Consider the following 142,964-nt stretch of genomic DNA (forward strand, 5'->3'; position numbering starts at 1 on the left):
GAATAACAGCACTCTGCATAAGCATTTGGCTGAAGAATTTCCAGCCCATCACTTCTCTTCAGATTGTCTTGCTTCCATACATTGGTATTTGTGACTGCGGATGTCTAACTGGTCAGTAGGTGTTTTTTCCTCTCGCTGATTATATGCTTCAAATGTTTAAACTGGAGAATAATGACTAGCAGAATGTAAATATTGAATCTCGTGCCTCTGGTATCAACTTCCAGGCAAGTAATAACTCATGCTAGATATAGTGGATCTCCAAGAATGTCTAAGTTTTTTCACCACATTATGCTCAAAGATAGAATTGCTTGGGCTTTGGGAGTTTTGGTGGGGTTTTTTAGGGGTTTTTTTTGTTCTGAGGCATCCATGTTTCACTCAGTAGTTTTCAGGTGGAAAGCAGAGGTTTGGAGTTTTTCTCACCACCACTACTACACAGGTCTGATTGCACCTTCTACAAACTAAATCTAGAAAAATTCCAGATGAAAGTAAATTTCTTTCACAGGATTTTTAAGGTAAATTTATGAGCTGTTCTCTATGCATGCACATGCGTGTGTGTATAAACATGCAGGGAAGAGGCCAGTGGGCCATAGGAGCCGTGGCCCATGTTACATGCAGTGGTCCATGTGCAGTATAACCATGTAGGAAAGCAAATGTGATGGGGACAGGGAAGCTGAGTTTGCTACACCTCAAATGCAATTTTTCAGCAGGCAGGTGTTTGCAGGACTCAGTGTGGGCTACAGGGAGGGGGAGCCAGGGAGAGGGTCTGTCTGCCTCTGGGGAACACCAGCAACCCATGGGGAGCTGCGCTTTGCCAGGGGGCAGGGAGTTCCTGGAGAAGAATGGGCTTCCTCCTGTATGGCATTAGCTCCCAGCTCTGCTTCAGCGGCCTTGTGTCTAAGGAGAGGCCACAGAGTTTCCCATAGCAACATTTTTAGTAACAGGCAAAAAGAGCATCAGCTGCCCCTGAAGACACCAAAAGAAGGTCAAGCTACAGGAAGAGTCTTCACGCTTCACCCACCTCACCTGTAACTTCTGCTCTCACAACAACCCATGGCCCAGCTCTGTCTCTTGTCCTGGTTCCCATCTCATCCCTTTACACGACAGCGACAGCAGTGTGTCAGTGTCGCTGTGGAGGGGAATGAGCCTGGCTCCTCTGAGGAAGGAGAGCTTCTTGCAGTGCCCTTCTGCAGCCCCAGCAGGTGATGAGGAGCAATCCTGCAGCATGAGCATTGCTGCAGACACTTCCTCTAGTGCTGGGTGCCTGAGGAGGATGTGGAGGAACTGTGCACCTTCCCCCAGGGCAGGGTGCAAGCCTCAAAGCACTGAGGTGAGACACTTCCCTTCACACTTGCTCCACCCCCTCCACCTCTTGTTCATCCCCTATTTCTTCCACGGCGTATGCTCACTCCTCTTTCAAAGGGAAACAAGGGCTGAGCTCAGTGCTGACGTGTCCAGCACTACCCTTCCAGCCAAGCACTTGCACTCAGGGATTTTCTCACCCTTATTTTTGGTGATGCCAACACTGGCTGGCTTTGTTGAGTTACTGCTGGGTGGCCCTCAGGGACCAGGAAAGAAGACACCAGGCTACTGATGCCCATGGGGCAAATGCCCTGTCCCCCCTAGTCTGTTTCCTGCAGCTGTTCTCGAAGGCAGCAGAAGCAGGCTGCTGGGTAAGGGCCAGAATAGCACGTTAGATCTGGATGGTACCATGGGGAAAATTAGGAGAGTAATTGCAACTGCCTGGGCTGAAAGAGAGCAAAATATAAACCTCTTTTTGTTCTTCCCTTCTCCTTGTATATGTACTTTGCATTTTTAATAAAGACCGACTTATTAGTAATTGTCTTCTATTTGTTTACTAAGCCTAAAACTCTACAGAAAAAAAATATGTTATCCAGACAAGATTACGAAGTGCTGTCGGCTGTATTTATAGCCCTACTACCTTTTGCTGAGATATTGCTTTGGAATAGTCCTGGCCCTGAAGAAGCTGTTACCTTGCCCAGCAGTTGCAAAGGCAAACTTTATTGTGCCTCTGCCTGGAGGTGCTGGCACTTGCAGAGGGAGGACAACTGGCATCCCTGAAGAAGGATTCTTTCCCTAGTCCAGTCTGTCACCCATACACACGTGCCCTCTTCCTTTTCCCCAGGGAGACATTGTGCAGACATTGAAGGTGCTGGAGTGGATGCAAGAGCACATGGAGGAGAGGGAGCCCTGAGCAGAGGGTTATTAGATGCAAACAAGCATCTTGCAGTGGCTATTAAGTGCTACTAGATGAACATATAATCACAAGCTTGTCAGGGCTCGATTTATTTTGGTTATCTGCCTGATGCTAAAAATATATACATCTGTGTCTGAAATCACCACATGGTAAAATGCCACTGCCCTCACCCCTGATCTTATGGGAAAACTGATTGACCTCTAAAAAGAAACTCAAGGCAGGCAGAGACCACGTCTTGCAAACTCCCTCCCCCTGAGCTGCAGTGGGAGGCGAGGGATGTAAGGGTGAGCAATCCTCAAGTGCACCCAAGGCTGATGAGATTGCAAGTGTGGATTGAAGGATATGATCTTTCCAAAGTCCTGGCCTGTCCAGGGGCCTCCTCTGCATCCAGACCCTGAGGGCAGGGCAGTCAGGTGCTGCCTGGGACCCCGAGGGTTACAGGACTAACATCCATTATATTTTATGCGTTGGGTAGGAATGGAAAAACAATCACAGAGGAAACCTACTGCATCAGCATGCAACCTCCCTTTGTCAGGGACTGAAACTGAGACAGCCCTACTAGGTCCCTTCTGGGCCACTTCCCTGAGAAAAGCCCGCGGGGAGGTTATCTCTTCCAGCCCATTTTTTCGGATGCTTTTTCAGTCTTACTTGAAATCTGGCTTCCCACCTTATCCCTGTGATACTGTCTCACAACCACACATCCAGCATCCATATGTTCCTTCCTAAACTTCCTTTTACTTCCCTGCTTTAGCTCTGTCATTTCCAGACAGAGGTTCCCCTTCATTTCAGCTAGGTGCTCTCCCTCCTCCCCGCTGTACCATAGGCTGATGGATGCTGCACTGGCACTCAGCCATAGCTTACACAAGCGTTGGAACTTCGCCCCTTTTCATGTCACTTCATATGTCCATCCCTGAAATGCTTTTGCAGCTGCTCTGTAAGCTCAGTCCAGGTTGCCAGAATCCTGATGCCACATGTCTTGGTATTGAGGCAGCAGCCCTCATTCTCCCTTCCCTCAAAACAGTGCCCAGAGGCTTTAATCTGGCTAAGTCTAAGGAGGAGGATCTGAACAGACGTGCATTAGCCCTTCCCATGCTGGGGGCAAGGCAATGGGAATGCTGTTGGCTGCCAGACTGATGTGACACATAACCGATAAACCCAAAGACTGAAGACATTATGAGCAAAGGGTGTTAGCTGGAAAGAAATCCTTTATGGACCGGAGGCTGCTCTGTTTGCCTGTGTGTGATCTGTTCTATACTGTGAGATCCTGCAGATATACAGCTTGTTTGCCACCATCTAACACTCACAACATAGACATGCAGTTGCTGCTTTGGGCAGAAGGAGCCCAGAGCCTCCCTGAAGCTTGTGGAGGGTGTGTTGCTCCTCATGGAGCATTGCCTCTTAATTACTTCTGTTAAAACAATTTAAATGAACCCTGCCACTTGTAGAGGCAAGAGGCTCCTAAGGATGCTGTGATGCAGACGTGGTCAGGGAAATATTAAGATAGCAGCAAGGAGAAATGACACATTCCTGCCTGGAAGGGAGAGAAGAAAATAGAGAAACAGAGCTCCTGGAGGCAGCTGTGGTGTAGAGGAGAGGCCACTGGCTGTGGGCACACACACACCCTGCAGACAGAGTCATCACCCATCTGAGGGCAAAGCATCTTCCCTCCTGTCAACCCTGCAGGAACAAGGCAGGAGGTGCTGACAGCCAGTCACACCTCCCCACTGCTGCCACCGACACTGCACTTCACTGTTAGATGCTACCAGGCACAGAGCCGGTCACCTCTCACCAGCGCAGCAGAGGGAGGTAGAATTGGAGCTTTGATAAGTTTCCCCTAAGCATAGTGAGGTGGGGCAGGGACAAGGACCACCGCCAGCAGTGCTCCTCGAGCAGCACTCCCTCACTGCAGGCTGCCTGATCAAGGAGCTTAATTTTTTTAGATGAATCAAGGCCTGAAAGTTTCAAAGCAACCTGGGAATACGGCTGTGTCTCATGCAGCAGTTTTAATGGTAGCTGTGCGGTTAAATCCCCTGGACCACTTTGAATATCAGAAGAAAGATCTGGAACAGTGAATCATCGAAGGGCTTGTTATATTTCCTACAAGAATTAATTGTCCACTGAGAATTCCAGATCAAGAAACTACATTTTGCTTCCACTTGTCATGTCAGCCACATGTGAGATCTAACACATGCTCTGCTCTGAACCTCTGCTGGGTATTGTTAGCCAGCTGCTGTGATGTGCTCCAGCTGCAGAGGATGAAATAGTGCTGAGGTATCTCTTACTTTCCCTTCGGGATGCTGAGGCTTTGTTCTGGCAGCCTTCTTCCCACCGGTGAGCAGTTCCACTGAAGTCAGTTTGACTACCCAACTGCGGCAGCAATGCTCTTGCAGCTCAGCCCAGCTCAGCAAATGACTCTAAGCTTCTTCAGGCTAAAAACTGCTCAGGAGGGGGTAAAATGCATTGCTGTTACTGCTGCAGGTATTTTTATGAGTTGCTTCCGCTAGAGCCCCATCCCCTCCTATTATAGTCTCCAGGACACTGACAGCAATAAATGCCTCCCTTTCCTTCCACCTTCCGCAAGAGTTTCACTCAGCAGGAGCAACGCAAAACTGCTTCTAAATCCCTTTGCTGTTCATGGAAGTGGATTACATCAAAGATAACCTTCCCCTCCATTCCTGAGAAGGAAATACTATCACCCTGCAGACTGGCTCCTCCTTGCAGTTCTTGAAATCCTCAAAGAAAGGATCACTTTTCAGTGCTTTCCACACAGTGTTTCATGTTTTTTCTACCAGACCTGATCTGTGGTCCCTAAATATCTTCAGTTGCCAGGGCAAAGAGCTGCACAGAGAATATAGGCACTGCCTTGGCTTAATTTTCCTTTGCTTCCTTTCAAGGGTCCCAGAGAACTATGAACTGCCACCTGCTTGCAGACTACAGGCAAAAAGGTAAACTATCCTTGAATGCAACAAATGGTAACTTGGATCATAACATTAGCAAGCTTCTTCACATAGCATATCCAAGCCTGTTTCTCAAATAACAGGGCACTGTAAAGGCTAAAATTTATTTCCATTTTAATCCCATCATAATTCCAGTAGGAGACTGTGAAGCAGAAAAGAATGGTTTTCTTTCCATTATGGCAAGCTGAATAATTCAGACACCTTCTTTAGGTCTCCTCCTCTCTTCCCAAAATAATAATCATCCCACACTTTAGGGCTGCCACAAAACCAGCCACACAGAGATTCATCATATTCACTAGGCTTTGTACTGACAGGAGGAGAAAGCACAGATCCTCTTGCTGTTGGAGTGAAAAGAGAATTTTATTTGATTGCTGGAACATGAGGCTTGTAATGTATTTGTGCATTTCTGCCTCCCTTGGAGGATGGGCAGGGGTGGGTACCCACATGTACGGATATCTGCTCACACATCAGGGAGGATGTTTATGTAGCCCAAGACTGGGGACTCAGCTGAAATGGGAAAAAATCTTGCTGCAGATTTCCTCTGTGATTTTGGCCACATCAATTTGTCTGTCTGTGACTCATTCCTCCACCTGCAAAGAGAGCAGTGAAAGGACTGCCTGCCTGCAGCTGGCAGTTACAAGAAGCAGCATATGCAATGAGTGTCAAGGACTTGATGATCATGGTGACAGGAAGTGTTAAAGAGTTATTCTTCATCCTGTGTAACTTGTCCCAAAACCTCCAAACAGCATTGCTGCCCTCCTTGCTGAGCCCTGCCTGCAGCCCGCACCGTGTGGATCAGGCTAGTCAGGTTCTGCAGTGGCTGCCCTCACTCCTGCATCGGGCTTTAAACCTGCATGGCTGGAAGTGAACACGGTGGGCTCCAGCCCGGTGCCCTGTGGTATACCTCTCTATATCCCTGAAATGGGAAGCCTTGTTCTGAGAAGTACGGGTTAATGTAGCTGAGGAGATGACAGTTTAGGGGCGGTCAAATTATCTGTGATCAGAACCAGGTTAAATTTGTAACAGGCATACAGACTACAGTCTTTACCTGATAATTTCAAAACAGGTGATGCCTTCAAAAGAAAGCAATTATGAGGAACAAATGATGAACAAGGGATAAGTGGTAATTTAAGACAAAAGCACACCTTCCCTTGATATTACAAAAGCTAATAGCTTTACAGTAACTAAACAATATTTGTTCCTTTAAGAATATCCTGACAGAGGGGAGCTCTACAGACAGACAATTTCAGTAATACATATATAGGGAGTCTGCGAGTACCTCTGCAAATACATAAAAAAGACATGAAAAGGCTCTAAAGGGAGCTGGAAGAAGTGGTGAAAAATCTATGACTCAACACTATCGAAACAAATAATGTGGATAAAAATGTTCTGAGAACAAAAGAAATCATAAAATTGTTATAGATCTTTTATCAGATGAAGTTAATGATTTAATATTCCTGCCAAAAAAAACCCCAGCATTATCCAACAAATATTTATCTTCTGTATTCTGAAAGAAAATGGATGGCATATTAGTATCCTATGACATTAAAGCATTATTCAGCACTGCTGAGGCCGCACTTGGAATACTTGTGTCAGTTTTGGTCCCATCACTTCAAGAGGGATGTAGAGTGATGGAATGTGTCCAGAGAAATGCAAAGAAGCTGGTGAAAGGTCTGGAGAACAAGTCTTATGAGGAGCGGCTGAGGGAGCTGGGGCTCTTCAGCCTGGAGAGGAGGAGATTCGGGGTGGTGACCTTACGGCTTTACAACTAAATGAAAGGAGGCTGTAGGCAGGTGCGGGCAGGTCTCTTCTCCCAGATAACAAGTGACAGGACAAGAGGAAATGGCTTCAAGTTGCCCCAGCGTAGGTTTAGGTTGGTTATTAGGAAAACATTTTTCACTGAAGGGTGGTCAAGCATTGGAACAGGCTGCCCAGGGAGGTGGTGGAATCATCATCCCTGGAAGTGTTAAAAAAACAGGTGGATGTGGTGCCTAGGGACATGGTTTAGTGGTAGACTTGGTAGTCCTGGGTTAATGGTTGGACTTGATGATCTGAAAGGTCTTTTCCAACCTAAACAATTCTATGATTCTACTCTGCTATGTTAACAACAAAAGTTGTTGAATGAGAGAAGTATTTCTAAATCAGGACACCTAAATAACACTCTATGAAGACCCCTGTAGATAGTTAATATAAATTTCTTAATACAATTTGGGAAAACTGAAAATTGCCTGCAAACTATAAGGGACGCATCATTCCATTAGCACTTTTAAAGTATAAATAGGACAGCAAGGGAAGACAGAGAGAGAGATAAGAGGGGAGATGGAGGTTGTCTCCAGCCCATCCCCTAGGCCACTAGCCCACTGCTGGGGAAAGGGATGTGAGATGGAGACAGAGGCACATGCAGCTGGGTTATTATTGCACAGGGCAGTTTACAGAAGAGAGATTGCAGATACCATGAAGTTGTCTTTGTCTGAAGCCATTTGTAGAAGGGGGAATCGCAAACGTGCTTTTGTCATGGAGCAGTGCCCATAACTAAACTGGTTAAATTACACCCCATCACTGGTGCTGACATTTCTTGCTTTGCAAACTGACTAACTGATAGACCTCAAAGCATTTTCATAAACCAGGAATGGTCAACATGATGTCCACTATCTCAAGAGGTTTCACAGAGCTGCATGCCTGACCTACTGCTCTCCCATAATGCAGCAACAATCCAGAAGGAAACCTAAATTCTGTGCCTGCAAACTTCTCAGCTTCCCCTGTCTGGTAGGCTTGTAAACAATGAAGATGACTGCATATTTACACAGGTAAATTTTGGTTACACTGGCACAGAAAAGACTGTGGTCTGGAGAATAATATTCCTGAACAGCATAGTGGGAGCATGAACACACACAGTGTAACAACAGTGGGCTGCCAGAGCACTGCTATGACCAGAGGGAAAGCACAGTCTTTGATACACAGGCATGATCCTGCCGAGCAGATGCCCTTGCTGGTAATCCTGCATGTGTCTGTGCAAGATGCTGGCCAGGCCTGCAATTGCTGGGAAATGTGGGCATCTGAAAAGATGGTAATCTTTCTCCTAGACCGGCTCTTAAGAAAAGCTCTCCTTGCCTTAAGATGTTCCTGAGGTGAATTTGAAGACGACAGATTTTTTTTTTAAGCATTGAATGATCTGAGCCAGCAGAAGAAACAATCTGTGTCTTGGGAAGGACACGGGAATGCTGACAAGTTGGGAATTTGGTCCTCTATTACCAAGCAAAGCTTAAGCAGCCTGTGTTGATGTGCACAGTCTGCTGGCTGGAGAGCAACCCGTGCACAAGCACCTCTTGGAACTGCCATAAAGTTAGTGCTGCAACTTCCTTCAGTATTAAGACTTCCTCTGGTTATTGAGACTGTCTACTTCTCAAGCCGTTCAGGGGTCTTTACCCTTTCACATGGTCCTTCTCTTCTTGCAGCCACCTTTCTCATAGGTATCTGACCTTCCATGCTCCCTCATAGAATGGACTATCTGGACCTGGGCCCAGCGGTTAAACCAAAGATAAATACAGGTAAATATATTACTTTTGATTTCACTGCCTAGCCTGCAACTCCAAACAGGTGAGATTAACCCTTGCCTGTCTCTGTCCCACTGTTTGAATCCCTAGTGACCATCCCCTCTCCTTACTCAAAGGTTCTCAGATAGCATATGGCTAGCATGGATTCTGCAACAGAAGAGGCAGAGACTGTGCACTCAGACATGAGAAAAAAGATGGTCCTCTCCTCATTTTTCTGTGATGCCAGAAGTAGTTTTTGCTAATGGAGGAAGAGCTAGACACTTGAAAAAGCTACACGTAGAGGTATACTAATGCACTTGCACAGAAAAGAGAAAACATCAAGTTTCCTAAGCACTGGGAGGGGTGCAAAGAAATCGTGTGTGTGTGCGCATGCATGTGCGCGTGTGCGCATGAGTGTGTGTGTGCACGTGCATGTGTGCACGGCACTGCCAGAGAAGATGCATTGCTGTCATGTATGTGTACACTTTCTATTTCTTCTGATACTTGCTCTTCCCAAGCTCCAAATAGTTTTTTCCTTCTGAATGCAGTTTCCCTGCTCCCTTCTGGGTATGGTATGAGAACTGACTTACCTACCTGTTACACCAGCTTCCCCAGATGGAGAGATAAACACAGGCCTAGGGAAAAAACTTTGTCAGCTTTTGATGGAAAGATTAAACGCAAGCCATTACTGAACCTAAGGCAGCACTGGTCCCCAGCACATGAATCTCCATAAACAACACAAATCACTCAATTTCGGAGGCACCAGTTGAGTGAGAAATGTATCCTACTTAACAGTGGCAATTGGTCTGATTCCCGGGGAGTGAAGCTCAGTCAGCAACAACACTCCTTATTCTCTTGCCCTAAGTATTGTTTGCACGGTCTCTCCTCTCTCAGCAGTTGCTCAGGAAGTTGCCCTTTCTGGGGCTCTGGAAAAGTAGCCATTTGGTCCAAGCTATCTCACCGATGGGAGAGAGAAGGGTAGGCAACACATGCCTGTGTCCTTGGATTTGATGCTGATGCTTTCCAGTGCAAATGGGTCACCAGGGAGCTGGAAGGACACAAATCAAGTTAAAACTGAAACAAACCTCCCACAAAATGTTGCTCAGAGTGGGAACATCCAGAGCTTTCACAGTATTCACTGGTATCACTTTGAGAGGGACTGTTGCTGCTCAGAGGCTATGGAGGGCAGCTTGCTGCTCAGAAAGTGAGAGGAAAGATATCATCCTTCACTACCAGTGTCTATGAAATTGTGCTTAAGATACAAATGGGATGTGTTATGCCACCACAAGTACGCAGGAAGCCTGTAAATGCATAAACGGTAATGAAAGAGGAATATGTTCTTTTCACACTTGCTCCAAATTCAGCGGTCTTTGATCCAAACTGGTGTAAATGATAGCATGGGGGTAGCATCAGAGAGCAGCCTGTAGACGTATCTTCAGCATTCATTTGATTCAGTGCTTCTAGGTGGCTCAGGGATGCGCAGAAACATGCACACACCGGACTTAAACAAATAGCTTTGCCAAGAACCCAGCAAGCCACGGTGCAGTAGCTTCAGGCTTCAGCGGAAGATCTCCCGTGCCCCTTGCTGGACAAACAGTGCAATAACAGAGCTCTGGGCAAAACTAAAGTGCAGAAGAAAAGCCAAGTACATCATTAATCTATTTCCCCATGGATAAAAAGGTTGTCCAAAACTAATTTCCAGTAGTAAAAATTAACAAATAAACCCATACAACTTAAAATGTAAAACATCAGGGGCCTGTCATGTTTTGGCATTATATGTCTGATGAAAATACAGTGCATATTCTCCTGTTTTTACAACCAGAACACCACTTCAGAGATTATGGTACATGGGAAATCATATTAAATGTTCATATGACATAGAGGAAGATGGCACAGAATGACTGTGCTGTAGCATAAAGGTACTGAAATTATCTTCAAAATAACTAGCTAGTGATCTGATAGCCATTTAGTGGTCGGCATCCTGTTAGCCCACACTGGGCTCTGCATTGTCACAGGCTGTTTCCATTGTGAGTTAGCAAGCTCCAGGCCAACTCAGGATCCTTCATTTGGCACGGTGTGTAGTACTGTGACTACAGCATGGAGATACCCAAACCTTCCAAAAGGCTCTTGCACAGAGCCAGCTAGTGGCAGGAGAACCATAGAGAACAAATTTATTCAACAAAGACAAATAAAAGGTTTTGCACCTAGGAAAACATAATCTAGGAGTGCAGCACAGGCTGGGATCTACCTGGCTGGGGAGCAGATCTGTGGAAAGGGACCTGGGTGGACAAGCAGCTCAACATGAGTGAACGGTGTGCTGCTGCAGCAAAGCAAGCCAACAGGATGCTGGGTTGCATCAAGGGCATCACCAGCAGAGATAAAGAAGTCACTATCCCACTCTACTCAGCACTTGTCAGGCCACACCTGGACAGGCTGGAGACAATCCAGGGAAGAGCCACAAAGATGATCAACTGACTGGGAAGCCTGCCGTATGAGGAAAAGCTGTGAGAACTGCATTTGTTCAGCCTTCAGAAAAGAAGGTTTAGGGGAGACCTTATCACCATGTTCCAGTATTTAAAGGGTGGCTACAAAGAAGGCAAAGACTCCTTTTTTTACAAAGAGTCACGTGGAAAAGATGAGGGGTAATGGGTATAAGTCACTCCTGTGGAGATTCTGACTGGACACCAGAGGAAAATTTTTCACAATGAGAATGCAATAATAACTCCAGGGAAGTGGTGGATTCCCCAGTATTGGACACTTTTAAGATTTGGCTAGACAGGGTGCTGGGCCATTTTGTCTAGACCATGCTTTTGCCAAGAAAGGTTGGATCTGATGATTCTTGTGGTCCTTTCCAAACTGGTATTCTATGATTCTATGACCTTTAAAAAGAGAAATGACTTTGACTTGCTGCAGTTTTGTAGAAAAAAATAATACTACATTAACATGAGACAGCTGTCCATGTGGGCAGTTTCAGCTCTGTAACTGCCATCTGGAAGGCTTTGCCATTAGTTGAAGGATCAGCAGTGCTGTGTAGAAAGGAGCTTCACAGGGTTCAGCATTACCATGCAATGTGATGTGATAGTTTTATTTCCACACCCTACGCTCTCCTGTCTGTGCTGTGTTTCCCCCTCTCCTTCGTCCTGCACTGTTTTCTCACTGGTACAGTGCCAAAACACCTTCCTGACAATTCCCTCTTACTCTGATTTGGTTTCCATGCTCAGGCATGGAAACACCTTCATTGGAAGCAAACTTGGGTAGGAAAAATATGGAAGATCCCATATTTAGGGACAAAACTGCGTTCACAGATCAGTTTGTACCTGCTGGTTCACCAAATGTAAGAGAAACAACACCACCCTTTGCAGAAGGAATACTACACTTTACTTGCTGTGTTTCAGGTGAAGAAGAATCTCCAGAGAAAGCCTTGCAAGACCCAGCTCTAAAGCTGCTGTTCTGTCTGCATAGTCTTCAGGAAACCTGAAGTCCAGTTTTGTTTAAAATATCTTTCTTTTTTTTTTTTCCCAAGCATTTAGCAAACATTTAATGTGTTCCTAACTGAGCATGAAGTGGACTCATCTTTTAACATTTCATTTCCTCCTTTATGCTTTCCTTGTTGGTAGTGACGGCAACTGAATGGCCCAGAGGGAATTGGTGATTAAATTTCTGTAGCAACCCAAACCAAATTGTTTGTAACCTAGGTCCTGCATAAACGAATGACTAATTTTCTGACATCCTTGTGTTTAATTCTTAATTTTCCAAAGTTGTAAGCAGCCGCAGCCACACATTTCTGACAACTGCAAGGGTGAAAAAAGATTTTTACTCTCCAAAGAAATTTCTGTATTCTGTAAGAAATTATCAGATTTTCTAGTTCTATCAAATAATAATAAAAATAAATAAACAAATAATAAAAACTTTTCTCTGGAGTAAGTGTATAAACTAAGAAACTAGAAAGGAGAAAACATGTTTTTAAATGGCATTGAAGACCAGCTAGATGCAAAGGAAATAACCAAAAAGAAAATGCTTAGAAACTGCCAGAGATGTCTCCTGCATAAATTGTTTTAAATCAGTATACGCCGATCATGAAAGAGGTATACTCCCAGGCATGGGGTATCCACAATTCCTTTGGGCAACCCATTCCAGTGTCTCATCATCCTCATAGTAAAGAATTTTTCCCTATATTTAATCTAAATCTACCCTCTTAGTTTAAAACAGTTACCCCTTGCCCTATCACTGCAGGCCCTGGCAAAATGTCTCCCTCCATCTTTCCAAGTCCTGTTTAAGTATTGAAAGGCCTCATTAAGGTTTCCAGACCAATGGGCACAGAGCAATGGAAGTTACAAGATGATTACACCTGTATTTTGTAAAACAAACTCAAAACTTGGCTATTTTTTGTTGCTCACATCAGCACTGCTGAGGCAGCTGAGCCCCCTGATACTCATCCTTCCCTGGCACAAGGCAGCACGCTGGGGGTGCAGGGTAGCTGCAGGGCACCTCTGCGTGCTGCTGGGTTTTGGGCAGCAGGTGCCTGCCAGGTTGACATGGTTTCACACAGAATCACAGAGTTGTTGGGGTTGGAAGGGACCTCTGGAGATCGTCTAGGCCAAGCCCCTGTTAAAGCAGGTTCTCCTAGAGCAGGCTGCACAGAGTTTTGAACGCCTCCAGAGAAGGAGACTCCACAGCCTCTCTGGGCAGCCTGTCCCAGTGCTCTGGCACCCTCAGGGGGAAGAAGTTTTTCCTCATATTATAAGGAATTTCTTGTGTCTCAGTTTGTGCCCGTTGCCCCTTGTCCTGTTGTGTGCTACTGAAAAGAGCCTGTTCCACCCTCTAGAGACTCCCCCTCAAGATACTTGTATGCACTGGTGAGATCCCCTCTCATTCTTCTCTTCTCCAGGCCAAACAGGCCCAGCTCTCCCAGCCTTTCCTCACAAGAGACATGCTCCAGGCCCAAGCCATCTTCGTAGCCCTCCGCTGGGCCCTCCCCAGTAGCTCCCTGTTTCTCTGGAACTGGGGAGCCCAGAACTGGGCACAGCTTCGGCTGGGACAGAGTTAAAACCACGACAGAGGCCAACGCCGCCTCGTCCTCACGCCGCCGGCGCCCCAGGTCCCAGCAGAGGGCGGGCTCTGGCCGCGCAGCAGGGCCCGGCGCCGCCAACACGCGGGGGCGCTGCCCCGGCCTCGCCCGCCGGCGGGGGGAGCGCGGCACCGGCCCGCGGCGCGGCAGCCGCCAGCGCGGCAGGAAGGTCCCGCGGCGAGGGACGTCGGGAACAGAACATATGGGGGGTAGCAACAGAGCCCTGGGGATAAAGACTTGGAAAAGTCGGGGCTGGGTGCGGCAGCGCTGGAGCCCGTGCCCCAGCGAGCGCCTGGGAGGGAAGCGCCGGCCGGGCCGGCCGGGGAGAGGCCGAGCGGCCGCGGCGGCAGCGTGGGTTTTGCTGGGAAGGAGCCAGCCCGCGTCCCCGGCCGGCGGGGCGGGAGAGAGGAAGGGGGCTGGGATGGAGCACTCTGGCGGGCGGCCCGCTGGCAGCGCCCCGCGTCAGAAAGTGGCGGTGAATGAAGCCAGCGGGTCCCTCGGGCTCCGCCCGCGCCCCCCGGCCCCCGGCGGCAGAGTGCCCGGCCCGGGGCAGCAGCGGGGCACGGCGCGCAGGCCCGCCGGGAGGGCGCCCCGGGCCCCTGGCGAGCCTGAGGGCAGGGGCTTCGTCCTGCCGCCGTCTCTGCTCAGTGCTTCTCTAAAATACGAAAGACCCACAGGAACAGGGGAAACCGCCTTGGTGCCCGTACTGGGGAAACAAGGAAAGGGAATGTACACAATGTACGTTCATACATTGTACATATGTATATACGTACTATCATATCCACCAAGTTCATTGGGGAGAAAAAAACCCTTTCTGCTTACTTTTTCCTCCTGCTGGAAGGGCTAGTTATAAAAACATGAAACAAACGATTTTCCGACAACCCTGGATGAAACTGATTGTGGAAATTTAAAATAAAATAAAAACATTCTTAGTAGGAAAATCCACTGAATCTGCCTCATACTTTTAAAGCATTTCTTCCCCTGCACGTTCTTCAAACTGATCAAAACATGAAAATCCATTTCGGTGAAATTTTTTGAAGTGTTGAAGTTGTTTTGATTTTGAAACAGTAAAAAAAAAGAATTGCAAAGCTTTTACTGATTCCATCTTCTGTTTTTATCTTTTTTTTAAATTGAAATAGTTATTAAACCCACTTCTGATATTTTCTGTTATCTAAACAGCCTTTTCTTTGATAAGCCAGTCATTAACAATGTTACTAGCTAAAGGAAAATAGCATTCAGCCTTTGGGGGAAACTAAATCTTCCAGTGGGCAAAAACATGGTATTTTAGCTCCGCTGAAAGACAAAACTTGTGTTAAAAAAGATAAGGTAAAGAAATCAGAAAAAAATCTTTTCTCATTTTCAAAAAAAGGTGTTTTTTGAAATATCCACACAGGTCTTACCTGTGGGAAACACTGTTTTCAGCTCAGGGGGGCTTTTTTGATGAAGTTCTTCTTCTTGAACATTGTTAGTGTTTGTGCTTTTGATAAAGTATTTTGATTTGCTCTAAAAGTACCCTGTACCATAGTCATCATTATTACTTGTATTAGTCATTATTATTAGTTGTATTAACGGAAGATATAGCAACTGTAAGATGGCCCAGGTGCTACTCAAACACAGAATACAAAAAAAGGTGGTTCTTGACTTAAACACAGTCATTAGGCAGGAGTGCAGGCAGCCTGCATAGTTTGGGGGGGAGCGAGCCACTGAGCAGGCAGATTTAGCTTTAAAATCACGACATTTAAAGTAATAATAAAAAGGTGGTTGCCTTTTATTTACTTCTAGCTTAGGAATTTTTAAATACTTTGTACATAAGCTCAGGCTTTCTACAACCTCTTAGCCAGAGGACAAGAAAGCACTATTTTTAAAATGAAAGTTGAGAAACCCATGTAATCAGAAGCTTTAAGGAAAATACCAAGTGACATGAGACTTGGTAAGTCTGTAGTTCCCTACCACTATTTTTCTTCAGATCCTGTTTTTAATGCAAAATTAAAGATTATTTCCCCTTATGTTCTTCAATACCATAGTTAAGTGCAATGTGTTGCTCTTTAAGTGAATGCTTTTTTTACAAAGCAATTTGATTACCTTCAATTATGCAATTATCAACAGCTGAGATTCATGACAAAATCAAAGGTTTATCCAATTTTCTTCTCATTACTTACAATAAGGTCTAGATAGTCATTTTGATTTTTGTTTATTATTAGCTTCCAGTTACAACCATTTTCAGACTCTGCTACATTAGAATAATGTGCAGTGGTTAGAATTGCAAAAAAACCCAGGTGACAAATTACTTGATACAAAAATCTTGTTCTCTAGGACTTCAAAACCACACAGAAGTATTTATTTTATGTAGATTAATTTGGTTACTTTAAATAAAACTTTAAATCAGAGCTAAATGTGATCAACACGTCTTTAATTTGGAAGAGAGAATCCTGAGATTTATAGATCATGTTCTCATGATGTAGTGCTCGTAACATAATACACCAGTGCAGCAGTGAATGGCAGAGGCCCCGCCTGTAAAAATCTGCTGGAACTATTTGCTTTGGAGCTCTCTGCTCAGGTCATGAAGTTGAATTAACTTATTTTAATAAAATGGTCTTTTAAGGATACCTTTGGCTAGCAGATAACTGTAGCGCAGACTGTCTGTAACATACCGTGTTAGCATTTGTGGAAGTGCAACGCTCCTGCCCCCCCCTCCCCCTTCCCCCCAGTAAAATGAAATATAATGAAATATTAATAAATTTTGTGTGCAAGAGGCATTCCATCTGGCTGTCTTAAAGTCAAACTGTAAGAGCTGCCTGATGAGGGCCATCCTTTCATGATGAAGCAAGCAGCAAAGGGCATCCCCCAGCCTTCCCAAAAGCAGCTGCGACTCCCTGTAAGAAGAGTGGGTAGAGCATTCAGCAAAGGTCAATGCGGAACAAAACTACATCAGGTACTGCAAGAGTTGGGCTGGAGCAATGACAACCTCTCTCAAATTATGTCCCCTGCTCAGAAGCTCAGCCTCAAAAGGTACTGCAATAGATAAAAAACTAACTAGTAATGAATGGATAAATATCCCCAGGAGAGGATATACAGCCCGAGGAAAAGATGCAGCAGCATCTGGAGCTCCCCCCATGCCACAGTCGATGCTGTGGATCTCAGGAGGGAGCTGAAAGTACTCCCTGCTCTCAGTGATGTGCTGGTCCTATGGTACAGAGCAGCAGAGGGTACTGGGGTCCTACCAATTGGGATGCAGTTGGAGGGAAGCAAACATTGGCTCAGTGGGCTGTCAGATGGCACCCAGCACCAAGCTGGACCTGCTGTCATGCGCTGGGGCTAAGCCCAGGCAGTTGGCAGCCGGGTAGGTCAGGCAGGGCTCCGCTATGCCAGCTGCATGGAAGGAACTGCCTTCAGAGAGCTGGGGTGCACACTCAGATTTGGTGTATCCTGAATAGATGAAACCCACGTTGCTGCGTGTAAAAGAAGAATTATTTTCTCTCCAGCCTAGAAGCCAATGCCAGGAGTTTGTACCCCTGGAGTAGAAATAAACTGCCTATTATCAGCATTACAGAAACCTGGTAACTTAGTACTAATGACATTTTAATCAATCCAGAATAGCATCATTCATTTTAATAACACACCCTTTAACTAGATTAAGAACTGGGTCCTTTCAGATCTCAAATCTAAATTGTCCATGGAGAATCCCCAGCAAACAAAGACAGTGATGTGGCAAGACTTTCTGTATTTTAATCAGTGACCAGAAAGTTAAATATAAAATTACTGCTGATAAAAATCACAGGTGACATCAAGATTAGCAAACTAGGGAAGAGGAGGTGTTGCACTATCTGATCTGAGAGTGCTTGATGTCACAGGCACGGGCCCATTCCCAGACAGGGGTTTTGCGGGCAGTGCCATGCACGGCGGTGCAGGCACAGGCCATTCCCACGGAGTGACAAAACATCTCCCGGGTAACAGCAGCTCTGGAAAGGGTAACAGTTCATGGGGAACTTGCAGTGTCATGACACGAAGAAATACTAAGGTGATCCTGAAAGCATAGCTGTAAAGGAGACATCTGTACATATCTGTGTGTATTTTTGGTTAGGTGGACCCTAGATTGCCAGGGGCAGTTCAGGCAACCATATTTTAAAAGGGATGTTGAAAAACTGAGCAAGGGTTCACAGGAAAACCAGGAAAAAAATGCCAGGACTGACAAAAATGTCTTGAGAGGTTTAAAGAGATCAATTTGTTACCTTATCCAGAAAGAAATATTTTGAGTTGACTAGACTACAGCATAGCACCCAAGAAGAAAATATCAAAAATGTATCAAAGTATCAAGAATGTATCAAAGTATAAAGAAAAGCATAAAAAGAACTAGTGGCTAGAAGGTGAATGCAGCCAAATCCAGAGAATTGTATCCCCTCAATACAGAGAATCCAAGCCCATGTTCATAATGAGGAGGGTGAGGACAAAGGGAAAGATAAATTCTTTATCTCTCTATTTCATCAGATCAGAACTCAGTGTCTTTCTTAAAGCCAGCTTTATAGTTAAACACAAGTTATTTGGCTCAAGGCAGGGTAGCTGCTTGTGATATACAGAAGTGCACATTCCTATGGACTGCCAAAACATGTGACGGATGCCTAGAAAAAAACCACTGAATTTTGAAGTGCTTGTGAGCAGAGACATTCCTCGCTTTCCAGTCCTTGGGCCAGCTACAGAGAGGCCATTTCATATGCAAAAGGAGTTCTGATTATTCATCAAAAACATACCAGTGCAAATTCTCAAACCCCAGTGTTTGAAAAAGGCACTATTTGTATGTGCTTCCTCTAGTCCAAAAGATTTCAGGACTGGTCTTGGGCAGGTGATCTAATCTCTGAGTTTCTGGCTCATGGCTTGAGTGCTCATTCCTGCTGCCATCCCCACAGCCTGAGACACGGGCGCCGATCTGGGTAAAAGGCAATCCACATGCATGCACTAATACTATGATAACTAAGCAGCTTTCTTCTTTTTTTGGTGGATTATTTTTAACTCAGTTCAGCTCTCTGCTCCAGTTCATGGCCTGCACGCAGCCTTGTCACCGTGGCTGGGGCTGGGCAGCCATGGCAGCATCCACCGCAGAGCAGGAAACCCTAAAGCCAGCACTATCTTGGAGGCGCAAGATGCAGAGGCTGACCCAGTGGCTCGTTGTTGCCATGGGAGTGGTTAGGCTTTCCTCTGTGCCCCCCAACAGCACGGTCCCACCACCGCCTTTTGCTGGTACTGGCTATTGCCTGGCTAATTCTTTGCTGGGTTAGCCAGCCAGCTCAGAGAGGGCAGCAGTACTAGCCTAAGGGACTGTGCCTGCTAAAGTGGCTCTACCTACCTGCTGCATCTCAGCATCTTTTATCATCAAACTATACCCTCAAATTCCCATATACTTCTACAGCATTCCCAGGGAGGGCTCCCTGGCTCTGTACACTGATCTAAACCTCAGGCAGGACCATCTCACCCTCCCCACTGTCCCTAACAGTGCCTCTCCCTCCACTCTTGTTAGCATCAGAGCTGCCTTGGCCAGGGGATGAGCAGGCTCGGGTTAGCTCTCAAGGTGGGCTCAGCAGACAGTGGCACAACTGCCAGGGTGCAGAGGAGAGAGGAAGGGGGAGAAAGTTGCACCCAGAAGTTTCTTGCTTTCCAGCTGAACTCAGCAATGTTTATCTGCCTCCTTAGAGGGCGGTCCATCAGGCTTAATCCAGTGACATCCATAAAATTCATGGAGAGCACTGCATTGCTAAAGCATTCATATTGTTCTACTGGTAACGGTGAAAGACTCAGATAGCATGATGAGGAAAAAGACACAGCACTGTTGGGTCAAGGTCATCGCCACTTCTATTGTACAGCAAAAACAAACACAAGCTGCAGCTCTGCACAGTTACATTCTCTTCAAAGAGTTCTTCCCCCATGCCTCTTTCAGGGCCTGTCCCACCCTGCCACAGCCATTTGTGACTATAGGTTTCTGGCTGAGTTTCCTTCTCAGTCATGTAATTTCCTTTTTCTTTTGTGGGACATTTTCAGATTCTCACAGGGAAAAATCTGTATTCCAATTCACCATCCAACAACATATCAGCGTGGAAAAGAAGTGTCCCTGATTTTGGTGTGGCTTCTTACCAGTGTTTTTAACACTAAAAACTGGTTAACAGCCTGTTAAAGCCAGCTAAGTACACACTGATTGAGAGCATCAGCACAGTGAACCTGCAGATTTGAATCTTTTCCCTGTGCAGGAAAGGTGTTGTTTGGGTAATGGCAGTAGGACTTTCCTTTCTGCTTGCAACTGAGCAACCTTTCCTGGAGGAAAAGGCAGTCTGCCCCACGCAACTCATTCCTCAAAGCCTGGGAAGCAGACACCAGCCTCTTGGTACTGATGTAGTTATGTAGGATGTTGAAATCTTAAACGAGAGAATATTCAGTAACATGACAGCTGCCATGCACAGTGACTTGCAGAAGAACCCGAATGCTTTTCTACCTTTCCTTGGGCACCTTGTTGAAAACAACCAGGCATCCTCAGGGCACGCAGCCCACCCCCCCCACACTTCCTGACTTCACCCCCTATTTGCAGTGTTCTGTCTGAGCCACCCAGCATTTTTAGGGAAAGACTTGCTCGTGCAAAATACATCCAGGCTTTGCAGCTGATGGAGGTACCGCCTGACTCCCAGCATCTTGAGCTCTGAAGACCTTTTAAGGGTAGTTGTTGACAAGCTGGATTCTGGTTTACACACTTTTGTGCGCATTATTTTTTATACCATTGACTAAAAACTCAGCATCAGTAGAAGAACCCTTTTGCATCTCCAGGAGAATATCAAGCATTTCATGCAGGAACAGATTTAACAGTCTAACACCAGAAAGCTGGCACCTAATTACCTCATTCCTAACTGATGCTGCCGTTTGTAAAGTTTTTCCCAAGAGCCCAGGAGACAGAGGGGAATTGCTGTGGTGATGGAGCTGAAGCACTCATTATAAAAAAATACAACCTAAGTCTTCTTAATAAGTGAAGAGGAGATTTGCTGAGGAAGGGGGAGCCTTTCCAAGCCCCAAAGGTAAGATTTTGCAAAGGGAGAGTGCAAATTTGCACTGTGTTCCTTCTGTAAATGGCTTCTAGACAGAAAAGACAAAATCTTCTTCACGGGGATTTCATTGCCTGATGTGGTGGCGTGACCCTGGCTGGATGCCAGGCACCACCACAGCCACTCTATCGCTCCCCTCCTCAGCTGGACAGGGGAGAGAAAACATAATGAAAGGCTGGTGGGTCGAGATAAGGACAGGCAGAGATCACTCGGCAATTACCGAAGTGGGGAAAGCAGATTTGACTTGGGGAAATTGTTACCAATCAAATCAGAGTAGGATAATGAGAAATAAAAAGCAAATCTTAAAACACCTTACCCCACCCCTCCCTTCTTCCTAGGCTCAACTTCACTCATGAATTCCCTACCTTCTCCCCGACAGTGGCACAGGGGGATGGGGAATGGGGGTTGGGGTCTCTGCTGCTCCTTCCCCCTCAGGGAGAGGACTCCTCACACTCTTCCCCTGCTCCAGCACAGGGTCCCTCCCACAGGGACAGTTCTCCATGAACTTCTCCAACATGAGTTCTCCCCACAGGCTTCAGTTCTTCACGAACTGCTCAAGTGTGGGTCCCTCCCATGGGGCACAGCCCCTCAGGCACAGGCTGCCCCAGCCTGGGTCCCCCATGGGGTCACAAGCCCGGCCAGCAAACCTGCCCCAGCCTGGGCTCCTCTCCATGGGGCCACAGGTCCTGCCAGGAGCCTGCTCCAGCATGGGCTTCCCAAGGGGTCACAGCCTCCTTTGGGCACCCACCTGCTCTGGTGTGGGGTCCTCCAGGGGCTGCAGGGGGAGACCTGCTCCACCATTACCCTCCGTGGGCTGCTGAGGGCACAGCCTGTCTCACCGTGGGCTTCGCCGTGGGCTGCAGGGGAATCTGCTCTGGTGCCTGGAGCGCCTCCTGCCCTCCTCCTGCATTGACCCGGGTCTCTGTAGACCTGTTGCTCTCACATATTCTCACTCCTCTCTCCTGCTGCAACTGCCGTTGTGCAGGGTTTTTTCCCCCTCCTTAAATACATTTTCCCAGAGGTGCTGCCACTGTCACCGATGAGCTCGGCCTCGGCCAGTGGCGGGTCTGTCTTGGGGCCAGCTGGTATTTGATCTATTGGACATGGGGGAAGCTTCCAGCAACTTCTCACAGAAGCCCCCGTTGAAGCCTGCCCCCCCCCCCCCCCCCCCGCCCCCCGGTACCAAAATCTTGCCACACAAACATACACCTGACTATTAAATGTATAGAGATAGCAGGCACACATTAAGACAAGGCAACTCCCTCACGATAAATTAGCATGCCTGTGACTGCAAGAAGACATAATAGCTGTTATTTATATTGCACTTACATATTTAATTTTTTTATAAATAAAAGCTTTATGCCTCCCTTTGAGCCTGCTCTTACAACCTTAGACTACAACAGCTACAACAAAACTATTACTCCAAATTAGCACGGCAATCACTGTGCATTTGTGTTACTTCCATGATTTTTATTGTTTTTTTAATTACTATTTTTTCTCTTGGTTCATTCATCAATCATACTTACAAGCCCATTGTTGTACTTGCTGCCAGTTCAGTGTTCTCACACATTTCAGCACACAGACAGAAACTGCAAAGTAGGGCAGCTCTATTAGGATCTCTAATATTTCTGAGGAGTCTGAAGGTGCTGACAGCTTATGGTATGTCTTTCCCAGGCAAGTGCAAGTGCCTCAAAGTCCATCTATCTCTGCAGTTACTGGAAGGGGTAAAATTACACAGCATGCTTACACTCTGAGTAGGAATCCTCTCCCCAGAGATTAGAAATGGGGAACAAAAAGCACAAAACAGCTGGGATCTGGGGAATGGTACTCATTTGAACTTCCGAATAATCATTGGTGCCACACTGGCTGCCTTTGCAAAGCAAGCTTGTTTTGAACTCGAGTTGATTAGCTTCCTCGTTGTTTTGCCAGACAAATTATCTTTTGCTGACTTAAGTGATGCATCGAGACCTGATCCTGAAGTACTGCCCCCCCTCCCCCCCCCAGCTCTCAGTGACGGCAGCAGAAGCAGCTCAAGGATGGCAGAAGCAGCTCAAGGATGGGAGAAGCGGGCCTCAGTTTTGCTTGGGCTGCATCCTTTTTCACTGGTGTCCTCACCAATTTTTCTTTTATAGCAGGCACCTCAGGGTGGAGGGTATTAGGAAAGAATTGTATTTCTTTGGGCTGCAGAAAAGGGTATTTCTAGGGCCACAGAAGAAGGGAAGTGTTCCAAGTGTCCAAGCATGCACATTGTCACTGCAGCCCTGTTTGCATACAAGCCCATTGTCAACTAAAGGAACTGGAAAATTATGGCCATTTATCCATCCCTCTCTTTACCCCCTGCTGTGCCTCTTTTGGCAAAGCAGCTGAACAGTTTGCATTGTTTCAAATTTAATGCTTGCAGATGGTTTTATTTAGAATTTGTTTTATTGGTGAGACATGCTTCCCCCGTTTATTAAATTATGCCTACTTTTTGCCATCCGTCATGTCTCCCGTAATTTCTGCACAGCGCTCGAGGGTAGGGTTTGTTGTTGTTGTTCTGGTCGCTGCTGGGTGGGTTGCTTTTTTAGGGGGTAATCTGAAATACGATCGAGCCCGGAGAGCCAGGGAAACACCGCGCCTCCACATTCACTTTCTGCTCGCAGAAGGGCATGGGGCTGCACACGGGCGGCGGGAGGCGCGCACCGGCGGTCCCGCCGCCGGGAGAGGGGCCCGCCCCGGGGCCACTCAGGCGGTGGCCTCGGCCGGTGAAGGAGCCCCGGGGCACGTCCCCGGCCGGGGGGCACGGCTCTCCGCCGTCCCCCACAGGCGGGCGGCCCCGAGGGTGCGGCCGGGTCCCTCTCCGCGGGGCGCCGCGGCGGCTGTCGGGCGGCGGCAGGTGGTGGCCGCGCCAGCGCCCGTGGGGAGCCCAGCGGCTCCGCGGGGCCGAGCCCCTCCGGCCGCCGGCTCCCCCCGCGCTATGGCCGAGGGCATCCCGGGCGGTTTTTGTCCTTAAGAGCCCCCCCCCGCCCCCCCGAGCCCCTGCCCGGCCGCAGATCGCCGCCGGCTCCGCGCGGAACTCGCAGACTCCGGAGCAGGAGGTGGGAACCGGGGGCGGTTTGGGTTCGCTCGGCTCCTTCTGGCTTTTTTCTGCCCCCCCTGCTTTGTGCGGCTTTTTGGCTTTGCTTTTTATTATTTTTCCCCCGCCTCCTCTCTTTCTACCTCGGGTATTTGCAGGGCAGGCAGGAGTGCCGCGGCCCCGGGAGAGCCCTGGCGGGCCGGGCCGGGCCGGGCGGGCCGGCGGCGCCTCCCCCCGGTTCGGGGGGTCCCCGGGCTCGGCCCCCGAACGCCCCTCTCTTCCGTTCTCCATGTCATTTCCTGTGCTAATAAGATGGTGGTCACGGCCGGGAGGGAGGGAGCCGCCGCCGCCTCCGCCGAGCCCGGCCCGGCCCCGGGACCCGTCCTCGCCTGGGACTAGCCAGCGGGGCCGGCGGGGAGGGAGGGCGCAGGCAGCCGGGCTCTCCCCTCCCCGCTCCCCGGGCGGAGTGGGGCCCCCGACGCCGAGGCGGGCCCCCCGCGCCCGCAGCGCCGAGGTGAGTCAGCCCCGCTGGTAGCCAAGGTGGCCACGAAAATGGCTGCGGAGCGCAGGGAGGGGGGGACACGGCCCAGCCCGGCGGACGCGGCGCGGGGGGAGGTCCGGCTGAGGGGTGCCGGCAGCGGGCGGGGCGGCGGCGGCGACGACCCGCGGGCACAGGTAGCGGCCCCCCCCTCCCCGCTTTCCCCTACGGGGCGGGCGGCGCCGGGCTCGGCTCGGCTCGGCCCGGCCCCGCCGCTCCCCGCCGCGCCGCTCCCGCCCGCGCCGCGGCTGTGGCCGCCCTTCCCCTCGTCGTGCCCCCCCCGCCGCGGCCGTTAGCGTGGCCGGCGAGTGACGCGGCCGGCGGCCAATCGGCGGCGGGGGCGGGCGGGCGCGCGCCACATTGGAACGCGGGGGCGGGGCGGCGCGGGGCGCTCCCCGGGGGCGGCGGCGGCGGGAGCCCGCGGGATGCGGTACCGGCGGGTCGCGGCGCTTCTGCGGCGGGGCCGGGACACGGGCACGGGCACATCGCCGCGGGGCTCCCCGGCGGAGCGGAGCGGGGGGCGGCGGGAGCCCCGCGGCAGCTGCACCCGGCTTGCAGGCACCGTGCCTGTGGCGCCTCCCGGGTCCGCCGCAGAGTGCAGCGGATGAGTTGCCCGTGCGCCGCGGGGCCAGCGTACTTTGTTGACTCGCGTGGAAAAACTTCACCAAATGCACATTTCTTTTGCCTTCATTCCGAATGTTTTGGTGTTGTTTTTTTTTAAGTTCTTGAATCTTTCTGGATTCTTTGCAAACGCTCCAGAACAGCGTGAGTTTTATAGATATAGATTATATTTTTAAAACCTCGTTCCTGTATCCCTTGGTGTATTCCAAAGGGAAAAGGAAGATGCCTCTAGCGTCCCGTTTCAGATCACTGAAAAAAAAAAAGTTGGCCTGTGGGCAAAACTGTTGGCTCCCTGTTGCTTCCTCTTTTTCCAGTGATTAATGCTTCTCCTTAATGGGAGGAGAACTGGCAGAACCAGCTTAAAAAAAAATACTGACCTGACCGTAAGAAAGGGCTGTTTTCCAGCGCTGCAGGTGTGCGTGGCATTTTGTTGAGCAGCGAAGGAGCCCTCGCCCCAAATATCCAGCAGCCCCCTGGATCCGGTGCTGCCAGCAAGGTGTGTTCCCCATGAGACTGGCAAAGCTTGAGCACGGTGCCTGGGTTGGGCTTCTTGTTCCCCAAGTTTCTGTTTGTGCAATCACCGAGGTTATAAGCAATGGAGGTGGAAAGGGAAATGACTCTTTTAACTTTCTAATGTATTGTGTATAAACCCCACAACAGATAGCTGTGCATCCCTGATGGGGACAGTGTGTTTTTTGTTTTCAAGTGCAAGTTGCAATCAGAAAGTATTCAGGTGATGTGCGCTTGCTTCTTGCAAGGGGTGCTTCGACCAAAGGTGCTTCTGCTCTAGAAATAATAGTTTAGCACGGGGCTGAGCGACGCAGGGCTCTTGAATCACGTGCAGTCTGCAAAGGGTTCAAGTGTGGGGGCTGTTGGCGTAGCGGCGGAAGGACTGTGCTAGCAGAGGAAAGGCTGGTTAGCTGAACCACTCACCCAGGAGGGTTCAAGGTCACTGCAGGAGATGCTGAAGGTTGTCCTGGCTCTTGGCTACATGCTGAGTTGACTGATCCCATTGCACTGCGGAGCAGCAGGACCAGGGGAAGCTGCTGTTCCCTCCTGCCTGGGAGTTGTGTCAAAAGCTGCTGCTCCTTCTGGCTGTCCGTGGGACGTGAGGGAGGACCTGCAGCTCCCAGCTCAGTGCTGGCTTTAGTGCGGAACTTGCTGGTTTCAGCAGAGCAGCCTGTTGCTCCTCTAGCATCTTTGTGGACCATGCATGCAGCACCGTGCTTTCTGTGGCAGTTTATGGGGGACTCTGTCACTGTGAGCCTTACTGATTGCTGGTAGCAGTTACTTCCGCTTTTTTGACAATTTAAGGGGGAGGATTATTGTGAGGGTAATACCTGATATTAAATAATGAGGACAAAAGCAAAGATTTGTCTGAAACCTTACTTTTGATGTATTGAGGCAAGGTCAGTCAGTCTTACTGGGATGGTGTGGGGGCAGGTTGTTCGCTCATATTTCTTGCTGGAAAGCAATGGACCTGCTCGAAGTGTGTAGGACGTGGGTAAGGTTGTGTGTCCATGAACACTGCAAGAGGACCCTGAAGCGGGAGGGCTGCTCTGATGCAGGATCTTTGCAATCGGGGGGCCACAAGTATTGCAGTGAGTGGAAGGTGCTGCCCTGAGTCAGGAATCAGAGTAAAGTATGTATATTGAGGAGAAAAACGACAAGTCCAGGCAAGAGAGGTCTTTGGTTTTTTAATAAGGAGTACCATGTATGCTTTATCCTTCTGATATCTTTTTTAATATTCTTTTTTCCTTTTGTAACTTCTGTCTCATGTGGGTTAATTCCCAAGCAAAGTCGTGGGTTTTTGAGTCATGTCCTCCCCTTTCCCTGTGTCCTTTTATGCAAGAGAAGTATGTGCTTTTACATTTCTGTTCTTAATGTTGCTGTTAGCAGGGCCTCTCTCTTGCTGGTTTGGCTATATATGCTACTAACCATTTCCAGAGCTCTTAAAATACTGCCTAATGTTCATGACATTTTGGAGTAGCATATTTAAAATTGTTATTGCCAATCCAGTGTTGTTGGCTTGTGTATGAAAATTTACATGGAAAAACTAAGCATAGTCCCAAAGACAAAATACGTTGTTGGGGGTTTTTTTTTTGTGTGTTTGACAATCAAATAGTAATACCGTAGATTGACTGGGGGACCCTCAGAAGGAAGAAATAACCTGCTAAAACTTGATCTGAAGATACGAGGCCAGGTAGATGTAAGAAGCAATAAGTCTTGTTCCCAGTGGCATGAGTACAGGTGGGAACTTTTGATGCCTACTTTGCACTGTGAATGTGTTTCTGAGACCTGTGAATCATAGAATAGTTTAGGTTGGAAAAGACCTTTCAGATCATCAAGTCCAACCATTAACCTAGGACTGCCAAGTCCGCCACTAAACCATGTCCCTAAGTACCACATCTATGTGGTTTTTTAACACTTCCAGAGAGGGTGATTCTACTACCGCCCTGGGCAGCCTGTTCCAATGCTTGACCACCCTTTCAGTGAAAAATGTTTTCCTAATAACCAGTCTCATCCTCCTGTGGTGCGACTTGAGGCCGTTTCCTCTTGTCCTGTCACTTCTTATCTGGGAGAAGAGACCTGCCCCCATCTGCCTACAGCCTCCTGTCAGGGAGCTGTAGAGAGCGATATGGTCTCCCCTGTGCCAAAAGGTCTCCCCTGTGCTGCCTTTTCTCCAGGCAAAACAATCCCAGTTCCCTTAGCCAATCCTCATCAGGCTTGTGCTCTAGACCCGTCACCAGCTTCCTTGCCCTTCTCTGGACACACTCCAGCACCTCAGTGTCTTGAAGTGAGGGCCCCTAAACTGAACGCAGTATTTGAGGTGTGGCCTCAAACCATGAACAACCGGTTTTCCTAAGAAAGCCAAAGCAAGCAAACATCGGTTTTATTCCGCAGATTGGATTGCAGTTTTGTGGCCTTTTAAGAACTCTGGAGTCACTTGGACATGTATCTGGGTACTCTTGATGCGTCTTCTTGCATCAGCATTGAGTTCTCTGATTTGGGCTCTCACCTGAGCACAGGTCCTTTGGGCTCCAGGGCTGAGAGCTGCTTGAGACACAGGCATCGCTGGTGGAGGAGGGTTGGCCAAAGGGCAGCAGTCCTCCCAGCCTGCCGCTGGGCAGCCCTGCCGTGGGATGCTAGCTTTGCCACTCGGCATCTTGCCCCCTGTCATGCTTGTGGTGTATTTCATCGCAAGCGCTTCTGTACAGCGCTTCTACCTGAAGCCCTGTGGTAGAGGGTGAAGTTTCTTGGACCAGAGCTGTGCAGCTGCAGACTGTTCTGGTGCATCCTCTTGCACTGACCTCTGCAACAGTGAAGTAAAGAAGGCTTTAATTTCACAGGCTTTTCTGTTCTCTCTGTGACCTCTTCTCTGCTGCTGAAGGTGTTTTTAAATAAAGCCTCTAGAGCAGTGGTCCTTCTAAAGCTGCGTAGTGAAATCTTGCTTTTCAGGAATCCTTGCTAGTTAAACTTGCCCATGCAAGTGGATTCCAGTAGCAAGTCTAACCTCCTAAAGAAAAAGCAGAGAGGACAAGTTGAAAGGCAGGTTTGTGTCACCTTGCATGGCATCTTTAGAAACAAGGTGAGGGAAAACTGCTTCAGAAAGGGCGGAAGTTTGCAGGTGAAAGGTCAAACAAAGAGTGATGGAAAATGCAAGGCAGTCCTGTGGCTTCATTGTAAGGTGGGAGCAGCCAAGGTCAGTGGAGAAGAAACCTGGTGAAGAGGGCAACACAAGCATCCCATGCTAGAGAATTTTTTTTTTTAATAACTGCTATGTGATAGGCACTAATAGAAAAGACGGGAGGATTGAGAGCAAGTAGGGAAAAAAAGCAGAAATGAATGTGGTAAATTTTGACTTGGCATCTAGAATCACGTTTACAATGTGGGTTTTCCAAGGTCTAGTCACTGTCCTCACCGTATAGGCTTTGGACTTCAGCTAGACTCAGTGAGGGTGGTGCTATGGCGTTTTTCCTCCTTCCATCCCAGACTTTGCACATAAATGCAAGAACCTGTGTTTCTGCTGAGAGACTGTCAAGCAATTAAAAATATTGACACTTCAAGGTTTGCTGTTGTGCTTAGTGGTCCGTTTGTGTGGATGGCTTGTATCCTTGGGAGCTGTTCAAAGGCCTCTCTCTGCAGCGCAGGGAGGTAGTACTCTGGCGTTTCAGACTGAACTGTTTCTCTGCAGTCAGAAGGTAAAAACATTATATGTATAATTTAAGGTTTAAGCTGCAGAAACTGGCAGCCTCCTGAGAGAGATCAGTAATGCATACTGCAGAAGACCGCTTCAGTGCAGTCCCTTGGTCACGGACAGCCATCAATAAGGGGCCCATCAGAAGGGTATCATAAGCAAAGTCGTCCAATTTGAGCACACTCTGATAAATGGATTCGTTTCTCTGCTCCCTTTCTTTTCTCCTCCTTAAACTTAGGCTTTCTTCCAAGGCCAGTTTTCCTTCAACTGTAGTGACTCCTCTTGGAGGAGGGGCTGCTGTTCCAAAGTCAATGTGGGTGTCGAGCCCTGCTGCTGCTGGCACTGCCGGTGGCTCAGCAGGGCTGCCTGTGCTGCCGTCAGCTGGTGGATGGCTTTTGCCAGTGGAAGCTTGACCATGAGTACTGGGGGTGACATATGAGGATAGAGTGGTGAAAGTGTATGGGAGGTGATGTGAGGGATTATCTCATGTGGCAGCTCTAGAATTGCTTTAATTAGCTAGCCCTGAGAACCGGTGGTGCTCGTGCCTTGTGCAGTGGGGAGCCAATGCACTGAGCATCCTTTGCTGGTCCCTGAGCCAGGTCATCCTTGCATACTGCAGCACACTGGTTCCAGGCTCCTGAGTGTGGATCAGGCCACCGTGGGCACGCAGCTCATCTGGTCCCCTGCAGACACCCCTTCAGGGTGTTTCAGAGTGTTGAGGGCCGGTAATTGGAGCTAATGTTGGTCAGGGACATCAGCTGTTTCCACGCTAATAACAAACATGAAATGTTGTCCAGTACATTCCTTTTCAGTACAATTAAGTTTTATTTTGAAGTTGTATCATACAAACTGTGTCATAATATGCTGAGTGGAGTTAAATGTGGTCCTTCAACTTCAGACTCAGAACAGCTGAGCAGTATAAGTGTACATAGCATCTTCCTTGAAAGATGTCATAAGTTTGACTGAGGTTACCTTTCCACCCCTAGCATGTTCTTCTTCACACCCTTCATTTGGATAAACCTTAAATTCCTCATTGTGTATATCAGGGAATTTAGCCTTTTTCGTTGTTTGGTGCTTTTTGTTTGGTTGGTTTTTTTTTTTTTTCTTTTGCTCTGAGGCTGCTGGAATATTTCATGTGGTCTGCTGCTTTTTTTAAATTTGAGACCTTTTACTTGGAAAGGCTAATGTGAATGTTAAATATGCCAGTTTGTGGAGACTAGTCCTTTTATCCCTTCAGAGGAAATTAAAACATTTGGAAACTGCTGAAGAAAAAATCAATACTGGTGACACATGAACATACTTTTGTGAACAATAAAATATGTTCTAGAGTTGTCATGTGTGCACACCTATGCATGCAGACTATCTTTTTTGAGCTCAAGTGAGATCAATTGGCTTTTGAAGAACAGAAGCTTTTTAATTACTGAATTTCTTTTCGCTTTGTGATTGGGAAGAGAATTTATGTATGGTATATGTGTACGTTGCTTTGCTCCTTAAGAAATTTTTCCCAAATCATGTAGTGAAGGTGCACTGGTACGTGACCCTCAGTGCAGAATCCTACTAGCTAACGCTGCATTGCTGTTGCAAAGGCAGTACCTCCAGAAAGATGGATCCGCTTACTGTATGTCCTAGACGTGTTGAGAGCTAGCACCAACTAAATCAGATGCTAACATATCCTCTTTAGGTCTGACAGACTTAACTGGTTGTTGGTTGGTGGTTTGGTGGTGGGTTTTTTTTTAGCTAGGTCTCGTTCTGTAGTCAGGTGTTGAAATGCTGCTTTTGAATTCTCTTAGGGTAGCTGGTGAACTTCTGTAGGCTCTCAGTGACCTGGATACGTGAAGTCACTGTGACGTGCTCCTTGGTTTTGGACTAGAATCGCATGAGTTCTTGGGCTTTCCATGCTTCTGCTAGTAAGTGTTTTTAAAATGTGCGTAGGGTAGGAGAACCAGGTATTTCTGTGCAACCCAATACCTTTGTGCAGAAGACACACTTGAGGAGTGGGGATTGAAGGAATGGGCCAGAAGTGCTTGGCCTCTTCTGGAAATTTTTTTCGTAGTTCACTGTGTTAGGATATACAGGGTCTGAACACCCCTCTCCCTTTATGGAAGGGAATGTGCAGATCAAATGGTGGTGGTGGTGAATTCAGCACACGGATATCTGATTTCTTGGCAGATCTGACATTAGGAGTATCTGGACTGCTGCCTGCCCCAAGGAAAAGGGGGTCGGTATGACCCATGCTCAGCCAGCACTCATCCAAGTGTGTAACATGAGCCCCTAACCCGCAGACAGATTTCCCAGCCCTGAATAATGTCCTGTTGTACTGTGAGATCTTATCTCCATAATGGACTGCAAGAGGGTACAAATGAGGAGAAATAAATATGGCTGTTCTTTTTGCTTCCTCTGCATTTTGTGGAACAGTTGATTTGTTCTCGTTCGGCCTGGTGTGTGTGTTTGTGCTTTTAAAGGACTGAGCTAGTTTATTAGAATTTTAGGAACAAATGAAAATACAATTTGCTCCTACCATCTCATATCCCTCCCAAGTATTCTTTCCCTTTTTACTGAACAAGTAAGAAGAAAGAAGCTGCTTGAGTGTCCTGAAGCCCAAGTACAGTGAAACCACTGTAACAAAAAATACCCCAAAAAAATTTACAAAAATGAAAAATTACGAGGAACCATTATGTACCATCCTTCAACAGCAATGAACAGATGCCAACTGGACAAATGGTACTGAAGCAGGATTTTATCTTCATTTTGGATCTGTACCCACAAGTCCCAATTGAATGGAGATCCGCATGCAGCTGAGACTGCCTGCCTAGAGGTATTGGTGCTGCTGAGGCTTTACAATTTGACATTAGATTCCTGAAGCCTTTGAGTTGGGTGGTGGGAAGGGGCACTGCTCAATAATCAGAGTCCAGAGGTCTTTTGAAGAGGTGGGGATTTCTCATCTGCCTTTGGGATAAAGGGCTTTGGGTTGTGATTTGGAAGTATGCGTAAGAAACTTTCTGTCATGTGGCTGTATCAAGGGCAAAATTGTGTTTTGTTGTTTGTGCTTTTTATGTTATAAAATTTAAGGTCAGTCTTAGAAAAAAACACCATGTTTATAAAGGCAGACCAGCACTTGGTTGTCGCTGTTGAGTGCTTTGTTGGCTTTGTGCAGGGGAAGGTTGCTCTGGTGAAATGCACTGAGCTTTCTGACTTGGTGGGGCAGTTTCAATTTCGTGTGTAGCTTGGCCATGGATTACAGATGTGTGTGCAAGCCTGTCCATCCCATCAGTCCATCCTGTTGTGTCCTCTGACACCACTAACATTCACTAGTGGAAGGAGACAAGAGTACTGCAGGTAATCTTTGGGTTTTTTTTTAAAAAAGGAAAGGCTGTAACTTCTAGAAGAGCATTGAGTGAAAGGCCGTCTTGTTAAAAGATGGATGTGCTCTCTAGAGGGGCTAATTTAGACACTAAGGAAATATCTGTGGAGCTGATTGCTGGCTGGGTGCCAGTCACTGAAGGGCACCGGAGGCTGAAATGCCAGGCAGCGCTGGTAGTGCTGGCACTTCAGCCCATGACGGTTGGGTTGTATGAATTATCTCTCTGCCTTCCAGCTAATTTTATCCTGTTGATTTTTCATGAATCATTTCCCATTTCTGTGGGTTAGAAATTAAAGTGGAGGTTTGCTGGCCAGAATAGCCACATCTGCTATTTAGAAAGTAGTGTCTGGGGTTTGCTTCCTACCCACCCCCACACCTTCCTTTCCCTTTCCCTTTTTACCTCTGTCAGCGTTCAAGTACGTGAATCACTGGTGTTGCTCACCCACAGAAATTTTTAGGCTGGCCAGCCTACACAAGTGCAGGGGTCCTCTGGATGCACATGAGCTCATGGTGGGCAGCTGGGCGGCGGCGGTGGTGGGCACAGGTGGGTGCTGAGTGCTATGTGGCAGGGCACCGGGCACACGGTGAGGCTGGCAGGACTCAACTGGGGAGTCTTGGATTTCCTGCATGTGCCTTATAAAACATTAAAGGCACTCCAGTGTTTTTTCTCAGCACGGCAGAAGAGCAGGAGTGCTGTGGTGACCCTGCCTGCTGCGTGCCTACCAAGTGCTTCCTCACTGCAGCTTTTTGTTTCCCCATGGGTAAGAGCAGGTCATTTAGTCAGTAAATTCACATCTCTGCTTTCTATAGAACTATCTGTGTGATGAAAAACCTAACTTTTTGAGACCCAAACATAACTTACCTTTGTGGAGCTGTGTGTGCTTGTTTGCCATGGAGGTTGCCATCTGGGCCAGCAGAAAGGAAAGGCAAAATTGATAATCCAAAAGTTGAGCCCTCTAAGTAGGTATCCAGGGACCCACGGTGGGAGTTGCGTAGCATGAGTCCTGTGGGTAAGCGAAGTCTTGCTGGCAGCTCTGCTTAGGAAAAAGCATGTTCTCTTGAAGCAGAGTGGGTACTGGGTAAACGGGAGGAGGTCTCTAGCTTGCTGATGTTCATTTTTAATCAATCTGGGTGGATCACAGCTAATCCAAGAGACTGGAAGAGTGATTGTTTTGAGATGGTTCTGAAAATTGCTAAGTGGATGGCTCAGGAAATGATAGGTTGGGTAGCATGACACCAATCCTGGGTAAATAAAAAGTAACTCATGTTTGAAACTTGATGTCATGCAGAGTGTCTTGTACTCCTCAAACAGGTCTGATTTTGTTCTTTGACATGCTTACAGTTGGTTTAAAGAAAGATTCATAGACATGATATACTTAGGTATATAAGGCAGTTGACTCAGTGCATGAGAATCCAATTAATATCTAATGCCAAAGAATATCAATAAAATACAAGTGGCTTAGGAAGTGAAGGTAGTGATTGATAGAGTCAGCATCCAATAAATAAACTGAAGTGTCAGTATAAACAGTAAGGAGGATGAAGGATACTCTAAGCTAAAGGACAGTATTAGCATGCTAATAAATCAACTGTTTGTAGATTAACTTCAAGATGAACGTAGAAAATGTTTTTTTCAGTGTCAGAAGATCAAGGCTCTGGCACTGCTGCCTTAGACACGGGGAGCAAATAATTCAGCTATTTTAAGCTAGAGCTCGATCATTTTACAGAAGACTCTCCGCAACATGATATGTGGAGACTGTGTTTTCAAAGAAGTAGACTCGATGACCCTTCCCTTCAAATGAGGGGAAGAGAGAAGCCAATTCTGCCTGACGCTTACTCAGTGATGCAGAAGAAAGCATGACTCACCATTGGCCAAATGTGTAGATGAAACAAGTTTGGTGAATTGTAGCTATTCATAGGGTGGAACGAAGTAACACAGTTTGTTTGGTAAATGGAGCCATTGAAACAAAATAATTTTCATGCAGACAAATGGAGAGTTATAAACCTGGAAAGGCATGCCCCGAACATGATCTGCAAAGGGGGGTTGTGTCCCAACCAGTCCTGTGTGAGAGAATGTGGGGATCAGAATGGGCAGGCAGCTCTGGGGAGTTTCTGTGTCAGGGCCTAGCTGGGAAAGATAACTATGATTTGGACACGTAACTGGAGAAGTCATGAATAATAGGGGTGAGGAGGTAGCTTTGTGCCTGTAACTCTTTACATTTACTTCAGACTCAGTCTTACATCAGCATGGCTTTCTGGTGCCAGCATCTTCAAGTAATGTAGCGAAGACTAGAAGAGTTACATAGAAGGATGTTGAAAATTGTTGGAAAGCTGGGAAAATAATGCATGGGTGCATATCCAGGGCTTTGCTATCTCTGTGTTTTTATTCAGTGCTTATCACTATTGCTTTCGGAAGACCTTTCAGTAGTGTCTTAAAGGAACAAGGCTTACATCTGCCAGTTGGTTGTACTCTTATTCTATCCTTGGGGAGAAAAATGTTGGTGGAATAGCATGTTGGTTTAGTATGAGGGTTTTTTATCTGTTTGTTTTAACTTTACAAATGTAGGTATATATTTATGTTGAAGAAGCCAAAGGCAAAAAGTGCAGCTGGCAGTCCTGACCAAAGATGGTGAGGTTTGTTACAGCCATTAACCTGGGAAGCAATTCTTTCCATTTGCTCAAAGCAGTGTCCCAACATGCTGGGTATTTCAGCCTTTCTCACCGGATTGCAGGGCTCTTTGAAAGAACTGCTGCCCAGACCGAGAGGTTCACATACTCTTTGTCCGTGACGGGGATTTAACAATTGAAATGTACTCTGAAGTGTTGGCTTCTCTTCCCCTTGCTAGGCTCAGATGGAGATTTTTTCCTGTTTGTAGGGTAAAGGTAAGGGCATGTGACATATAGGGGATCAGCCAGGTTGACCTAATTCTCCTTTCTACCCTTAAACTGTGAATCTGAGATGAATGCAGGGAGCCAAATGCAGCAAAAATTAGAACTTCCCAGTTTAAGGGAATTATTTTTAATATATTTAAAAAATGCATGTCACATACTCTTTTAGCTGCAGTAAGTGGCTGCCTTGGCTCTGTGGCATGCTGTACTGTTTCAGAGGCTTTTAGGCTCTATGGGAGCTTTATGTTGTCAGCATCCTGCTGGGTTGAGTCCTTACTCAACACTTAACGTAGAGAAGTTGTGCCAAATAATGCCCAGTTTGCAGAGGCTTGTGCTGATCCATACTAGCTTCCTACTCCAAGATCAACAAAGGGCAAACGCTCCTGACTGATCATAATGTGGAATTTTGTGTCAAATCCTGTAAAGTCAGCAGCATTTTCCACCTTCACTAGAGGCCACCAAGACAATTTTAAGGGATTATTTCAGATGTCCTTTTCCTCTTCTCCCTCTGAAATGTGTCTGTCACGAAGTAGATCATGGCAGGTTTTGATGACGTGTTTTGCCAATGAACCATGTAAGAGTGACAGTGTGAGCGCATCTCACATCCATTTGAAGTGACAGGAGGAGTTTCAGGTTGGCAAACAGGAATTTCCCAGTCTCCAGCCTGTCTGCAAGCAGAATGACACCAGGAAGTTTGTGTTGTGGCATCCCAGTGCTGTTTGTCATGTCAGTTGCTGGTCTTGAGCAAATCTTTGAAACCACTGGGAACTCTCAGCCCGCCCTGCTGTAAAATGGGTTTAAGTCTCGTGATTTTGAAGCTTGTGCTCCAAGTTTCTTCAGAAAGCTGCAGCAAAACCGGTGGTGCTTTCAGGTGTCTTTCTTGTAGTCCTGGCCTTCCTCAGTGTCTTCAGAATTCAAAACTCAGAGAAAATGCTTCATACTTCTCTTCTGGTGAATTCATGGCTATCGACTGTAGTGGTGTAATTGACAATGATTTAAACAAGTCCTAGTTGCAGCCCATGCTGCTCAAATCCTGCATCATCCATGCCCTGTAATTTTTACTAAGTTTGAATTTGTGACTGCTCCAGCTTGTCTCCAGCTGTGCAGGCTGCATTCAGCACTGCTCTGTGGTTGTCAGAGAAGAGCCCTGGCCTTGCATCAAGGGAGGCAGGTCATCAGGTCTTGCCCTGCCACCAGCCTTCACCATGCCAGGATGCTGCTCTGCTGCAGATGGAGGACAGCTTCACCCATGGGAGTGTCACGCTTTGGAGTGGGGGAAATTAAGCCAGTGTTGTGGCAACTGTCACGGCAAAAGCAGTTTTCCCAGTCGAGCATGGGGTTAGTATGTCTGTGGACAGTGGTCCTCTGAGCAAACTGGTTCTCTCTCTTATTTTGTGGGATGTTTCAGTGTTTGCATTGGCTGCCAGCGTGAGCTGCATAGCCAACTGGTACTTCATAAAGTGACTTGAAATGGTTGGCATGGCCGAGGACCTTGGTAAGGGAATTCATGTCGGGAAAAACAGTCAGCTTGGGTCTTTCGTGGCTATTTGGAGGGGAGCTCAGAGCCTTGAATGTGCTGCTTTATTCCCCCTTCTCAGCTCGTCAGTAGCTGACTGTTCTGGATTACTAGTTCTGTTAATAATATGCAGCTATAGAAAAAGCGTATGAATTCAAGTCCGTCTTTCACCATGGGCCTGTACTTCAAAATGTGGTACAAGCTATGCAAGATCGATCTTAAAAGAAGAGGGGATGACCTCCAGAAGGCTGGCAGTGAGAAACTGAGTGAAGGAGCTGTGTGCTGAGGAGGAGATGGATTCCTATACAGCTGCTTCACATGCAAGAATGTCCCAATCTGGGAAATGTGCCAGTAAAATGTAAAATTAAAGCTCTGTTTTGGAGGCTGATCCACACAGATAAGAGTCTGTGGCTGTTAACTAATAACTACAAGAGGGGCAGTGATAAAGGTGGCATACTTGAGGATGGGAATTCACAGGTTCATTTGTGCTTAACCCCATTTGGATGTTTTTTCCCCACTTCAGAGACTGACAGCTCAGATATTCTTGTGTTTTCTACTTCTCTGTGAGCAGTATGGTAAAGCCACTGGAGTATTTAGCATGTCATGCGGAAACATGGCAGGTCCTTGCATACTTTGTAAAGAAAAAGGAGAGGTTATATGGCACCACTTGTGAACCCAGGGATGCCTCTTGGGATTTGTAGTGGTCACATTGGTGTCTTGGGCCTGCTGAAGACCTTTGTGCCTCATACCATGACTGCTTTTGCTGTCCAAAGGACTTGATGTCGTGTGCAGACAGCGCCGGGATCTTCACAGCATCCCTCTCACTTAGGGATTGTCCTTTCTGACACCCTGCCAGGACTTTGCAGTAGGCTCTGTTTGCACTGACATTGGGAGGACTGAGTGTCCTGATGGGCACAGGGACATGCACATAGGAGGTCGAGTACCCCCTTAGAATACCCTCAGCAGTAACTATGGAGTCTGCTCTGCTTATGCTTACATGGTGCTTCTCCACATCATCTGAAATCTTCAGAGGATCATCATATTTAGGTGTTAGAACAAACAGAACTATAAAAATTGCCCAATGCCCCCAAAACAATAAAGTGGAGGGAGTGAAAAGTGCAGAACGTGAACTAGACTCTTGTAATTGTGGAAAACTGAAGCAAGAGGAGAAGGGGCAAGGGCGAGAAACTAATGGGTGGTGAAATTAGGAAAAACTAAAAGCAGCTTTAAACACATCAGAAGCTAAAATAATCCTAAAAGCAGAGTCATCTACTGATGTCTGGAACTGGAAAAATGTCAAATACTTTTTTTCCTGTAGCTGGTGGATGGTACCAGTTACAGCAGCAGCATAATGCTCTCTGTTGTAGTAGTAGCATGGGAAATTACCAAACAGCAGCTACTACAGCAGTACATTTTTAAGTTTGCTGTTCTTGCTAACTTGCATCCAGGGATTTTAAAAGAACTGGCTGAGCAGTGCTCTCTGAGCCATAAATGCTAATTTTAAAAGAGTATATGTAATGAGTTAGACTGAAAAGAATGCTGTGTGTTAATCATAAACAAATAAGCTAATATGAAGTCTAATCTGGACAAACTAGAATACTAGGCTACTTTCAGTCTGATGTTGGTGTCCAGTAAAATAGTGTAATAGCTGATAGGGATTGGATTGGTCATGATTTAAGGGGGTGTTAATTGTAATAGCAGTCTGTACAGATTTTTTTTTTTAATAGGTCTTTTTCTAACATGGTGTGGTTTTCTGATGTTGCTATAATTTTGCTTGATAAAGGTAAAAGTGTTGGTGTATCTTGTTTGTTTAATGCACTTGAAGGTGTGCTACGTTACCAGGATAAGCAGCTAGAATGATTCAATGTGTCACACACTGTTGGAGTGGGTCTGGAGGAGGGCTGCAAAAATGATCTGAGGGCTGGAGCACCTCTGCAGTGAAGAGAGACTGAGAGAGTTGGGGTTGTTCAGCCTGGAGAATAGAAGGCTCCAGGGAGACCTTACTGCAGCCTTTCAGTACTTAGAAGAGGGCTTGTAAGAAACATGGGGGCAGACGTTTTAGTAGGGCCTGTTGCAATAGGACAAGGGGTAATGGTTTTAAACTAAAACAGGGTAGATTTAGACTAGATGTTGGGAAGAATTATTTTTTTTACAGTGTGGGTGGTGAAACAGGTTGCCCAGAGAGGTGGTAGATACCCCATCCCTGGACACATTCAAGGTCAAGCTGGATGGGGCTCTGAGCAACCTGATGTAGTGGAAGATGTCCCTGCTCATTGTGGGGTTGGACTAGGTGACCTTTAAAGGTCCCTCCCAACCCAAACTATTCCACGATTCTAGGAGTAAGTGAAAGCCTGACTAAATGAAAGGTCACAGTGTGACACCAAAAGGGAGAGCCATTGCTGATAGTGTATTTCTAGTAGTGTCAGCTGGGAATTGTTTTTTTTTACTTGATGCTAGTCAAGATGTGGGTGTTGCTCTTTTCTCCCAAGTAGCAAGCGACAGAATGAGAGGAAATGGTCTCATGTTGTGCCAGGAGAGGTTTAGATTGGATATTAGGAAAAATTCCTTCATCAAAAGGGTTGTCAAGCATTGGAACAGGCTGTCCAGGAAAGTGGTTGAGTCACCATCCCTGGAGGTGTTTAAGGGACATGTGGATGTGGTGCTTAGGGACATGGTTTAGTGTTGGACTTGGCAGTGTTAGGTTTATGGTTGGACTCAATCTTAAAGGTCCTTGCCAGTCTAAATGATTCTATGATTCTAAGGTTGTCAGTGTCCTGGAGGAAGACACAAAGTTAATTTGGATTACGTTTGTGGGCAATGCAAAGTCTGGGCAAATCGCAAGTAATGAAAAGAGGCAAGTTAGTGGTGGAGTTGCGATCGTGTGCGTACTGGCTGAGACAACAAAAGAGTTGTGTGAATGTTTTAAAACTGGGCACCTGGCTGCTGAGCAGGTAGGAGAGCTGGCAAGGGGTGTGCAGTGGCCTGTTGCAGGAGCTAGAGCTCTTATGGCAGCACGGCAGTTCACCAAACGCTAAACCCCAGCTGTGCACAGTGACCAGGAGGTAAATGCAGTACTTGGATGCAAACATGGAAATCCTGAGGAGGGGCAGGGAGGTTGTTGTCTCTGTGCAAGGTGCTGCTGCTGTCAGTGCTGGAGTGCTGTGGCCTGTGCTGTGCAGGGATGTTGCTGATAAGTTGGAGGCACTTCAGGGAGAACCATGAAGGGAGGGCTGCAAAATGAGCCATACAGTAAAGTGAGGAGTTGCATATGTAAAATAAACACTGGATTTCTTTTTCTTTTTTTTTATTTATTTTTTTTTTTACCCTTGTCTTGGTGGTGGTACACTGTAACTTAACCAGGAGTTCACTGAAGGAACCCCCGTGGCCTGTCTTGCATAGGAAGTTAGACTGCACCATCATAGGGTCTCTCTCACTCTGTAATTGAGGAGTCTCCACGAGGAAGGAGTGGGAAAGGAAAAGCCACTGTCTCCTCAGAGACAGATGTCTCCATCTCTTCCTACTGAAGCTTTGGGGATGTGGGTGTTTTAACTGCAGGTGCCCTGTCCTTCAGTTTTCCAAAATGGGTGGCTTTTATGACTGAGAACGTCTGCCCCGAAGCCAGCATCTGCCTATCCTGTGTCAGCTCAGGCCCCACAGATAACCAGCTCTGGGGCAGCACCCATCTCTTCTTGTTCCTTAACATCTTCCCCCTCTATCATATCAGCTGCTGCTTTTTCCCTCCTGAGCTCCTCTACTGCAGACTTTTCAGGAAAGACTTTTCCTTCTTCTCTGGTAAAGGCAGGTAGCCTCTGCCTGTAGCACTAGCTGGTGCACGGGGACAGGCCTGGAGAGCTTCCCTCTGGCTCCAGAGAGTGCAGACCAGAGGCTCAGGCTGCCAAAATAATGAGCCCTTCCTTGCCCTTAATATTGCTTTCCTTCTGACTGACTGTGGGAATTCTGAAAGAAAATGTGTCTTGTTTTGGGCATCTTGAAATGGCTTAAAAGTGTGTATGTTTGCATGTATCTAGTTGTACTTAGGCTGAGGCTTGGCTTTCAGAGAACTATATGAATATTAACTAGTGCTTTCTTGATACAGGCTTGATAAAGGTCTTTCAGGCTGCACATTGGCATGTGAGAAGTCAGGCTGGAAAAATTAATCATTTGTCCCCTGGCACAAAGAGGAGCCACAGAGGCTGGGAATAATATTCCTTCTTGCTGTAAACAGGCACAAATGCAGACCAGACTTCCGTGGTGCTCAGTCCCATACAAGCATGTGTGTAATAAGAAAATTCCTGTTGTCAGGGCTTTGTGACCTCAGAACATGAATTTTGGGATGTCCAGAACTGAGTTGTGATGGGGATGGGCTCTTCCACCAGATCACCTGACAGAAGGGGTCTGATTAGCTGCTGAGGCCGCTATGCTGGGCACTGTGAGTATGCAGTGTAACAGAGCATGCCAGTGGACAGCGGACATGGAAAGGGGGCTTGCAGGAGATTTCGTGGGGAGCAGTTGTGGGCCTGTCTGATCTGGTATGGTGCCTGAGAGCAGCCTGTTTGTGTGTCTTGGGGGAAGTCTTAAGATGAATGCAAGAAAGAGATATGTGATGCTCTGCTTTATTCCTTGTTTCAAGCAGGGATGCTCTGAAGCTTAGCAGCCGTTCCAAAAATCCTAGTATTAATTAAACCGATTCTGAATTATCATTTGCCTTACCAATATTTGGTCTTCAGCACCAACCTATGATGGGGGAAGGAGGGAAGTACTATTGTTTTGGAGCTTGCTGTCCTTGGACATCATTAAGTGGTTCCTGGCTCTTGTGTTGAGCTGAGGGAGAAGCATTTTCACTACTGCGGCTTGTGTGCCAGAAGGGTGGTGGTAGTTCAGCTCTGGTCTTCGCAAGAGATGGAGAGCATGACTTGTGCAGTTGCGGTGGAGTCCTGCAGGTGTTTGTCAGGTGTGTCTGGGGCACACAGAAAGCTTCATCTGCAGGGTTGTAGTAAACTGCGCTGTGTTCCCAGATGGAGACTGGCATATGTTATAGTCATAGACAGATCCTGATTCATGCCACAGCCTGCGTTCCTCTTCCTTGTCGTTTTATCCCCAGAGACCTACTCTGAGTAGTGGTGCTCCATGTTTCCATTAACACATCCCACCCATCCATCTTAAATTCCACGTGCAAGGTTTCTAAGGGGCACTGTGGAGCGTACTTCACATTCCCCGTGCCTCTGGTTGCTCCATGTTGTCTCATGCTCTTTACCTGACCTGCAACTGAGCTGTTCTTTCCTTCTCAGCACAAGAAAGGGGTTCCACATGCATGCGGTGTAGGCGCCCTGGTGCATGACGGCGGCTCGTGGTGCCGGGAGGGAGCCTGCTCTGCTGGCCTTGGCCTGGCCTGGGACAGGAAGGTTCTGATTTCCTGGCTGCTCATTTTTTCCTCCTACCTTCCTTCATTTTTTTTCAGAACATGAGTGAAAACTTGAAGGACTGTTTGATCCAGACCCAGGCTTCCTTAGGGGAAATGGTGACGATAAAAACAGAGACCTGCTCTCCGTGCCGGGACCAGGAGTATGGACAGCCTTGGTACGTGACTGATCTTCAGCCCAGTGTACTCCAACCCCCTTCTCTCCACCTTCTCCCCAGTTTAAAGTTGGTTTTGAGAATTATATGTGCAATTCTCAAAGCTACTACAATGCTCCCCTGTGAGATCTGCCTTGAGGCGTGTGACAAGGGTGGTCATGGCTGCTGTGTGCGCTAGTTCATGTGAGGTGCGCAGTACTGGCCTGCCTTGTAGGCAATGCCTTGCATTGACGCCTTGAGCAGCACGTTCCTTGGGCTGTAGCAGGGAAGCCATGCCTGTCTGCTGCTGGGAGTCACCTCTGCCACTCTTGTGCTCAGTGTGGGACATGCCAGGTGTGGAGGTGTTCCAGCTGAAGCCACTACCTGCTGTAGGCTTTGGCATGAAAACTTCTCAGGTACCAGCTTGTGGCAGGTTGGATGGCAAGTTGAATCATTTGTTTGCTGCTGGTGTAGGGACTAAAGGAGTTGGTCAGGCCCTGCTGCCTCCGCTCCTCTCTGCATGCGGTCCCAGTGTCTTTGTAGGTTATTGTCATTTTTCTGTTGTTCCCTCCCCAGCTTTGGAAGGCCTGACCCACAGTCCATGGAGGTGGAGCCCAAGAAACTGAAAGGGAAACGGGATTTGATCATGACCAAGAGCTTTCAGCAAGTGGATTTCTGGTGTAAGTGTTTTGTGAGTGAGGGAAAAGCAGCGCTACTGCTTGTATAGACTTTTGCTCGGCACCCTGTCAGTTTGGGGTGGGAAGCTGGGAAGAAAACAGCCAGGGACAAATTTGTGTGCTCTCCTGAAAAGACCAGCACAATTGATATGGAAACTGTTGTACAAAAGCAGCTTGTCCATTGTGGGGCTATGTAGCAGCAGGGAGGGAGGTAGAAAGCGTGCTGGAAACGTGAAAATGTGCATGGGAAAACCCCAAGGGTTTGCAAAACCCCAAGGCTTGAATTAAGAAACTGTGAAGGGAGCGTTGCACAGATCACAGCTCTTTCCACGCATGTTCAGGGAAAGAAAACTGGTGCTGGTTACATTTGCATACCTACAAAATACCAAATTGTAGGCCCGAGTGCCTGTGTGGACACAGGGCAAGTGCCTGAAGATGCTTGTCTCTCTCCCAAGCACAGAATGAAGGCTGTATGATGAGGGTATTTGTTTTCAGGGATGCTTTATTTTAGTTCCCATCTGCTTTGTGGGGAATCAAACATTTTGGCTTGAGGATGTTCCTACAAACTGGGGATGTGCAAGGAGCCCCCAGCCTCTGTCTCTGCAGACAGTGATGGAGCCTTTCCCTGTCCTTGTAGCTGTCAGTGGTGAATCTGTGTAGGGTACCAGGGCTCATGCAAGTACAGGCATTAGGCAGGAATGGATTGGGGCAGGCCCTTGCTGAGAGATGTGTGGCAAAACAACTGAGCAGTCGGTGAAGTGCCTGTGTGCCTGGAGGTTGGGCTTTGGGGAGGGGGCTGAGCCAGGCCTGGGGGATACTGGGGAGCTGGGGCATGCTGGCCTTTGTGTTGTGCGTCCTATGAGCTCTGTGAGCCTGTACAGGCATCATATCTGACCACTCTAACTCCTGCTTCCCTCACACCCGCAGTCTGCGAGTCCTGTCAGGAGTACTTCGTGGATGAGTGCCCGAACCATGGTCCCCCAGTGTTCGTGTCTGACACCCCGGTGCCCGTTGGCAACCCTGACCGAGCAGCACTGACCATCCCGCCTGGAATGGAGGTGGTGAAAGAGCCCAACGGGGAGAATGATGTGCGCTGTATGAATGAGGTGATCCCCAAAGGTCACATCTTCGGGCCATATGAGGGGCAGATCTCTAGCCAGGACAAGTCCGCAGGATTCTTCTCGTGGCTGGTGAGTGACATGTCTCCCCAGCAAAGTGATACCCCCGCCATGCAGCTCAGGGCTGGGGGACTTGGGGGCCTGTGGAGCCAAACCTCAGCAGTCTTCCCCCTTCTCTGAAGATCTTCCGCTGACCCACAGGGGCAATAGGTGAACATTGACCTACCATAATTATTAGCAGCATAAGGGTATAGATAGATGAAAGCAGACTAGGTGCCATGGCACCTGAGTTTGGTTCACAGCTGTAGGAAGCAGAGCTTGCTTCTCCTCTCCCCCTTGCTGTGTCTTCCATCCGCCCTCAACCTTTAGGGCTCCTCCAGTACCTTTCTCTGCTCTGGTCATCATTTTGAGGACAGAGGAAGGATTGTATCTAGAGATTGCAGAGCTCTGTTGTGGGCCTGCAGCAGTCCTTCCCAGCCTGCTTGAGCAGAGCAGGTGGCCCAGGAGGCCAGGAAAGAGGAGATCCAGTCCATCAGGAACTGATCTACATGCAAACTCTAGCACCAAACTCTTTATTTTTTTTCCCCTAGTACTACAGGCCTTGGTTAGCCTATGAGATAGAGATGTCACTAGACCAATGGATATTAATTTTGAGAAATGAGATGTGGGACTTGAGTTATAGGTGGGAAAAAATCGAGAGCTGCTGATACAAAATACTGGTCATGCTTTCCTGTCTGTAAAATAAATGTGTGTCTCAGCCCTGTCCTGAAAGGGAAGTTCATCTTGTGTATCTCAAAACTGCTAACAGTCCTATCAGCTGCATCCATAGTTGTTTGTTATGGACATTTGTACATAGGAAAATGCCTCTTAATCATTTCAGAGTAACTTCCACACACATGTCCGGGGTAGCAGTCTGTAGTACTAGGAAAGCTGAGATTCATGGCGTAGAGTTTCATGTCCTGACTTAAGGCTGGAACTGAAGCAGTGATTTGAGAGGCATAGACCTTCTCCTGTCTGGACCAGCTAGCTGACATGCTTTATCTGTTTTCTTGTTCTGCAGATCGTTGATAAGAACAACCGCTACAAATCCATCGATGGGACAGATGAAACCAAAGCAAACTGGATGAGGTGAGACCAGTTCTCTTCTGCCTTCCCTTTTGCAGCTCTGTCTTCCAGAGAGAGGCCATCAAACACTCCTTGTTTTGTGTGACAGAAAAACAAACCAAAACGCCACAACCCCTTCTGTAAAGGGTGTATTCGTGCTCTTTCAGTATTTATTGTGATGAGAATCTTTGGAATCAGATTCAATATAAGGGACTAAAACAAGGATGCGTGTATGGAGGATGGCTATTTTCTGGAATGAGGACAAAAGATAAAGATGATCCTATTTATCCACTCTTACAAACACTGACAGGTCTCGCTACATTTATTTTTTTTTAATTTACTTTATGTTCAAATATTTGCAAAATGCTTTGCATAATCCTCAAGGTAATATTTGATTCTGGTTGGGTTTGGTTTTTTTTTCCTTTCCCATTTGACAGACAGTGAAAGAGGTGATTTTTTTTTGTTTTCTTTCTGGGCTTCACTTGAAACAATTGTCTGTGGTGGCTCATTGGTAGCATCAGCTTTACTGTGTTAGGAGAAACATGGAGGGAGTTGCTGCAGCTGTGAACACAGAAAAGATGCATGTGCTTGCACTCCCTCTGCCGGCACTGGGACTTAGTAGACCAGAACCCAAATACCAGTCAGTACTAAACCAGGAGTGGGGCTGGCTCTGATCTGTTAACTGTGGTAGTAAGGGAACATGTTTAACCATGATGCAGTGCTTCAAGTATTGGCACATATCTGCAAAATGTAGGTCAGTCTTGCGGCCTCCTGAGGCGGAGGCAAAGCGCTGAAGTGCCCTGTGTGTATGGGGAGTCACCAGAACGGGGCATTGCTGCATACCGAGGCCTGTCCCATATATGGACCAATCCTGCTTTCAGGAATGAATTTGGGAAGTGGTTGCTGTCAAGAAGGCATTTCATACAAGAGTAAAGCAGCATGGGGATTAACTAGTTTGTTGGCCTGGATGTCTAGGATTTTCAGTTGTCAGTCCAAAGGGAAGAGAGAGCACGAAGTACAGGTAGATTAGATGCAAAACTGACCTAGATGGTCAAATCTGGTTGTACCATTTTTGCTCTGTTTGAGTCTTCACATGCATAGCAGCTGTTCTGACACTGGAGTTCTTAAAGTTCAACGAAGTATCTCATTTTTCTGTAAGAAATCCAGCTGTTACAGTTGTTCACTACTGGATGAGAGAAAACACTTGACCTGGGCTGAGGCTGGAGTTCTTGCTTCTAAAAGAAGAGTGGTACAGTAGACAGATAGGTAGGGGGACACCTATCTTGAAGTAAAGAATGCAAAGGTCAAAAATTGGTGCGATTTTTTTTTTTTTTTCTTAGATCTGGATCTTTATGTGGCCTGGATGACAGTGAAACTGGGGGGAAAACACAGTCCTGAAAGGCAAAAATCCTATGATTAACTCTTCTTCCTGCTGCCATGAACATAAGCTTGATGTCTGGATTTAAATGGGCACTACTTATGGTCCCAGCAGCAAAACCAGGATGTTCTGGTCTAAACTTGTATTTGCCATGGTTAAGTCTTCAGACAAGTGTGGTCTAGGCCATTCTGTACAGCCTTGAAAGGCAAGGAGGTTACGGTTTTGTGAAAGGGGGATGTTTGCAGCTCTTCTGGGGAAGGGTGTTATCAAAGGACCTGTGCAAGCTATACCAGTCTTGCTGATCTTTCCAGTTTTACTCTTGAAAATTGCTTCTAGTAGCAGTATTGTGTAGAGTATGACTGACAGTTCAGGTGGGAGATAGTGGTCCTCAAAAAGCCTTGGTTTTTTTTGTTAGCAACTTTTAAACTGAGGCACGCTCAATATCCTGTGCTAGGACATTACCTGTCGTGGAGATTACCCAAAGAAACCATACTTCCAGGACGCTGTAGACAGCGCTCTTTTTGTTTTTCAGATGGTGCTCTTTGCCATCACTCACAGATGGAGTGCTTTGCAAAGCAGATCTACTCACCCTCTGGGTAGGTGGGTATGGCATGGGGACGGCAGCTTGGGCTGAATCCTCTCTCTCCTTGTAGATCTGGCTATTGTTTTTGTTGTTTGACTACCACATCTGAGTCCATTTTCATGTTCCCACTGAGGACAATGTGTACACTGCACCACTTGCTGGTTTAATTTCAAGTGACTGTTCATGCAGCGCAGTGGATGACAGGGAGGAAGGAGTATGAAGCGTGGCAGATGGCATGGCAATGGTAACATCCTCTTCCCCTTTCCCTCATCAATCAGTCAGTCGAGAGAAACTCCTGATACTGGGAGCATGTTCTCCTAAGCAGGCTGCTGGCACAAGGATAATGCACCCTTCATCTCTGTCCAGAGTAAAGCATTGTTATTTCCAGTACTTTATTATAACTCCATGGCTTTGACTTGCAGGGATTTGTGTAAACCTCTTCCTCTGTTTTTAGTTTTCTGGGGGCTCAGGGTAACTGATTACCATGGATTGCAGCAAACATCAAGCAAAATCGGTGCTTTCTTGGACACAAACTGTAAACTGCTGCTGATGGGAGTTCTTGGGGCTTCTGAAGGATTGTGCAGAACCAGCCGTTGTTCCTGGTTACCTCTGAGTTGTTGGGAACCTCTAAAAAAAATAAAAATAGATCTGTCCTAAAATGAAAGTAATTCAGGAAGTCCAGGAAACATCCCTCTGTGTATGTACCACTTGGCCAAGACTGAGATGCAGGCTAGGAAGTACCAGCAAACTGGTGGCACCTAGCTGAATTTGTAGAGTGAGGTGCCTCACGTGTGGGGTTTCCAGGCTAGTCTGAGCATCTATAATCTGTATCCCTTCTTACATGTGAGTACCTGAGTTCTCAGGCTTTTGGCACAGTTCAAGTTCATCATTTCCCGCAGCCCGTGTGAAAAGGCTGGTGCAAGACTCCCTCACTTTGTTCTCCTTTGCCATCCCCCTTGCTTCCTTTCCCCTCCAAACATAGTAACAAAGAGGTCATGGGGAGCAAGACTGTTCGTAAGTCTTCCTGTATCTCCTGATAATGGAGATGTCTGCAACTTGATCTTCATACAATAATTGAGCTTGGAAGGGAGCTTTAAAAGTCAGAGTTACTATGTCTGCCCATGTGTTCAGGGGGAGTAAAAGCCACCAGCCTATGCACAAGTCATTTTGTTGAACTTTGTAAACTGGTCTCTATTATCCTGCAGCACAGCAAGTGGAGCAAATGTTCTTATCCGTTACAGACTGAAATTTATGCAGAGCAAAGGGATCCTGAAGCACTGCAGAACTGTGATCCCTGTAAAAAAATAATTCAGAGCTATGGGAAAGGTTCTGTACTTATTTCTCAGAGGCCAGGAAAAGTGGCGTTGGTTGATGTCTTTGATCTTTAAGTGCCCACTGTTCGCATTGTTTACAACATCACACGTGTTTTTAAAGAAACTTCTGTACCGTCTTGCACTTCCAGATTGACCTGGGCTGAGGTATGAATTCACAGTGTCATAGCTGGGCTCCTCTGGAGCTTGGTGAAACCCACACAGCATCCCCAGAGAGGTACTTCCAAATATCAGTGACCACTCCTAGGGATGTACTGTATGCTAGAGGAAACACATGAAGCGGATCTTTCTGACAGTAATACTGTCTGCATTTTTATAAGGAGGAGGTTAACGTGTCTTCTGGGAACCTAACATTAATTGAATTTGTGATTAAAACCTACCAGAACTCATTACTCTGTGTCGTGAGTTTGCTATCTTAAAATTATTTTGTCCCAAGTCATGCTGGTGCAAATGAGTGGAAACTCTGAAATCTAAATATTCAGGTCTACTACAGGTTGTCCTAAGTGCATTTGATGGGATGTCCTGTCTGGGAATTGCAAAAAAGGCTCTAAGTCCCCATTGGTGCAGCTTTGCTAGGCACAACAGCCGTGAGTTCAGCAGAGAAGAGGGGATGGAGGTTTCCTGACCCCACCAGCAGCTCTGAGCAGCTGTGGAGACACTTGAGTTCTGCAAGCTCACCCCTTCCCCGGGGGCACTTTGCAGAACACTGTTACTTGTTTTCACCAGAGCACTTTGTCAGTGGAGGTTTGTTTCTACCACATGGAGACACTGACGGTACTGTGCCGTCCTGGGTACCTGTGGGGAATACACATGAAGCCCAGTTCTGCTGAATGTGATAAAAATCAGACCATAAATGTTCCCTTGCTCAGTTACACATAGCCTTTTCCCTTCTTCCAGTGTTCAACTGGGAGTACTCCTTTTGCCTTTTGAGTTTGGTTTGTTGGTTGGTTTTTTTCTTGAGGTCAGTGTAGCGAGTGCTTTGCTTGCTTTCTGTCATTTCATTACCATCTTCCTTAAACACTTCTTCTGTCCCTCCATAAATGAAGATCCACCAAAACAGTGTCTCAAGGATGTGTTTTTTTGTCCCAGTGAAATGCATCTGTGCACTTAGCTCCCAGCTGTCCCTGTATGTGGCCTGGATTTGATCTCCGTTTCCTGCTGGTTTTCCAGCTTTAACCAAGATTAACGGCTTCTACCACTTACCCTGATGGATGGCAGCAGTGACAGTAAGATTCATAGAACATCAGTGTAACGGCACTTAAGGAGAAACTACAACATCTGACAAGGGTCACTGCCTTTCTGTAGGTTTTTCTTAGTCTGAAGCCCACAAGCACCTTTCACACAAGCGCACTGCAAACCAGCTCTCTTCTGCTGGGCCACCGCAATGCTGGAAGGAACCCATCTCTGAGGAGGTGCCAGCAGGGCCATCACAGACATGGGGCAAGTGAGGAAAAATGCTGAGGCCTTTGCTTATACCAACTTTTCAGAAGGTGTTTTGGGGTGGCTAAAGTCTGCCTGTGAGAGATAGGGCATTCAGCCAAAATTGTAGGATTAAATGTAATATATTGAAAGAGGAGGGTCTGAGCTATCCCAGCCAGGGTCTATTCCCTTCCCATGGTGTCACTTCAGAGTTACAGTTATTAGGCATCGTATCTATTAGGGTGTCTTATTTCTTGTATGTTACATCTTAATATCCTTTTTAAGCATTTATTTTCTAGGCTTATAGTGACAGCTTTTTGGGACAATTTATATTAACGCTGAAGCCTTCTACCTCAGATGAGGGTTGTGTTCACCATAACTCCGTGATGATGTAGATTTCTATGCAAGAACTTCTGTTTAAGATACTAAGAACTATATGACGTGAGCACCAAAAAGGCTGACCTTTTTCAAAAAAAGTTCCTGACATCCCTGCTTCTAATTGTTCAAAGATGTGTAATCTTTTGTAATATGTAGCACTAGAATAACCATTTTGGCATTTTATTTCACTCTGCTGTAATTCACATCAAGGCAAGTTTTCCCAGCAGTTCTGCTTCTCCATGGTCTCTGATCTCTTCTGTGCTTGTCTGCATGTTTATACATGTGTGATCATTGCCCAGGCTGCGGATTATTCCCTTGTCCGCAATCGCACTTTGCTTATGTGCAAAACTGCATGTTCACACAGTCTGTTTCCTCTTTCCTTGTTGAATAGATCTGCTGCCACCTTCCCCTCCCCTCCGCCCCCCCCCCCCCCCCCCCCCCCCCAGTAAAATGCAAAAGTTAGGACTAATGTTTTGTTTATTTTTAAAGTTTCCTTCAACTGTGGCTGGAAAAGTTACCACCAACATCCCCCTTTGGACAAAACCGCTCATTCTCAGGATGGCTGCCTCTTCTTCTCAGTGGGCTGAGGCTACAAGTTATCATTTGAAGCACCAGAAACTGGGTGCAGGCTCCTGTCAGCAGCAGTGACAGCAAAGCCTAGCCAGGAAAAACAAGTGGGTGGCCTCATTCCTTTTGAGAACAATGGGAAACAGCAACTATTTCTGTGTGAAATAAGAGCTTACTGTGAAGCAGATGAATTCTGGATGTGCAGTACCCCTGGTGCTGAAGAAAAGACATTTCCTTATGAAAAAAAAGTTGCAGAAGTTGCCCATGAGACTAGTCAAAATCTCTCTCCCCTGAAAAAGATCCAATTTGATATAGCCTTTGCATGACATCCTGCAAGTCTTAACAGAAAGGGTGATGTAAAAGTTTGCGTTGCATGTTGTGCCAGGCAGAACAATAAGGTATGTTTCAGACTTCTAAATTTCCTCAAGAACACATTTTTGAGCAGTGTCACCTTAGAAGCTAATTTATCACAGTGATTGTGAATTCTCATGCTTTTATCTGTGCACAAGCTGTGGCAAGTGATGTGAAGCTGTACTGAAATTCTCAGACATAAGTCAGGGCATCAGACGAAGTGTAAAATTTCATTTTAACTGTAAAGCTGAGAAGGCTCCTTCACACTAGTGTCGCTTGGTGTTTTTTTTCTTAAGCTTGAAAATTGCCTCTTAAAAACAAAGTGGCTGCCTTTTCCTGGTCCAATTGAGGAAAACGGAGAGGTTGTTGCGGGTGGGGGGAGCTGGATCCCACCGAACTCCTCTGCCCCAAGTGCTGCACTGGCCAAGTGGTTGGATGCAGGGGGATGCTTTGCGCTGATTTCCTTTTACCCAATTGTGCTTTGTGGGATCTTCAACCCAAGGAACATGGCTGAACGAAAGAGGAAGCCCAAGTTTTCCAAGGAAGAACTGGACATTCTGGTCACTGAGGTGACCCGAAACGAAGCCATGCTGTTTGGGAGGGAGACAGTGCGTCTATCCCATGCTGACAGGGACAAGATCTGGGAAGGCATAGCCAGGCAGATCACATCAGTCAGCCAGGTCCCCAGATCTGTAAAAGACATTAAACACAGATGGGACGACATGAAGAGAAGGACCAAGGACAAACTGGCATTCATGCAAAGGTCCCTCTCCAGCCCCAGCAGCACGGGGCGGCCCTCGGCCATTGTCCTGACCGCCCACGAGAGAGCCATCGAGTCAACGCTGCATTCGTCACACCAGATACACAGCTTCCGGAGAGCGGATCTGGACGTGGTTGACAGCCCGTCAACAAGCTGTAAGTATCACTGCCTTAACACCTCTTTGTCTTATGCTTGCATATCACAGTTTGACACCAGAAAAGTGGCGTGTGTTTTTGTGAGATGCTGGGTTGCCTGTAAAGTCAGGTCCTACTGCTGTGTTTGGTTTCAAGACAGCCTGCTCTGGTGGTCATGGGGTGTTCAGATGGATTGAGGGAAAGCTGTAAGCTGTTACCAAGTGAACGTCATCTTCTTTATCTGTTTATCTAATCCATTTCTATACTGTCTTAGTTCTAAGGGTAGATACTGTTCAGATTCTACTTTCCTAACGGGTCGTAAGTCTGAACTAATCCTACAAATGAGGGAACATCTGTAGTTGAAGTGCAACTACCTCATGCCTGTCAAAAAGTGTTTGTAAAGGATTAGGAGTTCTTCATCTTGCATGTGCTCCAGTAAAGCAGCAATGCTGTCATGCTGAGAATCATCTGCCAGTCACTAGGGGATCGTTGCATGGTAGCCATCTTCCAAGAGGGCTGTTGCGGGGGCTCAGTCATCACAGGTGTTTATGCTGTGAGGCCAGGCCACTACTGGTTTCTCACTAGTGGTCTGAAGGCTCAACACAAGTGCTATGAAAAAGGTAGATGATAATGACTTCCTTCTTCACTGTTTTTTAAGAAACTACTGGCCGTGCTTTCTAAGTTAATCTTCTTAGAAACCACAGTTCTCAGGCACCTTACAGTGCTGAACCACAAGCTGCTTTTTGCAGATTCTTTCCCCAGTTGCATACATATGGCTTTCCTCTGTGGAGGTGCAGCTTCTTGGTCTGTGAGCTTTTAGGGATACAAAGGAGAGAAAGAGGGGATAACTTCTTCAGAAGTGAGCTAACTAAAACTTCATGGGTGGCACTGTCCTACCACATTAGGTCTTATCTCAAATCTGATGTAATGCTGTTAGTGGGAGAGCAAGGACAAAAGGCTTCAAGAACTGACAAAGTGGGACGTGGTCATTCTTTGCATCTGTCTTGGAAGCCAGTTGTGCTATTTCGGAGGTAGAATGAATGCAGCTTGTGCAAGGAGATAGTGGGCAGTTGCAACAAGTATCATCTCTTCTTATTCTTGGTGTGCCTGTACCGGTGAACTGGCACATCACTAGATATTTATCAGACTAATGAGAACTTTCCCATGGTGTTTTGCTTTGGGTTTGGCTTTGCATCAGGTATGCTTGCCCGATTACTATAGGGTCCTGTTGCTGCTATGCCTCAGTCTGGTTACCTTACTGATGCCAAGCCACACAGTGGCTTTGCGTTATAGACTTTGTGAGCAGCAGATACTGCATCTATGCTTTTCTCAGTAGAGAGGATGTAGAGAAATGACATGGGAGCAGGGTTTTGGTATGAGGAACCAAATGTGTTAGGGTGTTCCAAGACTGGACCAAAAGCCAGGAGCCTTTGTCCTTCCAAAATATTGGAGTGTTCTATCTACTTATGGTTTTGGGGAAGGGAAGCCATCCTACTGTCTGAAATGGATTTGTATTCTAGTCATGAACAATGCTGTATGCAGGATACCATGGCAGCTTGGATTCCTCCTCGGCTGACTGGGTTTGCCCACTTTTGGGGCCTCTTATGGCTAAGCTTGTCACCCAGATGCTAACGTTGCAGCATGTGCATGTTGAGTTATGCATCAGGAGCTACAGGCTTGTCTCAACTGGCAGACTGGGGGAAGGGGAACCCCTTTTTCCATGTGTGTTGAGATACCATGAAACAGAAGTCAGGGTTGTGAGAGATTTCACGTTAATAATTCATGCTTCCTCTTCTATTTAAGCTGACGAGGACGAAGAGATGCCAGGCACTTCTCAGGAACACCGCTTCTCATCACTGCAGAGGGCCAGTGCAGGAGTCAACCAGCTCTCTGGGCCCTCCTTCCTCCGCAGTTCTTCCTCATCAGACCATTTGGAAGCTACCAGCCAAAGGCAGGAACTGCACCGTCCATCCCCACGCACCACCACGTCCTGCAGACCCTCGCACCCCCGCGCAAGGAGCCCACCCCTCTCCAGCTTCGATCACCAGCTTCTCCATTCTCACACACAGCAAACAGACCTGTTCAGGCAGTTCTGCCAGGAGCTGGTGGCTATTCACAGAGACATGGCAGATAGCATGCATGTCATCAGTCAGAGGATGGCTGACCTCACCAGCCAGGTTGGCCAGATGTGCCAGACCCTATCGGAAATCCGTGATGGGGTCCAGGCTTTCCATAGGATACAGGATCCTAGCATCACGCAGGGGTCTCTTCTGCAAGCAGCTTGCTCAAAACAGCCCCCTGAGCCCAGTGCAGAGTCTAACCAAAACCCCTCAAAACAGACTCCTCCTGCACGGACTACCAGGTCAAGAAAGAGAAAACACCATTTTTAGTCTGTGTCATAAAAAGTAAAGAAGGGTGCACCTTCCTGAGCTGCTGTATGCTCACGTGGCCTCTCCATATGTAAGAGTACTCTGTGGGGAAGGTCAACATCTGCCCCAACCCGTCCATCCCCCTGCTAGCTAAACAAGCAGTATGAATTATGGCAGCTGAATAGTAGGGTTGGCCCTGTGCAACAGCAGAGAGGAATCTTATATCTTATAGAGCTTGGGATGTGGGACATCTTTTTGTTCATAGAGATTAGGAGTTTTCACTGACTTCCCCGTGCTTTGAATACTCTATAAGCTAAGAGATGCAAATAGGAATCATTATCTTGATCTCTTCTCATGCCTGTGACATGTTATTCACTAAGACAGTGTCCTACAGAGCTCCCTTTGCAATCAGCCTGCAGATTTACCCTGCTACTGCCTTCCCATCATCTTCCTGCAAATTAGTATATGTGCTGTGCAGACATACATCTTTACAGCTCTAAAGACTTACTGATTGTTATTTTTATCTTGTGTTCAGCAATAATGAGCATTCCAGGGCTTGCTGTGATTTACACACAGTTTGGGGAGAGGGGTGTAAAAGCAGAGTTTGTGCAAGGGAAGGGAAGAAGGCCGAGGACAGGAGGACAGGTTGAGCACTGTGGTTTTAGACTGCTGAGAAGGGCTGCTATGGCATGTGCCTGGATTCTGCAGTACCACATGCACTTAAATCAAAGAGTTTAATTTTCATCTACTCCAGTCTGAAACCCCTACCTACCCTTCACAGTTGCAATTAAAATACAATTATTTCATAATATAAGAACATTTATAGAGAACTATATAATTATTTTCTTGCATGCTATAATCTTCAGTTTTGAACCCCCTCACCCTCTTCAAAATGTGAGAGACTACACAGGAACAAGGAAAGATACAGGGCCTGCTTCTGAACTTGGGAACAATTCGGTTTTATATCACTGTAATTCTGTCAACTTCAGTACAATTACTTTCATTTAGTGTTATTTAGGGTGGGATCAGTACTGTGTCTTCCTTTCTTGAAGAGTTTACAATTTAAGTTCACAGCTATATAGGTTAAAATAGTAGACACGATGGTTTTGTACTGCTTTCTTTCCCCGTACAGATGTAAGAAAGAACTGTGTTACATTTGAATTGCTTTAGTGCTGCATGAAGTTCCCCTGCACAACCCTGATTCTGAAACTAGGCTTTAATACTGTCACCTCAGGTGGTTGTAACATTACGTGGCAGCTTTTTTACATGTCTGTCTTGATTTGCACTTCTGCACCTACCATGCTACCCTCATCTCTGGAAAAATCTGGGCCATTGCATGATATGCTTCAGCAGGGAAAAGGGCTGGGGTGTTGCCCACATACAGTTAGCACACCGCTGATCTCCAGGCTATCCTGTTGGATGTGGATGTGGGTTGCAGGAAGCTATTCAAGTTAATAAGAATGTGCATTGTCATGCCATGTCTGGGCTACGGACTTGGCCAAAAAGTTGCATAAACTTCAGCAGGAATTGAACATAGACAGTGCAGTATAACAGAAGGATGGCTTGTTTTATGTGATCTTGAAGGATCTTTAATCTCTCTGGCCTGTCCTTTGAAAACAGTGCACTAGTTTCTCTTCTGGAAAGTTCACTGTATGTCTGCTATATCAGGTATTCCTGATGTGCTTTTCCTTTTTTCTTCTTAATTGTTCTGTAATTCTAATTCAAGTAATTTATTTTAGTGGTGCAGTGAAAGGCCCTTGCTCAAGAAAGCAGAGGTCTGGCAAGGAGAAAGAGTCCTCTCTGAGGAACGACCCATGTCGGTTTCATGCAGAGGGTGTTCCTCATAGTGCTGGTGCCAGACCAGAACAGTACTTGCTCACCTTCCTCTGAAGATGTCATTTTACTTCTGTTGTAACATTGTGTACTGCAAAAGTCACAGTCTCTCTTCAGATGAAGGGAAGATTGGGAAATCTGATAGAAGTGGATCTAATTTATGAATTACAGAGAACTGAAAAAATAGTGATATATTTTAAAGGCTTTCTGAGTCAATATAGTGCTGCTGCTATATAGAAGTAGTATTTTATATTTTTATAATTTGTCCCTGCTGATGTTCTTCCGTGGATATACTGATAGGATTAGCTCCTCTGATGTTGTCCAGGGGCATCCCTTCTGGGAACCTTCAGATCTGCAGAGGAGACTCCTACAGGTGCTGGGCACTGGAGGGAGCTGGCATCATCGCTGCCATCAGGTGGCCCACGCTGATGTGTTTAGAGAGAAGCCTGATGCAGCATGCGCAGCCTTGGATACAAACCTCCAAAAGCTGGGCTCTGGCTGGGAGAAAGGACCTTGTACTATAAACTGCCTGATGTCTCCCCCAGTTTCCTCTGTGGACTATTACAGATTGGCTCAGATCTGGGCATGTATCTCCTACCTGTGTAGACCCCTCGGTGGAGTGGCTTTTCTGTACTGGCTCACAAAGGTTGATGCTTCTTCCTGCGCCCATCATATTAACTGGCTGTTGAAGTAAGTGCCTGTGACAAAGCAAACTGCTGTGCTTAACCTCAGTATCTCCATGTCTTGTACATGCTGAAAAAATTCTCTCTTTAAAAGTATTTTTGTTAAGAATGCAATAAATATATAACTCTTTTAACACAGCTGTGGGTGAGTCATTTGTTTCTCTCATACAATTTTTGCCTGAGTCGGTAGCAAGCCTGTCACAGATGCAGGACCTCCTGGAGGCACTCGGTGTTGGAAAGCCGAGGCAGGGTTTGCAGGTACAGCACCCCGTTCTGCCTGGGCTGCTGGCAGCTGACTTGCATGGGCTCTCCTGCCCTGGCTCTGTGCCTGATGCTGATTTGGGAAAGGCCAGTGGCCTTTTTCCCTGTGGTGCTCTGCCCTGGCAGGGTGTTGGAGGAGCACCTCCAGGGCCAGCCGGAGGGTAAGCGATGGAGGGGCCAGTGGGCAGTCGTGGGGTATGGGGCAAATCCTGCAGGGGGCTGAGCCTCCCTCCATCTGTGGGGCTTCCATCCTCCTTCCTGTTTCTTCTGGCTGCATTATTCCCCTCCTGGGAGGACTGGTCCCTGCTGCCAAAAAATGCCGTGACATTTTTCTGTGCATACTCACTGGACCATCCTAAAACTTGGCAATTTAGTGTCAGGAGTGGGTTGTGGCTTAAAAAAAGGGGAAATGAGGATGGTTGGTTGCTGCTAGCTAGCAAGGCTATGGGAAAGGTGGCCCTGTGGAGCAGGGACCTGTACCTCTAACAGCTGTGGGGTTGGTCCAAGCCCCAGTAGCTGCAAAGGGGTCATAAATGGTCTCCATCAGTGCAGTGGCTGGTTCCGAGTAGCCTTGGCAGAATCTGTGGTGGTGTTGAGCCTGGCCAATCCCAGGGACCAAGCAGGACATGAAATGACCCATTTGCAGCTAGTGCCAATGCGTCTGCAGGAACAGGAACAGCTCTGGGTGGCTGGGTCTGCCCCAGTGGTAGTCCCGACCCTGCTCCTCCTCCGGGGATCACAGTCCCTTGGGAAACCCGCTGCTGCCGTCAGGGCTGTGCCCGTGTGTGCGCAGCACTTGTGTCAGCCTAGCCGTGCCTGTCTGGGCATCTAAACCGAGGTACCCTTCCTGCTTCAGTCTAGCTTGAGCGCTTGGCATCGGGAGGCGGACTGGCTGCTTTCCAGCCTTCGCAGGGAGGGCTGTAAGGGCTGTTCAGGATGTGAGCGCTTGGGCCTCGGGAAGATGTGCCAGTGCAGGCAGATTGTGAGTCTCTCCTCAGCAGGCAGTTTGTGCCCTCGCCTCGCCAAGCAGCTCCTGTTTCGTGGGCTGACTTCCTCCATCCTTCAGGGAAGGCGCCTGCCTCTGGCCTGTGGTGTGCAGCCACACGAGATGTCTTAGACCAACAGATGGAATTTGGGTTTTGTGCAATCCTTTGTAACGTGTCATTTGTGTCTTTGTGGTCACGGGAGCTGGGCTGGGTAGCTGGTTCAAAAGCAGTTCATTTATATGGATGATCTCATCTCCATTTACATTACCTCAGGGAAGTATCGCAGATGTAAAGCTTCCTCTCTAGGAGCGTAAACCAGTTACTAGCTGCCAGCAGCTGTGAAGAAATGTGTTTGTGACTGGATTATTCCCCAACTCTCTGTTAAGGGCTTTCTTCATACCTCCTGGTGAAATCAGCAGTGCGGGTCGCTGCAGGATGCAGGATGGGAGCGGGTGGCACGGCGGCGTGTTGCAGGGCTGCAGCAGTACCGCAGCTGCACCCTCCAGCCTGCGCTCTCCTCCCACCTTCCTGCTGCTCCTGGACATGGCTGGAGCCACAGGACGTGGGGCAGCAGAGCTGAAGGATACTCTTAGGCACAAACTTGTGAGGCTTTAGAGGCAGGAGGGGAGCAGCGAACAGGAAAAGCATTCTCACGCTTAATGAAATAGTTGATAATAAAAGTGAGCCCTGGTGGGAATAGTTAGCCAGGGTCTCCCCTTCCCACGCAAAGTTGCCGTTTAGAGAATTCTCTAAATCTTGCTGTCAAATGCAGTTTGCTGGGTGTGCACCGGACTGTCCTGCCACCGCCCCATGGATTCCTCACTGCCACTAGCTGTGGGGCTGTGTCCCCTGTATGTTGTATTAAGGAGCTGCAAGCGACTTCAGGGTAATAAATCTTTGCAGGTAACCAGGCTGCTTCACAGGGCAGCCTGATCTTGTCATTGCTCTGGTGATGTTTAGCAGTGGGATACAAAGCAGCTGCAGGAATATGGTAGCACTGCTAAGAATACTTAGCAAGTGCTAGGAAGCATCCCGGCATTTTGCTTGGACTGGGGAGGACATCCTCTAGGACCTCCTGTGCTGCAGGGCATCAGACTGGCTGCAGCATATTGCTGTATCTCTGGGGTTGAGTATCTCATGGCTGCCTGAATGCCTGATAACACCTTTTGTGGAGTGATTGCTAACACCCAGAAGTGACAGCCTGGCAGCACTAGCTGTGTGTCATTTTCAGGACCTCCATCCTACCACACTGGCCCAGGTCGTTCCTTCTGAAATACTCAAACCGGTTGTTTAAAAGTACTTTTGTTTTGTGATCAAAAGTAAAAAAAAAGGGTTAATAAAAGCCAATGTTTGGCTAATTTTGGCAGTGCCAGAGCTTGCTGTTTAAATAATTACTGAAGACTGCAGAGCATCCTGGGTGGCATACATTAGGAAAAACAGCTGATTGCAGGCACAGGCACAGTTGCTTAACATGAAAGTCAGAATTGCTGGAGCATCGGGCAGTCTGAGACACTGCAGGCTTGTTTTCTGTGCTTCGCGGGAAGTTTCACCAATTTGTGACCGTATCTGTGTTGGGTTAGTGTGATCACGTGCAGGTGAGGTGGGCTTGTGTCTTTATCTGTACATGCATATGGCTGGAGAAGGGGAGAGTGTTCAAGGGAAAATTGATGGGTTTCTTAAGCCAGAGAAATACCTGTGAGCTATAAGGGGATGTTTGAGCAAAGACTAGTAGCAGCAGATGTCAGAGGAGCCATATGCCACTGTCCTTCATTGATGTCACTACAGCAGGAAGTGCTGAATAATAGAGGCAAATGGCATAGAAGAAGAAAAAGCTTTTAGCTATGAACTGTTCATATCTGCTTTTGGGTCTGTACGTGCAGTGACGGAGTCTCCTCCTGGTCCTAGGCAAGTGTTACGAGCTCATGTTGGTGGCAGCTGGAACCAGTATTACCAAGCCTTTTTCATGTCCTCTAGCAAGAACACGAGGAGTGTGAGAGCAGATAATATGATCCTATCTATAGATCACTGTCTTAGCAAGTTGCACAGAGGGCCAGTTGCTTGGAGTGGGAAATTAATACATTTCTGCTGAGTGGAAATTTAGCTGGTTTAAATCAGGAAAATAAATCCCATGCCCAGAAAATGATCTTTCTGTCAGCACTGCCAGGAGACACCCACAAAGTGGTGCTGGGGTTTCCACTTGCAGGGCTGCTTGTATTTTTGTGTCCCATCCCACTGAATGCCCCAGCACCAAAACTGCCAGTACTGGCATGTCCTTGGTCTCCTTTTGGATAACCAGCGAATACCCTCATGCACATTAGGTGTCTCTGTTTCTGTCCTGGGTAGCTCAATTCTGCTTGCCTGAGAGGAGAGAAGCAAGGAAATCCGGTATCTACTAAAAAGGAAGATGATGTTTTGGGGAAAGAGACAGGCAGAGGGACCCTGCCATATTCTGGATGTTCCTGAGAACAAGGGAGGAGGCCTTGGGATGTGAATTGGTGGTGGGGAGCCCAGGTGTCCTTCTTTCCATCACTAGGCAAAGGTTTCTGCCCATGAGAGTCTGTGTCACCCCTACTGGCAGATACTCCTTCAGATTGGATGTACGTTGTTGTTGTCCCTTCCCCAGCAGAAATGGACCCACTGGCTTGGTGTTCCCTGGGTGTCCATGCTTGTTGTCCTGTACCTCTGGCAATTTGCACACCATTACTTATAACTCCATGCTTTCCAGCCTGGCTGTGTTGATGGCTCTCTCTGAAGGTCATTCTGGCTTCATTGTGGTTGTCATTCTGGTACAAGAGGGGGCACAGGAGAGAAGTTTGTGCTTGACACCTGCCTTGTCACCTCACCCTCAGGTATGTGATCATCTCCCGGGAGGAGAGGGAGCAGAACCTGATGGCCTTCCAGCACAGCGAGAGGATTTACTTCCGTGCCTGCCGCGACATCTGCCCTGGGGAGAAGCTGCGGGTCTGGTACAGTGAGGATTACATGAAGCGGTTGCACAGTATGTCCCAGGAGACCATCAACAGAAATCTCACAAGCGGTGAGTGAGTCCCCTCCCTTTCCACCCTTTCCCTCGATGCCCCTGGGCTGCCACACTTGTCTGACCAAGTGCAGTGGGTGTAGTAGGTGGCGCACAGGCTGTGTGAGGAGGGCTGCGTTTCTAGAAGAAGAGCACCTCTGGATGAGAGCCCCCAGCTCTGTGTGGTGTGGATGGATGAGTGTACAATATATAACAATGATAACCACTGTCAAAGAGATCACGAAAGAAACATTTGTGCTGTGTCGTGTCATGTCATGTGTTGTGTTGTGCCGTGTCGTGTGTGCGCTGCAAGGGCCTGACGCAAAGCCCAGGGATCACCGAGCTCCCCCATCACTAGACTTTCTGGCCTGAAGATTGCCAAGCTGGTGATCCCACAGACAGCATTAGGTTTTTCCTCTGAACGTGCTGCTTTTTCTGGCTTCTGTGAGCAGCCTGTTTGAGGGAGCTCCGGCTGGGTTTGTGTGCATATGAAAGAGAGATTTCCTTGGTGTGTTTGTATGTCCATTTTCCTCGCTTAATTTATTTCCTCTTTCTTCAGAAAGATAATTTGGGATCAGCGCGACATCAGCTAGAGACTTCTTAGTCTCACAACCTTAGAGTGCATGTACAACATACAGGAGGCTTTGTTAGGCTGATTCTTCCCTGGATAAAAATTATTACCTTACCTTAAGAGTAGCCATGCTGGAACAAAACCAGCAGTTCTTTAGGTCAATGTCATGTCAGCAATATAGGAAACTTCAGAGGAGGGCAAAAATTCTTAATGCATCTATTCATCTATACAATCCTGATACCTGAATTTAATTAAGGGCATTTCTTTCCAGGCCTAGCCACAGAATGGCAGGGCCTCAGAGGGGCAGCCACACTAAATATAACTTTCTAATTAAGATTCCCGTGTATATTATTACACAGCTGCTATTGCTGCCTTGACTTGGTAAAAGGTGTCTCCTCTTTAATCATGGGGTGGACAAGATGTCCTGAAAAATCTGGTTATCCTCTACCACCTTAGAGTTATTATGCACTTCCAGTGTTACGTCTTGATGGCTGTACTTGGGCAATTCCCACTTCTGAATTGACATCGGTATGAATGTGCTTTTTTATGTTAATGAACAGCACTGAGTGATAGGTACAGGCTGCAGTGATTTTGCTGTGTAACATGCACGCATTAGTTGTCTGGATGGCTTAGTACTTTCTGAAAGTACGGCAAGAGAAAGACTGTGCTCTTGGAGCAGCTGCTCTGGAGGGGCACCAAGGCTATGAGCTATTGCCCTGCTATACAGACATGCCTTTAGTCATGGTTTGTCATGGTGTCATGGTTTGTGTGAGCTGGAATGGTGACTCACAGCCTGCTCTGCACTACATGTGTGGTGAACATCTGCCTCTGGGCTTCTCGGGACCTGCCGTAGCCTACCACACAGTCGGGTTGAATCCCATGCGGCTGCGGAGACCATCCTAGAAACCCCCTGACATCCTGATGGGCTCATCCTGTGGCAAGCTGGCCTCAGCCTGTGTTTGCAAAAGGAGTGCAGAGACGTTGTCAAAATGGAGCATCACTTGGGCTGTTGTAGACTTGTGAGAGACATTGCAGCCTCAGCTGGGAGGGCACTGGGAGGTGGTCAGCGAGGGGCACCAAAATCTGTTGAGTCACTTTCAATTTAAAAGATTTGAAATCCCCCGCAGATGATTCTGTCGCGTGACGTGGCACACTTCATTAACTCATGGAAAAATAACATGGTTCCTGGGTTTTGTTGCTGTCGGTAGTTTCTGACCCGCCTCCTCAAGGGAGTTGAGACCAATAATATGAGGGATTGTCTTGTGATTTCTGGCTTTTCCATAGGGCTGAACCACTCAGTTGGTTGGGGGAAAAAATCACTGAGAAAGAAGAGGAATCCATTCTCTAAATTGCTACTTCTGCCAGTAGCTGTTACAGTCCATAACAGGGGAAATACTAAGGCAGAGATTCAAAGCTTTGCCCATAGGAATTCTCATCAGTGTGTTGAAAATGAGATCTGTTGTTATGGATTCACTCAAGAAGTGGCTAGATTTGCCAGCCAGCATCCAAACCCAGTGCAAAATCCCTGCCATTCAGGCCAGCCCTTTTTACGGTGCCTTACTCTAACTGTGTCGAGTCTTGCATCTTTTCTGCATTCTTAGCATTGCTCTCCTTAGAGAGGGAATGGTAGCTTTTGCTCCGTAACTCTTATGAAAGCATGAATACACTTTAAAAGCAAACAACCCCAAAAAATCAGCATAAAGCAGCGTCTTGTTTGGGAAGCCATCAATGCTTGAAGTTATTTACAAGATAGAAGAATGATGGAAATTGAGCCAAACCTATCGTCTTTTGAATTTCCAGGTAAGGAAATCTGGCTATTCCCTTTATTTTAAGCAATTAATAATTTGTCTGAGGTTGCTTTTTTTTTGCCTTTTTTTTTTTTCTTAAATCACTGAATGGCCACGCTCTTAGACTCCATTGGGACAAGCTATGTGTTCCATTCTTGGAGGGCATTCACCTATTGTAGCTCAGTTAACAATGAGTACCTTGGGGTTTAAGAGTGCAAGTTATTTTTACTCCTTTACCTTTGCATTTCTGGAGCAGCCTCCAAACTGATGACAGTAAAGAGGCTTGCAAACTTTGTGCTGTAGCGTGCACAGACGCTGGGGTTGTCATGAAACGGTCCGAATCTCTCGCTGCACTGCTGTACACTTGATACCTTTTACCAAGTCAAAACAGACACAGGTCTTCCAGCCAGCCAAAATGGCGCTTGGGCTCTGGGCGTTAGGTTCCACTGTGATCAGTCATTCACCTCGTAGTCCTCTTCCAGCACAGGTTGGTTATACCTTCAGGTTAAACAAGCTGCCTGTAGTTTCTCTTCTCTTTAAAGCGTGTGGGTTCTACTCTGCTGTGGCTACCCAGGACTGTCTCTGTTTTTGCAGACGTGCCCATTAGCAGGGCTCCTCCTCTCACAAGCCTCGGTTTCCACTGAGTTGTGTCAGTTCCCTGGTTCGTAATGCAACATGCAGACCTGCAGGGATTCAGCCTGCCTTTTTGTTCTTTTTTCGTTTGAGTTTTAGATTGAGGGATGTTGCTCGGTTCCCAGTGATAATCCCCACCCCTCGTTTTCCTTTCTAGGAGACAAAAAGTCACAGAGGGAAAAGTCAGAAAAGAATGTGGAAAATCAAGAGGACGCAAGGGGGCCGCTCCAGCTCGCCACCTTAAAGCAAGGGAAGAGCCCCTATAAGCGCAGCTGTGACGAGGGGGAATTCCACCCCCAAACAAAGAAAAAAAAGATTGACCTCATCTTCAAAGATGTCCTGGAGGCTTCTTTGGAGTCTGCCAAATTCAAAGAGAACCAGGCTGAAGACATCTTTGAGCGGTGTAGCAGTGCCATGCAGCATGGCTCCCTGAGCCTCAGCAGAAACCGGAGTGAGGGGGAGTGGAAGGTCCCCCACAGTTCCTCTTTCAGCTCAGCCAAAGAGGTGGGCATCCTTGAAGACGAGGAAGAAGAGCCCCTGTTACTCAAAGCAGACAGCCCAACCGAGCTGTCACTGGCCTCTGCACAAGGCAACTCCCACGAAATCCCCACCACCTCCTTCTGCCCCAACTGCATCCGGCTGAAGAAGAAGATCCGGGAGCTGCAGGCAGAGTTAGACATGCTGAGATCTGGGAAGTTACCTGAGCCACCTGTGTTACCGCCCCAGGTACCTGAGCTCCAAGAGTTCTCAGACCCCACAGGTAAGCCTTGCCGAGTAACAGCATTCTCCAAACCCTGCCTAAGGAGAGTAGTGAGATGCCTGTGTGCTGTGTACCCATCTAAAGTGTTTTACTCTGAGTATTCAGGTGAACACGTGGTTCCATGGAAGGTTCATTCATGTGGTTTTGTGACTGGGTGGGCCAGGAGCTGATGCTGTGGGCACAGTGGAAACCACTGTCTGGGAAAGACTCTGTATGACAACTTGCTCTATTTGTTGCCATTGTAATCAATAATGCACTGCCAATAAAAAAGACATTCCATTGCAGACAGTTTGTTTGCTGTATTTTTGATGCACTCTCTTTCAGCGGAAGCCCCTCCGCAGTGCCTCACATGCTACCAAGAAAGTCTGAATGACTCTGTGGTAACACTGAAATGTGTGCTCTTTGTGTATGAAATGATGTCCTGCTGTGTCCCTTGTTGGAAAGGCCCTCTCTGTTTCCTCCACTGCCTTAACACAACCATGTGTCCCTTTCTGAAGATACATTTCATTTCCTCCAGGAACGTGCTGTCAAGCAGCCAAGAACCTTCACCAAAGGGAATATTTGGGTCATATCATGTAGTGTCCTTTCTTGCTGTCTGTTGTGGCATGTTGGAGACAAAGTTCATATGTAGAAACACTGATTTATTTTCCCTTCAAAAAGCCATGATTCAAATTCTACCCATAGTGCATTGTGGGCAGGAGAGGGCAGGTTGTGGCCGGCTCATCAGGCAATGTTCTACGGTCACCAGTAGCTTAGCAACTTTGTAAATACCGTATTTTTTTCCTTTTTTTTTCTTTTTTTTTTTTTTTTACAGCTTCAGAAAGTATCATCTCTGTTCCCACGATTATGGAGGACGATGACCAAGAAGTGGACTCAGCTGATGAATCGGTTTCCAATGACATGATTGCTGCTACAGACGAGCCTTCCAAGATGTCTTCTGCGACAGGCCGGAGGATACGGCGGTTCAAGCAGGAGTGGCTTAAAAAGTTTTGGTTTCTGCGGTACTCCCCAACATTGAATGAAATGTGGTGCCACGTCTGTAGGCAGTACACAGTGCAATCCTCTCGGACTTCAGCCTTCATCATTGGTTCAAAGCAGTTCAAGATACACACAATAAAGCTTCACAGCCAGAGCAACCTCCACAAGAAGTGCCTGCAGCTTTACAAGCTCAGGATGCACCCAGAGAAGACAGAAGAGATGTGCCGAAATATGACCCTACTCTTCAATACAGCCTACCACTTGGCCCTGGAGGGCAGGCCCTACTATGACTTTCGGCCTCTGGCAGAACTACTGAGAAAGTGTGAACTCAAGGTGGTGGATCAATACATGAATGAGGGAGACTGCCAAATCTTAATCCACCATATCGCCCGGGCTCTTCGAGAGGACCTGGTTGAACGCATCCGACAGTCTCCCTTCCTCAGCATCATTCTAGATGGGCAGAGCGATGACTTGCTTGCAGACACGGTCGCGGTTTATGTGCAGTACACGAGCAGCGATGGGCCTCCGGCAACTGAATTCCTGTCTCTTCAGGAACTGGGCTTTTCTACAACAGACAGTTACCTCCAGGCATTAGACAGGGCTTTTTCCAGCCTTGGAATACGATTGCAGGATGAGAAGCCAACAATTGGTTTGGGAGTTGATGGTGCTAACATTACTGCCAGCCTGAGAGCCAACTTGTTCATGACAATCAGAAAGACCTTGCCCTGGCTTCTCTGCCTGCCCTTTATGGTGCACAGGCCACACTTGGAAATTTTGGATGCAATCAGTGGCAAAGAACTTCCATGCCTGGAGGAGCTAGAAAACAACCTGAAGCAACTGCTCAGTTTCTATCGTTACTCTCCCCGACTCATGTGTGAGTTGAGGGTGACTGCTGCCACTCTGTGCGAGGAGACCGAGTTCTTAGGGGACATTCGAGCAGTGAAGTGGATCATTGGGGAGCAAAATGTGCTCAACGCTCTAATCAAAGATTACCTGGAGGTTGTGGCCCATCTCAAAGATGTCAGCGGCCAGACCCAAAGGGCAGATGCATCTGCCATTGCCTTGGCCCTCCTGCAGTTCCTGATGGACTACCAGTCAATTAAACTCATCTACTTCCTGCTGGATGTGATTGCTGTGCTTTCACGCCTCGCCTACGTCTTCCAAGGGGAGTACCTTCTTGTGTCACAGGTGGATGATAAAATAGAGGAGGCCATCCAGGAGATCAGCCGGCTAGCAGACTCGCCTGGGGAGTACTTGCAGGAGTTTGAGGAAAACTTCCGTGAAAGCTTTAATGGCATTGCTGTGAAAAACCTACGGGTGGCTGAAGCCAAATTCCAGTCGATCAGAGAAAAGATCTGCCAGAAGACCCAGGTGATCCTAGCCCAAAGGTTCGATTCCCGTAGCCGGACATTTGTGAAGGCTTGTCAGGTATTTGACCTCGCAGCTTGGCCCAGAAGCACTGATGAGCTCATGAGCTATGGGAAAGAGGATATGGTACAAATATTCGAACACCTGGAGACGGTCCCATCATTTTCCAGAGAGGTTTGCAGAGAGGGGATGGACACCCGAGGGAGTCTGCTGATGGAGTGGCGAGAACTCAAAGTGGATTATTATACCAAAAATGGTTTTAAAGACTTGCTCAGTCACATTTGTAAGTACAAACAGAGATTCCCCCTCCTAAATAAAATAGTTCAGATCCTCAAAGTCCTTCCCACCTCATCGGCCTGCTGTGAGAAGGGGCGCACCGCCCTGCAGAGGGTGCGCAAAAACAACCGCTCTCGGCTCACGCTGGAGCAGCTCAGTGATCTTTTGACGATTGCTGTTAATGGGCCACCTATTGCCAACTTTGATTGCAAAAGGGCGCTAGATAGCTGGTTCGAGGAGAAGTCGGGCAATAGTTACGCGTTGTCAGCCGAAATGCTGAGCCGGATGTCATCTCTTGATCAGAAGCCAATGTTGCAGAGCATGGACCATGGCTCTGAGTTTTACCCCGATATTTAGGAAGGAATGCCTCAGATCAGAAAGCTGTTGAATAATTTTTTTAATCTATACTCTAAACTTTGATATATTATAAAAAAAATATATATATAATCTATATTAAGGAAAAACCCACACTGAAAATTTAAAAGTTTAGACGATGTGCGTCTGATAGAAGCTAAGCAGAATTTTAAAGATTGAGACAATGTTTAGACATTTACTGGTGTCTCCAACCATGGCAGCTGCAGTGTAGGTGGCAACATTTCATTCTTTAGAAGCATGTGCTGGGGCCATACTCTACATGTTCAAACCTAACTATCTATAAGCTAGATGACGGGTCTTTGTCAGCCTCAGCCTCCCGGCGGTTTCCTTTGTATGTGTGTTGTCGGTTTGTTGAGTTGTTTTTTTGTGTTGTTTTGTTTCGGGGTTTGTTTGTTTGTTTCTTTTTCCCCTTGGTTTTGATCTCTGCCTCTCTTTCCGTTGTTCAGTCCAGTTATTGAGCCACTTGAGCCTTTTGTTGACAACCGTCAGATTTCTGATTTCCGACAGAGCATCCTGTGCGTTTATGTTGCCCCTGGCTCTCCAGCTCCACCCAGTTCTCTTGACTCAAGTGGGAGCTTTCCTTACAGAGATTACTGGCAGGAGGGAAAGGCTGGGGGTGTTAGTTTGGTTTTTTCTTCTGATTTAGAAACAAATGCCTCCACTAAACTGTGATGCCCCTTTCTCAATTCTCCCTACTTTTGGGCTGTAGAGTAATACTTGGCTTTCAGCTCCTTTTATGATAACCATAGTACCAGTCTATCATACATATATTATTACATGGTGTCATGTGCAGACTATAAAATAGCAAAATAGAGAAGGCAGGGGGAAATTTTTGCATTTATATTTTTATATTGTAGGAGATAAATATATATATATATATATATACAACTATTCATTCAAAACCAGGGCTGCTGTGGAAGCTAGACAGCCAATGAGTCAAGAGCCATCTCTGGGCAGAGATTCAAAGGCTTAAAAATTATATTCTAATTTACATTATTTATACTACGTCTTTATAATCCTAGATTGTTGTGGGGTTTTTGTTTTGTTTTGTTTTGTTTCGTTTTGTTTGGAATGACTGAAAGAAAAACCTGCCACAGTTTGGTGGCAGGAGCTATCAATGCAAGATTATCTTGGATTATATTCATGTGATGATGTCCTACAAAGGTTCACGTATTCTCTTGTGACCAAGGTAACATGTTCCACAGCACAGCAGCCTGATGACAGCAGGAAGAAGGGATGCTCTGCTTCTTCCTGCGAAATGTTTCTTCCTTTCTTGAAGAGATGCAGAGTCCAGCTGAAATGTGAATGGGGGACTTGCACCTTCCATCACAAAGAGATTGTTCTGTGGGCTTGGGGTTCTTCGTTGTTTTATTCTTTTAAAGTAAATGAGCTCCAGGCATTCACACAATATCACTTCAGGTTAGAAAAGCAAAAAAATAAAAAACAAACAAACAAAAAAAAAAAACACAAAAAAGGTGCAAAAACTCCACAGATGCTAGTGCCTTGCCCTGCTGATGTGGCATGGACAGCACCAACCTGACCAGACCATCATGGGAGTGAGAACCTGTTGTCCAGAAGGTGTCCGAGCCAACATGATCTCACTTCCCAGAGGGATGAGCTTTGTGCCAAGCTGTGTTGTTTGGAAACATGATGGTGGTATCAGCAACACTGAACCTTTCCTTTCTCCTGTTACCCCCCTGCCCTTGGTCTTGGTGCTAAGATATCTCTAGAACCGTTGCTGCTAGTTGATAGCTTTTCATTTATATAAATATATATATATATAAAAAATATTATTTTATTTTTTAAACTTTTTTGTTTGTTTTCAATGGAGATGTAGCATGTTTGGAACCGATCTCTTTTGGAGTCACTTTCACTGCCAGGGTTCACACACTGTCTTCCCCGGGAAAACACGCACTTCTGCCTAGGTCTTGCTCACCTCCCGCTAACCACTTTGCCCTCAGCAGAACCACACAGCCAGCACCAGGCAGAGATGTACAGCCAAGCCGCTGTGGACTGGCTCAGCTTTCAGACCCCACAGGAACAGCTAGACTGGTGTTGGTCAGCGTTTTGGGAGTGTTCCCCTTCTGTCCCTGTGGGACTGAGAAGGGACTGAGCCCACCTGAAGCACTAGTGTTGGTCCATCCTTGCGTCCTGACTCTGCACTCTTTGCTGTAAAACGGGGCTCTTTGGCCAGAGAGGCCAAAGGGAGCAGAGCAGACCCCACGAATGTAGCAGCAAGGGCTGGGCAGGCGGCATACCCTCCGTAGCACTTACTCCCTGTCCCCTCTGCCTTACCTCAGATGGCATGTGCAGCCTGCCGGCTGGCTCGGGCAGTGGGGGGCACCTGCACCAGGGCCTGCTGCTGAACCACCGGCAGCAGTGCAGGCGCTGGGCGCTTCTCCCTGCGGTCCTCATGGGAACGCCACAAGCTAGGTCAGGTCATTGCGCCGTTGCAGCGCTGGGGTGTCAATATGCAACACCTAGCAAGCAAAAAAAAAAAAAAAAAAGGCTTTGTTTGCATTTTTTCCTGTCTTTTCCAATAAATGATGTGATCAGATTTGCATTTTTTCCTGTCTTTCCCAATAAATGATGTGATCAGATTTACCCCCATTCATTTAGAGGAGTGAAAATTAAACTAGAAATCCCCCGCCAGCTGTGCAGACTTGGGTGGTTGTTTGCCTGACCATAAAATAGGGATCTCTCCACAAGAGGTGCTTGTATAGCCCTTCAGGCCCGGCAACTCAGCTCTGCTCAGGGTGCTGCCACAAAGGTCGCAAAGCTGCTCCCTGCTGGGGAGATGGCAGGCTCCCTCCTTAGTTAGAATTTTTGGAGATAAAAAAAAAAAAACAAAACCCCACCAAAAAAAAAAACCAGGTAGAAAAGGTAGAAGAATTGCTGCTCAGTCTCTGACCTGGAAATGAGCAAGGTGAACGTAGATGTTGGAGACAAGAAGTGAATTGATGCACCAGCAGGGAATGGGCAGGTGGGGGACAGTCTTCCTTGTCGAGCATGCACACAGCAGGCAGTAGAAGCAAAAGTAACAAAGATACTTGATGCAGGCTGCCGTGGTTGTTGGAGAGGCTGTAAAGACAGTTTCCGTCCTCCCCTTTTTTTCCACTTTCCTTTGCCGAACTCCATAGCTCTTTGTGGGGGGAACTAAAAAACACCTGCCTTTCTGTTTGCTGCAGTGGAAGCTCCTTTGCACATGGCTCTGTCACAGAGGCCCGTCAAAGTGCCTGGCCTACATGGAGGGAAGGGACACTTGCAGACAGTCTCCAGACACCTTTGCAGACAGGAGTGCTCCCCCAGTGCTTGTCCTGAGCACCTGAGAGGCCTGTTTACAACTCCTGCTCTGAGCCTCTTTACTTTTGCCACTGGGGAGAAAATGGTGCCTTGCCTTGTCAGCGAGGTTAGAGCTGCCAGAGCCTTGTTCAGAAATGATTCCTCTAATTTGTCACTCCTTCCCTTTGGTGCGTTTGCAGATCCCACTCTCATCAGTGACAGCTTTCACTGGCTGCTCTTATTCCTGATGGCAAAGCGAAATGCACAGCGAGTGGCTTTTTTATCTGTGCAGTCAGGTGGCAAGGGGAAAGTGCTGGTTTCTTTTGCAAATAACTGCCTGCACCTGTGAGTGATGTCAGTAGGAAGTGTGATTCCCTGCCATGGGATATTGCAGATACCCATGATGGGAAGGCTCAGAGACCCCTTGCGTTGGTGATAGGGGGGAAATGAGTGCTTGGCGGAGCAGCCGGCTTGGCCCAGCCCAGCTCCCACAACACAAACAATTCCTGATTGCCCCCAAGTCAGAAAATAAGCCCAGCTTTTGTCCTAGACAAACGCAGGTGCTTTGAAAGCTTTCCCTGTAGGTTTACCCACCTATCTCAGATCTGTAGCTATTACTGCCATGGATAAACGTGACTGCTGTGACTGCCGGCATGAGCAAGATAGGGAGGAGGGAGGAATACCAATGCAAAGTGCCCCTGGCTTCCCAGTGGCCTGCCTGCTGAGCCTTTCCCGGGAGCCAGTGCTTTTCTGTGCCCTATTTGCAAACCTCAGGAGGCAGCGGCAGGCATGGGGAGGGCTCACTCAGCATGGCAGAGAGGGAGGCCACCTTTGTTCAGAGATAGCCACGCATCAGGTTTAATCCATGCCTTTCCTGCTGCCCTGAGTGAGCAAGAGGAGGTTGTTTTGAACACGTTCACAGCATCTTGAAGTGCTTCAGCTGCAAAGAGAGAAGGGTTTAGTTTTTCTCAAATGAGCTCTTTATTCTCTCTTTCCCCCTGCGCCTTTGCTATGGCATCTGACTGTGAATAATGCACACTTCTCTAGACCATTGGGTTTGTATTTCTAGCCCATGGGCCTTTTTGTTGCCATTTTCTCTCCTCACCTTTTGCTCAGGCTCCTTGCCTCTTTTACCCTGCTGTGAAGCAGAAATCCATGAAGCACATTCAGACATGTCCTTCTGCAGGGCTCACCAGTGGCTGCAGAGGTCCAGACCCTCCGGCCACAAGACTGAACTCAGCAGGGATAATCCTCACAAGAGACCAAAGCTCTTCCCATACCAGCAAAAGTATGCGGATGCCACAGGAGGTTGTGAGGGGATGCGGTGGGCAGGGTCCCAGTGTGTCATCTGCCTTGGGTCTCGAGCTGACCACAGCGATGGTCCCCTGTTCTGGTCGCACTTTTGCTGACATGACTCCTTAGACATGATTCAGGCTCGGTCCATCTCTTTCTCACAGCACAAACTCAACCAGGTGTCCCGTGGGGTCTTCAGGGTCCCCTTTCTTTCTTATCTCATGAAGACTGGTGTTTGTTTGACCAGTGGGTAAGACAACCTAGACAGCTGGCTTGCAAATGAGCAGCAACAGCATCTGCTTTTGCGTATTCCCCTCAGCCCTGTCGAAAGAGGTCTTAAAAGCAGAGAAATGGTACGTTGCTCCCCCAGCCATTGTATTCAATGCAGTAATGCCTATGCAATTCCTGTCTCCCTTGGAGACACGTATGATGTGTGTGCATGTAAGCTAGTGTATGTATACAGTACATACGCATATGGTCTATATATTGTATATACGCACATCCCAGTACATATACACACAGTACAAAAGATTAAAATCACATGCTTATATATCTATAAATAAAATCCTATATATTTATATATTTCTATGTTTTCGATAGATATAAAGATATAATATAGAGATAGACTCAACCACCCTTGTGTAAGGCTGGCCCTGTGTTCAGGCACAAGGCATGTAACACTGAAGACTTTGGACTTTGGGATAGTTTTAGCCATACACTGAGGCCTACATTTACGTGTATAGCACTCTATGGAGAGGGGCTTTGCTGTGGTTAGGGCAAGGGGTTTCCTTGCTGGCATGTTAACCAAGTGCTAAATAAGATTTGTGTAATAGGGGAATGTCTTGGTGGGGGGAAAATGATTGAGTGTCCTTGTCTTCTCCCGAGTAAGCCTCTGGCTGAGGTCCTGTGGACAGGCTTGGACAGATACATATCCCACCCTCATATGCACTTTTCTCTTTGCATGGATGCGGTTGGCAACTGCGGGTACTGGTGCTGTGAAAACGTGGCTTTCTGCTGTTCTGCCCGGCATTCCTCAGCAGTCGCCGGCACGCTGCCAGGGAGACCGTGTGCCAGCAGGCGCTCACACCGCACCAAGTGAGAGCGTAGGTTTGCTCACGGGCATCAGTCAGTGACACGGCTGTGGTGCTGGGGTAAAGGCAGCAGGAAAGCAAAGGCGTTACTGCGTGGAGGGAGGGTCGCTGCTGCACGGTTGTTGGGGGCAGGGATGGTGTATAGAGCTGGAGCAGCACAAATGAGAAGAGGCCGTGAATTCGGAGTGGTAAGGATGACAGTGTGCAAGCCCCGCTGGTGAGGCACGCGCAGCTCTGTTGCTGGGTCAGGCTGGCTGCTGCTCTGCTGCAGGAGCTGCTCCGCTCCCTCAGGTCTCGCAGCTGCGTCTCGGCTGGTGAGCAGCCTGCCTGGCTGAGGGCCCGGGTGTCTTTTCTGGAGGAAAGGGAATGATGTGGTCACGCAGAAGGCATGGTCGGTGGCACATGTGTGCCTTTAGGCCCTAACACACGGCATGCTGACCTTGCCAGACTAGAAGCACCAAAGGGTGCATCCCTCTTGCCCTGCCCATGCAAAGAGACACCTGTTTTCACCTGACAGGTGTTTCTGTGCTTTGACTGGGGGTGGATCAGCCTTCCCTGGGTGTCTGCCAATGCCTGCAGGATGGACAGCCACCTCATCCCTCCCTTCACACAGCCGCTTGTAGGACAGTGACCCCACTGCAGGGTGAAGCCCTTGGTGGGCACCTGGGGAGACCTGAGAGGCACCTCTGGCTGGGCTGGCAGCAGGTGGTGGGTCACTGCACTGCTTCCCCACAAGAGTCGAAGGGGAGGCATGGAGGTTTGGCTTTGCAGCTCCACACCAGGCCTGGCAACCACTGCACTCCTCGCTGTTTTAGTTGTTGGCTTCGGTTGGGAGGAGGGTGAGTTGTAATTCCGACGACCAAATAACTCGTTACACTGGTATTGCATGAGCAGACGCTGTGCAAGCTCCCCCCAAGCCCTGTCACACACCTCAGCACCCTCTCCCAGGCCTCTCTCCTCCACACAACTGGTAATCCACCTCAGCCGCAACCCACTTGCCAGCGGCTCCCCACTCCACTGCAGCCCCTCAGTCGCGCAGCGCCGGTGGGGAGCTCCCTGGCACGTGTTCCTCACAAACCTCAGAGACGGTTTCCTCACTCCCAGCCCCCTCCTTCGGATGCCACTGACACTCACGTAGGCTCAGCCCGCTGCCTCACTGCCCACCCGCCCATGCCGACAGTGCTGCTGCCCGGCGAGGGGCTCCCATGCACTGCACCTCATGTCAAATAAGCTCACTGGGCTACGTGGGGGAACCATGTCTCATATGCTGTAATGTCCTGAATGCTATAGGAGGGCTACGGAGTTTTCTGCCAGTTATGGCATCCTCATAGACTCACCTGACTGTTGGCAAAAATGTATTTCTACTTCCAGAAGACAAGAGGTTTTGTCTCAGACCTCTCCACATCCACATCCAAGCACAGCCCTGCTGAACTGTTTCAAGCAATCTCTCACCCACCCCACCACCACCCACACCCACACACACAAAATGAGAGAAAAATATCTAGACGTCTATTACTACATATGTATTAATATGTTAATATCACTCTTTTGGAGAACATTAAAATGTTATTACTTTACAGACTATGCTTTATAGTACCTGTGTGAAAGGACCTAGGACACTGGATACGAATAGAGCTATGTTGATATATCATAGTATGTACACGAGAACCTTCCTTTTGTCATATTATCCTTGTAATGTAAAATGATTGTTAATAAAAAAACATTTAAATTTATCAAGTTGGGTTACTAATTCTTTACATTGGTCTTGGAGGTTAATGTCATTTCGCCAGAGCAAGGGCGTGTAAGCTGATGCATTTCCTTTTCCCCAGCCCACAACTGTAAGGAGCGGGTCCGGTGCTATTTTATCCAGAAGGGTTAATTGCAGCCCCCTGAAGCGCTCTCCTGGGTGACTTGCTTCCTCCCATGCTGGGCCTAACTGCAGCCCCTCAACGCCCTCACCTTGGTGAGCAGGTCCAGCATGTCTTGTGATAGAGCTGTGTCATTTCACCATGGGCTGGGTTATAGCAGTGCTGTGCCAGGGCTGCAGGGGTGCAGAGCAGGAGCTGCCACCTCCCAGCAGCTCGTGGCTGCCAGGCATTGGCACCAGCGCAGGTATGTCGGCATGTGCCGCAGTTGGGGAGGGTGTGGAGTGGGTGCCCTTGCAGCCTCTGGTCTCCCTTTCCAGTCAGGTACAGTGGTGGTATCGTTGGCTTTGCTGTGGTGGGCTGTGCTTGTAATGCACGTTGACAAAACCTTGCCTGTATGTCTGATTTGGTTTGAAGGATGGAGAGTCTTTTCATGAACTCTGTGTACTGCAAAGCCAGAGGAAGTTGGACTTTTTCTACCCTTAAAAGAATGGGCTGGTTTAAATTTGGTTCTTCTTTGACATGAAAATTTTGATTGAGGTTGGGTCCACAGTGGATTAACTAAAGGTGCAACTTTTAAAACAGTTCAATGAAATAAGAGTAATTTTGTATGCAGGAGTTCTTACATCTGCTAAATCGGCGTGGGTGAGAGAGCCAACCCCTGAAACAAGTACAAGTGTCCATGGTCTAGCACTGGGCTGTGAGTTGTGCTTTTGGACCAAACAGCTGTCAAAGCTGAAAACATTGCCTCCTCAGGCTCTGCCTGGCTGCTGCGGGAGATACGCCCCACCGTGAAGGCACAGCATGGACTTACGGGCTGTCCTTCCCCCACTACAGCGCATGTTTGCAGAGCAGTGCATGTCTGCAGAGCAGTGCAAGCAGTGAGGGCATTGCAAAGGTTCAGGCCAACCCTGCTACAGGGTGGCAACCACAGCTAAAGAGAAACACAGGCAGAAAAAAGCCCCTTACAGCTCAAACAGTTGCTCGCTCAGCTGAAAATGTGTCTGTGTGTCGGTGGGAGGAATCGGAAAACAGGAGGAAGCTGTGCAGCTGACTGTATGGATCCTGTATATTGCACTGCATGCTGCAAGTGTTGATACTGATAGTATTGCTGAGCTTCAGTATGTAGAGGTGAAAGCTCTCATAAAGAGGACTGGCTTTTTAATTAACTGGGTCTGGAGGGATCTCGGTTTTCCAACTGATCTTGGGTATGGATACCTGGGAATGGATACCAGTGGATAAGCCAGTGTTACATGAAGTGGGAAGCAGTTCAGCCCTCTAGCAAATGTTTAATGTGATGGATGCATATGGCATAAAAAGTTTTTCGCTTCCCCTTTGAGGCTCCACTGTCATATGGATGCTCATAGTCTTGGATGTCAACCTGATGCCTGAGCTGTGTCCCACTGGTGGCTGTTCTGGTTGCAAGGTGCCAGTGCAACACAGCTTGCTGGTCATCCTGAAGGGAAGGAAATGTGGGTGGAAATTCTGGCCTTGAGGGAGGTTTGGGCTTAGAGGGCTCTAGGCCCAGGGGAAGCATGCGTGCAGATGTGTTGGTCCCCACAGATGATGGGCTGTGCAGAAGCTTTTGTTGTTTCAGAGTGAATGCCGCCCAGTTTTAACCAGGGACAGTAGCCACAGGGGCTGGAAGCAAGAAGCGATTTCCAGACTCAGAAGTGAAAATATCCCAAAATTAGTGATCAAATAGAAAAGGTTGCTTTTAGTGACTTCCTGGAAGACATCAAGCAGTCGGAGTATTACAAACAATTTGCCATTCTCTGGCACCTTTCACTGCCAGTGATTTAATTGATCAGTAAACAAGCCCAGCAAAATTCTGGTGGTTGTCCGGGCTTAGCTGCAATTTAACAGGCTCCAGGTTTGCAAGGCACCTGGCAGCCAGTGGTGGAAACATCATCTCTGGGGTTTTGCCCTTGCTAGTCAATTAGCAGCACATAAAGCAGGACAATGCTTCACTTTCAGCAGCTCAACTGTGTGTAAAGAACCAGAGCAGCTTGTAAAATGCATTGCTGACTGTAATTAATTTCCTAGAAGTGGCTTTGTGCTGTGGACACTGCCATGGTTGGCAGTGATCAGCCTCCTTGCAGATAACTTCAAACCAAGGACTTAAAAGCAAGAACCCTTCAAGCAAAGTGCATGATCTGAGCCAGTGTCAGGAAGGGAAGCCTGCACAAATTTATCTGATCTAGGACTAAAGGCACCCTTCATTTTTAGGACCTCTGATTCTCATGTCAATATGAGTGAAAAGGAAATTGAAAAATTCCTCTGTGATGGTTGTCATAGCATTAAACCTGGTGCACTCCTCCTCCTCAACTCTGCTGGTGTCCAGGACATCCTTCACAGAGATGGCTGTTAGCAGCTGGCACTTAAAACTTGTTTTAGCTAAAAAAGCCAATGTGTTATTTCTTCCTGGAAAGAGGAGGACTCTGGTGCTTGCAGTGCTCAGGGCTTGCAGGCATAACCAGAGGGGGGTTGCAGTGCTTCCTAGGGTCTGTCTTCCCTATCTGCCTCTCCTGCGGCAGGAGGGAAATTGGGCAGCCAAGCACATCAGTGGCTTTAGGCGGGTGCCCCCCAAGCTGTTTAAATCAGAGGGCCCAGGGCAGGCATTGAGGCAGTGCCAGGTCCAGCTCCATGGTGGCACAGAGCAGGGGGCACAGGGGACCAGAGGCTGCTTCTCGCAGAGCTGTTGCCACACAAATGGAGCCACAGCTCATTTACAAGGAGCTCTAAAAAATCTGAAGGATAATCAAAGGCTCCTGCAGAACAGCATATGTGCTAACTAGACTTCTCAGCTCTCTGAAGTCCCCTATTTGAAGTTGTTTTGATTCAAGGGGAAAAACAAGCATCCTGTCTGCACTGCTGTCAGCTGCTCCATTTCTGAGGAGATTGGTGTTCCCTCTAGAGGCATGCAGGGGTGGGAGAACAGCATGGAGATGACACTTGGGAAAGTGACTTTCCAGGTGACTACCTCGAAAACTGGGTAGAGGGTAGGTTGCAGGCCTAAGCTGCCTTCTCAGGGGCTTCTTGGAGCCCCTTCCTTGCTGGGTTTATTCCACATTCAGCAGTCACTTAAGAGTTCAGGGAAGTGGAGGAACTGGCTGCAAACCTCCAGGGCTAGCACTGGTGAAGGGTGCGACACAACTGCTGGGTTAGGTGTCACCCTCCTGGCAGACAGAGGATTATGGGCCAGTCCCATTTTAAATTTTAAATACAGTGGCAGGGGAAAGGCTTCTAATAAATCTGAAGTGACAATGATCAGCAGGGTTAATAGGAGAATGGTTCTGTGGCGGTTATTGCTGCTTTTCAATATGCCATGCTGGAAATTACTGATTGACCCTGCACTAATCCCCTAGGCAGGAAGGATTGTCCCTGGCAAATGCACCACTCATGTTCAGCTCCCAGTGTGGCAAAACCACAGCTACTTTCCCTCCATGTCCATGGCAAATACTTCAGTAGAATCAGCCTCACTGTGCAGCTGACAGGTTGGTGGCAACGCTCTTTGTGAAGCCAGCAGCAGCCTGGGGCTCCCGCAAACTCACTTTGTTGTTTCTCCTCGTGCTTTAACACTGACTGTGATGGGTGAGGGAGTGCCCCCAAACTGTCAATGAAGTAAATACTTCCCATTCCTGCCCCAAAAATCTGTTTTCTCTTACTTTTATGTGCAGGTTTTGATCTCTGTGTCTTGTTCAGAACGAGCTAATTCCAGTGATGGTATCAGGTCAGCTAAGTAGGTATTCCTCCTTAGAGATGCACAGTTTACAGAGTATCATCAGCACCACCTTGAAAGTACAGAGATCAGCAAAAAGACTGAATCCAAACTCACTTCTTTGTTTTGTTTTGGAGATGGAGCCAGTATTTGTGAGGAATCTGATTCCCGGATCCTATTCCGTCACCTCCCTGCAGCTGCAGGAAAGCCTCTACAGCTTTGTTTAGCTGCCACCTTGCTGAAAAAGCCAATAGGTTTTCTATGCTTGGCCAGGATGGGACTCCGTTGCTGAGTGCTCACCTTCTCATTGTACACTCATCCCTTGATGACACCCTTCCAAGGACCTTCTGATGTTGGCTCATCCCCGTGCTTTGCACCCCTGACATGAGCTGCAAGCAGAGGGGTCTTATCCTAGAGTAAACAACGCAGACACACTGTTGATACAGGTTGGAATTATTTACTTGTGGTGATGTACATGTTGTGCTGTTAACATTAGACGCAATGGCTGAGCCTCATGCTCTGTTTTTGTGCTTTGGACTGTGCAAACAGTATAGACTTGACAAACAATATCTGGCTCTGTACAATAAACACACTGGGACACTAAAGGACCAAGTAACCTTCTCATGCTGGAAGGCTACAAAGCACTATTTCACTTTGCTACTACTCTAGTGCAATTTGATTATTACCAACAGAAGAAACAATAAAAGTGTGAAGTATATTTACACATCATGCTTATCTTTCAGCAAATGAATGAAATACATTTTTGGACATAGTTAAATTCTGAAACACATAAAAAAATGCTGCCAAAGCTCTGCCCTTCAATTCAATTAAACTTCAAAGTGACCTTCAAAACAGTGCAAGAAGCGTGGTCCAAGCCTTCTTGTCTCCCAGCCCTTACTAAATGTCATTGTGCTCAACTCATCTCAGGCATCAGGAAAATTTGGGCAAAACCTTGAGCTGTATTTCTAGAGCCCAAATTAAAACCTCTGGGAAAAAAATGGGTGTCTTTGGACACTACTGCCAGATAATACTGATGACAGATGCTAGCAAAATGCAAAGTACTTTTGTTCAAGGTGTTGAAAGCACAGTAATGCTGGGGAGAATACTTGAGCTTGAAAATTTTCCCAGCCCTTTTGAAGGGAATTTTCCATTAATTTCTGATCTATTACCTCATAGCAAAGTGAACATGGTTCCTATCACCATGCAGGGATATCTGGGACAAGAAGTGAGGGGAAAACTGTGCAGTGAAAAAGTGTTACCCTTACAGAAGACCAGCTGCAACTACTCCCCCTTACAACTGGGGCAGAGGACTGAGGGTGGTGATGAGTCTAAAACATCCCAGAGATGTTTTAGTGACTATCAGTGATCTGTGCTTTTTAATCTTGTCTACTGTAGCACAAATTGCCTAAAATAAAAATTTCTCTGGGAAGATCTAGATCTGAGTGCAGGTTGAGGCAAAACAGCATGGTTATAACCTATATTTTAACCAAATAACTCCTTAATGTAGTCACAAGTTACTTTCTCTGGCCTCTGAACAGAGGCCACAGCAGGAGAGCATCTCTCCCATGCAATGCTGGATGCGATGTCGAAGCGGTTTCTCATTTACAGTAGATATGTTGTTCGGGTTTTGTCACAGGACGGGGGACTGCACATCCCTGTCCTTAAATTCACAACTCTCTGGCCCTTTGTGAAAAGGATTGTTCATTCCACCAGGTGGACTGCCCCCACCCTCTGGAGTTTTTATTCCTTTCTCCCCAAAGTCTCTTGACTTCCAGCTTCTTCATTTGAACACGTTATAGTAGGCAGAATAATCAGCGCAACCACCAAATAGCCATTGGAGACCCTAATGGTTGTTTTTGGTCACACACGTAGCTAAAGAACATTAAGTGCCATAACTGGGTTTTTTTTTTGCTTCTTCTCTTCTGATGCAGTTTATAAGCAGCACCTTTTAACTTAAAACATGCTAGTGGTGTTCGCTGATGCTCCTGTATTTACAGCTTCAGGAGCTGAAAACCATGGCTTTATTTCTCTGGACTTACCGCACTTCAGTGATACTTTAACCGCTTCTGTTTCTGAAGCTGCTGGATATGATGGGACTATGCATTTGCAAATACTTTGCATTTATGTCAATAATGTTGTCGTCTACCTACCACAACAATTCCCCCCAGTTTGCTTGGGCCAGTTCAGCACCTCCAGCCCTTTGGATGCCGAGGCTCAGGGGCATACAAGCATTGCTAAACAGGTGATATAGGTGTTCAGAGGGATAAGGGCGAGGCCCTGGGCAGGTGCTGGAATGCAATGACAAACAACTCCTATTAACAGAGTTCAAAAGGGCCCTGGCTGAGCATCCCTGCCCCTCCAGTACCACACGTAGGCAGCATTCCTCCTGCTTGGGACAGCCAGCACCCTTAACTGTGCTTGCTTCTGACCCCAGCATAGCAAATGGCTGCCTCCTTAAATAAACACCTGGCAGCCTTTGTTCAGGCTGAGCTGAAATGCAAGAAACATTCTTTCTAGGCTAAAATGCCAGACAACAAAAATGATCCAGCCGGGAAAGATGCATGTGTTTTCACTCTTCCTCTCTTCCCCATTTAAATTCCGTTGCAGCAAAGCAAGGAGCAACAGTTTTTTAATGCTGATGGCACCACTTTGCTTGTAAGACAGATTTGTTGTTAAGTAGTGTGTATACACATATTTTTCTGCTGTAAAAGAAGACATTATTTTGTCACAGCAAAATCAGATTGCAAGTGGCTATGCCTTTAGATGCTATAGGATTGCCATCTAATTACAGGGTGTGCCAAAATCACCAGGGGCAGAGGCAGATAATGCTGTTTACAATCAGTCACCAAGATGTTATAAAAGGCTCATTAAAATAAGCAGAAGGCAGAACTAGAGAAACCTCTTGGCAGCAAGGCAAATATTTGGCCCTTCAGGCTTTCCTGTGCCAGCCAAATAGCATCGCGCCACATACCATGAAGTTATCCTTCTTATCCTTACCCTAAAAAGAAGGAAGAATCACGGAACATATATGTAGAGTAGGCCAACATTACAGTGAATTTTGCACTTAAAGGGAAATAATTATTCCAAATCTACAGGTATATCTACAGGCAAATCATGAACACAGAACTATTATAATTCTCTGTCAACTAAAACCCTGTGCCTAGTTTATTCACAGTTTCCTAGAGCTTTTTGTTAGTAAACAAAAATCCATAGAGCAGAACAAAAAGTCAGTTTTCTTTTTGTTTAAATACCCTCTAGCCAGTGGAGCAATATCAGAAATTAAAACACTGGGCATACTTAGCTTTTCTGTTTGCTTGCTTGCTTGTTTGTTTGTTTGGCCAAAACGGTCCTGTAACTCCTGGCTATAGCATCTATGAAGAAAATAGCAGCATAAAGATAACAGAGTTTTCAGTGTGCATCAACCTTGTCAGTTTCTTAGCAGAATCACAACATCATTAAGGATGGAAAGGACCTCTGGAGATCATCTTGTCCAAATCCACCCCTGCTCAAAGCAGAGTAAACTAGAGCAGGTTGTTCAGTGCTGTATCCCATCAGATTTTGAGTGTCTCCAAGGATGGGGACTCCCAACAACCTCTCTTGGCAATTTGCTCTGGTGTTTGACCATCCTCACAGTAAAGAAGTTGGGGGGGGAGGGTGTCCTTTGTTTTTTTCATGTGTTCAAACAGTATTTCCTGTATTGCAGTTTGTGCCCTTGCCTCTTGTCCTGTCACTGGACACCACTGAGAAGAGTCTGGCTCCATCTTCTTTTCTCCTCTCCCAGATCAGGTGTTTATACATATTGATAAATTCCCACCCTGACCCTTCTCTTGACCAGTCCGAACAGTCCCAGCTCTTTCAGCCTCTCCTCCTGCAGATGATGCTCCAGCCCCTTAGTCACCTTCGTGGCCAGCTGCTGTACTCTCTCAAGTAAGTCCATATCTTTCTTGCATTCTTGCCCAGAATTAGACACAACACTTGAGATGTGCCCTCACCTCACCAGTGCTGAGTAGAGAGGATCATCCCTGTCAACCTACTGGCAATGCTTTTCCTAATGCAGCCCAAGACACTGTTGGCTGCCTTTGCTGCAAGAGCCTGTTTCTGGCTCATGTTCAGCTTGGTGTCCACCAGGACACCCAGATCCTTTCTGGAAAGCTGCTTTCCAGATGGTCAGCCCTCTGCCCTGCACTGGTGCATGGGGTTGTTCTTCCCCCGGTGCAGGACTTGGCACTTCTGCTTTTTGAACTTCAGGAGGTTCCTGTCAGCCCATTTCTTCAGCCTCTCCACATCCCTCTGAATGGCAGCACAACTGTCTAGTGTATCAATCCCCACTCCCAGTTTTGTATCATCTGCAAACATGCTGAGGGCTCAGTCTGCCCCATTGTCCAGGTCATTTATGAAGATGTTAAACAGTGTCAGTACCACTACCAGCCCCAGCCACTGCTAGTGACAGGCTTCCAGCTGAACTTCATTCCCCTTTTCATAACCTTCTGTGCCTGGTGCTTCAGCCAGTTTTCAGACACTGGCTCTGGCGGTTGCCCTTTGCCAATGGGATGGCAGCCTTCACATGACGGTCTGCTAGGCTTTTCTGACCAAGCCACCAAAATAGGATGGATACTAAATAAAGCCTAGCTTAATATTTTGAATTAAACAGAGGGTCAAGCTGACCCTGCAATATGAAGTTCTCTGAGTTTTTCAGTGCTACAAACTATATGGTTCTATTTTCAGATTTTTGGATGCCTTGTTCCCGTGGAAGTCCCTTAAAGCTGTGCCTACTACTTGAAATAAAGTGGTAGGACAAACTGTTCTTATGGGGTTATAACATCATCACTGCCGATGCTAGAGTTTCAGTCCATCTAGACACACACACAAAAAAAAGAACAGTAAACAGTAACACATTTAAGCCACATCAAATCCTGAAAGCACCCACAGAAAAACAAGCCCTGGAGAGTCTGTCTGGTCAGTGAATTCCTTCTGCCTGGAAGTGATGAAATACATGGCAGTTCTTAAGGGTTATCTTCAAGTAATGCTGGTATGAGGATTTGGATGTGATAGTTAACTGTCAAACCAAAAGCATCAATCAACTGCTAAGGTATGAAATGATCCCACTTCTTTTACCTAATCTTAGATGTTGCCTGGAATATAATTATAGTATTTGAAACTTCCTAGCTCAGGAAAACCAAACAGAAAAGGTGGCAGTAAGCAGAAAGATTTGGTCCAAGTTTCTGGAGGTAACATCAACAATAACTTTTTGACAATGTTTAGGGTCTTCTTGGGTGACACTGTAGAAAGATAGAAGATACAAGTATTCTGCTAAAGGATCCTGAAATATGGATATTTTCAGCAGTTTTCATGAATCCTAAATAAAATGTACCAAACACTCCAGGAAAAAAAACGTAAAGGAAGGTATTTGACTTCTTGTTTGGCAGTGTTTGCTTCAAAGGCTACACAGGATGATAGCGTTGACTGCCTCACACTCTCTTCTTCCTCTGTTTTCTCCCCCAGTTCTGTATCTTTTTCTAGGTATCCATCTACTGCATGTTGCCTTCACTTTCTTTCATACTGATACTTTGTGTCTGCAGTGAAAGTTAGGTTTGTGATCTTCATTTCTCACCGCCTTGTAAAGTATTGTGAAAAACAGTGACTGGTAAAACATCTGCTACATGTTTATGATTGTGGAGCCAGCATTCATCAAAGGACTTGGGTGACAGTGCCAGATGCCACAGAGTGGCTCATATTTCCATGATACCATTGCTCCTCTCTGCTCCTCTGCAGAAACAGGGACTTTACAGAAATGTCAGTGGGCAGGCTAATGAAATTAATTCAAATCATCCAGGCAGCCAAACCCCTTGTTTGAGAGAACCACTTGATTAGGTGAGAGATTGTTCTTTAAATACATTTTCCAGCCAGTTTCCTGGACTAGGATGAGACAGGAAAATCAGAGAAGGTGGTATGAGAAGAATGCTGTGCCAAGCAACTTTGTGGAAGGTGGAAGGTGAAATGCAGCTTATTCCCACAGTTCAGAGGCCTGCTGGAAATCTGGCTGGCAGTAATCATGATGAGCCTACATGTGGAGCTGGTGCCACATAGCTATCTGTCTCCTAGGGTTCCTCAGCATTTCTTCCCAGTGGTTTCTCTCCGTGCCTGTGACGTGTAAGCCCAGGCTGCACTTGCCAAGCACGTGGCTCTGCCCAATACTATCCTGGCTCAGCATTTCCAGCTCCACGCTGGAGGCATGCAGGAGATCATGAGGCACCTCAAACATGATCATCTCATTCCACACAGGGTTGATCTTGTGTTTTGCATGTTTGGTCTGCTTCTTCTTCAGCTTCAAGGACTGATGCCTCAGTGTCACCTTGACAGAAACATCTGTATAGGAAGTGGAGAGGGGCACTGTATTAATGAGCATACAACAAAATGAATGCAAGAGAATTTTAACTGGTGACACCAGACTGAGAGAGAGAACATAAAAAACCTTGATCTTGAGGAGTTTGGTTTTCACTTTTTAGAAATTATTCAAATATTTGGCTTTCTAAGCCAAACATCTGGGGTTTTTCTGCCAAACGCCACCCTTCCCACTTTCTTTTCTAGATTTACATCATAGCAGAAACAAAAGTCTCTCTTTTCTTGCTATTCTACTCACCATTGCCAAGTAGATCTTTCAGCTGCTTGGAATGGAGATTTTTAGCCTTAATAATCACCACCAGCAGGCGATTAGCTGCTGGCAGGTAGCTGATAGAGAGCAGAACCTCCCCATGGCCCGTAGATGGCTCCTGGAAATGGAGACACAGGAAGGGTTAATCTTTTATACAATCTTGGCCATAATATTAGGACAGCTAAATAGTATAATGATGGGTGGAAGGTCGTGGACCGACCAAGTTGTCTCCATGTCTTTGTGTAGATCTTTCCAGTTACACTGGATGAGAATAAACCTGGCAAAGATGTCTGAGTTCGTTCCTCCATGCATAAGGCCCTGATCATGTGAGTGATTGCTTTCTTTTTGTCACTGGAAGGTAACTGCTTCCTAGTATCTACTTTCAGTGAAGTAGTTAGTCAGAAGAAGAGGATCTGGGGCTGAACTACATGCATGCAGTCAGATACTCCTTTTTTGAGAAATAATCTAGCTGCCCTTCATTTATGTCCCCTACTTCCATTACTGCATTTTGTAATTAATGCTTCATTTCAGCTGCTCTTTTTGTCAGGGGGTGCTGAGCAGATGTGGACCCTGGCCCACGGTGCCTAGCAGGAGCGTAGGGCTCCCTGGGGAAGAGCAGGTGATACCCGGGGCTGTGCCACACAGCCAGACCCTGGAGCTGGAGTTGGACCTTCTCTGACATCCTCACTTGGCATGGGGGAGAACCCAGCCAGCTTGAAATACTCCGTGGGATCGGCACAGTATTCCACACTTGCTTCCTGGCCTGTCTCCCCTCAGGCCTGTGAGCTGCTCTCCCTGCTGCCCCTGCAGAATTTCCTCCTGGGCAAATGCTCTGAACCATCAGACACCCACTTCAGGGGGCCACGGTTATTTTTTTTCTTTTTCTTTTCTTTTATTCCTTTCTTCCCATTAGTGATTGGCCTCTTAGCCTCCCGACCTTTCTGCCCTTCCTTCCCACCTGCCCTGGGCAGGCGGCCGCGGCGGGCAAGCGGAGGGAGGTCCCCGCCAGCCCTCGCTCCCACTGGAAGAGCCCCCCGCTCCCTCCTCAGGAGCCCTGGGAAGGAGAGGTGGCCCACACCACTGGCGAGGGGCTGAAGGGGAGCAGTTATTCTCTCGGTGAGTAGGAGCTTGTGACAGAAGTCTGGTTTAGTGTGAGGTTAATGACCCAGAAGAGTCCCAGAAAGCCAATGGCGATTCAGCAGACTCCCTTTGGACTCTTTATCATGATCTACACGCCTTAGGACAGACAACCCTTCTCTGGGCCATTTGTGTGCTCCGCACTCGCGCTTCTAAGTGAGCCATAAATATTTCAAATTAAGTTTTCATCCGGTTACTTGCAACAGGCAAGGACAGGCCCCTGTATGCTCCCCGTGAGCTGATTGACTCTCCAGAAAACATAGCTGTCATCGCTGTCTGGTTTGAATGACTTATTTGTCGTGCACAAATCAAGTGGGAGGCCATTAGCAAGGAAGCCTGAAATTCAATCCCAAATCAGCCCAAGTAAATCTTTTTTTCATGCGCTCAGGTAGCAACAAAAGACTCCTATGCATTTCACTTGCATAAATCCTGTCCTAAATCTAAGTGGATCTTAAAAAAAAAACACCCACACATAAAACCAAACAGAGACCGATTCAAATGGCTATATGTCCACTACGGAAGAATAGGTGTTTGTACATGGAGGGACAAATACAAATACCTCCTCAATAAAAAAATGACAGTTTAGGCAAGTCATAAGCTGCTTTTGTTTATTTATTCCCTCTTTATCTCACCAGGTCCCACTCTATAGCTCTTGGTTAGAATTTGGTTCCTGTAGCTCCAGGCGCAGACAGATACAGTGGATATTGCGGGAGGGGGGGGGGGGTAAGAAGTGGCAGGGCTCTGTAAACGTGCACACACGCACGCTCACACAAACACACACATTGTACACACATCTCTCATCTTGTGCTTATGGCTTTGTAGCTCCTAACATTCTGATCAAGTTTTTGATTAGCCTGTATCCACCTGAAACCAAAACCTACCGTGGTCGATCTCTGCGTGAAGAGACAAAGCCAGAGATCCTTCTTCCCCTTCCTTCTGGGTTTTGTTTTTTTCTTTTTCTTTTGCCTATTAAATCCATAACCTGCACTTTGTGCTGCAACCTTTCAAATTCACACAACCACCAGAGCTTCAGCCTTCCTTTCTGTGCAATAAGGGTAAGAAGCATCTGGTGGTCATCAATGAATTACGTGTGCATAACAAAGAGTTAACAAAAGGGAAGGTGCTATGCAAGGAGCCACTATCATCACTGTCATTAGCAAAGCAGTGGGAGGGAAGGAAGACAAGATAAGGATATCAGTCTGCAATATCTATGCTTTGCATTGCTCACAGGACTCCATGAATTCCTGAATACTAATTACATTACCAGGTAAGCTGTAAGCTCCCCTCCGAGCTCTTTCCCTTGTGTGTGTGAGAATTACTAGGAAGGTAGGAACGAAATTTCTGCCCCTGATGGCTTTTGAAGGAAATGTCAGACTTTAAACAAACCCCAGTAACTTTGTTCCTGGATGGATGCTGTCAAAAATAGCTCCTTTTTTTCTGATCAGCTCTCCCTCACTCCCTCCCGCTCTGGTTCTCAATGAATGATTCAGGATCTGTATATAAGCTATCTGTGCAATGGTTGGCTCTCTCAGGTCCCAGATGACGCAAATTCAGCTTTCACTGCACATCCTCAGCTCAAACTGGGGCACTGAAGAAATGAATGCTGCCCTGCTTCTATGCATAGTTGTGAAGCTGGACCAAGGCAGAATACCCAGAATGTCAGGACTCCATCAGGGGTACCTAAATGACAACTGACCATTGCTGTGAACAGGTTGTTGCTCGGGTGTTGCTTACAAAGCAGATACTACAGTAGATTGGGGTGTGGAGTGGGGTCCATCTATCTCAGTTTTGGAATATAAATTATTATATTGGAATAATTTCTCATCTTTTTTTTTCAGCGGTGGACTGGAATCTCAGTTCAATTTATAGCTATTAAGCAAATATTTAGCCTTGTGCTTGAAGTTTATTAAGCTGATTTCAGACCACCCATTTGTTTCTGTTGCCTCTCTCTCTGTCAGAGGTTTTTTAGAGCAGCCAGCCCTATTAGCATTCAAGTGGCAATCAGATAAATTAGCAGTATTGGAAATCAGAAGTGCTAACTCTGTACTGTGTGTATGTGGCCAACTCAGTGGAGAGCCCTCACCCCTAACGGTGACAGGCAATAATTTATTTCAGCATTCTTAGTGACAACGCTAAGCATTGGTCACCCTATACCATACTGAGTACAACAGGTACCTATTTGTAGTGATGTACTAGTAACAACAATAGTAGAGCCCTGCTGTCATGTTATTAAGTGTATTGCTGCTAGAAATCTGGTTCATGGCAAGGAAAAGAGTCCTGAGGAAATGTGCAAGAAGTTAGCGCACATGAAACATTACTTCAAGTACTGTTGGAATCCTTCCCTCCATTTTCCCTGTCTGTGCAGCTGGGAAGGTATGGATAAGGAAAGAAAGGGAGGTTTTGATGTTTGAGAAAACCAATACAATGCAATGAGGAATATTTTGACATCTCCCAGAACGAATAACACTGGATTGATCCCAGTAAGGATAAGTGGCCTTCAGTTCAACAGTTCAGTCCCAACCATGTATTTCACTCCCAGCTTAAGGCTCCCCAGGGGTGCCACCATATGCCCTACCCTCACCCAGCTCTGCGGAGTCCCTTCGTTCTGCTCTATAGGCACTCTGGTATTTCAGCTCTTACCACCACTGTCCTGCATCGCTAATTCACAAAAACTCACATAACTTTTTCTAGTCATAGGCTTTAAATTACATATATCACTGTCAGATTGTCATGTAACTAAGGGAGGAGAGGGAGTTTTGACACACCTTAACTACTGGCAGCTGTAGATGGAAGGGCTGTGTTGATAGGCCTTTGCTTTCTGAAACAGCTAGCTACAGGCCAACACACAGCAGTGCTGAGTGACCTCTGCAGTCACACATCACCCCTCTAAACCTGGCTTCAAACAAACAAAGCCACACACTGACATGCAGCCATCTTGGAAGAGGGCTTCTTTTGTCTGGACAATTAATCATTAGAGTTTCCGGACTGCTGACACAGCCTGAGGCCATACCTTCTCTGGGGTCTTTAGCCTTTCACACTGGGTTATTCCAAAGGACTCCTCCATGTTAGCAAGGGTCAGTTTGAGTTCACCCACAATGCTGTGCCTGGAGAACTTGTCACAGTTTCTCAGGGTGAGAGTCAGTGTCCCCTCTGACATCTCCTCCTGCGTTAGCGGGAATCGCAGCACCTCCTCCCAGAGGGTGTGAAGCACCTTCTTCTTGAGCTCTGTCTGGGCCTCAGCAATACCAGACTTGCTCACCAGTGTGCCCAGTATGTAGCAATGGCAGCCAGCATCTTGGTCCCCACTCATTCTGCCATGCATAGCTGGAAAAGAAAGATTGATTGTAAGGAACTCCTACAAAAGACAGCCCTGAAATATCTGTGGCAAAATTGCTTATTTAACAAGAACCATAAAATAAAACAGCTGCATAGACATTGACCCATGTTCCTGCTTGTATGGGGCAGACTAAGCTGTGAGCCCATGCTGTAGTGCTTTCCTCATGCTGCACAATGTCCTTGTCCTTCTGCCACAGTAGAAGGACATTATTAGTGTTTAGGAGAGCAAAAGCTGAGTTCAGGGAAACATGCTCTTTTGAAAGATGTAGAGCAGCAAAAAGATGAGACACAGCATGGCACAAGGATTGGCAACTCTTATTTACTTTTACCTTGGCGCAGAAAGAAAACTTCTTACAAAGGTTTACAAAGCAGGATGGTCAGTCACAGACATCAGAGGTGGAAGAGACCTCCCTCTTGGCCCACATCCATTTCAGCAGGCCAGTGTGGGGTATGTCTATGGGTTATTACATTCTGCTTGTCTAACCTCTGCTAAATGAATCCTACAGAAACCATCCCACAGCCCAAAAGATCTGTGTCAAGAGATATTCATCCCTAATTTTATATCACTTTTATGCCAAAAAGCCTAGAGTGAGAATGGCATTTCACACTCCTCTTCAGTTGCATCAACAAAATTGTGCTGCTTTCTCTGCAGCAAGAAAAACATGTCTTCCTCCGAGGGGTCATAAAATAGCATGTCTGTGTGCTCAAAATTTTTGTCCTTGCTGCAGCCAGTCCAAGGACAGCTGCTCCTGAGCTGCCAGGTCCCATGGTTCACAGGGGTCTCCTGGTTTCTTGAGGGAGCAGAGCTGGGGAGCAGAGCCAGATCCTGCCTGGGTGGCCATGGGGCACCCAGGGAGGAGCACACATGTAAGAGAGCCAGGATGACAGCCAGCAGGCATGGGTATCCACCCTGGAAGGGAGCTGTAGGCTTTCTGCTGGCAGGTGGCCCACATCAGCGGCTGCTGTTTAGCACCCTTTCATTTCTTACTTCAGAGGGTGTGATTTGATTAGGTTTCCACAGAGATCTGCACTGTGCATGAATTATTCAGTCAGCTTATTTTACTTTCCCAGAGGAACTGATGATGCTCCATCCTTGAGCTGAGAAACTGTTACAGTTGTCAGTTCCCGCTTCAGAGAGTGACACAGAGCCTGGCTGCCTGGTCAGGCACAGCCAGCAGGACCTTCCTCAGTGGCCTACAAGATAAGTCTGGTATCTCCAGCTCAACCTTTGACTTGCTTTGACAAGAAGCAGTAGGAAGTGGCTCAAGTTGAAGAAAGAAAGTTATAGAGAGGAAGGAGATAGCAACCCCCTGACCCCAAAGGCAAAAGTAAAAAGAAGTTACTTTGTACCATTGTACCACATTTGGAGCTGGAGGAGCCTATTTTGCTTCCTGACTTCTGCTTTTGAGCTGTGCAAACAGTCGTCCCCAAGCCATGCCCTGCATGCTCACTTCAAGCAGTGGCATTGCCAGGTGTTTCTATTCTGCAAGCCCAGAACCAGTGAAACATCCAGTGGTCCCGGGGAAACATTGATTTTAAGGTAGGAGGGGGACTCTATAAAATCAACAGGTGTCTTGTACCCTCCAGAGAGAGAATCACCAGTGGAAGGTCTATGCCCCTTACCTTCCAGAAGGGCCACACGCAGCTCAGCTTTTTGTTGATCATATGCAAGGCAGTAGCGCAGTTCAGGGGCCTGGTTGCAGCTGGCTGCCCTCTCGGGGTTCAAATGCTCTGTGACACAGATGTCTTTTACCACACCTGGAAATGAAAGAACCCCTTTAGCAAGCAGGCATTCACTTTCCAAGGTGAACAAATCCACCCTCTTGTGACCTTCACTTTTCTAAATGTCTTACTATTCCTGCACCTTGTATGCAGGAATATAATTTATGTTCCTTCTCCTTCATCATCATATCTCCTTTTTGCTGTTTTCTCACTTTCAGCTCTTTCTAGAGCACTTGGACAAGCCTTCTGCTCTCCACCACCTTGTGCTCCAACATGGTTCACACGCTTGCCTTTTTATCTTGTGCCTAGGCCAAGGTGTCTAAACTACACTCATTACTTGTTATATTGTTTTATATTGGTTTTAACTCGCTTTGGTGAATTAAAACTTGTGTCTTTGGAATGAGAACATGATTCTGCTTTTGAGCTGCCATGCAACTCTGCATTAGTTCAGACATCTCTAAATATTTTTTGGTTTTAACAATACAGTCTTTGTCATACAGAAGACATCTGCTTCCATAGTGCTTGACCACATTGAAGATAATGAGCTCAGGAAGCTGTGAGGCAGTTTCTCCACATGTGATTTTGAAGTATGCATTTCATACTGAAATAAAGCAAGTTGCAAGGCTGAAGGGAAGCCACAGCTTTTTGTCATCAAAAGCTGTTATCTGCAAGGACCATTCTGATTCACACAGAAAAACAATAGTGGGACATTTCCTCCTAAAAGTCTCAGCCACAGTCCAGACCAGTTCAATGTGACACCAAAAGGAGAATGCAACAATTCTTGCTTTATTTCAGGAATACTTGAGCTATGAAATCAGGCACAGCAGGAAGCAAACTTGCTTGTGCCATTAGCAGTGCAGAAAGGCTCTTACACCAACACACTTATATAAAGCTTTAGCCTACATGCAGCCATCATCCTTCAGCCTCTCCACCCTATAACCTCCCTGACAGCTAAGGATGTGTCTCAAACAGTCTTTCTCCAGTGCAGCTGCTTCCCATGGCACTTTCTTTTCTATACTCACAGGTCTCAGGGTGGAGGGGTGAATGCAGCAATTGTCCTCCCAGAAGGACAAAAATAAAATCTTGAGCAATTTTAAAAAACTAAAGAGTTCTCTTAAAAAAAAACCATGACAGATGGCATTGTGTCTCTGGCAAATCTTCAGGAAGGTTTTATTAATGTGCTAACCATACGAGTCAATTATCCTGTTAAAATACAGCTGTGAAGGTAAAAATCAGTATGGATGGGACCCAGACATGCTGCCAGATGTATATAATAACATTGCGTTTTCTCTCAGGCTCCAAGAATCCTATGCTCCAGGTTTTGGCATTCTACCCTTTGGGCTGGCTGGCAAACAAGAATTCTGTTTGGCAAAAATGCCTGAGGTGTCAGCTTTTGGTTTCACTGCACATTACAACAAGCTGAGACCATCTCACCAAACTGGTGGAAAAAAGCAACACAGAAAATAAAGCAGAAGCTTGAACCTCTGCTGCCAATGTCCCTTGCAAGGACAGTTGCTGTGCAGCTAGCATTTGTGCTGGAGCAAGTACTCTGCCTAGTTTTAGCCAGATATTTCAGCCATACTCTGGCAACTGCTCTCAGTAAAACTACACTTAAATACATGTTTTTTCTACAAAATGTCTGCCTCCAGTGAGCCAGGTTCTTCCACACAGAAGATGTTTAGGTTAAAAAAATTACAATCAGACACCAGTACAGCTTTGTTACCTGAATGTCCTGATGAGCTCCGTGACTACTTTCTATCAAACACATGCATTAAGGAGAGAAGTCACAATGCTCATGATGAGAGCCAAAAGCACCCCATGTCTTCATTTTCACATTTATTTCTCTAACTACAGTTGCATTATGCTTAGAAGAATTACAGATGTACACCTAAAAAAGCAATTGTTAGTCTGAAGACCCAATGTTCCTACCGTTTTGAGGGAGAACAAACAGCTCTTCATTGACTTGTATCTTCATCCTGTTCTCATCCAAACCAATATGTCTTCCAGCAGCTGGTTCTTCTGTTGTCTTCAGGGAGTACTGCGTGTAGTTAACAATTTCAGGTGAAGTTACTACTGGTTTGGGGCCATAAATGTTGGGAAACTTCAGGAGTGCTCGGGGCTGGACTGGCTCTGCAGTTTTCTTAATGTTGAACTGAAAATTAAAACCATGTTTATTACTTTGCACTAATTAGACTCATTCTTCTGATTCTGTCAATGTTAAATGAGCCGAGACAAAGGGAGAAAAGACGGTGCCTCTGGTCATTCTTACCATTATTGTTTCTTGGGTTGTAGAAACCACTGCCTATATGTTTAGAGATTTTCTTGCCAAAGCTGATACCCTTTTACTTGGTGTATGTCTTTTCAGTTTTACTCCTCCACAGATGTTTTGTTGCAACAAGATATGCTCTTATTGTTTGATTATTCCAGCTGTTCCTGTACCAGTTAATCCTTCTTTCACAAGCCTGTGTTTTCTCCTAGCACAGAAATCAGCCATGAAGTTCATTTTGCTATAATTGAGGTATGGTGGTTTTTATTCTGATGTTTGAAGTCAAATCCAAGGTCAGGAGACTATAGCCACCCACAGATTTTGGAACATTTTACGTGAGTATGTAGTAAGCATTAGAAAGGCAAAGGCATGGATCATACAGTCACTTGGAGCACATACGACCATGGTGTAATAAGACAAAGGAGAACCAGTTGAACAAATGAGCCCTGCAATGGCATTCCAAGAGTAGTTGATTCAGTGGCCATCCCAGCCTCTTGGGATATCTCTTGGCACCATGGACCAGAGCTCCACCTGACCCTCAGACACACTTTTCCCCTTTATTGTACTGGGATTGAAATTTGGATTTATGTCCAAATTTCTCCTTAACATTTCAGTTCCCTGATGAATCATGAGCATGGAATAAGCCAAAGAACCTGAAAGATGGTGTAATGCTCAGGCAGCACAAGCAAAGGTTGTCACAAAGTCATTACTGTTATCCCAAAACAATGAAGGATGTTTTAGTGGAATGCAACAGTCCTCTTTTCCTTATGTCCCAAGAAAGAATCCTGTCTGCTCACAACTTAAATAATTCCTCATTCATTTATATTTTGATTCATCAATGGGAAAGAACAAAAGCTGACTAACAAATTACCTGACCCTTGCAAAAGATTTTATTAATGTTTCCAAAACAAGAAAAACAAAAAGCAGAGGTAAAACTGCCATTTCAGTTGATTATTGTGCAGTGGGATTCTTTCCAACTCCACTGCCTGCCAACCTATTCTGTGTTAAGTTTGGGTCGAGGGTGAGCCAGAAAATGTTCATAATTGTAATTAAAGATTTTCATTAGTCTCATTCTTTTCTGTTAATAATGAATGTAGAAGATGCCCTGAAGCACTTGTCTGTGTTGGGACTTTGTGGTCCCAGATCACATGTCCTGAGGGAGCATACCTATTCTTCAAGAAATGGAGCAGAAGAAAGGGAGCAGTCTTGGACTTCAGCTCTTCAGTCTTACTCTGCTTAAGGAGATCATAGCATTACGGTTACATGCACCTGGCACTGGTAAAGTACTAATTAGGTCAGCGACTCCATCTTCTCAAGGCAGTCAGTGCATCAGTGTTTAAGAAGTCTGCTATGTAACAGAATTTTGTCTTCTCTAATTTTAATGGCTCTGAAAGATAAGTGGGTTGAGAAGGAAAGACGTCACTGTGTGCAGTCCCCACCTAGCATTCAGCTGAGTTTATATGTATTATGTAAGTCATATGGTGTGGGTCTGTAAGTGAGATCCCTCTTTTAGAGATGTGAGCCTCATCAGTCCTAAAATACATAGGAAATTTGGAGTTACTCATCCAAACCTTAAATGCAGTTTTCCTTTCTTCTAAAATTAAAGCAGACCAACCAAGCAAAAGATGTTAGGAATCATTAGACAACAGCTTGAAACAGCAGGTTGCTTTCGTTCTACAAAGGCATTACTTCTAACACGCATACAGTCTCTGCCATGGTGGCCAGTCTCTGCTGTTCCTTCTCTCCTGAAGCCACTGTATAAGGCTGCTGTCCTACCAGTCACTGACCACCACACCAGAGCAGTATGCCTGCGTCGCTGTGTGCTGCTAGCATACGAAGCACTTTGGGATCCTTTGAGATAAAAACACCTAAGCAAATGTGAGGTATTGTTAGTACAATCTTTTCTTCCACTTGCTAAAAGCGAGACATTTAGTCAGGAAATCCATCAGCACACAGCAACTAAGAGCTCCACTGGGTCTAAATATTCCTCTTGTCTGTCTGCTCTGCAGAATTAGAGATGAGAGACATATGCAGGCACAGTGGGACCAGCCCACCCCCTCTTCCAACTGCATCTGCCTCTGTTTATTATTTTTGCTGCCAGCTCTGTTCCCAAGTGCTGTCTGCTAATCCAGTTACATAGCAGTGCCCTATGGAAGTTCACTTTGCAAATCAGCAGCAGTATCTTAAAATAAAGAGATGAGGACAGGAGTTCAGATAGTTCTGCATAAAATGCATGAAAGCAAAGAAACCAAAAGTGGCAAGGAGGCTGCAACTGACGCTTCTGGGTCCCTGCCCAGTGTCACTCAATGCACCAGATTGTTGCCATTGCTGGATTTGTTTAGGAATCTTCATTCTGCACTCTTTGCTGAGACTTTGCACATTTACAGCAGTTTTTAATTGTTCTGTAGATGTATCTTTGTGTTCAAACTCCTCCTCCTCCTGTATGCAGGGCATGTCCATGGGGAGCCTCTGACTGTAGCAAATACAAGTATCACTGTCATGGGACACATGCCAAGTGAATAAAATGCGGTCTTGCTTCATCTTTCTTCTGTCATCTCTGTTTATCAGAATCAGTGGCCCTGACAGGCTTCAATAATTAAGTATGTCAAGCACTGAGTAGGACATACAGCTTACTAATGTAGTTGGAAAAAACTCCCGACAGGACAATTTATAAACATAGACACAGATGATAAAACTTCACAGGCTCAGAACTCAATTTGAGATTAATTCCTTCAAGGTATACAGACTGATTCTGAATCAGTGACAGCATAGGAGAATGCATGTTCCTGGCAAGAAAACTATTTTAATTGGAAAGGATTGTTAAACATACGGAATATGCAAACTAAGAACATTTTGCACTTTCTGTGACAGAATGTTCATTCAGCTGCTTTAATCTGGCCAGATTTCTTTTAAAAAAAACACAAAACCAGTAACATTAGAAATAATACTTCTAATTAAAAAGTCTTCAATGCTAAAAGAATACAATCACTCAGGTTATAATGATACACTGAGGGCAGGTTGAATAATTTGATGTGTCATATTGAAAATTTGTGGGACCAATACTGGATTAAGTTGTGGCAAAACTTGATGAACATAGAAATATTGTGAGGACTATAACCTAATATCTGCTGGGTATTTGAGGCTTAATTGGACCTCACAGTGACTTAGAACTGATTTCAGTCATGCAAGCAGGATGACACCCTAGAGGACAAGCACCAGGATGGATTAACACTTTCCCAAAAGGCTGTAGAAAAGAAAAATGTCCGGTCCAAGGATGGACTTAAAGATTTAAGAGGTTTCTGAGCTAGAAGATTACAGCAACAAAAAGTCTGTTGTAGAAAGAGAACAATGGTAAAGTTGTCTGTGAGTAGCGTTGTTCCAGACAACAGGTAGAAAAAATGCTATGCAAAGTGATACAACTGTCAAAGTTACACATTTCTCATTCATTTTAACAGTAAACTTGGAAAATCTCAGCGTTACTATACATCCCTATATACAGGAGTTGGCACATCCCCTGTATGGGTTAAAAAAGATAAGAAAGGAGCCTGGAAATGACATGACAAGACTATCAAAAAGAATAGCAGGAAAAATTAATCCTAGGAAAATGCAAACAGGTACTATAAGGTATTCGCCGTGCTTATGGATGAATGCTCAGAATTAGCAGCAATCTCTTGGGAAGTCCTAAGCTCAGTGCAGATGTTCATCCATGGTTAGTGGAGCCATCCTCCCACCCCCCAGCAACCAGAAGCTCTGGTAATGCAATTCTGTTTATCTGCACCAGATCTTACAATACAAGTAGTAGATTTGGTCATGTTTCCTCAGAATGAACTGCAACAGGAGCATGAGGATTCCAGGGCTCTTTTCTCCCGAGATCCTAAGAGTAGCCAGAGAGAGACTGAATTTGTAATTACAAACATTACAGAGAAGTTCAGTTAGGAATCCTGCTACACTCTTTAAGAATACAAGAATAATAGGCAGCTCAGATAATTAAAAGGCAAACAAAGACTGTTACACAACGGATCACTGGCCTTTGGAATTGGCTGCTATGGCATAACATTTGGTTGAATAGTCAGATGAAAGTGAAAAGGACATAGGCACATACAAGCACCAAAAGCAACAACCAACAGGTAATACTTTCAGAGACTGACCAGTGCTATAGCTCATGCTAAAGACAATAGTCAACCAAGGAAATCAGTCAAACATTTCCCTTTGAAGGGGAGCTTCCCATTAATAAGTATATTAGAAGGGTCTTATAATTCCCCTTGCTCTCTTTTGCATTGACCTCAGGACTGTATCAGGGATTTTGGATTCTAACAAGAAAGACAGACCACACAGGGATGCCTAACATTATCCATACCCTACATTACTCTTACAGTAAGTGAAAAAGCAATTCAGTGTGATGAGATTGTCCAGTTATCACACTCTGGATCTTCATTTGCATTTTGTTATCATTTCAATGCCTTTTTTTAACTTCAAACATAATTAATCCACTCAGTTAGAGGGGCAGAGGGAGGAAGAGGGATAGTTTTCACAGGAAACCAGCTGTTGACAGGGAACTATCCTGCAGGAACCACAGGATCTCGTTAATCTTATTCTTTTAACAAGAGTTAGAGAAATAGCTGCTATAGGAGATCTCAGCAGTAGCTACCTCCTCCTTACAGTGCTGCATGCCACCTGATAAAGTCCAGTCTTTGCTCCTCAGGAAATCATTTCCCTTGTGATCAGCTTGACAGCTAAGCAGCATTTCCAGTCCTTCTCCCCTAGTTTTGCCATTAGCAGCTTTCTCTTTGACAACATAGCAACTGTCTCCTGCTTCGGTAATTCTGTGGGTCACCCACCCCATCTCTGTTTTTCCCTCACACCTCCTCCCATTAACATGTTGTTAGATCCTGAACACAGTGAGCAAATAAATAGGCAGCATAAATCACACGCTGCGTAGCCTAAGAAAGAAGTTGCATTCCCACCCTCTGCATTTAAAGAAAAATCACAGAGCAAATTAGAGACTGTCTTACTTGCTGAACTGGCTGAAGCACACTGGGCTTAGTATTTTCCATGTCCTCCTCTTGGTCCTTTTCTGAGAGTCCTTTCCCAGGTTGCTTGCATTTGCAGAAGCAGGTGAGACCGCAGAGGGCGAGGATGCTAGTTGCAGTCCCTAAGGTAGCCCCCAGGGCTATAACTGGGGCAGATAAAACCATTGTCCTGTGCTGCACAGGAACAAAAAGCAGAAAAGCTGTGACTCCTTCTCTCTGGGAGAGCAGCTCTCCCACAGCCACTCCTATTCCTAGCCTGGCTTCATTCCCCTTAGAAGTCTGAAAACAATTCACTTGTGCAGCAAAGAAAAAGGACCAATCTAGAGACAGAGATAAATCATCCCACCTTTGCTAGGCAACAAGGCTACCTTTCTATCCTGATGATGGAGTTTCTGCTCCAGGCCAGGTAGAGGAAATAGTGATTGTGGTGCCTGCAATCTCCATATAGCTGCAAACAGGCAGTTTTCATTGAAGCCTGTTCTCCAGCTCCACTGGGAAAAGTCTGATGTGTGATAGAGAGGAAAGACGTCAGCAGAAGGGGCTGGGCCTTGCTAGCTAAGTCACAGAAAGTGCATCCAAATGTTTGATCAGCTCTCTAGCAATATTTCTGAGGACTAGCTTGCTTATTTGCTCAAGGTGTTGAATTTTTCTGTCTCAAGGCAAAGATAGTAATTGCCAAAAAGTGCTGGCCTGAGAAGCCCTGTTATGATAACATTGCATGATAGCACTATAGTCAGAGTAAATAAAGCCTGTGTTTAAGTCAGACAAAACTTTCCCATTCTTCAGAGGCTGGGAAGCAAAGACGTGCAAGAATTAGGCACCGTCCCACACCTCACCAGCTTCCCCTCAAAGTGCAGGATCTGAACCTTTTGGATCTGCTTTCTGAAGCATCATTACAGAGCAGCACTTCAATTCAAAAAGACAGCAGAAAATCTATCAAATAAGACACACTGGTGCATGTGCTGCTTCCTCTGGAGAGGATGAGAGAGCAAACAATTTATGCTAGGTATTAGTCATACTGCTTACTACACTGGTGTCAGGCAGTGGGCTGGTGAGCACAGTAGAAGAACTGACATGAATAGACCTGAAGGGCTACATGTCCATATCAGTTTTCTCTTGAGGTGATGGAGTGACTAACTTTCTCTGACTCATTCATTTTTGCCTTCTTTCTTAGACTGCCCAGCTTGGGGAAGAGGAGAATAAGTGTCTTCTTTTGATGCGTTTCTTGTGACATACAACCATTTTCTGGATACTTCACAAGGAGTACCTAGTGGCTGGAAAATTATAATTCTGTGTCACTATATATCTGGACCAGAGTGAAACTAGTAAGCAAGAAACAAAATATTCCTTATAAGGCTCTGGAAAAAGTACCCAGTTCTACTGGGAGTTTCTTTGTCTTTCTATTTTGGAGTACAGTTGTTGTCTGTGAATCAAGAAAAAAATGAACTATGTACATAGAAATGTTTAGAAATTAAGTTTTTTTGATCTTCCTGCAGCTCAGGTTTTGCCATGGATTTTTCTTGACTTTTTAAAAATGTTTCATACCTTACTAATGATGACATACTCAGCCTTTGTTCCATTATAGATGATATGTTCACCTCCTTAGCACAAACCTTCCCTCACACATCCAACTCTAATCGTGAAAGATTCCTCTTTAACAATGCAGCATCCTTATGGGTGCAGTGCAGATTCTGTCTTCTTGCCTTCTCCTCACCCTACCAGGCTTGTCAGACATGTGACTTGCCCTCCACTTCCAACCCTCCTGATCCCCTATCAAGAGGAGAATCATGATAGACTCCTTAAGCAGAGACAATCTCCCAGTATACTGCTGAGTCCATAGAAACTGGACTTTTGGCTCAGCACACAGAAGGAAAAAGGTGAGCTGCACCACGCTGGACCACTGGCACATCTCTTGCTGTGCTCAGAGGTAGGGAGAACAATCACATAGAAGGGATTGAGAAATCTGACTAAGCGCTCCCTTGCTGCTTGCTCTTCATGGCTCAGGAGCTTCCAAAGCCTTGAGCAGCATCCCTGTACTTACCTCTGCTGATCTGAACTTTCTCTGCCACAGGTAGACTGTTGCAACCATTTGCTGACTTAACTAATAGCTACTTCATTCAGTCTGTAGTTGAACAGGTAACATTATAATCATAGGGCCACGAGGTCTTACCTTGAATTTGAAGAATGTACCATATTATTATGGACTTCCACCACCAGTCAAGAGAACCAGAAGAGAGGAGAGTCTGAAAGAGGACAGAAAGGATGGGCACACTGTTTAGATGTGTTTGGTTTCCTCCGCAGGACGGGTTCTTCCTCAAGGTGCTAATGAAATCTAACACAGCTAGATCAGAGCCCCAGAGATCTGTAAACGATACGGATACAAAAAGGAAGAAGGTGCTATTAAGGGTAGAGCACATTGTCAGAGATTTGGAGTGGGGAAGGCATTCAGTTCATCCATAAGATGCAACCTTCATGTGTTTTTTACAAGCTGTTCTGAAAATTATATAAAGACTGCTTACAACAGGCTGTGGAAGGAAGGCCACATCAAAATATCTCTGCAAGACAATAATTTAATAGGATACCTCTCCAAGATGTTTTCTAGCTGCTCATATATGAAGATTAAGTTTTCCTTGCCAGAAATTGTATATGCTGTGAAATGTAAGATGTACAGAATCATCATCAGATATCATATTTTGATAATCATAGCCAGGCAGCAGCCTTTTGCTGCTATTGCTAGGAAAATAAAACAGCTCTTGCTAAACATTGAATATTAGCAGTATGTGAGCTTCTACAAGGGACAGGCCAAAAATTTAACATAATTTAACTGTAGCTTAACAGCATCACTGCATCTATCTGTTGTGGTTGCTTATATTTAACACATCCTGTTCCAAAAAAAAAATTGGACCATAAATGTATTTCAAAGTCAGCTTTACACTTGCTTGTTTAAACACCCAATAATAAAATTGCTTCTTTTTCTTCAAAGTAGTAGTAGGCTAAAATGGGGCCAGACTAACGACCTTTCTCACTGGTCATTCGCACTGATATTGTCCAGAATCACATAGCTTTTTTATGCGTCACATCTGCCATTGGAAAGAGACTTGCCAAGACAGAAAGATGAAAGCCTGTTTTCGCAAGCTAAACTTTATGGGCAGGTTCAGGCCTGGCAACATATTTTACAGTCACTTTATCTACCCATTTTCTCCAGATTCTGATACAAGACATGGATAGGAATGGCAAAAGCATATACGTGGTTTTCAGCTCCTGATACTTCAGACATGAACTTTCTGTGATGATGAAATAGAAGGCAGTGGACAACCTTTGGTGCTTATAGATTCTTTGATCCTTCTGTGAGATTTTCCACTGATGTTTTGGGCCTTTCTATCCATTGGCTGTAATAAAGATGCTTTCTCTGAATGGAGAATTGGTAGTACAGATCACATGGAGAATTACAAGAGCTTTTCTATTGCCTGGCTGTAGTTCATGCCCTACCAGGAAAAAAGCCCTTTAACGCAACTGCCAAAAGCTTGAATAAGCAGATTAGGGATTTGCAACTTTTATTCTGGCATTAGAAGACACAAATTAAAGTTCTAGACTCCCTCATTATCCCAAGGAAAAGCCAGCATACATCTGAATGAATGATGGTTGCAGACTACATTCCCTGACTCAGCCCACTCTGTCAGGGGCTGGTGTTTGTCAGAGATACTCTGATTCTCACTGAGACATTTCACCAAGCAGAAGTGTGAATTAACAGACAGAAAAGGGAAAGAGAGGGTTTTTTGCAGGGAAATCCTTGTAACAGTCAGATTTAGCCTGAAGGTGTAAGCTCATGTTTTCATTTGTACTGACTTGTTATTAGATTGTGAGATTCTGTGCTACAGAAATGAGACAGTTTGAACAGGATGATGGTCTAAAATAGCTTGGTAGATCATAGCATGGTGTTTACACCACCCAACTTTGGGTACTGAAATAGCCAGTTAATGACAGAAGACCACATAGGGCTGTCATGCATTTCCTTAAAAAGTAAAGGAACCATGCTGAAAACAAAAATGAAGGTAAAAGGCTTGTGCTTACAATAACTACATCTACTTCCTTATGATTTTGTATGCTGCTGCCTCAGGTTGCAAATGCTTTAAGAAAGAGATTTTTTCTTCCTCCAAGTGGTGAACTATTCCTCCACCACATCGTGAAGTAGCGCAGACAACTGAAATAACCTTTTGCAGTGCTATTAAGAGAAAGCAGTTGTCGCCACATAGTCATATGCCCCCCCCCCCAAAAAAAAATGAAATTTATGAGAGGAATGTGGGCTTCACCTCTCCATCACTGTCACTGAAACAGACGTGTAGATGTAAATCAAGTAAATTAAGTAATTAAGAGAAGAACAAAGCATCATTTTCAAAAGGAAGATATACAATGCTCAACCTCAAGAAAATGAGCTTCAAGCTGTGGTGCTTCAGCTGGTGTTAATGGATATAGAGCTCCTGAAACATTCAGACCTGCAGGAGTACCTGCCAGCTGCATACGTAGCCTTTTGCCACTCAGGATGATTATAAGGATTTAGCACACAAAAGGATGCAGCTAGTTGCACGTGTGCAGTGCGCAGGTCATTGTTAATGATTCTGTACTAGGATACTACACCATCCTGATACCAAGATCTGTGGAATTCAGGAGTTCTATGGAAAAAATATGGCTGCGTACCAATGTCAGGAGGCTGCAGTGTACCCCCTCTTACCAGCAACCACTGTAAACCTGGCTGTGGTACAGCTTCTGTATCCCTTGCGGCAGCGCTGGGCGAATACTTGCAGAGCGTGGGAGACAACAGTAGGAAGCAGGGAGAAGGAGCCAAAACCAAAAAGTGGTCAGGGAGGGTAGTGTGATCTACAGGAGGGTAAGAGGAAAAACACTGGGTAGGAATAGGAATGGTCTGTACTGTGTGAATTAGCACTGGTGTGACCACTGTAGAACAATGCTGCACCGCGCTGCCGGGCAGAGCGCCAACTCGGGCAAATTAGAGGGAGTTCAGGAAAGAGCCACATGAATGAATAGAGGGCTGGAAGGCAGTGGATTGGAGTGTGACTCAAGAAGGTCAATCTGTTTATCGATGAAAAGGCTAAGGGGTGACTCGGTCAAAATCCTTAAGTACCCAGCTGGGGAATAAATCTTTCATAATAGAGGTCCTCTTCTGTTGAGCAAACAATGCGTTACCAGGAGCTAATGGCCAGAAGCTGATGCCAGACAAACTCAGAGTAGAAACATGTTGCAGATTTCCAACAATAGGCATAATTTTGGTGGGAACAATTTCCAAGAGATTGTGGAACATCATGGGTAGTTTTTGAAATCAAGACTAGTGTTGGGCAGCTTGTTTTTATGGGATCTATTTTCACTCAGTTAAAAGTTAAACTGATATTTAACCACCAATGACACCACCAATGTAGTGTCCTCTGTTGTTTCATGTTTACATAGGGTCTGCTTGGGATGTTAGAAGAGTATTAATGTGTGAGGCAGTTTTTCAAAAAACCACAATTCTTCTGAGAGCATCAAAGGGCTATCTGCAAAGAGAAAGGCAGCCGTGCTTTAGGTCACATCACACAGCAAAGCCCAGCAGAAGAACAGGACCCGTGCTTCACCAGGTGAACGGCTTTAGTGTGAAGTCTTAGCACCTCAGTAATGGAGACTGAGAACAAAACTTTCAGCTTCAGCTCAGGACAGACCTGGGTGAAAGAAAGGAAAAAATATCGCTGGACTGCAACTGGAAGTGTCGTTAAAAAGTAGCAAGTGCAAGGTTAAGCATGTTCCCAATGAGCCGGTGAAGTTAAGCAAATGAGCAAATGTTTTCCGAAATGGTAGAGGGTATCTTGCTGAGAGCAGATGAACAACCCAGATACTCTGTTTTTCCATTGAACTCTGCTAAATTGCTATTGAAAACTCAGGAAAACAGGGCTCATTTTGTGCCTATCTCCATTTCATCTGGGAATTGGCTCCTGCTGGCTGGAGAACCAGAGCTTATTTTTGCACAGGTTGTTCTGCTGTGAGTGTATGTTTATTTCTTTTCTACTAGATTTTTTAAAATAATGACAGATTTGAGAAACTTTAAAACCCGAATTGTCAGAAACTAGATTATACATTGTGTATTTGCAATAAAATGCTGCCTCCTAGAGGTGACAATGTTTTTCTTACAGTGCCTTTTAAGAATTCGTTAAGCCGAGTTCCAATTTCTCAAAACGCCAATGCTGTAAATGATATTTTGCAGAGAAAAGCATTGGGATCTCATACTTTTAGTTACAGTTATATCTCTAGCTATGTTAAGGCTGAAAATCCAGGAAATTAAAGAATTATATAAAGCCGTAGTTCTATCTACTTACATGTCAGTTTTGTTTTAATTTAAATCTTTAAGTACAGGATGACATTCCAAATGAACTCTTAAGATGCACTCTTTTTGGGAATGAATCAGGGTTACATACTGAAAGTAGCTGTTTTTTATGTGTGTGTCCCTCCAATGAAGCAGTAGATAAAGAAAAATAAGACTCTACATTGCTGGCTGATTATGTGGTTTAAGCAGCTGGAAATATATACAATAATTACACGTTTCTTTCTCATTATCAGTACACCCAGCCTGGTACCTTGTGGTCTGATCTACACAAGAGCTGAGTGCTTGCGTCTGCAGCAAAATTGCATGGGAACCATGCTGCAGCATGTACTGTGTGGTATTAAGCATTCTGAAAAAAATAACCTACAACAGGTCTTTAGGAGGCTGCATTAGGGGAGAAAGCCCAAGGAGGCAAGCAATCCTTCTGGATTTGCAGTAGGGCTTGGAAGCTGTCTTCTGCCTTGCTGCATTCCTCATCCCACTGCCTGTCAGACCACAGATACCACTGTCACTGCAGAAGAAACTTTCAGAGAAAGAAAGGGAAGATTCATAACAAAGGCTGTCATGTTTTTCAGTGCAGTGCAAGAAGCAAGCTACCAACATATTGGCTGAAGCAGCACCTATTTTTGTACAAGTCAATGCTGTTTTGGGAGCAGATTGCTTTTCCCTTAAATGTTATGTGCAGCTCTTGCCTTTCTGGTCTATAAAAGGATGTCACCAGACTGAAAAAAGTTCATGAATCAGAAAGGTTGACCAAAGGTGTGGAACAGCTTCTGCATAATGAATGAACCAGCAAGTTATAACTCCTTAGCCTGGAAAAGAGATACTGCATGGGGAGAAGAAAGAGGTCTCTGGAATCCTGAGTGTACTGAGGAAACTGGCTAGGGATCAATCTCCCAGTTCCAGTATAAGAACTAGAAGGAATATTCAACCAGGATCCTAGTTCCAAACAGACAAAGGGGAAGTATCATATATGTTTGCCCTGGTTTTGTGTGCTTTTCTAGGCAGCGTTTTTTTGCCCCTGTCAGAGAGAGGACACAGGGTCAGAGAAGCCTGTTGTCTAATCCTGGGTGGTGATTCTAGCAGACATCACATGCTGTGCAAATTCTGTTTCCCATGTCTTTTAGGTAAAACCCTGAGAATTAACTTGTTTTTTGGAAATGTTATTTTGAGTCACTGACTCAGGTAAAGTAGCAGTTTGGTAGCAGCTCTTGGCCTCTTATTCATTCTTTCCACATTTCCCTTGAGTCTCAGTCAGACTTTTCATGTATTTCCTCCCTCTGTCAAAGAGGCACAGGTGGGAAATCACAGTGAAAAGACTTTGAGCTGATCTGCTCCATCTAGCTGCGCACTGTGTTTATTGGGGTCTTTTGCTAGGTACTCCCATCAGCAGAAGCTGCAAGTACCTCAGCAGCGGTAATTCTTAGTGCCATATTGTAAATAACTTTTTGCAGAGATTTTTGTATTGTTACTAGTATCAAGAATACCACAGGAACAGCTTTCCTAGGACAAAATTGCTTGATCCTGTTCCTTGACATAGGGACAGAGAAAAGAGCAGAGGAAACCGTTTCAGGTAAAGTCACTCACAGTTTCTAGTTACAGAATTGAGAAATTATGTTTCTGTCTCTAGCAATTGCTTGTGACCTACAAGTATAAGATTTCATCTGGGTTCGGAACATTGTCTATAAAACTGTCATTATACAAATTTCAGTGAGTACTCCAATAAAAAGAGTTGGTGCATAGGACTGTGTGCCTAGACATTCCAATCAAGAGACAAAGAGACCTTACAGACACCTTCTACAAAAACAACCTTTTCAGAAAACAGCCTCCAGCTATCAGGACAGATGCCTTCCACCAAGTCTGCTGAACACGAGTTAAGTGCAAAGAGTGGCATGGATCCATGCTTATGATATCCTTACTGCTACACTGCTGTGACCTGCCTGACCTCCATGCCTGCCTTTGAAATAGTTGAGACTGGAAATTGGTTTTGCTGTCTGCAGAAATATATGCTATGTTTTTGCTTTTCAGATTGAGATTACAGTGAGATCTGACCTTGTCCTGGTCAAATTTGACAGGTAATTGCTACTCAGAATCAATGTTGTCCAGTGTGAAATAGAGCAATAGGTCTTTCATACTCCGCACTCCAGACAGCACTGTTATTGACAGCTTTGCTGTCTAAATGATCTTGAGAAAAGCCACTCATCAGGATTTAGGCACTTCTGTAGTGGAAAGCACAGGGACATTGCCCCAGAGGGCTGTACTTGCTTTGTGCACAACTTTCAATCTCCAAAGTAGCCATGGCAGAACCTTCCTCTAACATGAGACTGAAAAAGTTATATCCAAATTTGAAAAGAGACCTCCCGTGTGTGTTCCAGTAGCTCTAAGGGACTGTTTCCTTCATTTTCACAATTGCCCAAATTATACTTCAGAGAGGACTGTTCTCTATCCAGTGGGCTCCCTGTGTTGAACCCCTGTGTCCTCAGCTGTTCCCTAGGCCCTCTCAAAACTCCTGAGTAAATTGTCTTCCAACTGCCAAACTGCAAAGTGGGTCAGAGGGTGTCTGCTGGGTAAAGTAGGAGGAAATCTGCCATAGTTATGGTGAGGAGTAAATTATTCCAAATTCCCTTACTTGACTCAGTTGTTTCTACTCCTGTTTCCACTCAACTGCTGTGATTACACTGGCCAGCTCACTCTGTCCTTTTTCCCTGGACATATTCATGACTTTTGAACCTCAGTTATATCCTCCCACTACTTCCATAAATCTTTGCCTCCTCTCTTTCCCCTTACTTTTTTTTATCTCTTCATTTCATAGGACATCTTCTCTTGTCCTCACCATATGAAAATCCATTATCTATTGGGAGAATAGATGATTATTCTTCCTCTACAGACCTCTGAAGATCTCCACCTGATCTTTTCCTGATCCATTCCCACTGTCATATTTCATGAATAGTTTACAGACCCCATACCAACATCTATCTGACTGGTCTGTCTTCTTACAATGTGAAATCTCAGGTTGACACCAATATCCTCTCCCAAGAAACTTCATATGAGATTGTCTAAGATATTCATGCTAGACTCATGATTTTCCCATCCAAGTTGCCCTTACCATCCAATGTCTTCTTTCACACCACTAGTAACATACCAAAAAAACTCATCACTCAAGCCTGTACATCTTGGATGTCCCCAGTGTGACATACATATCATAACAGCAGCTATTTGCATCTTCTTGGACAGTGCCAGGCCCTTCTGGCAACTAATTCCTCTGAAGAACCAATTCCACTGAAGATGTTTCATGGCATTATCAGACAAAAATATGTGATTAAGATTAAATCACCCCAAAGCTATGATTTAGGAGACAAAGGCTTTTTATTCCAAGAAGGTTTAAATTTTGCATTTCACCTAAATTGTGGCTCAATACATGAATCTTGTGTCAAAATTGTTGTTCAAAGTTGAGACACGGTTGGTACCAGACAGTAGGAGAGAAAGGTCACCTCCTGTCTCTAGAATAGAATCAGTTGTGTAATCCTCAACAGTTGCATGGCAAGGTATTGTTATGGTTTAACCCTGGCCAGCAACTAAGCCCCACACAGCTGCTCACTCATTCCCCCCTGGCAGGATGGCGGAGAGAATGGGAAGAGTGAAAGTGACAAAACTCATAGATAAAGATAGACAGTTTGATAGGTAAAGCAAAAGCCACGCACACAAGCAAAACAAAACAAGGAATTAATTCACCACTTCCGCTGGGCAGGCAGGTGTTCAGCCATCTCCAGGAAAGCAGAGCTCCATCATGTGTAATGGTGACTTGGGAAGACAAACACTGTAACTCCAAATGTTCCCTGCTTCCTTCTTCCACCAGCTTTAGATGCTGAGCATGACATCATAAGGTATGGAATATTCCTTTGGTCAGTTCCCTCCCAACTTCTTGTGCACCTGCTCACTGGCAGAACGTGGGAAACTTGAAAAGTCTTTGATTTACAGTAAGCATTACTTAGCAACAACTAAAACATCAGTATATTATCAACATTATTCTCCTATTAAATCCAAAACACAGCATTGTACCAGCTACTAGTCGGAAAATGAACTCTATCCCAGCCAAAACCAGGACAGTATATAGGAGAGGTGACTGCCTACAACTTCTTTTCCCAGTTTGGCTAGCTCTGCACAGATTGGGACACAGAAATGATGGGGTATTTATAGACCAGAAAGGCAAGAAACCACACCATGATTAGATTCAGGGGCTAATTCTTTATTTAAAACAACCATGTAGGTGGTTTAAGCATCCTGAAAAACTTTGTAGGGTTGTTCCAGCCACAGTGGACTACACAGTGCCTCCTGGGTCATACTAACGGACTCTGGGAGGAAGCTCCCAAACCCCCTTCTTCTCATGTTGCAGGCAGAGAAAAGACAAGGCAGAAAGACACTTGTCTCTACAGCGTGGTGCCACACCCACCCACCCACCCTTTAAAATGCTGTACTCTGCAGCAATGCCCAAGTAGTCTTCTAGGTAAGGAGTTCAAATGGACTCTCTTCACCTAAAGCTGTAGAAACTGTAGCTTGATCTTCTAAACCAGATGCCTGGCATGTCTTGAGAAAGAAGAAAAAACTTTTGCCTCTGTTGTCATAGGATGAGATCACTTCCAAACACGGCAATGATCTTTGTCTCTGGCAAAATCAGAAATTTAGCTACTAGAGTGATCATAAGGGTAAACGAGGCTACAGCTACCAGCCAGCAAATATTGCCAGCCCTTTCTCATGCTGCATTACCAGCACATGATAGCCTCTCGCTGCTGCCTCTGTCCAGTGGTACTGCTGATGAGTGGGATAGGGTGCTGAGCACAGACCTCAGCTAGGAGTAGGCCTCCTTCCCCATGCCCTGCAACATAAGGAAAGATGAGGAGCAAGGAAGGCAGATGAGAAGAAGCTACTCCCAAGATGAAGGTAAAGAGATGGTGGTGACCCATTTTCTCCCCAGCTTTCTATCACTGCCCTCCAGACCTGGCCAGGTGAGTACATTTAGACATGAGCAGAGGGCTACAAACCCAGACAGTTATTCAGTATAAGGAACAGCCTGGTGTTCGCCCCTCCTACACAGTTTTACTTAACAGAGAGACATGCAACCAACTCCAGGGGTTGTTTGTCCATCCCCTGGAGTACAGGGCTCCAAATGTACTCAGACCTTCCTTTGCAGCTGCTACTCCTGTTGCCAGGAAGAAGAGCTGCAATTCCTTGGCAGCTTCAATGGCACAGAGCAGTGGAAACCATGGAGAGAGGTGACTGAGACCCTTGACTACCAGCAGGAACCAGGACAGGAGAGTTGCCTGGGGAGAACGAACCATTCTGCTGTGATTCAAGGGGAAACACACTCCAAGTGTGACAGCACCTGTTTATCACTCTGGAGGAACACCACTGCTTCCCTTTTCCTAGGCTTGGTTTGTTACCCCTAGCAGGTGGCTAATAGCAAAGGTCTATTGTAAGCAGCAGAGCGTGAGGAATTTAAGTTAAAGTAGTGCTTAATGAAAGGCTACTCTGAATCACCCTGGGGTAGCAGTCGAGCCATCTGTTACAGTAACCATGCACTGGGGTGTGGAAAAGATATCATTGTCTCATAACAGTTCATAATTTGGGCCAATTGCCTTCACTGACAGCAAAAAACATCCCCATTAGTGCTTTAATCAAGCCATCAGCAGAGATGCATGTGATCCTTCTCCTGTGATTAGGCAAAAAATGACAAAGTTTTCCTGGTTAATTGGCTAAAAAGATTGACTTGATCATTTGACATTTTTTTTTCTATTTGCATTTTAGGGTTTTTTAGTTATTTCGTCACTTCACCAGACATCAAGATACCAGAATTACAGTGGTCCAAGGGTAGAGCCATAATTCATCTAAGTGTAGGCCACAGAGACTGCCTCTATGGCCCTCATCCCTCATAAATTCTTGGAGAGATGAACTCTGCATTCTCTTCTCCTTTTCATGATTGTCCAAAATGAGTAACAGATAGTTACAGATAAAGAAAGTGATAAATACTCCACCCTTCTCTCCTTTTCAGAAACCAACTACTCTGAATATTCCACATCATCCACTTCTTCAGTTTCCTCCAAAAATAATTTACTTATTTAAAGGAGGAATAAAAATATCCTCACAGATCCTGTTTATGACATCCCTTATCAGACAGAAGGCAGATATGCATGTAAAGGATGAGAGCAAACCTCTAAGTAGAAGCTTCCTCAGAGTGCCTTGCCCTTGATTTGTTGCTGAACTCACACTGTATCATTTCCAGATCCACAACAGAACTATCTCTGTAAGAAACCAGAGCTGCAGTTCAAACCTTCCAGTACAAATAAATGGTTTTCTTGCATACAAGCCTGTGAACCGAGAGAGAAAGCTGAGTCTACTGAGCAGAACTGAAACTACAGCAAAGACAAATCTGAAGCCAAAAAGCTAGACTTGAAAGCCCTCAGATTAAAGTTTGGCTGTGCATGCTTCTGTCAGCTAATTACATAAATCTAAAACAAATGAAATATGAAAGCATAGCTAGGCTTTTCTCTTGCCAGCAGAAGGTCTGAAGACAGTCTTTCTAATTTATTTCAACTGCAGGTTCTTTAAGGAGATTGGTGTGTTCTTTAAGCAACAGAGGAAACATGGTAAGTGCTTGGAAAATAGTAGTCATAGGTAATGTGGCAATGTCCCTTTAATGTGTTCAGTAACTAATGGCAGAGTCACTGCAGATGAGTGGAAAAGAGAGGCCCCCTTGGAAGCCTTTTCTTTAATGTAATCACAGCTGTAAGCCAAGGTTAATGTAGCCACAGCTCCCCAGGGAAGCATCACAGATAAATCCACCATGGTTCAGGTAGCCATCCTCCTGCTAGGTTCCCCTCTTCCCCAGGAGAATGGTGAAGGCATGGACTGGCACCCACCTCCTCTGGGATTCTTCCAGGTCCTGTGATGGGAAATCCTGCAATTTCTGGGTGACATCAAGCAAATCAGTGGTGGGAGAGGGAGAGGAGTGCATGCACATGTGTAGACATTCAGCTTCTCCTGCTGTAAAATGGGGAAAACTTATTTCCTTTCCAGGTGGGAGTGCTGGAAGGCTAAATCCAAAATGATTTCTGGAGCATTTGTACATGCTGATAGCAGGAGCCCTAGCACAGCACAAAGAAAGAGGCAACCTTCTGCTCCTTGAGGAACAGTCAGCCCTCAGAGACTGAAAGAGGATGAAGGGGGGTTTCCTGTGAGAGATGACATGGTTAAATCTTGAGTTGTTGTTGTGGATTTTAAAATGGGAATTATTTCCTTGTAAAAGCTAAACCACAGCAATGAGAGGCAACAGGCGTGGTTGCCCAGGCTGAGAGCACACTGTGTAAACCACCCCAGGGGCTGTCTGCCAGCACAGGGCAGAGGAGCCTTCAGCTTCCCACCCTTCTTCCCCTTCCCGCTGCAGCTCTGCCAACACTCCTCCAATCTCCCTTGGAGCAAACCTGCTAGTGCAGTCACTCACCCTGTTGTCCTCAGTTCTGCTGCAGCACTTCTGTTCTACCGGACAGGGTGGCAGGTCCAGCCCAGACCCAAGGTCCCTGGGCCAGACCATGCCCCCTATTCTGGCTGTCTGACACCCACTGGGTTTTGCTAACGTGCTCACAACAGACAAGCAAAACAAACTTGCCAGCTGTCCCACAGTTTCCAGGAACCCGCACTGCATTGGTTATGGTGGTCAAAGCTGTCAAATTGGATCAATGGTTTCTTCTCTGGAGACAAACGGTCACTTTGGCAAAAGACTCCAGAAGCAACAAGCAGATTCTTTGTTATTTAATGGTTTAAAATTTATTATCAGGCAATCTTTCCAATGTCAGTATTTAGTTACTACTATCTGCCCAGATAGCAGCTATCTTAAAAGACAGGGGCTGCAAAGGCTACACTCTAACTTTTCCTAAAATAATTTTCTGTGGATCCAGATAAAGTCAGAAGTAGCAGGGGAAAGTGTCCAAACTCACCTGCCTGGGAGGCACGAGTGGAGCTACAAATCATCCTTCCAGAAGAGGAGGCAAAGCCATATACTAACCTGTAAAGGGGTGTAGTTCACAGCAAGGCTCACATTGTGTGGGGAGTAGGCATTTAGAAAAACACAGTAAGACTGAAACTGTCTTCTCCAGACTCCCACTGAAATATTCAAAAGTCCTGCCTAGAGGACAGTTGGGAAGCCAGTAAGTGAATAACAAGCAAAGGTATTGACATAGGCAGCACAGACAGCCTTTCTGATGAGGTACAAAGGGAAAAAAGTCATTGAAGTGTGGCTACCTGATGGTGATGACAGTGTATGGGAGCATATTTGTTCCAGGGGGAGAGACAATGACTAGGGTTGCCGATGGACTCTATCAGGCAAATCTGTGTAGCATAAAGGCAAAGATGTAGTGCTTTTCACTTAAAGCACACTCAGCTCCCATGCACTCATCTGAGAAGCAGACATGAGACGATGTTTTGATTCCCTCAGTTAAATCACCAAACAAGTGTTCACAAAGGTAACTGTCCTGGCTCAGTTAATGTGACCAAAAGCTTCCCTCTGGTAACAGGAGACCCTTGCTCACAGAAGATGAAACCAAGCAGGGTGGCTGGCTGGCATTGCACAATCTGTCTCAAGGAGGCAGACAGGATACCTCCCCAGCCCTGTACGTGTGCAGCTGGGCCAGCATCCATGTGATGGCATCTCTCTTCAGAGGGCAGAGAGACCAAAGATAACCCCAGGCACGGCTCAAACTGCTCGCACCTTACCCCATCACATGGATTCCTTTGCAATCAGCGTAACATTGTTCTGCAGGCTGGAAACATCATCGAAAACCTTTGATCCGTCCATTCTTTACCTAAGGGCAGTAGACAAATCAGATGGCTTCTCCTGATAAAAGAAAGGAATTTGTTGGTTTTTTTCAAGACAATCAGAAGTTCATTACTAGAGTGAATTGTCCAAATTAAAGTTCCAGTTTTGTCACCTCCATTCCCCTCCCTCAGCCCAAAAAATTGTTGGATCATACATCATTACAAATGCTAGCTCAATTGCCAAATTGTGTTTTGCTAGATTTGGCCTTGGAATCTGACTCTGAAATGAAAATCAACTTTGTTTCAACATTTATTTTAGAAGTTACAATGTTTTGATTTTCCAATTTGTTTTTTTATTTGGTTTTGGTTTTTTGTTGGTTTTTTCCCCCCTAACTGCATATTTTCCATTTGTAAAGAGCAATCTATCAAAAATATATATATTTCTTCATTGTCTCTCTTCTTCTGATGACAGACTAAAGATCAAAGGTTCTAGGCTTGGCTTTTTGATTAGAAAAGTGATTAATTAATAGCAAGCCAATGTTCATAATTTATATTTGAGTTCTTTCACAGAAACACTGCCAGGGCTAGGAGCATGGCTGGAGCTAGTCATTAATACTCTGCAGGATGTGTAAGTGCTCTGCTAAGGAACCTGCAGACTATGCAGATTCATTGCTACAGATGGTGTTAGCAAGGACATGGGAATCCCTCAGGAGCCCCTCAGAAATTGGAAGCACAACAGAAAGTCGAATAGGAATCACGCTGAGCAACTCCATGTCTTTCTCTGGGAGGTAGGATCCAAAGAAATGTGAAGAGGGACATAAAGGATGAGTAAATCTATTGATGCAACAAGTATGTTCTTGGGTGTGGGAAAACAGCTTCCAGCTGCACTTTGCCTTATCTAGAGTTGGCTTTTATGACACTTCAGTCTTCTGTACAGGGACTTGAAGCCTATGCTGGTTACCTATGGAACCCTCAGAAGCTGCCAGTGCTTCAATGATAGTCTCAATCAGCACAGTGCAATACTGGGTGACACGAATTCAACTGAAAAGATCCACTCCTAATCACTGCATTACCAAAAAGATATGGACAATTTGGAAGGAATTAAAAAGTGATTTTAGAACCAAGAAAGGTTGAATTATGTGAAAGCCTAAAGGGTTGAAAGTCCTTTAAGCCAGCATAGAAAAAGCTTGTGTGAGGACTGATTTATATCTGAAAATTATCTGATAATAAAGACACCACAGAAAAGGAAGTGAACTCTGTGTGGTAGAGTGTTACAACACTTGGAGTTAGTGAGAGGGAAACTAAAAAGCACTGAGCTGGAAGCAATGCATGGGAGCAGACTTCCTGGCCAGAGGACTGGGGTTCACAATGAATGAGCCCAGAGCTGAGCTGAAACCAGAATTCCTCTTCCAAATGAAAGTGAGCCAAAATACCGAAATGCCCCACAAAGCAGACGTTCCTGAGAAATTATATTGAGCAGTTCTGTCCAAATTAATATATTTTTGGTTCAGGCTTGTCATTAACCCCAGACTGTAAATGTAATTGTGCGGTGTTTATTTATGTGATGCCAATCCACAGCAATTACAGTTAGGGCGTGTGGACCATACCACTGCTTCAATGGTTGGTTTTGGTAAAGCCAGATGATTTAAAACCTCTAAGATTTGTTAATGTAATTTACCATGAATTGGGCATGGTAGCTACCACATAACTTTCATAAGCTGTTCAACATAAATGTGTCAATTTTCTTATTTCCTTGAGTTATTTTTTCCTGCATTTTACTACACAGCAATTAGTAGCTAGTAGTTATAGAGGTTAGTAGTTAGCTGTAATAGACACATTATTTCTTTTTTGTAACTAGGTCTTGATGATAAAATACATTATATTTTGAGATCTGTTTACAATGAAACACTCCAAAGAGAATAGTAATGGTATAAAACATATGACTAAATGACACACAACTGAGCAAATTCTGAAAGACATCTACAGAAGTGTTGTAACTTTTATACATCTCCTGTTTTGGTTTTGGCTATGTCCACTTTACAGCAAACTCCCATACGCAACAGAAGAGAAAATACATTTTTTCACTTGCATGTCTGTAAATTCTTTTCTTGATTATGCATATAGGTCTCTGCAAATCAGCATACATCCTCAGGCATAACTCCAAGTTTTGCAGTAGCCTTTCAGGATCAGTGGTCTTTTTGCTGACAGACATCTTGCAGAGTATGACACTGTCCAAGTAATTCTTGACGTTTTGTTGTTGTTTTTGGACACCTGGTAATCATTATTCACATCTGCAAAGTCTGTGTGGTCCTACTGGCCACCAGAAACTGAGACATACACACAGAAGAACTCAAGTCTGACAAAATTTCACTCATGCTTTTCTTCTATACATGCAAAGACAGCATCTCTTTGTTAAGCCTTAGTTTGGTTCCTAAAGGTCCAAGACAACTTCTGTGGCACTTTTTCTGCTGGAGGTACCAGCCTGACCGCATCTGGTAAAACCATGTCCTATCTTGGCAATATCTCAGAAAAGGTAGGTAATTTTTTGATTACTGAATACAGGATCGCTGACAAGTCCTCCCCCATGAACACCTCACTTAGGAAAATAACCAAATATTGAATCTAAGTATCAGGCACAAACCAAAGCTGATAAGATCTTCAGGATGAGCAGCAGGCATGAGTGTCAGCACTCCCCCTCTCTGTTGTGTGTACTTTGCCAGCTGTAGCATTTTCAGCCACATTCTTGATCATAACAGCAATCTCCCCTGTCATTGCTAGTGTCAGCATGCAGAAAAGGTGGCATGCAGCTGTCTGATCAACTGCTTAATATGTCAGCATATTAGCATATTCGGCATAAAATATGCACCACCCTTTTTGCCAGCCCAGTTCCCTCGCTCTTTCCTGAGCACAGGCGGTTAATCACTCACTCAGGAGGCTGTAATATTTTCCCAATGACATGCTATAAAGATGCTAAGGTACCAACCTTCTTAGCTTGCTTTTTAAGTTTGTCTTGTTCCCTCACTTTTGCTGATCCCTCTTTTTGCTCCTGGACTGGTTTTCTCTGAGTGCAGTCTGACCCTTCCCTTTTCCCCCTAAACTCCAATGGAAGCAGATTCTACACAAGTCCCATTCTGCAGTGTCTTTTTTTGTACGGTTTTGGCATACCAAGGCACCTGGCATCACAGACGTTTGTTTTGCCCTTGTTTTGAGTGAGAAACTTGGAGAACCATTCTAGGACTGCAGACCAGATCTGCACAACTTTGATTCAGCACAAGGAAGATTTCCATCCCTATGAAACCCAAATATGAAGAAAGGCATTTAGCATTGCTTAAGTGCAAACATTTCTGCACACAGAGGACACACAAACTGCCTGTGTCAGCAGGATTAGCATGCTGACAATGCCTGCTTGATCGTTGTTCTTTCATGGTCGAAAGGACCATGTGCTACCCTGCTTTTTACTCTCTGGTGCCTAGGGCATACCTTACTTCAAAGGGAACAGTAGTACTCCCCTATAGTGCCTCCCTGTGGGGGTAATGAAAGTTTGTCCCTGGACTTTGTCAGCCCAGACTTTCCTAAAATAGGTAGCAATGTGTGACTGTGAACTTTCCTCCACTAAAATGAAGAGTAATCCCCACCGATGCAGTTCAGATCCATGTAACTGCTAGCCTTGACTGGGTATTTGGAGACAAATAGGTGCAAAGCCCTCTGCTGCTTCTTGATTCATTCACCAGCATGGATAACTTCTAGAACATCTTATTCAATACAGAAAGAAGAACAGTGTGAGTGTTTTAAAACTTACTCTGAGGGTACCTGAGCCCTAGCATGATCTAGAGACAGAATATGTACATTCTGTAATTGTTTCCTATTCTGTGCATGGGGAGTGTACTGTGACAGAAAAGAAATGTGTATCAGAGACCAGACACTTCAGCAAATGATTTGCCAAGCAGAGGTTTGCAGTGAGAAGTGGTTGTGGCAAGAGGTTGCTGTGATGAGAGGCTCAGTGGTTGCTGGTTTACCTCCTACAAGCATTTCTTGCTAGGTCTGCTCACTGCTTCCTACACCCACTTCTGGACGAGTGCACTCCACAAGCAGCAGATCTGTTAATCGTTCTCAAAATGAGTAAGTGCTGCTTATGCTGCTGCTGTCTTTTTTTCCCCTCTGCTTTTCACAAAGCTCATGAGGGCACCTACAACTGTCAGATTGCCAGAAATTATGGAACACAGGAAATGTTCCTGATGTCATGAAACATCAGGAAACAGAGGAGGAAACAAAAATTCTACTTGTAGAACTATAAGCTGAGAAGACGAAGGATATCTTCCCAGGGAAGACACAGACATGACCTCACTTGAGTAGTGATGTGCTGTGTGTTGCAAAGCAATACAATACTGCCATAGTCTTCTGTGACATAAAAAAAATCACTTATGTTCTGAAATCCCAACAATACATTACTCTGGAAAGTCACCCAGGCAGGAGGGCTTCCTAGGTGGTATCAAAGTGAACACTTAAGGAAAGATCCTCCAGGAAACAGGGGAAGTGCATGGCAGTACAAGCATGAGGCTGATACAGCTCTAGAGAACAGCATGAATGACAGTATGAAGACAAGGGATGCTATAGATCACTGTGACAGCAATAGCACAGCACTGGGAGATGCCCAGAGGCTAAACTGGCTGTTGAGGTTGCAAAAGAAGTTTGCTTCCTGCTAGGGTCCTCATTGGCTGGGGCAGTTTTTTTCAGCCCTGGCAGAGCAGGCTCTGCTGGTATATCTAGCGGCAGGGTTCCTGAACGGGCAGAGGCAAGGACACGCACCGGTGGTCTGTCAGGGCTGGAGAATGGATCTGAAGATGTTCCTAGTCTTCACTGCATTTCTGCTTCACGCTGCCCTGGGCTTCCCTATTCAGGTGAGAGCAGATCTATGCAACTGTACTCCATCTTCTGATTGACCTGTTCTTCCTGGAGTGAAGCTGTGAAAACCCATTTTGATAAAGTTCCTGCAGGAAAAATATTAGTCATATAATAATATATAAAGCCAATCTAATAATTTAGTTCCCCCCTTTGGCCTGATTTTGATGATATTGTTGCTGCATTTATGAGCTGTGGAAGAATAATGTTTTTTACTTACTGGTTTTGCAGGACAGCTATGGAAACAGCACAACAAGTAAGTAGAATTTATACTGTATTTTGAAGAGAACTGTTAATCCTTGACTGTGTATCACACACCTTGGTGTGTGAATGACTTGGCTTCAGAGTATGTGAAAGCACTGACTCTCAGGCCTTTTAAATAAAGCTATGTTTCCTAATTTGTTATTGGCTGACTACAGATGTGTTTTCACACAGTTGTGCTTTACACATACTTTTGGAGTATGTTTTGTTAGGTTAATTTAGATGTGCTTTCACAGGCTTGAAAATAAAATATTCATAAGACAATTTGATACCTTTCCATTAAGTTGAGTGTTACAAAAAGACTGCTGCTGATTTACCTCTGTGCCTACCTCAGCGCAGGAGTAAGAAAAAGAGATTTCAGGTGTCAGAGAAAGATTTGCTTTGTGCTGGGGTAGAAAACAAATAGTACAAGCTTAGCTTACAACACAGCTGTGATGTGTTGTGAGAGGAAGAGGCCTTGGAAAAACTTGCTTAACATAGTCACAGCAAGTAAGTGGCTAATGAAAAGTAACCAATTCTTCTTTTGAGCTGTCATTTATGACATGGAAGCAAAGGGATGTTGTAAAATTACCACTCAGTATATTTGGAGCTGTGCTTGCTCAATTTCAAAGTAGTTAGTTAGCTGAGACTCAAAGCTGCAGGATTACTGGGATAAATACATACAGTGAGCTTTAATTTACCATCATTACTGCTTTTTGTGCCTTTGCAGACATCTTTGAGTATTTACAGTGCAGGGAAAATGTGAATTGTATCATTTTGAAAGCTGTATCGCATCAGATGTTCATTTTCTGAAGGACGTGGCAGATGCCTTCTATGATACCTGATTTGGGTTTTAGAAAGGGTTTGCAGACTTTATGTGCCTAGGAATCTGGAGCCTGATTTCCACTGACTTTAACTAGTCAATTAATCTAGTGCTTTCTGGGTACATGAATTCTGAATCCAGTCAACCCATCTCAAAAACGTGTTTCCCTGCTGAACATTTTTAGATGCCATGGATCTCTCTGATGCAGCTGGTGGGAACTGACTGAACTTTTCTGTAATAAACTGCCATCATTACAGTGGACTTCAATTGCCATGTAACTGAAGTAACATTTTGGAAAGACAGACTGAAGCCCTTTTGGTTCAATAAAAGCAATTCTGTTGCAGGTTCTAGATAGCTTCTGAATAGCAGGAAGTCCCCTCAGTACATTTAGGCAATAAACATTGTGGAAAGGAAAAGGTGCTGCAAGGTGTGACAGAGCTTGGCACATCTTCTGTTGAAGAAACATGGTCAAAAAAATAAGGAACAATGTTAGGTTTAGAAACAAGAACTATTTCCATAAGTATTCCCTGTGTCAGCGTTGGATAGGAAAAAAAAAAGTGGCTTTATATTTTGACAAGAAGAGTGCAATTATTGGCAAACTGGAAGAGATTGCCAGACAGGCTTGTGGCATATCCATCATACTTAAGAACAGGTCAAACAAACTGTGGTCAGGAAAAACACAGATAAAACTGTTTCTGCCCTAGGGAAAGCATACAAACTGGGTGACCTCTGGAGGTCCTTGCAATTTCTAAACTTCTATGATATTATAATGAAATGTCTGCGTAGAATTTTATATATCAGATAATATTTTCATTTCCGTGTTTGTATCTAGAAACTGACATTCGGCAGAAACCAAAAGACATCACACTAGAAAGACACTTTAGGACTCAGAATAGTTCCAAGCTGCTCTCAGGTACATACTGAAGCTGAGATTATTTGCACCATGCTAAATTATAGCCTTCATCCCATGCTATAATTTTAGTCTTTGATACTGTGAAACCAGAGGATTGTTGAGCTGGTTAGCCTGCACCTGTTGCAGTGAAATCTAGGGACACAGCATATTCTTGTCCCTAGTTTCCTTTGTCATTTTCCACACTGAAGCTGATAAATCCTTTGCTTATTCTTAGATGGTAAATGACCAGGATTCTGTCCCTCAGCGTGATCTAGTAGGATTTTTCATAGGTGTTTGTCAAAACATCAATTTAGTTTCTGTGCCTATGCATTGGTTAGTGCACTCTGTTCCCCACCAAGCAAAGGGACCTGCCAAAGGATTTTCTGTGGTTGAGGATGCCTGTGCTATTGAACACTGTGAAGTTGTGTTTAAAATCTAATTCACCCCTTTTGCTTGTCTTTTTCTTCCTTGCTTTTTGCAGCAACAGAACCTACTGAGGTAAGGACGGCTTTATCTGCTCTTTTGATCACTTTGGGGTTCAGCATTGTGGAAATTGCGGTCAAGACTCATGTACTCCACCTGTATGTCCATCTGTGCTGGAAAGTCTTCTCAGATCAACAGTGTAACAGAGTGAGCAGTTTCCATCCCTATTCCATTTATTGCTCCATAATGTCCAGATATAGCCACATCCCAGGAAGCTTTTGCCTTCTCCGGGGTCATAGAGAAAACATAAACTTGCTTTTTATATATAAAAGGCAAGATAAGTGTGGCAATCTGTTTTGCTACAGACATGACCCCCACAGCTGGGTACCAGCCCCACAGTTCCCTAGAAGCACTACTTACCACAGCCTTTCACCGCTGTGTTAGGAGGTGATAATGGGAGGACTTAATCAGCAATTTCAACAGCCTTGCACTCTTACTAGCAGGGACATAAATAAAGCTGGAAGGTCTGAAACTTACTCTACACTTCAAATTGCATTTCCCAACTCTTCTGCACTAATTCCCTTGATGATTTCCGTATCTGCCAAGTTATCAGAAAAGAATATCTACCACACCATGGTACTTCTTCACACATGGCACAGTATATAAAAGCTCAAGGCTGCACTGGTAAAGGATACTTTCAATGGTAGCATTTTGATCCTTTGGATGTTATATTATTTGATATTCATGTTACAGTATAAAGTGTGAGATAATACTAGTGCATCATTCTCGCAGGTTACTACGCAAGAGGATATATTCGGTATGTATTATTCCATCTAAATGTAAGTATTTGATAGAAGTACTGATTATTGGCTACCCAGTTATGCCAGAAAATAACACATTCTTAACACAAATTAATCTTAAGGAAGAAATATTAAATGCACTTACCGTAATATTTCATTTCAAAGCAGAGTCTGAGTTTTGGCCTATTGCTTGGTCTTGCTAAAAACCTCAGCTGTTACTTTTGCTAAAATAAGCTCTTCTTAGATAATGACCTGATTTAAACCTCTTCCAAAGGTTACAGAAACACCAAGGCCACGTGCTCATGCTTTTTATTGATGTCAGGACTTACTGCACAATGCTCAGAGCTGGCTGGTGCCACTTGTAAGGCCTAGGAGTCCCTGATGCCGGGCTTAGATGGGGACATCAGTCCAACCCATGGAATAGGAATGCAGTTCTGGTTTCATTGGTTTCAAGGATTTTTCATGGCCAGCAGCAAGCAGTAGGACTGCCCTCCATCCTTTTTTGCTCCTGGTGTCTTCTGTTGGGGGTTTGAGTGTGAACTGTGTATGCCAAAGGAAAACTGCTGTCTGAGCGCACGGAGCAGCCAGCTGGCCGCTTGAGCAGGACAATACAGACTTATACGAGCCAAAGGTCCAGGCCTTAAAATGCAATGGCTTGGGAAAAACAAATTTAAAGAAGGGAGAGAGGGGAAGATTGAAAGGGAATGGTTCTTGGTACTGGATTAATGACAAAATAACCACAGCAGGGAGGTTCACAAGATTGTGTCACTGAGCAAATATCTACATGACTGAACACCAATGCCAGTCCCTAAATAGGCTCCGCAAGTTTTCCATGCATCATTGTAGTCAGGGACTGATCAATCTAAGTGAGCCCCTGGAAACACATCAGGTTAAAAATCAGGATTTGTAGTTTCCCTGGGAATGAGAAAATGATACTCTTGTATTTCTGTGCAGAATCTCCATTGCCTACAGAGACTGCCTCTGAGGACGAAGTTATTTTTAACAGAATTCTGAAAGTTAACAAAGGTAATGCCACCAAAGCCCTGCTTATCATGGGTTTCCCTTTGTTGCTTTATAGGGGTGATGTGGGAGGTACAATGTCTTACCACAATCTGTGCAAATATTTCCCTCATTTTAAACACCATCATGTTAGGGACACCCAGAGACAGGCCACTGGGACTGCTGTGTGGCCTGCTGAATCCCCATGGCATCTGAAATCTGTAGTGTCAATACTGAAGGTAATACCAGGTGTGCAGGCAACTGAACTATTCAGACAGCTTTAACTCTTGGCATCTTTGTCATTTTTTGGACATAAAAAGAGAACTTGGGTATTTGAATGATTTATTGTTTAATGGCCTTTTTCTTGAATGCGAGCATCACTTGTGTTCAGTTATCACATGGCTTTGTAGTACAGACTCCTAGATAAGTTATGGTCAGTTCCACACTCCCTGCTCCAGACTTTCTCTTCCTTGATTTTTCCAAACATCCCCCATTCTATCAGCTTGTCTTCCTCACATCTTCCCTTTTAGCAGTCATTCAAGAAGTTTTACTACTGGGCTCCAAACATTGCAGTAGTTTTCTCTAGACAATACTCTTCTTTTTGGTTTGCTTGCCTTCTTGAGTTTCCTTATTGGCACCTCCTGCCTTTGCCTAGCACCTTTTCTGGGTGGATATTTGATGCCATTCATTCAGTGTCACATGATGGATAATGAAATAGTACCAAAGTGCAGCATCCCTCTCACTATTCCAACTGCTTTCGGTCATTCCCTCTTGCCTCAACCCCACCCAACAGAGCTGGAGCTTGCCCTCTTCTCTTAGCTAAGAATACAGCAGAAAAGGTAGGCAAGTAGATAATGTCCATCTAGCCCAGGGGTCCTCAGTCTGGCCCCCGGTATTTACAGACCACCCCCGCCCCGCTCCTCCCCCCCCCCCCCTCCCCCCCGCCGTGCCAGGGGTTGGGGGGGGGAAACCAAGCAGCTGCAGATGGCTGCCTGCCACTTCATCCAGCGCCGGCCCCCTGGTTAAAAAGTTTGAGGACCCCTGAATTATAGCCCAGTGGTCCATTTCTCATGTTAGTCAGGAGCTTAGGGAAAACCAGAAAAGGATGATAAGTTGATAGTAACACTTTTCCAAGTGTGCTTAGCAAGCATACAGCAATCTATGGCTCAGACATTTCCATCCCTTTTCTCTCACCACAGGCAGCTCTCAGTACTTGCAAGAAGGTGACATAGTTCCACGAAGGAGTCGCAGTGCCATCAGCTGTCGCCATTGCAATTGGCCCCAGTCCAGAGATGGGATTGTTCGTGTTCCCTATGTCTTGGATCCTACTTACGGTGGGTGTAAAATTTGATAATTCTTCTTTATTTTTTAATTGTTATCTTTTTTTTTTAATCCAGTAAGCTTCAGGTAGAAACCTCCTTGTAGTGGCCACACAAACAGTTGATTAAATAATTTTTAAGGATTTGCTTAGCACAGATGAATTGTAAATTACAAACAGCTGAACAGGAAAAAGGAAAAGAGATCAAATTTGCTTGAGAAGTTTGCATCCATAATGTTTTGGGTCTGGTCTCTTGGAGGCAAGAATGATCATCTCCGGTAATGGTACTTGCCAGAATACCTGCCTGTATAAGGTTCATGCCACATGTTGCAGTGTGGTTTCCCTCACCTATTTTTCATTAGCAAAATAGTTTCCCATAGCTGTCTCCCAGTGTCCAACCAGAAGACATATCAACAATCACCACTATAATTTAAAACAAGTAGTTGAGAAAAAAAGGCTCCCCCTTGAATCCATTTGGACAAATATCTGGATATAGAGAATCTGGTTCCAGACTATTATTATCTTAAATGAAATACATTACTGAGCAAAACGCAAGAAAGAGCCTAGGCTGTCCCTCATTTACCCTGTTTCTGAGGACTTGTGAGTTTTTAATGGCACCTGTCATTGCCCTTGTGTGACCCCCTAAATTAACCCTTTCTTCTCTAGAGGAGAGCCACATAAAGGGGATTCATGATGCCATGGCAGAATTTGAAACACTGACTTGTATTAGTTTTGTGAAGCGCAAGACAGAACGTGACTACCTCAGCATCAAATCTGCGGATGGGTGAGTTGATTGATAGATTAACAAGTTATTTCTACATTGTTTTTCAATTCATCATGACACTCATTCTGTGTGACCTTACAGAGGAAAAAGGAATAGATTTAGAGAAGAAACTTTATGTTTTATCACAGTGCCACCAAGGCATCTTCCTTGGATACCTTGCTAGTGCAAGGGCTGAGCAGTTACACCAGGAACTCACCAAAGAAGTGATGGAGATCATGGGACAACACCATTAAGGTGGAAAGAATTTCTAAGCTCATGATTTCTGTGTGATATAATGCACACTTGAGCACAACATATAACAGATTACTGTAGGTCTTTTTTGCACAAGCAAAACTAATTTCATCTTATGAAATAAACAGTTCTCTGAATCACAGTTGGCTGTCAATTTCAGAATCAGAGCCTACAGGGGAATTGTTTAATATCCATTAGCTTGAAATTGTTGTTGATCTTAGTCCATCTCTGACACATTGTTCAGTATTTTGGAAAAAAAATTTGTTATTTCTAGGGAGTTAAAGTCACTGAGTACAGAAAATCAGGATGGAGGAGCCTCCCTGCTAATGAAGGTCTTCCAGGAAGCTTTAGTGATGATGAACATGTTTGTTGTTTCCTATGCTGTGGCCAGTTTTGCTCTTCTGTAGGCTCTGACTATCACAGTGGACAGGAAGGAATCCTTCCACTCCCACAAGATGTGTGTGAAGCAAGGTTCTCTGTACTGTTCCTTTGCCTGCCTGATGATAAAAATCCCATAAGTCTTCTGTTGCTGTTCAATGCCTCTCTCAGCTGCTGGTCCAACTATGGGAAAGTAGGAGGTGGACAGACTGTCTCTGTGATGAAAGGAGGCTGCATGTGGAAAGGAATAATTCAACATGAACTGGACCATGCTCTGGGCTTTTTGCATGAACATTCTCGAAGTGACAGGGATAAATATGTAAAGATCATGTGGGAGTACATCAGTCCAGGTAAGTACCTTTGAACTCCTCAATGTAGAAAGTGATGTAGATACATCCAACTGTTCCCAACTCTTCCTTCTTCCCTGAAGGGAATAGATAGAAAGCATACTCTAAGTACAATATCATATATTACAGCTGACAGACCAGACTTCAAGAAATTTGAAAACTCCAATAACCTGGGTCTTCCATATGACTATTCCTCAGTAATGCACTATGGCCCGTAAGTAGCAGCATGGCATCGCTTTTGTTGGAATGCAAATCTTAAATTAGATTTAGTTTCTATAATAATTCTCTCTTGACTACAAGTTTCCCCATTCCCCCTTCTAAGAAAAACAGTGAGTTCAGACAAGCCATTCCCTAAGAGAAAATGGCCTCATGTTGCACCAGGGGAGGTTTAGATTGGATATTAGGAGAAATGTCTTCACTGAAAGGGTGGTCAAGTGTTGGAACAGGCTGCCCAGGGAGGTGGTGGAATCACCATTCCTGGAGGTGTTTAAAAAATGCATAGATGTGGCACTTAGGGACACTGTTTAGTGGTGGACTTGGCAATGCTAGGTTAACAGTTGGTCTGCATGATCTTAAAGGTCTTTTTCAATCCAAACAATTCTACAGCTCTGTTATACAAGGAACCATGTACAGATGAGCTTGGGAACAAAGGAGGGCATCTTGAGATTGACTCAGCTTACTGCTGGACATCTTAATTAAACCTATTTGAACAGCACTGTTAATCACAATGACACGTGTACAATTCTTGTTTTCTCTCCAAAGCATGCCATTAATTCCTGAAAGAAGTAATTGTACTTAAAGAACATATTTTTCCATGTTTTTTGCAGCTACACATTCACTAATACCACTGGGAAAGCAACTATTGTACCAATTCCTGATGGATCAGTACCTATTGGGCAGAGGCAGGGACTGAGTAACTTGGACGTGGCCAAAATCAACAAACTTTACAATTGCAGTAAGTATCTCAAAGCCATCCTTTCATCTTCCACCCAGATCCTTCACAGAGATGCTTGGGCACACTGCAGACAGCAGTTTCTCATCAAAGACTGTGAGACTCTTCTCCTAAATTCATGGTACCCATTAGGGTTAACCTGGGAGGGAATGCAAAGGTGAACTTGGAGGCACATTGTGATTAGTGAGAAAATGTTTTGTGCTTCCAAATTAAATCTAACACATTCACTATCGGCGTAAGTGGCTGCTGTGCAACTGGCCTAACTGCATACCATGTTATATACTTCACTGAAATAATTTGGTTTCTTACAGCTCAGGAGACAACTATAAACCCCACAAAGAGCCAGACATCTCTGTTCCTCCTTGCAGTTTGTATTTAAGACCTGAGCCAAACCAAAACAGTTGTAGGCTCCTCTGAACAGGAACCATGTCATGATGCCTTGTCCAGTTTTCATATTTAAGCTGTCATTCTAAATATGTATGTATTCTAACTCTTTAATTTTAATGTCTGCTAGAATAAATTCTTCCATAAAATCAGAGAAATCAGTCAAAGGGAAAAAAACATGACTAATAAAGTATTACCCCTTGCACAGAGGAAAGCCCAAATCCTCCTCCTAAGCTTAGATTTTGAGCATTGCAGAGGCATCATATGTGCGCTTGACTCTTCTGACATCACTTGACTTCCCCATCTCAGTGGAAAACAATGCCACCAATTGCAGTGAGCTGAAACCTGTCAGTCTTTGTAGAGGTGCAGAAAGAGATCCCTTGCTAAACTGGAGCTAATCAATAAAAGCTAACATTTTTTCCAAGCACCACTTTACATTTTGATGCAGATACTTATGCATTACATGAAAATTAGGACAACAATATTCTTCATTTTAATCATACCAGTACTCTGAAATGAATGCTGACAGATCAGAAAATTGAGAACAGTCCATTCTGAAGAGATGGTAATTGTAATTGTAAATGAGTGGAAGCTTCTGCAAGCCTGCAAACATTGTTTCTTTCTCAGGTCGCTGCAGCACTATTCTTGATGAAGCATCTGGGTCACTGAGCTCTGCCAACCACCCAAGAAATTACTCAGACAATACCAACTGTGTCTGGCTCATCCGAACCCGATCCAGAAAGGTAATCACAGGTCAATAGTGGTCTTGGAATATGGCTGAACTTACATCTTTCTGTGCTAAGCATTTTGTGCTTTGTCTGCATTCTACTTGCCTGATAATATGAGAGACATTTCAGCCTAGTCTCTATTTCTTCACACCTTAAGCCAGGTATGGGCAAAACCAACTGCAGACCTGCGATTTTGAAAAAATTCCATACTTTGGGCTTCAGGCTTACAAAATCAAGGCAAAGCAATCTGAGCACGGAAGCATTCAGTCATAGGCCCATTAGATCCGAACTCTGCAACTTCAGAGGATGAGAGGCAAGGCTGGCTAACCAGTTCCAGTTTGGGCTTGGCTACAGCTTAGATTCTGTCTGTTTTAAAGGACACTCTGTGAAAGAAGTCACATACATATATTAAAGGCTGGTTTTCTCTTCCCTTCCAGATTTCTCTGCACTTTCAAGCCTTTGAGCTGCAGACAACCAGAGGCTGTCAGGGTGATTATGTTAAAGTTTATGATGGATCCAGCAAGTCTTCTGCAGTTCTAATGGACAAGACCTGTGGATCAAAGATACCCAATGATGTAGTTGCTTCTAGTAATCTTATGCTTGTAGAATTTGTCACAGATGGTGCTGGTACAGCTTCTGGTTTCCGAGCCACCTTTACTTCTGGTAGGTCTGAGAACAAAGAGAATGGCAAAGAAAAACAATCTGTGTCAAATCAACCTTCCTTCTCACAGAGGAAAAACATTGAGGAACTACTCTCTACAAGAGCCATTACTACCTACCTTGCTTTTGATATAATGGAACAGTCCTACACCAACACCATTCATTCATTCAGGCAGATGGGGCCATGGTCAGAACAAATGGTGTTAGTCAGGTGATTCACTGTTCACCTTGCCTCTCAGATATGTGCCACTCCAAAGCATGTGCCATTAAGGGTAACATCAATTTAATGTTACTGCTAGTGTTACTAGTACAGTAGAAAGAGAATAAATCATAATGCAGTATTTAAATATATTGCTCCTCTGAAAAAGATGCAGTTTTCAATCACACAGTTCAGAGAGTAAGACATATCTATAGTGAACTAGCTCACCCAGCCCTGGCAAGAAGAGAGGCAGTATTTCCATGGTCAGGATCTCTGGAATGTATTCACCGAAACCACATTTTCTTCAGTCCTATTTAATGAAGACCCAAGGCCACAGCTATACAGTAAAGTTAACAACAGGTTTCTAAGTTAGCATGTATCAGCTGGAATAAAGACATGCATGTGTGCATATCTGGAGCCTACAGCAACTGTACAGAAGTGCAATAGTGTGTGAGAAAGCTCAGCCATATCATATGACCTTGTATTTGCCATGGGGTGAGAACAAGCACACAGAGTTTGCATAAATCCACTGAAATGCAGTAACTTAACTGTATACTCAAACCAAACCAGCAATTTTGCATTGGGTCTATGTAGTGTCTATTTCTGTCCATTGTAGCTATGGAAGGGAAGAAGAATAAGAAAACTGCCCATGCCACTTTGATGTGTCAACAGCCATAAAACAATCCTAGTTGTCAGATAAAATGTGATTTATCATTTACATACTTTATTAATACTACAGTTTGGTCAGAGCTCTGAAAGCTAAATATTCTTTCATTTCACTTACAGTGAAGACCCAAAGAAAACCTAACTTCTACAACTGACTTAATGAAGAAGAACCTATTCTGTGAATATTGAAATTACGTGTTTCCTACTTTGCTGCTGTTCTGGCTTGGATCAGTATGAAATTTAATTCTATTAAGAATCGAAGTTTTCATCTTCCTGAGAAAGTTTATTCCCCAAGCCATGTAGATGTATGAATTCTATACATCTGGCGTGCTTCTCCTTTTGTCTGCACAGTTAAGTTATTACCTCTTTCTATTTAACAATTGAATAAAAAGCTTCATAAAAAAAAAAAAAGAAGAAGTTTCCATTTCTGTTTTCTAGTAGTCCCTTCCAGCCATACACACTATTGAAGTGGTCTTACTTCTTAGCCCCCTTCGTTCAGCCACGGCTATCTTTTAAGTACACCACTGACATCATCATAGGTTTAGTTAGTTGCCTGAAGAGACCAGGTCCAAACTTTACAAGTTCACTTTATGATCTTCACTGTTTTGAGCATGAAAATGTCTTAGATACACTCTTTCCCCAGACTAACAATCGAGCTTCCAAAAATAATGTCTCCCTTCACAATCCTTTTATATGCTTAAATCACAAGGAAGACGCACAAGAAAAAATCATTGCCAGCAAAGCACTGGTACTTTCTATTGCAGATTCTGTTAAGCAGAGGACAGAGTGCTTTTTTATCCACAAGCCATTCTTAGTGCGCAGATATGGTTAGGCCTATTACAGGACAAGAAGTGGACTGGATAATGGTGCCAGAGTTCATGGACATCTTCAGTTCTTCAGGGAAGAAAAATTTTCATCAGGCAAGAAGCTAAACCCTCCTCTGATCTCGTAAGGAGGACAGAGAGCTGTAAGTGTTGTGGAACTCCTGGAGAGTTCATTTCATAGCCTTTTGCTGCCAACACACTTTTAAAATTACATCCTCCTGACCAAGACAAGCCTGTAACAGATCTGAAAACAAAATAGGCTGCTATTTTACTCATGTAGCGTAGACAGATAGTTAAACATATGACTAACTGAGGTATTTAATATCTGTATGTTTAGGTCTAAAATAAGCAAATACTTGTCCTGTTCTTACTCTGTAACACTAGGATCCTTGGAATTTTTCTCACAGAAATACATTTCTAGAAAAGAACAGTAGGAAATGAATTTGAATCTCAGAGCAAATTTTATACAACAAATGACAAATTAATAATTTCTTTTCTTTTGTTAAAGGAGGTGTTAAAAAAACTTAAGAATTTGCTGAAAGCCCTGTCTGTATTTATACTATTTGATGAAGAACAGTCACTTTTTGATGGTACAGAAGCTTTAATTCCATTGAAGATTGCTTCTTTAACCACAGTGGCTGTGCAAATGCCTCTGAACACAGCAATTTTGAATCTGCTTTAGAAGAGCCACTTCTTCAGTTCTTCAGGCACAGCAAGATGGGTTTGATTTCTGATACGTTTTCTAGTTCCTTTCAGCAGTTGCTGTCAATTGTTGATAGCATTGCTATCAACACATCATAAAAGGAGTAGTCGTTCTGAAATATTGTTAAAATGCAGTTCTAGAGAAAAATATTGGACAGTTGTGATTCCTGAGTCCCTACAAAACGAAATGGAGGAAATAATACTGCAAAGCCAGAATTTACTGGTTGGTCAGTGAGGACTAACATCCTAGCCCTTTGGGTTTTTTTTTTGAAGAGGAATTTCAGGTGGGATTAAGGTGTTCTACAGGGTGATGAAAAGGCATTTTCAGGTGTTTTAGGTATTTATGCTTGAAGGAGGGATAGTGATTTCAGGAGAAGAGCTTTGTGGCAATGGCTGAGTATTTAATAAAGCTGTGATCATCTGTGTATTGCTAAAATAATTAAGAGGTTTTATTGTTAAGAAAAATTAATCTGTGTTAAAAATAACCCCAAACCCAATGGATGTTAAGACCCTGCAGTTTCCCCCTCTAATTCCAGTGCAAGGGAAGCCATTTCCCTGCCAAGAGGTGGCCAGCAGACTCCAGGCCCACCTGGGGCTGGTCTGATCCTTGTTGCACAGGGCAGGGGTGAAGCTGGTCACAAAGACTGAGCCCAGGTTCAGCCAGAGCATGTCACCACTCACTAGCCTCAGGGCAACTCTCTGAATATACCAGCAACTCAGGATATTGTGAGCAGCCCAGGACAGTCATCCATCCCACCAAGCCTGGGTTCCCAGGCATCGGCTGGGGTGTACAGGGACAGCGGTAACAGCCAGCCTGTGTGTCTTTGTTGGAAACGCATTCTAGCCTAAGGAGTTTCACATCCCCTTGCTGTGACCATAAATATCCCCCACTCCGATTTCAACCTGAGAGTAGAAGCCACCCTGTTCAGCAGGCTCATATTTCACCTGTGGCCCTATAGCACAAGTGTAACCTTTCTCTCATGTTGGTGGGAATTTCTCTCCAGCTCTAGGGACATATACTAAGCTACAGACAGGGCAGCAGGACTACTGATGGGTGTCCCAGTCTAGGAACAGCTTCACGAGGCTACTGCTGAGTGGGTCCAGTGCTGGTTCCAAGCACTTATTGCCAGACACACACAAACACATGCACATAGCCATGTCTGCATCCTCATACTTGATTATCTCCAGAAGAAACAAGAGATAATGCAACATCATCTTCAGAGACACCACCTTGCCAGAGAAAATGCTTTCTGGGCAAGGGAGTATTTCAGCAGGGAGAGCAGGGTCATAAATCACAGCTGGGATGGTCCCAGACCCATATCCAGGCATGTGCACCGTCTCCGCTGGGACAGTAGTGGGCATCACCCTCAAGCAGTCCTAGTCTGGAAGCTATTTCAGCAGGACAGTGCACCAGGCATATCGTGGGGCTCTCCTGCATGTTTCTGTTTCTGGGGTGCTGCCCCAGAGGGGCAAAGCTGGGACTTCTGCTTCTGGATCAAATCCACTTTGGGCATATGGAAAACTTCACGTATCCAAAGCTTGCCAGGGATGTGGCAGGACATCTCTCTTAGGACACTGGCTCTTCCCCCAAACTACATCCATAGCAATCCAGCCAGGCCAGTACTTGTGGAGAGATTCTTAACAGAAATACAAAGATTGGCAGGAATGCTGTAGGGATGGAAATGCGCACGTGCGAGAAAGCACTGGAAGAAGCAGCCCAACAAGGGTTACAAGAACAGCCTGTATTGATAACAAGGGACATCATTCCCATGACACTGCACCCAGGAGGATCATGGAGGAATGTATTGTTTATGGCATGACCACGGGGTCTATACTCCATTCAGGCAACAGCACAGATGACTTGTTAGTGGAAGATCCTGCACTCACCGACCAGTGAGTTTGCAGCTACTAAATGTGCCATTCCCTTTCCCTGTTGTCCCAGTAGGAAAACAGACATATCCTTCCAGTAATGACAAACAGGTTGTTTGAACATGAGAGGCACTTCTACGGGGAGGCACAAGGCTGCAATTTCCATGCTTATTTCAGAAGTGTTTCTCCCTCATGGTCTGAAGTCTTCTTCACTAGGCACTACACAGACATGGGACAATTATGCTGTCACCTTGAATCCCAGGTCACCCACTGGGGTCTTTGTGTTCAAAGTCTTGAGGCACATGCAAACTGCCTGGGCTGTGCACCATCCTGCCACACCAACCCCGCTGCCAGTGACGACCCAGGGAGTGTTGAATCCCTTACCTACACCCTCTACTCCTTTCCATCCTGGAATTCTTTGCCCACCCCACCGCTAATCCTCGTCTGCTCCCGAACCCTCCCTCCCACTGAGCTCACCATGGGGTCTCCACAGAGTGGGGAGATGCATGCAAAAAGGTGCAGGCTGCCCTACACATGAAGCACAGACAAATCTACCCGTTCAGATGGGAGCTAATCACAGAATGGTCAGGGTTGGAAGGGACATCTGGAGATGGTCTAGTCCAAACCCCTGATGCCCCAAGGGAGCACACAGACACAGGTGGGGCCAGCCAAGATGCAGCTGGTCTGGGTGCAAGGCATGACAGGAACAGTTTGATATAATAAGATTCAGGCTCCTCTTTGACTTGATTCCAGAAGAAGCCATTATTATTATTATTATTATTATTATTATTATTATTACTACTACTACTACTACTACTACTATTATTATTATTATTATTATTATTATTATTATTATTAGTAAAAATGTGTGCAATTCTGGACAATTTTTTGTACGTAAGCAATATACAAATCTCAGCTGATGGTCAACACTCCACTCCGGTTAAAAGTGTTCCTGAGACTGTAACTGCTAGTAATGTTTTTTTCTAGCATATGTGTGTGTTGCATATGTGCATGATACACTGGATATCCTTGGGAACTGGATACATAGCACTGTTTGGTTCGAAGGAAAATGTTTGTAGAATATAATATAAATGAAAGAGGTATAACAGTCTGTTTAAACTCACAGGTATTACCCCAAAATCTTTTCTGTTATACTCTGCATATTAAAATGTAGCTACCAACAAATAACTTTGCAAAACTTAATGTGCTCTCAGTTTGCTTAGGTCTGAAGTCTGTATCTGATTGTGTTTCTACCAGCAAGTTTCTGCTAGGATGGCCTACACCTAGATTTCACAAGATAAAGAATCTTACCCCAACTATCCTGTGAGAAAATCAGTTTCAACAGTGATAATAGTGTTCAAGTGGTTTTCAAAACAGAAATGTCAGCCCCTTCCTTGCAGGGTATACAATTCTTCTCTCCCCAGAATAGTATTCGGGACAGGGCTGTCCCAGTGTGTTAGTAATGGGCCCTAGTCAGCTGTGTAAAATGAGATAGACATACAAGTTATAGCAATTTTAAAATCTGCACATGTTTTCATTTAAATCAATTTTATAATGAAATGTTGATACTCAGCTCCATGAAAATTTTTGTTACTTTTGCTAATCTAGTCAGTAATCACAAGAAACTATTTCTGATGAATAATTATTCAGTACCTTATTTTCTTTCTTCTGTTCACAAAATGCTCAGAAAATTCTCAAATAACTTTATGGCCTTATTTTGTAAATTTATTTGGAAAATATTTTTCTTGTATGAATATTTTATGAACAATTTGTTGTGGATATTCATGATTCGCATCATAGCATTAATTCAGTGCCTAAGCAGTATAGTTTCTGCATTGTAGTTGTGACTTGTGCAGCTTACCCACACATTTCCCATTTAGAATATAAAGTGTGAATGATCACATTTGAACATAAGCTTTCACATTTATATTTATTTTTGCAAGTTAAAGTAAGGCTTGTTTTTTTATTCTAATGTATATTAGTGGATTTTTTTCCCCACATTGCTTACTCAGCTCCAGTAAATGCATTTTGCTGACCTAGATTTCGCCTGCAGTTTCAGCAGTTTCAGTTGAGTATAGCCTTCTCCTTTCATTTCATCTGCTAGACTATTTCAAAAAGTTTCTATGGGCTGGGAAGGATTTGTCACAGAACACTGCAGATATCTTCATTCCAGTGAAATCTGTTTATCCAGTGAAGCCCTTTGGGATACTTTGATGAAAGGTAACCCAAGATGTAAGATTTTTTCCCTATACTTTCTGAAGATGACAGTCAACCTCTCTTTAACCTAGGAATGTATTATGTAAAATTAGGCATTTATCTATATATTTATAAAATTGAATAGAAATACTTTTATAAAGCTCTAGAGTGTCTTCTGGTTCCTTTAGAGTTAGTGACAGTAATACATACATACTTAATGTATGTATACATACTTAATGACATACATACTTAACACGGACTAAAAAAAATGTAAGTTCAAGTTGTGATATTTAGTCATTTAGCTCTAGCATTACTGTGTCTTTTTTTCCCCTACTTGTAAATTCTATATTTCCTTCACTACAAGGTGTTGTGAGGCTTAAGTATTTGTTCATAAAGTACTTTGAGATAACCAAGACAGAAGCAGCCACGTGAGTTCAAAACAGATTCTGTAAATATTGAACATGGACAGAAGCTGTATTGTGTACAATAATAATTTTTCAGTTTTTAAATAAGCTTCAGTCAAATCTACACATTGCTAGTGTCTGAAAGCACATTTTGTTCTTGGTGGCTGTAGATGGGAAATACAGAATATCAGGGAAGGTTTTCCACTGAAGATGTGGCCTTCTAGGTGACTGAATTCCTCATTGCTGGCCAGCATTGCTTATTTAATCTGTTTCTGTGCAATTCAGAAACTCACCTCTTTGAGTGTAGGAATCTGATATTAGCAATGTCGACAGTTCTTATGGCAGTGGTGAAAGAATCACTAGGGAAGGCAGAAGAAAGAATTTAAGACTACTCAGTAACTCAGGGCTTACTCGGTAACTCAATAACTCAGGGGGTTTTGTTGCATACCTGTGATTTCCTTTTTGTAATTTCATTTGATTTTTATCCATATCAGACTTCTCCTGCCTTTTTGTTTTCCTGTGTACAAACCCCGTAAAGTCAGAAATAAGAACTCCAGCAGTTTCCTAGGTCATTTTGTCCAGAGGCAATCGCATCCAAATATTGATGTCAGCGGGCAGTTTGGATTTGTTATCAGGGAGAGAAATTCCTACATTTCTTTAGGGGATGAGAAGATGTCCAGACATTTCTATCACTTCCTGTATGAGAGACAAACTGAAGTCAGAAAGAGAGAAGCTGGCAGCTGTATTGTTTGTCAGGCTGTATTGTTGGAATTGGTAAATGCCATCTGGTGAATAAAGACAAGCTACCCAATAAGTGAAATTTACAAAAGAAACAGACTAGAATGAAAGGAGGTATTTAGTTACATTTAACCTCTTTAACTCCACCATTTCTTATTTCAATACAGTGTATTCTGGACAAAACTCTGCAGTGTTTTTGTTGTTTGGTTTGTTTTTTTTTAATTTATTTTTTGGTTTAGGTAATGTTTCCATTGAATGAACAGATTATTAAGTCAAGGAAAATATAACTGAGATCAAAAGAAATGATACAAAGAGCTGCAAGTAGCAGAAGCAATATGAACAGTGAAAGGTGGAAGGAGAAACCTGAAAGAAAAGACAAGTGAAAACTAAAATTACAAGACCTCTTTGCATCTATATTGTGTAACTTTCCTTGTTCTTTTGGTTTTGCGTGTATATTGCCAGTCCATCTGGCAGAGTTATACCTTTTCTTTCAGCGACTGATGTAATATCAAAAAAGCCACTCCCCCAAAATCAGTATTTTACTAAGTATAAGACAGCTCTTGTTCCCACAACTTACAGCATATACTCTCAACTTTTTACCAAAATACATGCAGGTTATTTTACAGCATTTTACTGCTGGTAACTCTTTTTAAAATGACAGCTTATACAGTTGTTGATGCTTGGTATGATTTCTTGAGAATTAGTGGGAATTTTGCAGGTTTGTGGGAGCAAAGCATAGAACATCAGCCACTGACCACGAAACAAAACCAAAAAGTTCTTTTTAGGTTATTGACTTTGCAGGTTGCACCCATTCGCTTGCTGTACCTGAAGTCGATCCCCTGGACCCATAGGAGGACACATCCAGCAGAGAGCTAAACTTCCCTTATTTCACCCTCTGGAAGCTGTATATATATGTGTGTGTGTGTGTGTATAAATACATATTTCAGTGCTCCTTGGAAAAAGTGCGGGCAGTGCATAGGTGTGCGCAGGTGCCACACACAGCGCTGATCAGCCTCATGGAACTGCTGTGTCAGCAAACAGGTGAGTCAGCAAAGTAGACGCAGAGGGAAAAGCAGGCACGGCTGTTGCTAAGGTACCATGTTTGCAACCCGAAAAGTAATACAGATTGAGTCTATTAATAATTTACTGCAGTGCATGTACAGGAATCTTGGAAGTAGTAAAAATAATGGACATCTCACATGTAGGACAAGTGAAGTCATGAGGTGAAGTGGGGCAGGGCCTTAGGCGGGAACTCTGAGGCCCATCCTGACGGAAAAAATAGTCAGCAGTTGCAGACTAATAAAGAGCCATGATGTGCTCATTTTGGTTTTGCTGTGAATATGGCTGATGGAACCGCCTTGAATTTTGCTAAAAAATGTTGGTTATGGCTTGTATCAGGTAGGAGTAACTGAATGTTAGTATCTGTGTGCTGGAGACTGTCATAAACTCATCAATTGAGGCCCAGGCCTTGCACGAACAGTTGGATTTACTGACAAACGTGCTTGATTTAGTTGACTGGAAAGTGGTAAATGGTTTCAGATCTGGAACTGCTTTTCAGCTGGAGACATTGTCATTTGCATTGGAAAATAGTGTTGTAAATAACACTATACTTTACGAGCTAATATGTGGTATTATTTCAGTAACTGAAAATTTGGGAAATCTGCCTAATATCCTCAAGCAGGCTACTCCTGCTTAAAATAGCTAGGCTTTTTTTCCAGTTCCAGAGGTTGGAAAGCAATCTATTTTGCCTTGGATGGCTGGTGCAGTCTATATGGGTAGTAAAAATAAGATTTGCTTTTTTAGAAGAAAATGCCTACTAAATGGTCTAAGGTTTTGAAAAGCAGAACTAAGATTCTCCAGGAGTTTAGATTCTCTGACCTGTGTTTGTGTTCGTATTGATTTTGGTGTAAAGCTTTAATGCCAAGCACAGAACAAGTGTTTTTATTTAAATAAACCATTTAACATTTTTAAGTTCTCCTGACCGCTGACTTGTAAAATGGACAATGCTTTAATTGCATTACAATTTTTAGAGAACATAATGGAAGCCTTAAGCAAATTCTCTAAAGCAAAAGTGAGTTACCTAACCCTAAATTTAAATTCTAAGTCCTGTCTAAAAGAAGGTGTGCAAGAAGTTGAACAAGTAGTTCTTAGTTGATAATTTATGTATGGAAGGAGAAAACACGGAGTCAAGGCGGGGTGGGTCAGGTGGTGCAGTGAAAGAGCATAGAAAAATGAAGGTTTTGGGAAAAGGTACGTGAACATGAGGTCCCTTACAACTGGAGCCATTCTATGATTCTATGCTTCTATATAGATCCTTGGACTAAAAATGCAGTTGTTAATTATGTATGGATGTAGGGGAATCAAGACAGTGGGTTGATTGACATTGATAATATGCAGCTGTGGCCTTGCTTTGACAATGTGCAGCTGTGATCCTACAGCAAAGTGGTTAAATAGCTCTGATAAGCGTGGGAGAAAAACCTGGATGAAGCAGAGACAAAGAAGAGTGTGGTCGGACCTCTAGAGGATGGTGAAACAGTATGGACAGTAGAGTTTGACCACTGGTAAAGCTTTTTGTTGCTTACTATTTTATTTGTGTTGTGTTATTTCCTGACTGCCGTAACTCAATTGCAACATATGCATGATTCATTTGGGTTGCAGATTAATCATGCTGTGGATCCAGAGACACTACTTCAGACTCCATGAGGAGCCAGCTCAGGTCTACAGAGTTCGTTAGCTTTGGTGCAGCGGGGTGTGGACTGGCCAGCTCAGCAGTGCAGCCACTTTTAGGCTGAGCTAAAAAGCTATAGAGCTCAGTCAGCAATTGGTCTGGGTTCTCTCTGTGTAAAACTTCTTGGGTTTATGCCATGCTCCTTAGTATGTCCTGTCATACCTAGAATACCTAGCTTCTAAGTATCTGCTGCTGTGGCTAATGAAGATCTCACTGTATACCCATTAGTTATTTTACTAGTCATGAGTCACTATCTTGGTGGAAAAATATCTCCCAAGCTTAGAGAACTTGGTGATCCTTGTTTTAAATAACTGTGAAGTACTGCTTAGTAACTTTATGGCAAAGATTGGGATTAAATCTCTTTCTTCAGAGTACAGTTTAACTGCACAAATCATAAGACTTTTTTTTTCCCCAGCTATTTCTTCTAACACTATCTCCCTGCCATTTTCTCTAATGTGTTGCACAGTGTCCCACATACAGTCATCCCTTCACTGCATAACCATGCTGCTGCTTAAGAAAGAAGGGCCTGAGAACATAAAGTATATGAGCAGAAGTTAATTTCATGTCATTTTTAATGTCACTTTATGTTGGGTATAGGTGGCAAGGTTTTGGTAGTAGGGCAGAGGGAGGCTGCAGGGGTGGCCTCTGTGGGAAAACATCAGTGAAAGTGGTCTTGTGCTGAATGTAGGATAGAAAATCCTGTCAAATAAACAAGAGTCAGAAACTGACCTGAAACTGAACTGTCCAAGTGAGAAAGAAATTGACCTGTTAGATGCCAAGGATAAATCAGAACTTTGGTGGAATCAGAAGTAAATCTGTTTGTCTTCAGTGCTGCTGTTCAGGCTAGGAAAAATAGCATCTCAACAGCCAGTACTTTCATAAAAAAAAAAAAAAGCTAGACATTTTCTTAGTCTCTGCAAAAGCAGGAGTGTGTTCTTTCTATCTCATGTACTGTGCTCTTAGAACTAAGGTGCAGAAGGATCGCATCAGAAACTCATATTCATCCTTGTATTTTAACTCATTCTTTTTCTTTCCAGTGATAAATCCCTAGAACATGTGGTTAAGCACTGTGGTTTGTATATGCAGGGAGTTGAATTAGAATTGAAACTGGCCAGTGTTGTGTCAGATTATAAAGGTCTTTTTAAGCACACTAATAGCAAAAGGAAGCCTGAAAAAAACAGTGGACTGATACTTGAAGAGGGTCATCTGATTAACAGGGATGAAGAAGTGGAGACACTCGGTGCTTTTTTTTGCCTCTGTCTTTAGTCATACAGATGGACCTTGGGCTGCCCAGGCCCCTGAGTCAGAGGACAACTGTGGGAACAGTGAATTCCAGTTGATGGACACTTAGATTCTAAGGAACCGGCTGTATCAGCTGAAATTTCACAAGTCCGTGGGACCTGATGGGATTCATCCCAGAGTACTGAAAGAGCTAACAGATGTTAATGGTAGGGCCTCTCTTGATCATCTGCCAAAGGTCTTGGGAGTCTGAGGAGGTCCCTGCAAAGTGGAAGCTAGCCAGCGTTATCCCCATTTACAAAAAGGGTGTGAGGGAAGACCCAGGGAAATACAGACCTGTTGGTTTAACACCAGTTCCTGGGAAAATTATGGAGAAGAATATACTGGGTACTATTGAAAAGCATTTAAAGAATAGTGCAGCCAACATGTGTTCATAAAGGGAAAGTCCTTTTTAACTAATTTGATATCCTTCTATGGTAAGTTCACCTGACTAGTGGATAAAGGGGAAGCATTGGATGTAGATTTTCTGTATTTTAGTAAGGCTTTTGATGCTGTCCCTCACAGCATCCTTCTGGACAAGTTGTCCGGCTGTGGGGTGAGTGGGTGAATGGTGTTCTGGGTGAAGAACTGGCTGAAGGGCAGGGCTCAAAGCACAGCAGGGAATTAGGCTACATCTGGCCGGGGACCGGTCACCGGTGGTGTTCCGCGGGGTTCAATTCTAGGGCCAGTTCTGTTCAATATCAATGATCTGGATGCAGGAGTTGAATGTACCATTAGCAAGTTTGCTGACAATACCAAACTGGGAGGTGCTGTTGATTCTCTTGAGGAACAAGTTGCCTTGCAGAGGGATCTAGATTGGAGCATTAATAAGTTGAAATTTAACAAGTCAAAATGCCGGATTCTGCACCGAGGATGGAGTAATGGCAGGCACAAGTACAAACTGGGAGAGGAGCGGCTGAAGAGCAGCCCTGCAGAAAGGGATCTGGGGGCACTGGCTGCCAGGGCACACTGCTGACTTGTATTAGGCTTGCTGTCAACCAAGAGAGTGACGTGCACCCTGGGGTGCATCAAACACAGTATAACCCGCCGGTCAGAAGAGGTGATTAATCCACTGTATCCAGCATGGCTGCAGCCTCACCTTGAGCACTGTGTGCACTTCTGGGTCCCACAACTTAAGAAAGATGTGAAGGTCATTAAATACATCCAGAGAAGTGCAACAAAGCTGGTGAAAGGGCTGGAAGGAATGTCCTGCGATGAGCAGCTAAGGACTTGGGGCTTGTCTGGTTTGGAGAAAAGGAGGCTGATGGGCGACCTCATTACTCTTCACAGCTTCCTGAGGAAGGGAAGCAGAGAGGGAGGTGCTGATCTCTTCTTCCTGGGACCCAGTGGTAGGATGCATGGAATGGTTCGAAGCTGCACCAGGGGAGGTTTAGACTGGACATTAGGAAGCATTTCTTTATAGAGAGGGTGGTCAAACACCAAGTGCTGGAACAGGCTTTCTAGAAAGGTGGTAAATGCCCCAAGCCTGTCAGTGTTTAAGAGGCATTTGGACAGTGCCCTTAATACCATGCTTTAGCTTTTGCTCAACCCTAAAGTGGTGAGGCAGTTGAACTAGATGATCATTGTATTTCTTTCCAACTGAAATATATTCTATTCTAAACACCTGACAAACTGTACAGATCACTGTAATCCCAGGTCCTGAAGGAC

The 142,964-nt window shown here is 45.2% G+C and overlaps 3 protein-coding genes across 8 annotated transcripts; 2 read left to right on the forward strand and 1 right to left on the reverse strand.

Annotated features, from left to right (window-relative positions):
• The first annotated feature begins 23,357 nt into the window (after positions 1-23,357).
• On the forward strand, positions 23,358-75,669 carry PRDM11 (PR/SET domain 11). 6 transcript variants are annotated; one of them, XR_008822936.1, is made up of 9 exons: positions 23,358-23,923; positions 42,480-42,598; positions 43,151-43,254; positions 44,179-44,441; positions 45,430-45,497; positions 61,356-61,543; positions 64,671-65,273; positions 66,088-70,783; positions 70,827-75,669. XR_008822936.1 is itself a non-coding variant. In XM_056345482.1 (8 exons), the coding sequence occupies exons 1-8, from the start codon at positions 23,495-23,497 to the stop codon at positions 68,250-68,252; spliced, it is 3,939 nt and encodes a 1,312-aa protein (XP_056201457.1). In that variant the 5' UTR covers positions 23,358-23,494; the 3' UTR covers positions 68,253-75,669. The 6 variants fall into 6 exon arrangements, 3 of the variants coding, with proteins under 3 accessions (XP_056201457.1, XP_056201458.1, XP_056201459.1); XR_008822937.1 differs by lacking the exon at positions 23,358-23,923 and adding an exon at positions 23,939-24,415; XM_056345482.1 differs by having other exon boundaries at positions 66,088-75,669.
• A 4,290-nt stretch (positions 75,670-79,959) lies between these two features.
• SYT13 (synaptotagmin 13) lies at positions 79,960-100,151 on the reverse strand. Its single transcript, XM_056347565.1, has 6 exons — positions 99,648-100,151; positions 94,299-94,521; positions 92,271-92,405; positions 90,322-90,635; positions 86,163-86,292; positions 79,960-85,888 (listed from the first exon to the last, which is right to left on the reverse strand). The coding sequence occupies exons 1-6, from the start codon at positions 99,828-99,830 to the stop codon at positions 85,584-85,586; spliced, it is 1,290 nt and encodes a 429-aa protein (XP_056203540.1). The 5' UTR covers positions 99,831-100,151; the 3' UTR covers positions 79,960-85,583.
• A 19,457-nt stretch (positions 100,152-119,608) lies between these two features.
• On the forward strand, positions 119,609-130,956 carry ASTL (astacin like metalloendopeptidase). The gene is made up of 13 exons (XM_056346749.1): positions 119,609-119,732; positions 119,965-119,989; positions 122,170-122,186; positions 122,904-122,928; positions 123,866-123,937; positions 125,110-125,244; positions 125,895-126,012; positions 126,793-126,971; positions 127,098-127,182; positions 127,796-127,923; positions 128,932-129,047; positions 129,470-129,695; positions 130,678-130,956. The coding sequence occupies exons 1-13, from the start codon at positions 119,664-119,666 to the stop codon at positions 130,710-130,712; spliced, it is 1,230 nt and encodes a 409-aa protein (XP_056202724.1). The 5' UTR covers positions 119,609-119,663; the 3' UTR covers positions 130,713-130,956.
• The last annotated feature ends 12,008 nt before the right edge of the window (positions 130,957-142,964 follow it).

This window comes from Falco biarmicus, chromosome 7 (genome assembly GCF_023638135.1).
Source record: "Falco biarmicus isolate bFalBia1 chromosome 7, bFalBia1.pri, whole genome shotgun sequence".
Lineage (NCBI taxonomy): Eukaryota > Metazoa > Chordata > Aves > Falconiformes > Falconidae > Falco > Falco biarmicus.

What these genes read in the sequence shown, in the direction of transcription:
- PRDM11 (XM_056345482.1), top strand. Translation starts at nt 23,495, where the DNA reads ATGGGGCTGCACACGGGCGGCGGGAGGCGCGCACCGGCGGTCCCGCCG. An exon ending in CGCAGACTCCGGAGCAGGAG is followed by an intron (nt 23,924 to 42,479) that starts GTGGGAACCGGG and finishes ATTTTTTTTCAG; the next exon opens with AACATGAGTGAAAACTTGAA. An exon ending in CAACAGAAATCTCACAAGCG is followed by an intron (nt 61,544 to 64,670) that starts GTGAGTGAGTCC and finishes TTTCCTTTCTAG; the next exon opens with GAGACAAAAAGTCACAGAGG.
- SYT13 (XM_056347565.1), bottom strand. Translation starts at nt 99,830, where the DNA reads ATGGTTTTATCTGCCCCAGTTATAGCCCTGGGGGCTACCTTAGGGACT. An exon ending in GCGTGTGGCCCTTCTGGAAG is followed by an intron (nt 90,636 to 92,270) that starts GTAAGGGGCATA and finishes TTTCTTTTCCAG; the next exon opens with CTATGCATGGCAGAATGAGT. An exon ending in GGCTAAAGACCCCAGAGAAG is followed by an intron (nt 86,293 to 90,321) that starts GTATGGCCTCAG and finishes CTCCATTTCCAG; the next exon opens with GAGCCATCTACGGGCCATGG.
- ASTL (XM_056346749.1), top strand. Translation starts at nt 119,664, where the DNA reads ATGGATCTGAAGATGTTCCTAGTCTTCACTGCATTTCTGCTTCACGCT. An exon ending in GTGGGAGTACATCAGTCCAG is followed by an intron (nt 126,972 to 127,097) that starts GTAAGTACCTTT and finishes CATATATTACAG; the next exon opens with CTGACAGACCAGACTTCAAG. An exon ending in TCCGAACCCGATCCAGAAAG is followed by an intron (nt 129,048 to 129,469) that starts GTAATCACAGGT and finishes CTTCCCTTCCAG; the next exon opens with ATTTCTCTGCACTTTCAAGC.